This window comes from Peromyscus californicus, unplaced genomic scaffold (assembly GCF_007827085.1).
Source record: "Peromyscus californicus insignis strain IS unplaced genomic scaffold, ASM782708v3 Scaffold_12__1_contigs__length_115047231, whole genome shotgun sequence".
NCBI lineage: Eukaryota > Metazoa > Chordata > Mammalia > Rodentia > Cricetidae > Peromyscus > Peromyscus californicus.
Window position 1 is genome coordinate 94509086 of NW_026294413.1, and position 143592 is coordinate 94652677.

General features: G+C 47.2%; 4 protein-coding genes across 17 annotated transcripts in view; 1 reads left to right on the top strand and 3 right to left on the bottom strand.

Moving 5' to 3' along the window:
* Positions 1–37709: 37709 nt before the first annotated feature.
* Npy4r2 (neuropeptide Y receptor Y4-2) lies at positions 37710–83607 on the bottom strand. 2 transcript variants are annotated; one of them, XM_052733947.1, is made up of 2 exons: positions 81657–83607; positions 37710–41535 (listed from the first exon to the last, which is right to left on the bottom strand). In XM_052733947.1, the coding sequence occupies exon 2, from the start codon at positions 41474–41476 to the stop codon at positions 40349–40351; it is 1128 nt and encodes a 375-aa protein (XP_052589907.1). In that variant the 5' UTR covers positions 41477–41535; positions 81657–83607; the 3' UTR covers positions 37710–40348. The 2 variants fall into 2 exon arrangements, with proteins under 2 accessions (XP_052589907.1, XP_052589906.1); XM_052733946.1 differs by lacking the exon at positions 81657–83607 and adding an exon at positions 46627–46872.
* A 1034-nt stretch (positions 83608–84641) lies between these two features.
* On the bottom strand, positions 84642–101340 carry Gprin2 (G protein regulated inducer of neurite outgrowth 2). Of its 2 annotated transcripts, none has more exons than XM_052733949.1 (2): positions 101095–101340; positions 84642–95782 (listed from the first exon to the last, which is right to left on the bottom strand). In XM_052733949.1, the coding sequence occupies exon 2, from the start codon at positions 95774–95776 to the stop codon at positions 94409–94411; it is 1368 nt and encodes a 455-aa protein (XP_052589909.1). In that variant the 5' UTR covers positions 95777–95782; positions 101095–101340; the 3' UTR covers positions 84642–94408. The 2 variants fall into 2 exon arrangements, with proteins under 2 accessions (XP_052589909.1, XP_052589908.1); XM_052733948.1 differs by lacking the exon at positions 101095–101340 and adding an exon at positions 100704–100964.
* A 25405-nt stretch (positions 101341–126745) lies between these two features.
* Syt15 (synaptotagmin 15) lies at positions 126746–136980 on the top strand. 4 transcript variants are annotated; one of them, XR_008217191.1, is made up of 8 exons: positions 126746–127877; positions 128557–128699; positions 129684–129979; positions 131721–131891; positions 133320–133440; positions 134354–134533; positions 135375–136301; positions 136423–136980. XR_008217191.1 is itself a non-coding variant. In XM_052733962.1 (8 exons), the coding sequence occupies exons 1-8, from the start codon at positions 127346–127348 to the stop codon at positions 135515–135517; spliced, it is 1278 nt and encodes a 425-aa protein (XP_052589922.1). In that variant the 5' UTR covers positions 126746–127345; the 3' UTR covers positions 135518–136980. The 4 variants fall into 4 exon arrangements, 3 of the variants coding, with proteins under 3 accessions (XP_052589922.1, XP_052589920.1, XP_052589923.1); XM_052733962.1 differs by having other exon boundaries at positions 126746–127375; positions 127684–127877; positions 135375–136980; XM_052733963.1 differs by having other exon boundaries at positions 126750–126863; positions 127679–127877; positions 135375–136980.
* A 1930-nt stretch (positions 136981–138910) lies between these two features.
* The window catches only part of Shld2 (shieldin complex subunit 2), an 89078-nt gene continuing 84396 nt past the window's right edge, over positions 138911–143592 (bottom strand). For all 9 annotated transcript variants that reach the window (XR_008217190.1, XM_052733958.1, XM_052733957.1 and 6 more), the window contains one exon: positions 138911–143592. This exon is cut by the window's right edge and continues 595 nt beyond it. The gene's annotated coding sequence lies outside the window, so the exon portion shown is untranslated.

A 143592-nucleotide genomic window follows, 5' to 3' on the forward strand; every position in this document is an offset into this window, starting at 1 on the left:
CAGAGATCCGCCTGACTCTGCCTCCCGAGTGCTGGGATTAAAGGCGTGCGCCACCACCGCCCGGCAAGATTTTGTTTCTTTTTAATCAACCTAGTGTTTACTGTATTTCTGGACTATATAAATCAATGTTCTGTGTCAAACTTGAGGGACAGATGGCAATTGTTTCTTCAAACATCCTTCCAGCCGCTTTCTAGTCTTTGCTCAGATCTCTGAAACTGTTTGTCCACGCTCTTCTTTCCGTTCCCCACACTGTCTTTAACCCTTTCCTGTGCACATTCTAAAAGGCCACGCACTTTTCACTTGTAAATTTTTACTTTTCAACCTCAGACTTCAATGCGATCAGCTCTTTAGCTGTGCATCCCATCATTGAGATCTGCCGTTTGCGGAGACAGCGTTACTGTCCTGTGCTCTGCTTCTTCAATGTGGTTTTCTTTCATTCATTGCACGTGCTTATGGCACGTCCAATGTCTAGGCTTCCGCGGGGACAACATGACCAGTTGTCACAGACATATTTTCTCTTTGCAAATGGGCCATATTCCCCTGTTTACTTGCACTTCTCATTAATTTTTTAATTGAAAACTGGACATTTTAAGTAAAATAAAAGTGACAGCTCTAAAATAAGACACGATCCTTCTCTGGTATTTGTCATAATTGTTGCTGCTGTGGGGGGGTGTTTTATTTTATGAGTTTTTTTTTTTTAGTGACTTTCCTGAACCACTTAATATTTGTGTAACTAGGTAATTATAACTAATAATGACCTAATCCTTTGTTATATGCAGTCACAGAAATGGTTCCTTGGCTTAACTGTCAGCTAACAGCTACACGGAGGTATCTTTGGATCCCTTGGATTAATGATGAGCTAGTGGTTGCAGACATCTTTGGATCCCCTGCATTAATGGTCAGTTAGTAACTGCACAGAGACATCTTTGGATCCCTTGGATTAATGGTCAGCTAGTGGTTGCAGACGTCTTTGGATCTCTTGGATTAGTGGTCAGTTAGTGGTTGCAGACATCTTCAGATCCCCTGCATTAATGGTCAGTTAGTAATTGCACAGAGACATCTTTGGATCTCTTGCATTAATGGTCAACTAGGGATTGCAGACATCTTTGGATCCCTTGGATTAATGGTGAGCTAGGGATTGCACAGAAGTGTCTTTAGATTCCTTGTGCCACTAAGCCCACCATCCTTTGCTGAGAAAGGTTTGTGTATCGAGTCACATAGTCAATGCTCCAGCAAGCACCTGCCATTGCCTGTAAGTTAATCATAGGTTAGTCCCTCCTTGACCCTGCACAAGCTGTCTCCCTTCTACATTCCAGGAATCTGTTAGAGCTTTTCCAAGACAGATCTCGTCCCCCAACATTTCTTTTTAAGCTTTTGAGCCATATCTTATTAGAGCCGACTCCTATTGGTTGGTAGCTGCAGCGTTAAGCAAGTTCCGTGACCTGGTTTTCAGTGTTTTGTTTGTTTGTTGTAGTTGTTTTGGTTTTATTGGGGGGGTATTTGTTTGGTTGGGTGGTTATTTTTCATACCACTGAACTACACAAATACTCTCAGGATATTTGTGCTCACACAGATTAATCTCTGAACCATGCTAAATGAGAAACTCTCGAATGGAGCTCTTCCAGACAACTGTCATGCTGTTCCCAGAGTCACTTCCCCAGAGTTGGGATTCACAGGAGCATGAGCCTGTCCCATCTGCACCAGAAGGCTCAAGGCGTCTGTCATCCTCAGCTGCCACTGAAGCTGTCCACTTTCAAGTCTCCCACGGAGCTGGGGAGAGAAAGATAGGAAGAATCAGTTAAAATACCATGCTTTTACTGGCATTTCATTTTTTTTTCATTGACTAAATGCAACTTCAATTGCTGGTTGAGAACCCCTCAGTTCATTTCCAGAGTTCTGAAAAGAATTGATTGTGATGATTTTTGCCGGTACTCTTGTTGCTGTTCCAGAAGAGTTTCAAGGGTCTTTTGTTTTGGTTCGTTTTTCCAGACAGGATTTCTCTGTGTAATAACCCTGCTGTCCTAGCGCTCACTTTGTAGACCAGGCTGGTCTTGAACTCACAGAGATCTGCTGTCTCTTCCTCCCGAGTGCTGGGGTTAAAGGTGTGTGCCGCCACCATCGGGCCGTCAGGAGTCTTTGTCCAGCCCTTCTCTCAGCTTCCCTTGCAGTCTGGATTCCTGTGCAGTCATGGGAGAGGCTCTGCTGGCTGCTTGGCTGGTTCTTTAGTAGGATGGTATTACACTGAACACCCTTAGGATTCTTAGAAGTCGAATATCCATGTTATCATGCCCATTCTCCGTGCTGACGCCACTGTGTCATTTACCTTCTAGCCAATAAATGCAAGACTTCCTATAAAACTCCTTTTGAATTTTGACCCTAATATTTTTTTTTCACTCCATAGTTTAAGTTCCTCAGAGCAGAGGAGAAGGACAGAATATTGTCAGCTGCTGCCCACTGAAGATTGCTTGGATATCCCTTGCAATTCAATACTGTCTCTCTGTGCAGTTAAGTTTAGAGGTCTGTGTGTGTGTGCGAGTGTGTGTGTGTGTGTGTGTGTGTGTGCGCGCGCGCGTGTGCGTGTGCGTGTGTGTGTGCGTGTGTGTGTGTGTGTATAAATACAACTTGCTGAGTCTATTTTTGTTGTTTGTGTGTATATAGTTTGGGGGCTGATCCGTCTGCATTGGACAACCAATAAGGGGTCTCATCCTTGGGAGAGGCTAACTCTCCTTTTCCAATAGTCGTTAGCTGCCTGGGCTATGACGACCTCCCACTTCTGCCTGGGTGGGACCCCGCAGTTTCCCCCTTCCACATCATCATGTCCATGAATCATGCTCCACTCTGCTTCTACCATATCTAGGAGAAACTGTCTCACAGCAGACTTGCTGGTACTCTGGATCTTACAGTCTTTCTGCCCCCTCTTCCTCAATGTTCCCTGAGTCATAGATGCAGGAACTGGTGTAGGTGCAGGAGCTGTGGTATAGATGCAGGAGCTGTGGTGTAGATGCAGGAGCTGTGGTGTAGATGCAGGAGCTGTGGTATAGATGTAGGAGCTGTGGTGTAGATGCAGGAGCTGTGGTGTAGATGCAGGAGCTGTGGTACAGATGCAGGAGCTGTGGTGTAGATGAAGGAGCTTTGGTACAGATGCAGGAACTGTGGTGTAGATGCAGGAGCTGTGGTGTAGATGCAGGAGCTGTGGTGTAGATGCAGGAGCTGTGGTGTAGATGCAGGAGCTGTGGTATAGATGCAGGAGCTGTAGTGTTGATACAGGAGCTATGGTGTAGATGCATCCCCTGGGGCTGGATTCCCTATGATCTGTTGATCTCTGCATTGTGCCTGGCTGTGGTTTTAGTTGATGCTCTCCATTTGCTGTAAAGAGAGGCCTCGTTGACGAGGTATGGTAGCTACACTTATCTCTGGGCACAAGGATAAGATTTAGAACATAGTAAGAAATCGTGCAGGTCTAGCAAGACAGCAATAGTAGATTCTCTTCTAATGTCCATGACCTCACCAACCTCAGGAAGCCGGCTAGGTTTTCAGTACCAGGCACTGTTTCTCTCCTGTTGCATGGCACACACAATGGAATACTAGCCAATTGTAAAGAAAAATGAAATCATTAGATTTGCAAGTAAATGGATAGACCTAGAAAAGATTATACTAAGTGAGGTCACCTAAACCGAAAGACAAATGCTGCATGTTCTCTCTCATCTGAGATTTCTAGCTCCAGGTCCTCAAATGTGAGCATGCACATGGAGTAAACATAAAAACCAGGAAAAGTAGAAAGGGACCATGGTGTGTGTGAGCAGGGGGGGAGGGGTGTTGGAAAGAGAATAGCAGGACACAGGTGATATGAAGTGGGGAATGGAAAAATGGAGAGGGGGATCCAACTGGGGAAGAGAGAGAGGTCAATAAAGACAAGGAGGTACAAGGGTTAAATAACACCAAGGTTGTTTGATGAAGTCTCATGAACTCGTGTTATTTTATAACAACCTGAAATTATGCTCAGTACATATAAGTGTATGAATACACACACACACACACACACACACACACACACACACACACACACACCTTAAATAAAGTTAAGCCACAAGAACCACACACTAATAAAAACCCCATTACCACCAGGCAGTGGTGGCACATGCATTTAATCCCAGCATTAGGGAGGCAGAGGCAGGCAGATCTCTATGAGTTCGAGGCCAGCCTGGTATATAGGGTGAATTCCAGGACACAGAGAAATGCTGTCTCAAAAAAAAAAAAAGTTCCAGTATCAGGCATGAGAACTCTCCTTTTGCATGATTGGCCAAAGTGGTCTAAGTGACTCCCAGAACAATACAGATTATTGTTGTAGCCCTTGGGTGCCTCTCAGAGGTTGGAGGTGGCCCCTATTGCTGAAGACATCACACACCCAGGACACAAGACTAGCATGGTTTGAGCTGAGCTGACCTGAAAGCCTCCTTTCTGTGGTCCAGCCTCTATGGAATTAGAAAATACTGTGCAAGCTACCTAAGTGGGAGGGGGGGGCAATTAAACAGTACTGTCTAGCTGCAACACCTCTGAAGCATGGCAATGACCAGTGTGGCAAGAGATCCATAAAGGTGCAATAAGGAAGTGGCCCTCACATGTTCATGGCAACCAATGGCTGTCTGATAGGGATTTTACACTATCCTTTTAAAAAATATTTCATTATTTCATGTGTATTGGTGTTGACCTCCATGTATGTCTGTGTACCACATGCATGTCCGATGCCCTTGGAGGCCAGAAGAGGGCATCAGATTCCCTGGAACTGGATTTACAGATGGTTGTGAGCTGCCTATGGGTGCTGGGACTTGAGCCTGGGTCCTCTTGACAGTGTTCTTAACAACTGAACCATGTCTACAGCTGCCTGCCCCCTACACATGCACCTTTTTTTAAAAAACAGGGTCTCTTTATGTAGCCTTGGCTATCCTAGAACTTGCTATGTTGATGAGACTGGCCTTGAACTCACAAAAATCTTCCTGTCTCTGCATCCTTGCCTCCTGGATGCTAAGATTAAAGGCATGAGCCACCATGCCCAGCCACCTGCTTATGATTTGACAAGTTACCTTTGCAGACCTTGGGATTATCTGATGCAAAACTAGCATGTCATTTAACATACACCACCTCTCAATCTCCTAAAGCCATGAGGGACTTGCTGGTTAAATATGGCATTCTTTCCTTCTAAGCCCCATAAGACCACAGAATCCTTCTAGACCCCATTTAAAAGCAGCTTCTACTTTTCTATTGGTGATGACATAAATAGTTCATAAAGTGAGGAGCGTGGAACAAATATAATCCATCAGAGATTTCCTGAAAAAGAATCTTCAATAGTCCTAGAATTTTGGAAGTGAGTTTGAATTCCAGAACAGTCCAGGAAGTTCTGGCAAAGCCATGTGGCTGTTATCTAAAGCACATTTGCATTTTTATATGAACCTTGCTGGTTAAACTTAAAAATCCTCACATCTGGATTTCTAGCACTTTCTATTATAGTATTTACTACCAATAAACAATCTGAGTGGACTCATGCTGCAAGGCTGTCCAGATAGCCAGTATTTGAAAGTATCCAGAACCTCCATGACTTGGATTGCCATTCATCACACATCTGCAATTGTCCTGGGTACTCCAGCCCCTGGGACTAAAAAGATCCTGTCCCCTTAAGCCATGGTTCCATCATAGACGGCTGCTATGAGGGTCAACAGCCTAGGCACCTGGTGGCACCCCACAAACCTCAGGGGGCCCTTCAGCCAAGGAAAATGAATGGCTGAAGCAACAGAAGAAGAGCTGCATGAAGATGAGAGATGATATGGCCGGACTCTAATCAAATTCTGGATTTCCATGGCCGTCACTGCTTACAAATGGAGTCCAGCCACAAAATTGAGTTATCCACTAAGCAGGCTCCAGAGGCACAAAGCGTCCAGTCCTCCACAATGGGATTAAGGGCTGCATGCTGCTGTGGAAGACCTCCAAGGCTGTAGACCTGGAAGAATGCTTTTCTCCTGCCAAAGCCTGTGGGGAAAGATTCCATTGCAACATCCTGATCAGCTCCAGAGGCTTGAGAAGTCGGTGTGGGTGTGTGTGTGTGTGTGTGTGTGTGTGTGTGTGTGTACACTCACACATGTGATGTGTGCATTTATCATCTAATGAAAGCAAGCAGATAAAAGCCGAATCCATCTCTACCTTTGCTCACCAAATGTTTTATGTTCCTTCATTTTAAAATAATAGATTGGGAGCCAGCAAAATGGTTCAACCAATAAAAGACATGTGCCACCAAGCCACATTCTGAGTGAACCCTCTGGTAGCCACATGGTAAAAAGGAGATAACTGACTCCTATAAGTTCTCCTCTGACCTCCACAGGGATGCCACTGTACACACACAAACGGGCACAATAAATAAATGGGGGGGGGATGAGTTGGTATTCTTCTAAGTCACTTTTAAAATCTGACTTCTCCTTAATCAGCATTTTAAAAGGCCAGGCAGGTCCTACCTAAGTCCATCACAGTAAAGCCAGGTGTGCTGGCTGGTTTTATGTCAACTTGACACAAGCTAGAGGCATCAGGGAAGAAGGCACCTCAGTTGAGGAAATGCCTCAGTAAGATCGGGCTGTACACAAGCCGTAGGACATTTCTTAATTAATGATTGATGAGGGAGGGCCCACTATGGGTGGTGCCATCCCTGGCCTAGTGGTCTTGAGTTCTACAAGAAAGCAGACTGAGCAAGCCATGGGGAAGCAAGCCAGTGAGCAGTACCCTCCACGGCCTCTGCATCAGCTCCTGCCTCCAGGTTCCTGCCCTGCTCGAGTTCCTGCCCTGGGTGCTTTTGATGATGAAGTTATATAGAACTGTGAGTGGAATAAACTCTTTCCTCCCAGATTGCTTTTGGACATGGTGCCTCATCACAGCAACAGGAACCCTAAAGAAACACCAGGGAAGGGCCCAAGTGTTGGGAAGTGGACAGAACACTTAGCTCTGAGAGTGATTCCTTTGGAAGGATGGGCCCAGAAAGCTCGGGTTCTGGCCAGCAGGCGGTGCCTTCATCTGCTTCACTGGGGCCACACACACACATTACCACAGTTTCTACTCCACTCTACACAGTCCCCAGGTTTAGCACAAGGCAAACAGGGTGGAGAGGACCACCCGACCCGCTCCACCATGGCCAGCAGGGTAGAGAGGACCACCCGACCCGCTCCACCATGGCCAGCAGGGTGGAGAGGACCACCTGACCCGCTCCACCATGGCCAGCAGGGTGGAGAGGACCACCCGACCCGCTCCACCATGGCCAGCAGGTGGCTTGGGCTCAGGAGTTGTCCTTGAGCTTCATTGTGATGACCTGAATGTCTTGTCCCCCTCCCCGCTGAAATTCCTCATATCAGAATTTGATTGCCACTGTGATGGTGTTGAGAGGTAGGGCTTTAAGAGGACACTGGGTCATTAAACTGGACTGACACCTTTCCCATGAGACTGGGTTAGTCACCCACAGTAACAAGTTGCTGTAAATCAAATCTGTCCCTCTTACTCGTCTCTTTTCCTCTCTTCTCAGGTCCCCCGCCACCTCTCCTACCATGTTATGATGGGCCAGATGTGGTCACCTGATCCCACACTTCTCAGCCCCCAGAATCATGAGCCAAATCCATCCCTCCTCTTTACAAATCTCCCACTCGGGTATTCTGTCACAGCAACAGAAAATTGCCTGAGACAATCACCTCCCTCCTTCTCACCCTTCTTAAGGACCCCGCCTCATTTCCCTCTTGATGTCTAACTTGTTCTCTCTACCATTATTCTGTACCCCTCAGCTTTCTCTTCATGGCAGTCCCTGCTTTGGTGAACAGTCTGTTTACTACAGAGGAACCCCATCGCCTTCCCTGAAATCTGAGCCTCATAAAGGGAAGGGACTGTGCCTGTCCTACAGTGTCATCTCCAATGCCTGGATTCCCTTAACCCTCCCGGTAGTCAACATGATAATGACAGAACAGCAGTGACAATCCTGTTTCCATGCCCCTCCCATTCTGAACCTGTATCTGGGCCTCACTTTCAGAAGAGAAAGACCCCTTGCCTTGAACCTATCCTTGAAGAGAAATGTCCAGATCTGGCCACCCTAGGACCTCAGACTCTGGCTTGTGGCCCTTGGCCCACACTGGTTTTTCTGCTAGCATGAGTGCTGCCAACCTGAGCCCTTCCCAGCTAGCATCCAACCTTCTTGAGCCATACCTTCCCGTGTATGTCCCTCCCAAACAGCCCGCCTCCCAATTTCCAGTCTGTCAGCACAGAACCAATGAAGGCAAAGGCTCTCGCCCACTCCTCCATGGCCCCCACTGAGTCTCCCAAAGCACTCTCTGGGTGCCAGATCCTTCCAGTCCCACAGTGGGATTCTGACTGAGACTCCCTTGGTCTTTTCCATTGCCCAGGAACCTCTTGGTCTCACTTACTCTCACTGTGAGGGGCAGGTTGGGGCATCATGGCTACTTAAGGCTTTGTAATTCTGGAAGTGCTATAGAGGAACTAAGAAGCCTAGTAATGTCTCCGTCTAAGAAAAGAGCCATGGGCATCACCTGCACCTCCTCTCTCTCTCTCTCTCTCTCTCTCTCTCTCTCTCTGTCTCTCTCTCTCTCTCTCTCTCTCTCTGTCTCTGTGTGTGTCTCCCCCCTCTCTCCCTCTGTCTCTCTCTTCCTCTCTCTGTCTCTTTCTCTCTACACCTTAGTACATTATCTCCTCTTTCTGTCTGTCTCTGTCTCTCTGTCTGTCTCTGTCTCTGTCTCTCTCTGTCTCTCTCTGTCTCTCTCTGTCTCTCTCTCTCTCTCTCTCTCTCTCTCTCTCTCTCTCTCTCTTCCCCTTTTCCAAGAAGAGAAGGAGGATAACACCAAAGCTCCCCCCAGGTTTCCTCACAGCCTCAAAGTCAGAATGAAGAGCTTGCCCAGGAACGTATCATATTAAACAAACACCATACCTCATGTTTGATAAAAAGGAGTCAAAGAAAAGACAAGACCCAGCAAATCAGAGCCTCGTGGTCACTCTGATCCAAGGGAGTCTAAAAGTCATGACCCTGGCGATGTGAGTGAGGGGGACCCAGATCTGAGGGCCTGAGAGTGGGAGAGCTGGCCCTCCTCCATGCTGTAGGCTGCCCTGGGTGAGCTAGTTGAGGCAGTGTTGGAGAGCTAGCCTGGGTAGTGACAACAGGGGAGAGCTAGGGATCTGACCAACCCAGCCACACCCAGGCCTAGAACCAGGGCTGTGAGTTGCCCCACCCAGCATCCACGGAAGAATAAACTGTGACTCAACAAGCCACGCTTCAACTTCCCCAAGATTCTTTCTGTTTGTTTTGTTTCTTCATTTTGTTTGGGGTTAGGCTTTTCTTTTAAATTTGGCTTTGATTTGGAGAGGTTGCAAGGGCAGAGGGCAGATGTGAGGGGACGGGGAGATAAGTGGGATCGGAATGCATGATATGAAAGCCACAATGAAGCAATAAACGTTAAAAAAAATTAGAGAGAGAGATGCCCGTGGTCACGGTGTCTCTTCACAGCAATAGAAACTCTAAGACACTCCATCTCTCCCCACGGCTTCATCTCTCCCCTCTTTTGGCCTTTGGGTTCATTTGCTTAGGAAAGGTCTCTCCACAAGGAAGGGCTTGACTTCTAAGGGACCTGCAGACCTGCTTGAAAAAACAGAGTAGTTTCGTGGTGAAAGGCCTGGGTCTACAGAAGATAACTAACTCAGAGTTCCCAGTGGCCAGGGCAAAGGTCTCAGTGTGCACCCACTGGCCAGCTAGTACAGTCTAACCAGGAGACAGGGGAGAGTCCTTCCAAAATAGAATAGGACTGGACCAAAACCGGCCAACCCTATCCCCTAACCCTCCCCGAGACTGATGAAATGCAGAATCAAAGTAAAATGCCATAGTTTACCAGTTTAAAAGTGGATAAGAGAAGAACAAAAATTAATTACAGTGAGAAGATAAGGCTTTCAAGGGTGAAGGGAAGAAAAGATGTATACACAAAGCTCTCTCATTTTCCACTGTAGGAAATACATTTTCTACAGAGGAGTCAAATCAAGTGTGTGTGCTATTTAGAGTGATGGTGATGTACTATAAATGGAAATGTCTAAGGGAGGCCTCAGGAGGTTGAGCCCAGGGCAGGATATGGAGAGACTGGGCGCTGCTTGCCTTCATCATAAACTAGTGGTTCTCAACCTTCCCATTGCTGTGACCCTTCATCCCAGTTCCTCATGTTGTGGTGACCCCCAAGCATAAAATTATCTCCATTGCTACTTCATAACTGTAATTTAGCTACTGATATGAATGGTAATTGTTTTCCAATGGTCTTAGGGAACCCCTGTGAAAGGGTTGTTCAACCCCCAAAGGGGTCACAAACCCCAGTAGTTGAGAACCACTGTTATAAACTTTTCTGTCCCAGCTGACTTGATCCCATCTGTGCGCATGGCACCAAGCACAAGCCACAGGAAGGAAAGATTTCAAAATGTCTGCATGGCTGTCCTGAGCTTTGATGGGGGAACACTGATTTGACTAATATGGATGGATTATGGATACAAATTTTAAGGTTATGGAGAAAAATGTCTACTTTAGAATCATCTTTATTAATACTTCAGTTATGTTTCTTAAGAAGGAAACTGCTTTGCTTTCTATCTACTTTAATAAAAAAAGTTGACATTCTAAGTCAATTTTCTCAAAAAAATCTCATAGTCAATATTATATTGTATAATTCAAAATAGCTCAAAAAGGAGGCATTTGGGTATGTGCATCACAATGAAATGACAAGTGTCAGAGATGATGGATGAACTAAATATCCTGATCACTGCCCAATGAATACATTCAGTACTCAATGTATGTATTCATTACTCAATCTAAATATGTACCAAAACATTACACTGGATCCCATAAAGAGGGACTATTATTATCTCAACTGAAACAGATTACAAATAAAGTATGAATGCTTCTAACATCTGCTTTAACACAAAGCATGCGCATCTCTGTCACTCTAAGGAGCACATGTGCGCACACAGTGACATGTGGGTGAATGAACACATGAAGGCACGGGTCAACTGCTGTCACTCTCTCCAGGAGACAGTGAGATGTCCGAGTTCTCACAGGAAGTCCCGCCTCTCCTCCCGTCTTCTGTTTCATGGCTTTTGGCTCATCTGTCTCCAGCAATGGTCAGAGTGCTGGACTTAACCCCCTCAACTCTGCTGTAGCCCGACTCCATCCTTACCTGCCAGCCTTGCCAGGGGAGGGAACTGTGGATCTGTGAAGGGCAGCTGGCCCAAGCTCCCCTTCGCTTTTGCTCCTTGGAGGTCTGGATTCAGCTCCTGGCTTAGATCCTCCCCGACTTCTGCCTGTCCAGAAGTCCTGGTCTGGCTTCCTTGTCCTCACATCTCCTGTTGACTCACACACGGGTCACAGCCATCCACAGTCCAGGCCAGGAAGCTCCCAGAGGCCATCTGCTTTATTTGTGTCCCTCCCTAACATCTGTTTCACTGCTCTGTATAAAAGACTTCTAGATAGTATTGATCACCTTCAATAACAACACAATCTCCCTCTGCTGGAGGCAGTTCCTCTCTTCTGAATCTCCAGGTAAATATTTCCTATCAGCCTCCTTCTGTTCCTTCTAAGGCCAAAAGGTGGAGGACCCTGAGGCCAGAGGCAGCCTGACAGAGCCCTAAATGCTGACCCCTGTGCTCTGGCCTGGCATTCATTACAGGGTACATCTCCAGCCAGACCTGGCACACGCACAAGGCTCCTGGACCAGCCATTTGCAATGGGATGTTCCTACCTCCTCCAGGGCCTAGAAGGCATATGTAACTTTCCTGAATCCATTTCTGAGCCTGTCTCTGCAACATATGGTCACTGACTCAAAGGCAAGCCCTGCCACCTCTCACCTGTGGCATTTTCCTCCTTCCCACCCTAAGACTTGTCCTTCTGGCTCCATGGCCACGGCTGACACTGTACTCTTATCACTATACTCCTTGAGAAACCAATTCCAGAAGAAAATGTCTGTGTCACAAAGCTCTTTCTAAAGCTCCCTCCCTTTCGAGGGCTCTCTGGGGATACTCTGTCCTTCATCATGGGCCGTTCACTCTCCAGCATTCAGCAGGATCAAGTTAAGGGGGGGGGGGAGGCATTGCCTTCATGTTCTTTATCTTACTACAGTATTGTTTTCTCTCCGAATTCCAGCCACATAGTTCCAGGACCTCCCCCATATGGTCACTGCCTCCCTCTGTACCAGAGATATGGCTGCCAGTGTCCCAGGGGCAACCTGTCCCCACCCAGCCTCACCTTGAAGCTCCTAGGCCTCCCCAGTAAGACCCAGTCTCCCTAACCAGGATCCCTCTTTTATCCTACCTGCAGTCTCTCTTCTTGGGGTCCCCTCCATGAGGAACTTAATCAAAAAGTAGGTCTCCCATCTGCTTTACTCAGGGCAGAAAATGACACTCGTCCTGGATAGTTCAAATGATGGCATGTTAATGGAGGGTCTCCCTGTGGAAATGTGGGCCAGAAAGAGAACTAATACGGACTGAAGGGACACAGAGAAAAGCCACTGCAGAGTTTGTTCACACAGAGAGACTAAAGGGACAAAGATGGCCTGGGGTCCCAGAGCCAGAAATAGCTAGAGCCATGGCAAAGGGCTGGAGTAGCCCTAGAAACTCAGAAGGTTGCACCCTTGTGTGGGACGGAGGGTACCCTGACTCCTCTCTGGCTACATTTTCACCTTCCAGTCAGAGCTTCCCATTGGCTGATTTTAACCTCTGGACAACCAATAGGAAAGCCCCAGAGGCAGCTGAAAAGTGGGGTCTTGGGTTCCAACTGGGTAGACACACAGAAACATAGGAGGTTCCTGAAAATGGTCCTTGGAGTCCAAAACTTCATTTCTTAAACGAGGAGACTGAGATGGGGGAGACCAATGATTCATGCCAGCTGCGTAGGGTTTATGGCCAAGCCGAGCCCAGACCTCCCATCACTACGTCCCCTGTGGCCCATCATATGACAAAGCCCATGACTGTAACACTCCCTTTTTATGTAGTCTCTTGAATTGTTTATGCACTAAAAATAATTTTAAGCCATTTCAATCCAGCGCATTGCTTTGACTCTCTTCCCCCACAGGAAATATGCTGGCTGGCCGGTGGGGGACTCAGCAGCTGGCTTTGAACTCCCTTGACCCCCCCCCCATGTTCAGACTACGGTTTTTCCACTCCATGCTATTGCTGAAGTCCAAGACGAATGAAGCAGACTAGGCAGGAACATCACCCCTCCCAGCCATTGCTCCATGGCCACCAGTTGGATTGATCCCCGAACAGGTTGGAAGTGGTGCACAACTCAATTAGAAACATAATAAATTGAAGCCAACCTGTTCGATTGATGGCAGTGTCTTCTTTTAATTTTGCATCGCATTCATTTGGAGGCAATGAAATTAGGGTGTGCTCATTAGCAGCTGAGGTCGGGGGAGCTGAAGCCACAGTCAGGAGGTAATAAAATCTCTGCTGCCTGGTAATCTAGGAGTCGGTAGGGGGTGGAAACCGAAAGGGCAAAGTGGTCACAGTCTCCAGATAAGGGAGGCTGGTGTGAGGAGTAAGAGGTCTGTTTGGGAAGGGGGAGTATGTATTCCAGTCTCCAGCGCCTGGGTTTCCTTCTACTGCAATCTGAAACTCCTTATTGAAATGATAGCTGCACTGCAGGGCACCGTTCTGAAAGCTGAGTGAATACAAAGTTAGATCAAGAGGTACTAGCCATCTCCTCCTCCAGATGTTCACAGCTCCACTTCTGCCAAGTGACTACTCAGCACCCAGATCTTTCCCACACACCTTGGCTCGGATGATGGCCTCGAACACAATACCCATTGACTCTCTGCACCCTGGCTCCGTGTTCCTTTGCAGCTGGGGTCATTCTAAGTGACTCAATCCCGGTACAGAGAATTGGTCAGGAAGACCTTACCTGGGATGGCAGAGGACACTCAGGCAGCACCCAAAGAGAGACCTGGCACAAATGAGCCCCCAAGGAAATACGGGATCCCTCACCCATCCCCAGCCCCTGTGCAGGGTACAGAGGCCAGGCAGCTTTGCTGTCAATGTTTAATGCAGCCAGACTTTCACTCGTTTGCTTGTGGCACAAGGTAGCATACAAGCTATGACCCCATTCCATCCTCTTGGCCCTGAATAAGGCACGGACCCACTCAATTTTAAAAATAAGAAAACTGAGGCTGCAGCAACAGAACAGGGAAGAGACGGAGCCAGTAGAAAAGTCAAGTCCACCTGAGCAGAGTCAGCCCCCGATCCTGCCTATCCCAGCAGGGGCACCAATGGCCAGCCCTTGGCTGCCCACCATGGCAGTCACAATTTTGGTCCCACGGGGATCTTAGCAATGTGTCCTCTTCATCTTGCTCCCTCCCAGGAGAAGCTATGCATCAGAATAGGTAAGTATGCTAGACTAGAGACAGAGACAGCTAGACAGAGTGACAGGGCAAAGACAGACAAAGAACATGTGAGAAGTGCTGACGTCACAGGGTAAGGACTCCAAAAGACACGGCTGCGTTCTCAGACTACCTTCACTCACGGCTACAAACACGCAGCTTCCCATCAGGACCTCAGGTTCAGTAATTCACTAGGATGACACTGGAGTCTGTAGTTCTGTCGTGAAGGATATAAATCGCTAGCCAAGTGAAGAGATGCAAAGTGAGAGCTGGAAAGAGTCAAATTCAAAGCCTCATCCCCTGGCACATGAATATATGACCGTACTCAACCTGCCCTTCCTCTCCCCCAAAGACCTAGCTGATGTCGGTGGTTCCAAGTCCCAACCTTCTAATCACATGATTGATTGGCCCCAGAACGCCGCTATCTAGGGCCTCACCATGAACCAATTTGTTAGCATAAACCAGGCATATCACCACTATAAACAATGAAGATTCCTCCAACTCTGGAAATCCCATGAGCTTAGAAGCTTCCTGCTAGGAGGCCTGGACAAAAACCAAACGCCCTGTTTTCCCCTAAGACATGGCTTCACATCAGATCTGGGTAAACTGAAACCCTAGCCTTGCCAAGAAAACTCTTTCTACCTGCCTGCAGTGGGGTGTCCCTACCTCCTCCAGGGCCTAGAAGGCGTATGTAACCTTCCCGAGTCCATTCCTGAGCCTGCCTCTGCAAGCCATAGCCACTGACTCAAAGGCAAGCCCTGCCACCTCTCACCTGTGACATTTTCCTCCTTCTCACCCTGAGACTTCTGTCCTCTCTTCCACCTCTCTTCCCAGAACCCTTTTGCTGTAGCCACACTGGGCATCCTCGCTCTCCTGGTATGCAGAAGCACTGGCCCTTTCCCATTGCCGATGGGAAGAACTTCCTCTCCTCTCTTCTTTGATGAAGCTTTGATGAATAGTAGACCATCTATCTACTCACCTCTCCATCCCCCTAGTGAGAAACACTTGATCCTTGGCACCTTTAGGACCCACACTGTTGCTCCCTTGGTTAACCCAAAGTCACACAATGCAAGGCCCACGGAGATAGGAGCGCCTCAAATCTGTAAGGCTCCTCTGCTGGCATCTGCACGGCTGGTCCTCCCCTGGCTGGCCAACAGATGAACAGCACCATGCTCCAACCCTGCAGCTTGGGACAGTATTTGCATTCTACCCATCTCTGGTCGTAAATTATGCTACCAGCTAATTCAAAGGCCTACTGACCAGGATTGTGATCCCACGGGCACCAATAACAACAGGATGGCTAGTCCCCAAGGACCCCTACCCAGAGAAACTTCCAGAATGGTACTAAAGTAGTGCCCAAAGCTTCTAGGGCAGGAAGTAGCTATCATTTGGTGACCATGACTAGTTGGAGTACAAGTGGGCTTTTTGGGTGTTTTCAATACTCTGTTCTTTAATCTGGGTGCCAGTTACAATGGTTCATTCAAGGAAAATTAACATCACCATGTATATAATTTTCATATGTTTTTGTTTATGCTTTACTTTCATAAACATTTTAAATGAACTATCCTATTAAGAAAAATCTCTTCTTGCCTCATCTTCAAAAGCATATGTATAAAATAATGTTCAACTGTCAGATGTCCAGAGGGGACTCTCAGAAAGGCTTTGGATTCCTTATACCCCCTAAAATGAAGGTGGCTATGGGAAGTAAGTAACTGTTTTCAAGGGCTTTTTTTTCTTTTTTTGGTAATGAAACCCATACACTCTGGAATTCTCAAAGTTGCCCAATGTGTCACAGCACTCTTTTGGTGAGATTAAAGAAGCAGACACCTATATTGATGTCAGGTTGTGTGAGGACACTGAGCATCCATATGGAACATGATGCTTCTTGATCCAAATGTGGTCTGTCCTGGACACTTACTGCTTTATGAGCCACCCCAACACCTTACAGCTTAGACCAATCATCTGTCATTGTATTTTACTCTTGGCAGTATATGGCAGACAGGTCCTACCTAGAGTCTCACTTGGTTGATCAGATGGAGTCTAGTTTTCCAAATGGCCATCTGGATGGTCATCCATGGTTTGTCTGTCAGCCTGGATAAGGGCTATGGACTGGAGACCTGCTCACAGCTTCTCCACGTGACCTGGACGTAGGCAGTAGAAACTGATAGCCTGTTAGTACTGATCTTGGAAATACATGTAGCATCACTCTGTCCCATTTGGTTGGCTAAAGATGTCATGTAGCCCCTCTATATTTCAGGGAGGGGACAGAGACTCCATCTCTTAAAGAAACCCATGCCAGACCCTTTTGATGCTTCATTTTCATGCCCTCAAAAGTATACTAGGCAAAGGACATATTCTGGCTTGCCTAACTAGCACATCTATGAGCAGGACTACTAAATGTGGTGGGATCCAGGAGTTTAGTCCCAGGCCTTCTCTTTCCACCACTGGCTTTATGTCAGGTAGAAACATTCTCTCTATAAGACATCACCCCAAGACCATGTATTCCTTAGTGCGTGTACAGAGAGAAAACTCTATCAATGTTCATCTTTCCCAAAACAGACTCTGGCTGGTGCTGCTGCTCTGTCATGCTGAGCCACTGAGCATGCCCAGTGTATGAGATTGTCTACACAGGTCACTGTAGGCATAATTCAATGAAAGATCTTTGTATAAAATCATTCTGGCTTGTCCATTTTTAATGAGGCTGTTTTCATATTATTGAATTGTGGGGTTTCTTTTTAGATGCCATGGGTTTGTCAGATGCAAGTGTCCGTGTAAGAGATGGAAAAGAAGGCTGTGGATGTAGCTTCATGAAAGAGGCTTGTCTGGCTAGTATATGCAAGGCCTTGGGTTCACCCCAGCATGGCCAGAGAGAAAAGATTTAAGCTGGACATGGGGGCATACAGCTACAATTCCCTCACTGGAGGCTCATGGCAGGAAGACTGTGAGCTGAAGGCCAGCCTGGGTCAAACCTTGAGTGTTGGGATAGCCTGGAGTAGAGGAGGAGAGTTTGTCTGAAGTGTCTGAGGCTAGAAGAGGCCAACAGGGTCCTCTCTCCCCTCTAGAGGCTGGGCAGGAAGCAAGCACAGTCCGTGACATTTTGATCTCAGATTTCTCCCACAGAATCGTAAGAAAACAGATTTCTGCACTTTTAAACCATGATAGTTGTGGCAACTGAAAAATAATATGAATCTTCCTTTTCTTTTGGAAGTATGTTAGTTGGGACGATAAAGGGGTGTGAGGGCAAGAAAATAAGAAGCAGATCCACTGAGCCTGGGTCTGATGGGACAAAGACCAAGGACTCAAGAGGTGCCAGAGAGACCAGCAGGGGTGGCAGAGCAGTCACCAGCCACTGTATCGGTGAGGAACTTGTTCCAGACTGGTCACTCTCAGTCCTCGTAAGAGACAACGAGACCTGGGGTGTAGCTTGGTGGAGGAACCCCTGCCGAGCATGCGCAGGTTCTGTGTTCCCTACAGTCCTGAGGTACCCTGCAGTGTTGGGACCTTCCCTGAGTCTTGGTCCTGGTTGCTTCTTACGCAGAGACCTGTATGTTGTCCCATGTTGGACTTGCACCTTGGAATCTGTATCTTTTGGGACAGACCAATGAATATTCACAAATTGACGTTAGTGGCCCACTCGCTGACAAGTTTGCTTCTCTGAGTATCACAAGACCCGATAAAAATCAGTCAGTTGCAGCCTAAGCCCCAGGTCCACATCCACAGCCCCAAAAGCCTTTCTGGAGACCATTTCTGAGACTAGGGGAATCACACCGATCTCTGTGTGTACCTGTGATGTGCCAGTGAGTTGAAACACCAAAAAAAAGATACAGTGTCTGAACCGGTCACTAATGATTCTCTATACCCTTGGCTGCATCCATTGAGACGCCTCCTTTCTCGTCTCTGGTTTTATTTGAGTCTTTTCTCTATTATTATTATTATTATTATTATTATTATTATTATTATTATTATTATTATTTATTAGAGTCTTTTCTCTATTGCTTTGCTAAGGACTGTCAGTTTCGCTTACTTTCTCAAAATCTAACATCTTCATTTCATTGAGCTTTTGTGTAGATTTCTTTCTCTATTTCCTTCATTTCTTCTCTGATCTTTCCTTCTACTAATCTGGAGATTGAATTTATTGTCTTTATTTCTTCTCTGATCTTTCCTTCTACTCATTTGGGGTATTAGATTGCCTATGTAAAATCTTTCTCTTTTTTAAGATGTAGGCACATGTCGCTGTGAACTTTCTTCTGAGGATTGCTTTTTCTGCATCTCATAACTCATGGGATATTACATTTCCACCTTTCCTCGTTTTAGGAAATTCTGCAGTGGTGGTAATTTGGAGTTCCTGAAGTTCTTCCCATCGTGGGTTCTAGTTTCCGTCCACGGTGGTCATTTTAGGAAATTCTGCAGTGGTGGTAATTTGGAGTTCCTGAAGTTCTTCCCGTCGTGGGTTCTAGTTTCCTTCCATGGTGGTCATTTTAGGAAATTCTGGAGTGGTGGTAATTTGGAGTTCCTGAAGGTCTTCCTGTCGTGGGTTCTAGTTTCCGTCCATGATGGTCATTTTAGGAGATTCTGCAGTGGTGGTAATTTGGAGTTCCTGAAGGTCTTCCCGTCGTGGGTTCTAGTTTCCGTCCACGGTGGTCAGAGAAGACACCGTGTACAAAAGCAGACTGACATAAAGTGTTCAGGCTTGTCTTGTGATGGACAGTACAGTCTGTCTTGGAAAATTCTGTGTACTGAGGGAGGAATGTGAATCCCAAAGCTCTTGGATGACGTGTTCTAGAAATGTCTGTTAAGTCCATCAACCTACGGTGCAGTTTAACTCCAATTGTTTATTTTTGCCTGGATATCTATCGATGAAAGACGGGTGTTGACATACCCAGGTATCGTGTGTGTGATCCACTAATGGTCCCTTAGAGCCAAGAGCGGTGGCTTTGTATATGGGGTATTCCAAAACTAGGTTCAGTGTATATTTCATATCCTTATTCTTCCATCTTGTTGAATTAATCTATCACTGAACAGTGTCCTTCTTTCTCTCTTTTTTTGTTTTTGTTTTTTTTATTAAATACTGCTTTCTCTGAAAATACTACAACTACTTCTATTGGTTTGCATGGACGGTTTCTTCCAAACCTATAGTCTCTCTCAGTCTGTGTGTGTGTGTGTGTGTGTGTGTGTGTGTGTGTGTGTGTGTGTGTGTGTGTGTTTGTATGTGTGTGTATGTGTGTGTGTTTCTGACAAAGTAAGTTTTTTTATAGACAACAATTAGGGCTTGTAGTTTTAAAAATCTATTCACCTGCTCTGTATTCTGACTGAGGGATTGAATCTATATAGATTCTGGATTATTCTTTAGAAGAATTTACTCTGGCCATTTTCATAATTGCTTTCTGATTTGGGTATTGTTTTGTTGTCTTGGGGTTTGTTTTTACAGTTTGGTGGGTCTCTATAGTGATTAAGTTTGATTCTTTTCTTTTTTCCGTGTCTGCTTTACTCATGATTTTTATTCTTTTATGTATTCTTATGATGGAAGCCATCCTGGAGGGCTTCTTTGTGCATTTCTTGTAGAGTGCTGATGGACCTCTCATCTTGTGAAGTCTTGTGAAGTCTTTGTTTTGCCGCTGTTCGTGGGGTTAAATTTGTTGTGTATAATATCCTTGGCTGTTAGGGTTTGGTTTTGTTTTGTTTTTTCCCTTTCAGGAATTTCTATTCCTTCTTGTCATGGCAGGCTTTTCTCCAATTTTTCTACTAAGAAAAATTTTAGCGATCATATAGTAATATGGCTTATAAAAACAGAAATAAGTGTTTGCAACTGTGGAAAGAGAAAGTGAATCTTGACCCAACACTTTAAATATTACAAACGTGTTCTAAGATTCTGTTTATGTAACTGTGATTTATCTTCTAAAGTGCCCTTGTGTCTCTTCATAATTAGGTTTAAACATCTTAAGATAATCTAAGTATTTTAAAACACTTGTCTGGCAGTCTAAGTCATTTGAAATAATACACCAGACTCCAAGGAGATTACTCACAGGATAAATGTGCAATTGTACACTTTAAGTGTTTGGAGCCACTAAGCCAGCTTTGTATACAAACTTATATGACCGAATACAAACCTGTCAGACTAACTGACCAAGTAAAGTCAACCATGACTGATCAACACCACAATGCAGTTTTCAAATTTTGAAGATGTAGCTTCCTTCCATGCGACAGATACCTCCCTCTTAGGCCTAACGAGAATAAAAACTAAAGTTATACATCACCAAGACCAAAATAAAACAAAATTATATTAACTCTCCTGCCATGCGAACTTTCAATTCACCTTTTCTTATTTGTCAGTCTGTAATGTACAAGCTCAATGTTCCAAATGTTCTTTTAACCAATTTAACACATCGCTCTGAAATTCCAGATATGAAATAGCAACCATTCCCATCACCCTAAAGACACAGAGCCAGACTGTAAGGTGTGGCTTGGAACAGATAAATAGATCTAAGTGATATCCTCATGCCTTTAAATATGGCAAACCTTGGATATTTGTTTAATATTTTAGCAATACCATCTACTATTTAATAAACAAAACCACAGGACATCTCCATTAAATAAAATAAATTTTGTGGTTAAGTAAGCTAAAGTTCTAAAAACTGGAGCTAGCACCTTAAATGGCCATATTTATCATTTGAAAACATCTCTTAATATAGACTTTCTTAACATTAAGTCATCATATTTATTACAGAATTACAAGATAAATATATTTATAATGAAGCTATATTTTGAAAGATTACTTAATCCTAAATTCTATTCCTCTAAAGGGAAATTTTTCCAATATTTGGTTCAAAAGATAAACACCACCAACAGAGTCAGTGAAAGTATTTCTCCTTCCTAAACGGCATTTTTGATGTGAATATTCTAAGTTATCTACATTGACTGGCATCTCAGGATGTCTCATTTTATTTATAGTGAGTCAAGATTTAAAGGGTTATACTTAGCAGCCAGCATATCTTTCTAAAGTTAACCTTATTGACAAAGCTTTAAAAAAATTCTCTACAACATTTTCATTTATGCACACTCAAAAATTCAATAGAATCAGTCACAAAATAATGTCATAATAATATACAACCCACATATTACCAGGACTCGATTATAAAAGAAGAGCTGAGGCCAACACGGCTATGCCTTTAGCAAACTTGGCAAATTTCTAATCCACCAAGTGCTGACAGCAGAAAATGTGTTTCTTGACATTCTTCAGTCTATGAGCCAGGTGACTCAAGCCTGTATCCCCAGGTACCCTGGAGGTTGGAGCAGGAGGATTGCAAGTTCAAAGTCAACCTGGGCAATTCATTGAAGCCTTTTCTCAAGTGGCTCAGTGGTAGAGCACTCTCTGGCAGAGTCTGGCATATGGGAGGCCTTGCCTTTAATGCCCTTCACTGGAAAAAAAAAAAAACAAAAAAACAGCACAGAATTGGTTGAAACTCAAGTCAACAACTCAGTTTTTTAAATCAAATATTCTAAGACAATACAACCCAAAAAGACATAATAATTTGATTCTTATATGCTGAAGAATCAAGGCAGGAAAATATTAAAGTCTTTGTTTTCTGTAATGAAGCCAGTATAAAGAGCAGAAATTTTTATGTGCACAGTAAACATTCTGCAATTCATTGGATTTGAGCCAAGGCATTTCAGGCAATGTTCATTGGTGTTTATGGACTAAGTACATGCTCAGGGTAAAGCACGTGTGTTTTGTGTTTGGAACCAAGACCGAGGTGAGTCATGTAATGCAACATGAGGTAAACAGTGCCAGAAACAACTCAGACTCACTACACATTTTATTTTGGATTCGTTTTTGGTTGTTATATATTCAGAAATGTCTTATTGTTGCCAAATTTTTACCCTTCCATATTGGTCACGAGCTACAATGAAGGAAGCTGTTGTTTAGAGGCATAATTTGCAAATGAGATAACAAAATTAAATATGTTTTAACAAATATTGGCTTTTCTGGAATTCCCTATGAAAAATGTCCACTTGCAAAGCCCTATGCATGGCTCAGCACCCCCTCTGGGTACACAGCTGGATCATGGCTGCAGGACCAGGGAAGGCTGAGAGAAACATCTGCTGTCTTTATTCTCACCTCACTCCCACCCCCATGAAGAGCCCTGGTCTTCAGCTCACCATTGAGTGGGCAGAGGCCAGAGAGGTCTCTTCCTTCTGACACATCTCCATGGTTTCTCCTCCCTGACTTTTCATCCATTCCAGGAAAGAAGAATGCACCCCCACTGTGCCCATCTCAATCCCATAGGGACAGAATCCGGGAAATCACACTGACAGCCTGATCAAGCTGTGGCCATCAAATAACCTAGAAGACATCAGCAAAGCCACTGAGTTTATCAGGTCACCCTGACAGCTCACCTAGCCTTGTCAATCCCAGGACAGGCACACGAGTAGATGTTTACGGGAGGGACACAAGAACACGTGTTGGAGATAAGGACACTGTAGCCCAGGATCCCCCAGGTGCCTGGACACCTGCTGAGTGCTCCCTCTGTCTTAGCCCTTGGCTTCCTGCCACCTGTATTCTACTACAGCAATAGCAGCTGCAGTACAGGCCTCCTGGAGATAACCATCCATTCAAAATGACTCACACCCTTCCAGCCAAAGGAGAGAAAGGTCCCTAGTAATCTCAGACTCATTAGCACTCCCAGATAAGGCCGCTGAGGGCTGATTGAAATGTGCCCCTGACTCTTGTCCCCATGACATGCTCTCTCTCATCTTTCAACAAGGCCTGAATGTCTGAAGATGAGGCCTGAACAGGAGCCTTGGAGGCTAGGTCAGGAGAGAAATAGGGTGCATCAAATGTCACCAAACAGAGCACCCATCCCCTTAGTACCATGCTGACTCTCACACTGGCAGGTGGGAGAAACAGTAAATAGGTCATTTTGCAGCAGATATCGGAAGCTTACGATGGTGAGTGTCCGATTTCATTTCTCCTGTTGGAATGACTGGAAACAGTCCCTGGTAACAGGGAATCAAGAATCGAGGGGCTCCTAAGGAACATCCTCGGTGGGATTTCCCACATAGCCATGAAGGACTTTTTTTAAAGCAGCCTTTTCTGTTCATGAATGTAGTAACATCAGCTTGTTATAAAACATTGTGAAATACGTGAAACAGTATGGAGAAGAGACACAAATGTTGCTAGAACCCCAGAACCACTGGAGTTTTTATTCCAGGGCAGTGGTGTTGCCTTTCCACAAACACAGAAGCATGTGTGAAAATCGGGTCATGTACCTGGGTTTTACTATCATGGTCTAAAGTTATTAGACAGATCACATTCATTATTCACTGTGCTTAAGAAGTCTAGTAGCAGCCTAGTATCCAGACACACCAGAGATTGCTTAGCCTTTTATCAAAGCTAGACATTTGATCATTTTTTAATATGATATAGAATACAGAAAAGGATCTTTAAGGCTAGATGCAGTGGCACATGCCTGTTCAGGAGACCAAGACAGGAGGATCAGAAGTTTGAGGTGGAGTTGGAGAGGTGGCTCAGCAGTCAACTGGCTGCCCTTTCAGAGGACCTGGGTTCAGTTCCCAGTACCCACAGGACAGCTCACAACGGTCTGTAACTCCAGTTCCAGGGGTCTCAGTCCTTCTTTCTGGTGTCTACAGACATGCACATGATGCACAAACATACTCCCGAGCAAAACACCTACACACAGAAAGTAAAAATAAATAAATCCTTTTCTATTTTTTTTTTCTTGTTCTTCAAGACAGGGTTTCTCTGTGTAGCTTTGCACCTTTCCTGGAACTCGGTAGTCCAGGCTGGCCTCGAACTCACAGAGATCCGCCTGGCTCTGCCTCCCGGGTGCTGGGATTAAAGGGATGAGCCACCACTGCCCGGCTATAAATCCTTTTCAAAGAAATAAAAGTTTGAGACGAGCTCAAGCTACATAGGGAGACCCTGTCAGAAAGGAAAAGGAAATGATGTAAAGTAAAGGGGGAAAGAATGGAGAAGAGAGGAAGGCAGGGGAGGGGATTTCTGTACAAATCCTTCTGTAAACTATAAGATCCCCCAGGATGCCTCTTCTCTCTTTACACCCCATCTTAAAGTAACCTGGCATGTTGAGCATTTGAAGTTGAGCCCTAACCACTGATGCTCCACAGAATCCCCCTTGCACATCCTGCACGTCATAAGCACTGAGGAGGTGTCAACCTGAAGAGGATGCCTCTGGTTACAGAACCCAGCAGAGTCAGTGGAGGTGGGTGAGCGGGGGACAGAAACACCGAGAAGGCAGAGTATCTGGCCTCCTGGGGGAGTGTACATTAGTTCCTGTCTTCTCTGAACCCATTCTTGTTAAATATTTCTAAAATCACTCCAAACACCTGCTGAGCCCTGTCTGCAGAAGGATGTTTACATTTTTGTATAGTAACACAAGCCTTGGCTTTCTAGCCTCAGTGCTGATATATACAAATTTGGTAGATTCCTGTCAATAATTCTGCTTAGTGAAGAAAGTATGGTGTGTGATAAAGTACTGAAGCTGCTTCTACCAAAGGATTTGAGGAGTACAGTCACCTTCTCCTCCTCCTTCCGTCTTCCTCCCCCCACCCTCTGTCTCTATCTTTCTCTTTCCCTCAGACTCTATTAAGTCTCACTGTCCCACTTGCTTAAATACCTCAGTCCCCTGACCCCAAAGTCTGGCTCGGTGCTCTGTAAGGAGAGTCTCACTTGTGCTGCTGTTGCTTGATGACAGCTGTGACATTGATTGACTGTCATTGTGAAGATGAGGCTGTGGCCTGGCTCCTCGCTCCTCTTTCAGAGGCCACGATCAGCTCCAAATGTCTATTAACTCTTGTCTGTTCCTCATGGTGAAAACTAGCCCACTCTCCTTTCATGGTCTAGTAGCTACCCAGGAGATAAAGGCTCAATCCCTGTGCTTGAGAGAGGGCAGACAGGGGACAGACAGCGAGAACTGTCCTTTCTTCTCTCCAGCTTTCAGACTCCCCAGTGCCCAGCAAAGCCTTGACAGCAAACTCAGTGGATACAGAAGTAAGCAATGGATCAAGAAGCTAAACACAGAGCTGAGCTGAAAAATGTCCAGGGATGGACCAGGCGTCAAGCTGGACAGAATGCGCCACACTGAAGGAACAGAAGACAATGGGTACGCCAGAATGGAGTGGGAATGGCGTTTAGAGCAAACAAAATGAGGAGACCAGCAACAGGAAGACCGTCCAAGGCCCAGGGGTCGTGCATAAGCACTGGGCCTCTATCCAGTAGGTGGCAGGAAGAACGAAATGGCAAAGTCAGAGGCAGGTCTGGGACTGGTGTGAGGAGACCAGTAGCCTGCAAGACAGAAGGCAGAGAGGCCACTGAGGGAGACTTCCACGGTCCACGCAACAGGGATCAGAACGAGTCAGATGCTCCTGAAGAGGTAATGAGGTTGCTCGTGCCAGGAGAGGCTGTGGTAGAAAGTCCAGCAGGAAGGCCAGGGAGCGGCTCCTGTTTGCTTTAGACTTGAACTAGAGGCATGTCTGGATATCTCCTAGATATCCAGAGCCAGCTGTTGAATGGGTGTAGGGATGTGAAAGTAAGAAGCAGAGGCCAACCTGTCTTGAAGTCTGGGAACAAACACAGTTACTCAAGAGAAGTGCGTGATGTGGGACAGTGAAGAAAAGGCAGACCCAGGGATAGCCAGCCCAGTGTCTGGGGGACAGAGGAGCCTGCCAGGCAGCAGCAGCGATGAAGGACCAGACTGGAATCACATCATGAAAACTAGTGGGAGGAGCGATTAAAAACAACCACAACAAAAGCTCCAGCAGAGTGAGGATCCAAACTCCATTGCTGAGGCTGAGGGTAATTAATTTGAACCACCATAGAAGTCAAAATGTCAGTCAGTTGAAAAGCAGAGGGAAAGTGAGCACGGTGGCCAGGATGGTTGACTACTTTGGAGGGATGGGCAAAGTCAGGAGACTCTGTACAACTCAGCCGACAAACTTTCCCAGAGGAAGAGACTTCATGTTCTTTGCATGTGTCATGGCCGCCAGGCTTAGCCACTTGGACATTTCCCCAGCCCTGAGCCAGGCCAGCCAAGTGAAGAAGCAGTAGTGAGGTAGACGCTGACCGTTCTATGAAGAAGCTGCCAGGGGAGTTTCCGTCCTGACCCCATGGTACAGGTGCAGCCTCACAGAACTCCAGGCTGGACCCCAGGCTGGCGGTGCACAAATCATTCATTTGTTTCTTAACATGTTGGACGTTTACAGTTCCTTATCTAGTATCACATGCAGAATAGTTCTTAGCAATAACTGGGAACAATGGGACTGTTGTGTAACTTTTCACAGCGATTTATGTAGCTCTGACATGGCTAGACTTCAATGAATAACTGATCAAACCACAAAATCATATGCTGGTCTGAGTATCCAGGGCAGAAAAATGAAGCAAGTGCTCTTGAAAGGACATCATGGAGAGTAACAAAAACATATAACTTCTTCCTTGTTAACTACTCCACTCAGTCTGGAAACTTCTTTAAGGGCCTCTGCTTTATTCTGTGGTTGGAGAGAGGCAAACTCACTCCAGTTCCAACAGAGATAAAGAAATCATGGAGTTTCAGAAGCATGGATTACTGGATATATTCTAGTCCAAATATCCTTTTGACTAACATGGAAAGTGAGAATTACCAACTTTCAATTCTTCTCAGTAGGAAGGTGACATGGAACTCACTATGCAATGAGAAGATGTCCACCAGGATGATGTGGACTATTATTTTAAGATGTGTTATATTTGTCTATACTGTGGAACATCTGTTTAATGATGCAAAGATGTGTTGCATTCTTTTATGCTGCATTTGTCTAACTCTGTGAAGCTGTGTTACTGTGCCTGTCTAAATTGGTCTAATAAAGAGCTGAATGGTCAATAGCTGGGCAGAGAAAGAATAGGTGGGTCTGGCAGGTAGAGGGAATAAATAGGAGGAGAAATCGGGGAAAGGGGAAAGAAGAAGAAACAAGAAAAGGAGGAGGATGCAAGGGGCCAGCTACCCAGCTACAAAGCCAGCCATGGAGTAAGAAGTAAAGAAAGTTGTATGGAATAAAGATAAAAGTCCAGCAGCAAAACATAGATGAGATATTTTAAGAAAAGCTGGCTAGAAACAAGCCAAGCTAAGACCGGGCATTTATAAGTAAGAATAAGCCTCCATGTGATTTATTTGAAAACTGAGTAGCAGGCCACCAAAGAGCAAACAGAGAGTAAAAAAGAAACAACACTAGGATCCACCCAGGTTCCTTGGATGCCCAGGCCAATTCTGGACAAGGATGAGGCTTGAGACTAGACACAGAGCCCCCTTAACTTCTGGGTAGGGAAGAAGTCTAGATAATGCATTTGAGGATAGCATCAAGACAGTAAAAGGAAGCATCAGGGCAGGGGAGCACAGCTTTCCTGTGTATCTTCATCATCCTCTGAAGCCCTGCATTGCTCAAGACTCTGCCTGAGGTGGGGAAACAGTCCTGCTCAGCAAGCTGAAGGCAGAGGCTATACACAAGACCTGGACCCCACACTCCCTACGTAAACCAAGGGAAATTGCTCTGCAGCCCACAGACTGCCTTGCCTGTTGGAGCAGATGTCACTGGCAGATACCCACAGAGGCAGAGATAATTCAAAAACAAGTATACTGCCCCATCCCAGGGCAATGGCCTGGACAGCTGGACTGATGTCACTATCTCAGGCTTGGAAGTTCAGGGAAGCAAGCCCTGAACCTGATGGGACACAAACTTGGGGTCCAGTTAGATGGTGAGGGATACAGAATTGTGGCCACCTTCTTTGCTCTTAGCTCATTAGCATCCCCAACCTGACATATTTGGTGACGTGCCAGTGTCCTACCATGCTTGAACATCTTCCAGATTCAGCCGGAGATGCCTTCTCTGGAGCACTGCCAAGAGGCCAGCTTCCCTGGGAGGTGATACTTCTGAGACTCAGGCAGCAGTGGACCCTTAGAGCCTTTCTCCTCACCTATATGATATCACCAAACTGTTCAGCCTGAGATGCAAAGACTTGTGGTGGTATTGTGTTCCCCAAAATATTGTGCACCCTAATAAATTTATCTGGGGTCAGAGACAGAACAGCCACTAGATACAAAGGCTAGAAAATGGTGGCACTCACACCTTTAATCCTAGCACTCCAGAGGTAGAAATCCTTCTGGATCTCTGTGAGTTCAAGGCCACATTGGAAACAGTCAGGCATGGTGACTCACGCCTTTAATCCCAAGAAGTGAGCCTTTAATCCCAGGGAGTGATGGCAAAAACAGAAAGATATATAAGGCGTGGAGACCAGAAACTAGAAGCATTTGGCTGGTTAAGCTTTCAGGCTTCTAGTAGCAGTTCATCTGAGATTCATTCTGGATGAGGACTCAGAGGCTTCCAGTCTGAGGAAACAGGACCAGCTGAGGATCCAGCGAGGTGAGGTAGCTGTGGCTTGTTCTGTCTCTCTGACCATCCAGCATTCACCCCAATAACTGGCTCCAGGTTTGATTTTATTAATAAGAACTGTTAAGATTTCTGCTACAAAGACTTCCATCCCACATCTCCGTCCCCATGCAGGCTTGTCTTCAGTCACCTTCCCATTCCCAAATGCGTTGTTGGCTACTTCCAGGCTCTCATACCTGCCAAGTGCTCTCCCACAACACCATAGTTATTTTATGGCCTACCAGCCTAGCTAACGCCCATGCTCTTCTACATGTCACTATGAAGAGTGGCCCTCTCCTCTCAATAGCAAGAGTTCTTCAATTGCATCCTTCCCTGAAAGGTGTTCTGGGATCTACCTATCTGCAAGGGGTCTCAGTCACTCCAGGAGGTCCCAGTGAATAATGAAGCTGATGGATACTAGCTGTGTACTCCCTGCCTAAAACTGGGCTCCAGACCTTCTACCCTGAGCATCACCATGAACCTCAACTTCATCTTTGGCGAAAAACACAGGCATTAGGGATGAAAGATGTGTCATTGGGCAAGCTGAATGCTTAGAGGGACCCTTGTCAGCACAAAGGAACGGGTGTCACTGGCATCACAGTTGGGGTGGCTTCACTATAGTGCCGTCCCCAAAGTGTGATAAAAAGCCGTGACTGTAACTGTAAATTATGAAAAGAAGAAGACATGCCTCAGACTGGGAATATATATATATATATATATCCAAGAAAATGCTTCCTCAGACTGGGAGGAATGGTTTTGTGAAGGATTATTATCTGAAATATGCAAAGATAATAATGCTGAAAGTAAATGCTCCAATTTAAAAATGGGCACAAGACTTGAACAAACACCTTGTCAGCGAAGATACACAGAGGCAAATGAGACGCAAGAAGACACTGTGCATCATGTTGTCAGAGAACTATGGATAACAAAGAGGTACCACTGTGTGAAAATTAAAATGAACAAAATCTAACACCTAATGTTAGGGGAGAGATCAAAACTCTCTCTCACTGCTGGTGGTGAAGCAAGATAGCATGGCTACCTTGAGAAACAGTTTCACAGATTCTAAAAACCGAACACTGTTACACAACCCAACAACAGCAAGCACCCTGTGGCATTTACTCAGAGACACTGAAAGCTCATTTCCACAAAACAACCTGCACAGATGTTTCCTGCAGTTTTGTTCATAATTGCTGTAACTTGGAGGTCGTCAAGATGTACTTCAAGAGGTGAGTGGATAAACCATGGTCTGTTGAGAAAATGGGCTGTAAGCCAGGAAAAAGACATGGAGGAACCTTACATGCATATAACTGAGAGAAGTCAGTCTGAGACGTTCCCATAGAGTGTGAGCCCAGCTTCACTACATCAAGGAAAACCCTGTATAGAGCAGGCGTTGCTAGCAGACGGAAGTCGGGTGAGAAGGCAGGGTACAGAGGGTCTCTAGGACAGTGGAAGTGTGCTCCCATAACGGTGGACATGTGTCACTATGCATTTCTCTACACCCATGGAATGGACATCGCCAAGGATGAATGGTAGATCTAGCTTACAGACTCTAGCTGGTGGGTCTGGGTCACAGAGACGGTATGTACCACTCTGGAGAGATGTTGGCAGTGATGGAAGCTGGCCTGCACAGGGACCCGGGTATATGAAAACCCTCACACTTCCTTAGATTCTCCATGAACCTAAAGTTTTGTTCTAACTTTTTAATTAAAAAGAAAAGTGCATAAGTAATTTTCATACTTTACCCAATATATCTAAATGGTTATCATTTCAATATATAATCCATATAAAACTTTTAATGAGACATTTCACGTTCTTTCGGTGGTGTCTTAGTTAGGGTTTTCATTGCTGTGAAGGGACACCATGACCATGGCAACTCTTATTAAGAAAACATTTAATGTAGGTAGCTCGCTTACAGTTCCAGAGGTTCAGTCCATTATCATCATGGTGGCATGCAGGCAGAGGTGGTGCTGGCCACATCTTTCGGGCAACAGGAAATCAACTGACACACTGGGCATTATCCTGAGTATATGAAACCCAAAGCCCGCCCTCACAGTGACACACTTCCTCCAACAAGGCCACACCCACTCCAACAAAGCCACACCTTCTAATAGTGCCTCTCCCTATGAGACTATGGGGTTGTGGGATTATGGGATTATGGGGGCCAATTACATTCAAACTACCACAGATGGGAAGCAAGTTTTGAAAATTTATGTGTAATTTACACTTTTGCACATCTCAATTTGGGCAAGTTACATTTCACAAGTGGCCAGTGGCTACCGTAACAGATATCCTGGAAGCCTGTTACTTGAAAGACATACTCAGAAGGAAGCTTGAAGGCCAGCACCTTTCCATGCCAATGGAGAGTTTTCATGGCAAACTCCAGACATACAGTGAGGGATGGAATAAGCCAGAGGCCTCTGGACCATTAAGATGCCACACTGGCATGTTCGGGGTTAAGTTGAGAGTCTGAGAGGACAGAACTCACAGTAAGAAATGTAGCTCCTTACCCACAGGCACCAGAAGTCTCCAGGGAACTCTCACAGCCCAAGGAAATACAGTAGGCTCACACCTGTGAAATAGACTTATCTGAATGTAACACTTCCCAGCTTCCAGTGAGCACTAACTCCGGTAGCTCAGCTTCTACTTGGGCTTCAGCAATCCTGAATGAGGTCCTGCAGAGCATCAGCGACAGACGGTCTTGCGGTAGACTACACGGCAAACCAGCTCCCCAGCCTTGAACAAAGTGCTCAGCAAGGCCCTCTCTGAATGGCACACTGCCAGCTAGTTAGTGCCTCCCCTCAAGCTCCGAACACTTCCTGATCAATGGCTGGGGCTCTGCAAACCCCTTTCTGTGTGGCCAGTCCTTCCCTATAGAGTCTACCAATCCAGTGCACTAGTGGAAATCCACGGGCTGGGTCGATTGCTCTGGAACTGCTGCCCCTCCTGGAGTACTTCCTGTTGCTCCTTCACCCATCAATGGCTTCTCTTCCCAAAGATGTAAAGGAGTCCAGTTTGCATAGTAACACCTTTCAAGCCAGTCTCAGGGTGTGTCCCTATGAGACAGCAGCATGGTCAGGTCCCCGTTCCAGCTTCTCAGTTTTATTTTATTTGTGCGTGCATGCGTGTGTGCGTGAGTGTGTGCGTGCGGGTGTGCGTGTATAATACATACCTACCTGTGCATTCACCTGCAGAGGCCTGCATAGAACGACAGATATCATCTTATCAATCTCCTTATCTTTTGAGGCAGGTCTCTCACTGAACCTGAAGCCACCGTTTTGGCTAGGTTAGCTGATCACTGTGCTCCCAGAATCTTCCTGTCTTATAGGCACAAATGGCCATGCCCATCTTTTATGGAGTGGTGGATATTTGAACTCAGATCCAAGTGTGCTTACTCATTCAGCTCTCTCCTCAGTCCCCAGAGTCCCAATTTTAATTCTTCCAACTGTTCCCTTTATTCTGCAGCCCTAGGATGGGAGCTTCCTGATACAGCTTCTCCCCGTACATCTAGAATTTCCTCTTGGTTTTGTGCACTCAGTCAACAAATTAATACAATAATTCATAATAAATTAATAATTTAATTTAAGCTTGTGAGTATTTACAATAAAGTCTTTCTGGTGAAGCAGCTGGTATGTTTTGGTTTCTGAGTCTTACAGTGCTTGCACACTGACAAGTGGCTCTACACATGGGCAAACTGTCACACACTGTACAAACGATGTATCCTTCAGTCCTCTCATCCTGCATTTCCACCCAGTTCTCAACTTCCCTCCCTGAAAAATCTCTCCCATCCATACAGGACCCCACTGCTCTTTTACCCCATTGACTAACCAAACATTTTAAACAAACCTGACCAATCAGAATCCTTCCTAGAACATCTCAACTTGGAATTGAGGAAGGAAAAAAATCAGCTCCTCATCAGTAGCAAAAATCCTAAAACATCCAATCAGGGTTAGCTGATAGCTACACTTGCCCTCCTGGAAAACTCAGACAGACTTTGAAGGGTTGTGTCTCACCCACACAGAAGCCCCATGTGACTTAGGAGTCCCTGGTCTCTCCCCACCCCTTCCACAATTTCACTGTCAACCCTTTCTCAAAGCAGGCCAACCTAAATGAGCCAAGCTAAGAGGGTCTTCTATGTCAGCCAATACTGCTTCATTGTCTTCATTTCTCAAATAGGGAGCTGGGAGAAGGTTCATGAGATGGACCTCAGACTTCAGGTCTATCGGGCTCCGCGAAGCCCATGTTCTTTCCCCTAGTTCCTAGAGTTAGGAAGAGTTGAATGGAGGCCGTACCCAAACTTACCCAGAAAACCGACAGGGAGAAGAGATGGAACCTCAGTTCATTACCCCTGAGTTTAGTGGGAAGTCCACAGGGCTGCCTCAGACATCTGTTTAATTATGAGATAACATGATTTGATGTGTGCTTCTCTGGGAGACAGGCCATGGGTTCAGTTTCTGGAGAGTCAAAAGGTGACAGTCTGTGTCAGGAGCTGAATGTGTGAAACAAAGTAAGAAGAATTTGAGTCTACCTCCACATCCAAGTTATTCCCGTCCTGATTTATACATCTCTCTTTCCAGGGCTGGAGAGACAGCTGGAGTTAAGAGCAGGTGCTGTTCTTGCAGAGGACCTGTGTTTAGTTCCCAGCACCACATCATCAGGTGCTGCATCACCGTCAATACCCACCTCCATCTTTTGTGTGTTTAACCGTCTATACCCACCTCCATCTTTAATCATTTATACCCACCTCCATCTTTTGTGTGTTTTAAGGCCACACCCTGAAGAGTAAGAAGAGAGAACAGACCATAGCTTCAGAATTATTAAAGATAACAATGAGATACCTCAGTTTTTCCTCCATCGAGATGAAGCTCCAGTGCCAACCTACTCTGATAAAGCCTAGAAACCTGAGAACCAGACCAAAGCTCACAGCCAATGACATAAGCCTCCCTCCTGCTATACACACTCGGGATGAAGAGGCGCGTGTGTGTGTGTGTGTGTGTGTGTGTGTGTGTGTGTGTGTGTGTGTGTGAATAAAGCAAAAGGGTGTGGGGGTGCACAGCTTGTCCTCAAATGTACATGGAGGACAAATGTCAACCTTGGGTATGGCTCCTCAAGAGTCATTCTCCTAGTTTTTTGAGACAAGGTCTCTCATTAGGACCTAGAGTTCATTTATTGGGTTGGACTGTCTGGCCAGCAACACCAAGGGTCTACCCAGTGGTTGGATTATGAGTACACAGAAACATACCTGGCTTTTTACATGGGTTCTGGGGTTCAAACCCAGGTTCTCAGGGCTGCATGACAAGCACTTTACCAACCGAAGAATTTCCCCAGCCCCAGAAAGAAGGTTCTTAAAAGAGGCCTTCCCTCTAGGGAAACTTGGCATCCATCTACCACCCACAAAGGGCTACAAATGACATTTACAAAGTGGTCCAGGCTGCCAGCTTCACAAAGCACACCACCTCACAAGAGCTGTCTCAAAGTTTCACCAGCAGGCTAGTATTCTTTGCTCTGAATGTGTGGCCTATTTCCAGTCTGATTTCTTTGGAAGTCGTGCCCTATTCACATAGTTACGAACGAAGGGACATGCATTTAAGAGGGCTTTGGGCCGGCCTCCAGTTGACCGCTTTGATAAACTCTTTTCAGAGTCGACGGGACCAAATTCCGAGGAAGTGCTGATATTTAGACTAGGAGAAAGCAAGCCATGACCACCCAGCCACACAGCCTCCTTGAGGCCACAACGCTTGAAGAATGGGGAGGGGGTCCTTTAGGGTCGATGGAGACTCAGGTTCTCCTTTGATTAATCCTGCTCCTTTGATTAATCCTGCTCCTTTGATTAATCCTGCACAGATTCAAGGAAACCTTGAACTGGTTGTTAAAAAGGAAAGTCCTCTTTAAACTAAGTAAACAACCTTCTTTAGTTCTGCCCTTGGCCAATTATAGTCAGATTTTTCTTTGGGTCACCAGCTCACAAATAATGTTATGGAGACTTGTTATTAATTATGAAATCTTGGCCTTAGCTTAGGCTTGTCCCACTAGCTCTTATAACTTAAATCAACCTGTTTCTATTAATCTACGTTTTACCATGTGGCTTTTTACCTTTCTTTCATTCTGTATGTCCGTCTCCCTCTGTGTCTCATTGGTGTCTTGCTGGCATCTCCCACATGCCTAGATTCCTCCTCCTCTTCCTCTCTCTCTCTCTCCGGAAGTCCCACTTATCTTGCTGCCTAGCTATTGGCCATTCAGCTCTATACTACACCAATCACAGCAACACATCTTCACATAGTGTACAAATATCCCACAACAGGCAACATTTGTTGAGTTCATACTCTATCCAAGGACATGTGAGAGTCACGGGGATGTAGAATGGGCTTCTTGGGCTTTGCTCTCCAAGAGCTCACAGTCTTGTGGTTTAATTGGTGTGTCTATTGAAACCCGACATCCATAGCACAGGAGACTGTGCAGCACATCACAGTGGCCACCCCTAGGACCAGCTGTTACAACTGCACAGGTAAGTTAAAAGATCCCTAAAAGGCAGTCTCTGAGTTAGGATTTCTACTGCTGTGATAAAACACCATTATCAAAAAGCAAGTTGGGGAGGAAAGGGTTTATTTGGCTTACACTTCAGCATTGCTGTTCATCACTGAAGGAAGTCAGGACAGGAACTCAAACAGGGCAGGATCCTGGAGGCAGCAGCTATGGTAGAGGCCATGGAGGGGAGCTGATTACAGGTTTGCTTCCCATGATTTGCTCAGCCCACCATCTTACAGAACCCAGGACCACCAGCCCAGGGATGGCACCACCCTCCATAGGCTGGGCCCTCCCCCATTGATCACTAAATGAGAAAATGCCTTACACTGGATCTCATGGAGGCATTTCCTCAGCTGAGGCTCCTTCCTCTGATGACTCTAACTTGTGTCAAGTTGACACACAAAACCAGCCAGTACAGGCAGCATGAAGAATCTTAGTTTAGATCTTTTTTTTCAGTCTTGTTCACCATGTTTCTGCCACGTAATGAGCCATCAGTATTTGATGGATGGGTGTAATAATCAATAGTGACAGTGGACTTGTGTTTGGAAGGAAAAGGAAGATTTAGACTTACTTGAACGGTGAGTAAAACATTGGCCACTGATGGGGCAGAGGTTTTTGGGGAGGCAGGAGGGAAAACATCAGGAGTAAATGTACAGAGTGGGAAACCCGGGCCTGCTGGGGAATTGTGTGTCCTTTGCAATGAGACTATATGATACAATATAAAGCAAAGGACAGGGAAGGTGGGATGGAGAGAGAGATTGCTGGGGTCAAGCTGTGTTCAAGGGTTGGGCTTATCTCCAGTGGGACCCCCTCACATTCCTGTGTCCCGGGGTATTTTCTCCTGCTGTCCCAGATTGATCATTATCAGGGCTCAAGTACCCCCAGTTTAGATGATGAAGTAAGTACTCAGTTGCATTACTACTTTTCTGTTGCTGTGATAGAATACCCTGGCAAGAAGCTAGACAGGAAAGAAAGGGGTTTATGTTGACTCATGATTCCAGACGGAGAGAGTCCATAATAGAGGGGAGAGATGGAAGCAAGAACAGGAAGCTGAGAGATCACATTTCCTTCACACACTGGAAGTCAAAAGAGAGAGAGCACAGGAAATGGGACAAGGCTATAAACCCTCCAAGGCCCACCCCCAGTGATACACTTCCTCCAGCGAGGTTCCATCTCCCCAAACAGTTCCACTAACTGGGGACTGAGTATTCAAATACATGAGCCTACGTTGGGCATTTCTCATTCACACCACAACCACAGTCTTGCATAACCATGTGGAGCCCCTGCAGCCTCACAGAGAGATAGCAGCTGAACCCAGAAAGGTCAGTGTTCACAGGGCTAGGTGGATCACAGAAGAAAGAAAGCAGATATACTCTAGACGAGGTAATTCTGGACAAAGACTTTGGTAATGGTAAATGGCAAATCTTCAACAGCAGCCCAGAGCTGGAGAAATGGCTGGGCTTAAGAGCAGGTACTGCTCTTACAGAGGACGCAAGTTCGGTTCCCAGGACCTACATCATCAGGTGCCGCATAAGTGGTTGTCTATTATCCCTGCCCCAGAGTTCCCAACACCTCTGGCTTCCAGGGGCACCTGCACTCATGTTCACAAACCAGCACATAGATACACATGCTTACACATAATTCAAGATAAAATAAATCTTTTTTAATAAATAAATATCTCTCTTTCCCACCTCCAACTTTCATGTGTTTTATGGCTGCCCCCTAACAGAAACAAGAAAGAGCAGAGAAGAGCTTTGGAATAATTACTGTGCTCACCATTGTACCCCTCAGAGCTAATACAGCATCTAGAATGTTTGGTGAACAAGTTAATGAAAGAAATATGGACAGAAAGAGAGAGAGAAAGGGAAAGAGAGAGAAGGGGGAAGGAAGAGAGAGAGGGGGAAGGAAGGGAGGAAGGAAGGAAGGAAGAGAAAGAAAGAGAGAGAGAGAAAGAAAGGAAGGAAGGAAGGAAGGAAGGAGGAAGGAAGGAAGGAAGGAAAGAAAGAAAGAAAGAAAGAAAGAAAGAAAGAAAGAAAGAAAGAAAGAAAGAAAGAAAGAAAGAAAGAAAGAAAGAAAGAAAGAAAGAAAAGAAAGAAAGGAGTGAGCCGGGCAGTGGTGGTGCACACCTTTAATCCCAGCACTCTGGAGGCAGAGGCAGGTGAATCTCTGTGAGTTCGAGGCCGGCCTGATTTACAAAGCGAGTTCCAGGAAAGGCCCAAAACTACACAGAGAAACCCTGTCTCGAAAAACCAAAAATAAAAAATAAAAAATTTTTAAAAATTTAAAAAAAAAAGAAAGAAAGAAAGAGAAAGAAGAGCCAGTCAGTGGTGGTGTACACCTTTAATCCCAGGACTCAGGAGGCAGAGGCAGGCAGATCTCTGAGTTCAAAGGCAACCTGGTCTACAGAGCAAGTTCCAGGACAGCCAAGGAAGGGCTACACAGAGAAACCCTGTCTTGAAAAAAAGGAAAAAATCAAGCTAAGCCACATGTGGTGGTGCCGGCCTATAATCCCAGCACTCAAGAGACAGAGGCAGGAGAATCACAAGTTGGAGGCCAATTTGGACTGTACAGTTAGTTCCATAGTAGCCTAAGTCACATAGCAGTAGCCTGTCTCAGGTGAAATAATCCTTAAATATTATGTACATGATCCTTAAATGCTATATAATGTAAATATTAATACATACATAATTTAATCTCAGTAATATTTTTTAAACGGACATATGCATATACTAACTAAAAATGAGCCCCAAAAATATAATCAGTGATTATCTTTGAACAATGGAACTGTGGACAATTTTTTTCTTTAACTTTATTTTGGAATATGTTTACTTTTGAATGGGATTACTTTTATAAGGCAAGTCAAGGTTGTTTATTGAAGAGGAAAAGGCTAGAGTCAAACAAGGTTGAGCTCTTACTGCCAGGATTTGATAAGGCTTCACATAGTCTCAGAACTCCCAGGTTTGCTTTGTGGGAAGGTCTCCAGAGCTAACCCCAGCACTCCTCGACACGGAACTGCTACTAACTTGGCCATAGGAGCCTTCCCCACAACCACCCACTGCGAGGAGTTACATAGGAATGCTGAGGGGTGCCAGCAGTTTCTGAACTGGTAAGCAGCTATCAAAACCAATGGGAAAATGTTAGCAGTATAGTTTTATGTGAAGTAGAGCAGAATACAAAGGGCAGGCTCCCTGTGAATGGAGCTTTGCACCCTATATATTTGGCAAGTATTTATTGTAATAATGAAAAAGCTCCACAAAAAATATGTCCACGTGCAGCCAGAGAAACAACAGCCAAAACAGAATATCTCTTTTTTAGCAATTCAATGTTTAAAGCGCTGTTCAGAACATAGATCCACTTCAGCCCCTAGAGTGTACATTTACAGGTTTTCACCCAAGCCCCAGGATGACCTACTTCCTAAGCAGAGCTTCCTGTCTTCAGTGTGCCTACAATTAACCTACATCTTCTGGCCAAAAGCAGGTTCATCTTCAGCACATCTGCAGCAAAGACTGCACATCTAACAGCCTCCAGGTGCAAGGGAGACTGGTCTGCAGAACATGCTCAGGTTGGCAAACATCAAGGAAGCTGGTAACCAACAAATCCTGGGCCATTAGACACCAGGACACCAGGATCAGGAAACGGCCGTCTGGGTAGGCTAATGTCATCCTAACCAGGGTCGGGGGACGGGGACAGAATAGACACTCAGGGCAGCTTCTATATAGCATCCCAATTCCTAACACCTTCACCAAATATCTAACCTGAACCATTGGCATCTTGGCCCCATTGAGCCTAATTAATGAAAAGCATAAATTCTAGGAACCAGAACCGTATCTGGAGAAGGCTGAGGTCCTGGTTGTGTGTGTGTGTGTGTGTGTGTGTGTGTGTGTGTGTGTGTGTGTGTGGTTTGGACAATGACATCTTGCCAGGGTGGTCCTGAAAGTCTAGCCTTTGCTCAAAGTTGGTCACTTGAAATAGTCAGCACCAGCCTCTGCCAGAGAACAAGAGTGCCTCAAACACTCATCTCTCATGATGTGTGTGATGACTTATGCTTCAACCAGTGCTGAGAAGTGAGGCTTGGCAGGAGCCCTAGGCCACCCTGGGCTACACAGTAAGGCCCCATTTCAAAAAAGAAAAGAAAAGAAATCTCAAAATCCAGGAACAAAGGAGTTAAACTGGAAATGTGACCAAACGCTGAGACAAGCTAGAAGGAAGTGGTGGCCAGAAGCACCCATCCTGGACATCAGTTACACATATGCTTGGTAAGGGACCAAGGCCGGAAAGCCCACCAGACACTGCTCAGAGTGGGGGCAGGCCTTCCATGGGACTGGTGTATTCACTGTATTGGAAGGTAGCTCTACACAGACAGAACTGGGCTGTAATATCCCATCGTATGTGGGCCAAGAGCTATGTTGGCGTTCCCTTCTTTCTAAGGACAAGCTGTCTAGTTCGTACACTGAGGATGCCTCGAACCCAGTTCAGCAGCCAGGAGGGGCACTGAACTTTGACCTCCATAGATGAGACAGTCACATTCATTGTAACCCATTCCTACTGTCCCTGTTCCTTTATTAAACAGACTTCCGACTCCCTGAACCTGCTTCTGTCGAAGGCTACTGGGACACCCAGCATCCCTTGAAAGAGCATAGCACAATGCTCAGGGCAAGTTAGCTGAATGCCCAGGACGTGGATGAAGGTTCTTAGGCCGGGCATCTGTGCTGAGTGGCTGTTAGTGCCCACCGTCTCTGGCTGTAACACCCTGAAGGTCAAGCTCAAAGTTCACTGTGTAATCTGCAGAATCTGGATTCAAAATTCTCCCACAAGCAAATGTCTAAACCATCTGACTGCCAAGCTTCAAGTCTCTTGCCAGCCTATCTTAGTTCCCAAAGCCAAAAATAACAGGATGCTAACCCGGTCTGCAATGGGTCTACTTAAGCTAAGTGAAAGGGTCTGTCAAAAGAAAATGGTAAGGAAAAGCCTGGACAGGACTACATGAAGTTAGACTTGCTACCCAGCCTCAGAGATCCTTTGGAGAGGTCCGTGTGCACAGTGGACAGGGGCAGATGCTCCGACTCCCTCCGGGGTGACCTGCAATGGCAGGTCAGCACCAGGGCCTTCATATCCTTCTTGAAGTTGGTGTTGAGAAAGCCGTAGATGAAAGGGTTGACACAGGTGGAAGCCATGGCAAGCATGTGGCATAGCAAGAAGATGAGGTTGCCATGGCAAGCAGGTATGGCCTCCTGGTACCAGTCCTCCAGAGTGTTGAAAACATGCAGGGGCAGCCAGAGCACGGCAAAGGCAGCCACCATTGCCATGAGCATGCCATTGATCCGATTCATCTGCCCCACTCGTGAACTGCAAGCATCCTTGTGGAAAGCACGCCTCTGCCTCCGCAGGCGCTGGTAGATGCGTACATAGCAGACCAGGATGAAAACCAGAGGGATGGAGTACTGGAAGAGCAGCAGGAAGCTGGTGTAGATGAGACGGTGGTGGTCTGAGGACCAGAATACAATGCAGACCACCTTGTCCTCCAGAAACGCTACAGCCTTAGAGTGGTTGTGGTGGAAGAGGTCACTCAGGATGCTGTTAGCCAGAAAGGGCAAGGAGAGGAAGCAAGAAATGAACCAGATGATCACAATCCCCAAGTAAGCATGGAAAATGCTGGGCTTCCAGCCTGTTGGATGGATGATGAGCTGGTGCCTTTCCAAGGCCACGAGGACCAATGAGAGGATGGAGACTGTCACTGACATGCACTGGATGAAAGTTAACATCTTGCAAAGGACTTCACCAAAGATCCAGTAGTCCATGATGGTGTAGGTGGCTGTGAGCGGCTGGCATATGAGGCACATGAGGAAGTCAGAGAAGGCCAGGTTGGCAATGAGTAGGTTGGTCACGTTGGACTTCTCCTTTTGCCTGGTGGTCACATATATCAAGCAGAGGTTTCCCAGGACCCCCAAGATGGTCTCGATGCTGTAGGTGGTGATGATGAAGGCTAACAGGTCCACTGAATCCTGGCAGCCAACAGAGAAGTTGTAGAGGAAATCCAATGGATGGGTCCCATTCTTACCCTGCAGGAATCCTGGGTAGAGGGAGGCCAGGAATTGGGAGGTATTCATGGTGGGTGTGAGAAGATCCAGGAACTCCAGGACTGAAGGGCCCAGTGCAGAGGTGCAGCCTGCAAAGCAAACAAATAGGATTCCAGGATCATGTCTCTAGGATGGAACCCAGGTAAGAACAAGGGTGAGGAAGAAGGTTCTTGGCTCCTTCTGTCCATGGCATTGAGAGTTATCATATAAGAGTTAAGGTAATAGACTGGTATCCAATAATCACTACCTTGTAGGCAGCATTTGCTGTGTGCCAGAGACTGTACTCAGTGCTTTGCATGTTAGCTACTTGATTCTGACAAGTATTATCAACCTAGTTCATTGATGAAAAACCTAAAAGCCACACAGGAAGCCATTTACCCATACTCTCACAGCTAATAAGGTATCTGACTTTCTAATGCCATAACTTGCCTGACAAGCTCCCTCTGACCTCAGGATTTGAGGTTGTTCTGATGAGAAGGAACTTGAAGCATAGAAAACTTTTTTGTAGCGTTATCCCAACAAAGACAGCGATAGATCCTACTGCATATAGTGACCCTGGCAGTCTTTCATGACACTCGTGGAATCTGTACTCGGGAGCTTGGCACACAGTGCACCCTCCTGGTTTCAGACCCTAACACACTGTCATCCTTTCTGAGGCGGCACATGGTGAAGGAGAAGACTTCCAGTGATACAGATTGGTTCATCGGTACACTGCCTTCTCGGTGCTGCCCACACTACTCATGCACACTCCTGGCCACCAATACACGATGCTCATCACCCTCCCTACAGCATACCTATGCTCAAGTCACCTGACATGCCTCCACCCACTGGCACCAGCTACCCTTCCACGTAGACTTCCTGAACAAATGGATCCTCTAACAACACTGACTCTTCAGACCCTGGGCTCCAAATTCTTCAAACAGTAATGCCAGTGATGGGCAGCCTGATATGGAGGGCCACCCACCCTACTGTTGACTATCCCCCTGGAAATCATCACTTAGGTTTTCCAGGAATCATTAATCCTACAAGTTTGCCATTCTCAACCTTCACTAAACATCAGGGTCATCGCAGGGATATGTTCAAAGTGAAGATTCCAAGGCCCTCCCCAGAAGTACCAGTTAAGTGAGTATGGGATGGAGCCAAGGAATCTGTATTTAGCAAGTAACCTGTAAGATTTTGCTGCATGTGGTTTGGGGACCCTTTGAGAAATGCTATTCATAGAAGATTAGTCTGTTTGATCTATTTTTTGGTGTCATATGTTAGTTATGCCTGTTTTTAAATATACATTCCATTCTCGATACACACTTACCTTCATGATCAAATGCAGTTTTGACAAAAAGCAGGTTTTCTGGCTGTCACAAACGTCACTCACTGTTTACTTGACCTGACCTGTAGAAGTGAGTCTCACCTGGCCATTTACAAAATCAATGAATCTGACTGACAGTTTACACTCTGATTATCTGGGCTGCCAGCTCTCCAGGGAAACGAGGGTTGGCCAGTAACACAGTCTTCTGGATAAAAAGCGTTTGGCCAAATATAGCAAGATGAAGTAGACCAGGCCAAACACAAGCACTAGGGTCTGAGAGGAAAAGGAAGCCAGAGCTGCGTGAGTCTGTGGTACATGCCCCGTCTGTGAGACAGCAAAAGGAACAGAAGCCGGACCCCGTCTGACCATCAGCCAGGTGAGGACATCAGCGTCGGGCAGCATCAGCACTACCACAGGGGAATTAGCAGACAGGGACGACCCCAGACCATGACCAATGGTTTGACCATCTGCTTGACAACATGGGCCAAGCCCCGGGAGAAAGATAAGGGTCACAAAATGGCTTATACAGCCACGGACCCCCAGACCAGAGAAACTGACCACTGGGACTGCAGGTGGACCTCAAGGCCACAGTGCGATCGCCACAGTCAGTACTCTGTGTACCTGCGACCTAGGAGATCAGAGATGGAGCTAAGGGCAGGGAGAGAGAAGAGACGGTGTAGAACCTAGATCCCACAGGCTGAAACGGATCAACTGGACAAACGGGAAGAGAGATTCGAGGCAGGGGAAATAGCACATACCACAGAGGCGCAGAGGCGGAAGGACGGCAGCCTCGTGAGACAAGCAAGTAGCTCAGAACAGCTGGATCCGAGGAGGAAGAAGGAAGGAAAAATGATGAGGCTGGAGAGATAAGCCAGACCAGGAATGACAGGTGAGCCACAGAAAGGCTGCCGGCAAGCCATGTGCGTTCCAGGGAGGCCTCTTAGATGTAGAGGGTAGGTGGAGGCTCAGAGAAAGTCAAGGCAGAAGACATTTAAAGGTAGCCTTCAGAGTTTTGCCCAGCTCCTGTCCTTTTCCTCAGAGAAACCATTGGTGTCTAACTCAGTTGTTTACGGCCAGGACACCACCATCCAATGCTGCTAACCAGTCCCTCAAACCCTGAGCCCCAGGTCATCAGGAAAGCTAATTCCTTTCACAGAGCATGCCAAAGGTGGACTGTCCCTGAGGGGTACATCTGAGTAGAGTCTGGAGAGAAAGAAAGACCAGGTGCCACCGGAGCCTGAGGAAAAGCTATCATGACTCAGCCCATGTGTCACTAATTAGGACTAAAGAGACCAAGATTAAGAATGGCCAGAGTGAGACCATAAGGTTGAACGGCGCAGGTCACCAGGCAACAGGGGGTGGCGAGGACTTTTCCTTCAGGAGCCTATGCCTAGTCCCCAGGTCATCTGAGAGCTTCTGAGGTCAGTGACAGGATTCCCTGACACACAAATGGAACCATCACTGGTGTGTAAGAAGTGAGCAAAGTGAGGCAGAGCCAGGTGGATCTCTGTGAGTTCGAGGCCAGCCTCGTCTACAGAGCGAGATACAAGACAGGCACCAAAACTACAAAACGCCAACCTGACTCATCATAGGTGTCGATCAAAACTACATGGAGAAACCCTGTCTCGGGAAAAAGAAAAAAAGTGAGCAAAGCACGATGCCAGGATCCCACACAGGCCAGCAGGCTATACACTTGTCCTGCCTTTAGATAACTACTCTGCCACCCATCAGTAGAGTGGCTTTGTGAGTCACTGACGTTTGTAAGCCCCAGTTTCCTCGGTGATAGAAAGGAGGGAAGTGGATGGCACCTGTGTTACAGGGCAGTCTGGCTCGGCCTCAGGGCAGGACGACAAGGGAACTGGGGTAGTAGGAAGGAAGGACTTGGAGCGCCCAGACCCTGAACACCTTTCAAGCCAGTCTCTGTCTTCTTCAGGCAAACAATGGAGCTGATGCATGGACAAGATCCCTTTCAGGAACTTTCTTTGCCACCTCCTGGGAGGTAAAGGTACCCAACGCCAACCTGACTCATCATAGGTGTCGATCAAATATTAAATCCCTTCCCATTTATTCCACCAACTCCACCCTAAGGGACTTCATCTCCCAGCAGGAGCTGGACGAAAGACCACACAAGCCCATGCCCAGGCCTCTGAGTCTACCTGACTACAGCTGATGCCAATCCAGAAGGGATATCCCAATGAAGGCATATGCCAGGACCCATTACCCACTCTGCTCCTTTACCAGCACTGGCCTCAAACAGCTCTCGTGTGTGGTACCATCATGCCCTGCCCTGCCCGGAGCTCACCTGTAAGGCAGGACCCCCTCTGACCCCAGGGCTGAAAGGGGTCACACTCCTGTTCTTCCTGTCACAGAGCTGCGGACCAACAGCCAGCAATTAGCTCAGGATCACTCAAAATGAGCCTCGTGTGCCGTCTCCACCATTCTGCCTAAAGATGAGGCTCCAGATAGACACGGAGAAGGCACAGGGACAACACATGTGCAAACATCACTTCTGTGAGCCATGGACAACCTGAGGGGTGCCTGGCTTGGAGAGGAGCTGAGCCAATTGAATTAGGAGGAACAGAGTGGGGTGTTTGGAAGGGACTTTGGAAGACAGGCTACAGGTAGTCCTTCTGCGAGAAGAGAGGCAAGAAGAAACTTACCCTGAGAGTCGGTGTTTCCTAGGAAGAAACATTGGTTTTCACTTGCCATCCCACTGAACTATAAGACATATATAATTTCCCACAGTCCCACCAGAAAGGCATTACTAGGCTGAACCATACAGCATGGTCAGTAGCGAAACTGTAAAGATGACAAATTCACGTGGTCCTATCTAATGCTAGCACCATTTAAACTTTTATTTTTATTTTATGTGTATGAGTGTTTTGTCTGCATGTGTGTCTGCATACCATATGCATGCCTGGTACTAACAGACACCAGAAAGAGAGAGTGAGATCTCCTGGAACTGGAGTTACAGATGGCGGTGAGCTGCCATATGAGTGCTGGGAATCAAACCCAGGTCCTTGGGAGGAGTAGCCAATGCTCTTAACTGCTGAGCCATCTGTCTAGCCCCATTGGTTCCATTTTAAAGAGGAAGCCTACTGAGATGAAGGTCCCTGGCCAAGGTTGCAGTTTGTGAGAAGCAGAACTGGGTCCCTGGCCCACCTGGCTCTAATCTCCCTGACACCCCTCTGGCCAAACACAGATTTTGAAAAGAGGAACCAGAAGTGAGCTCGTGGCAGAGCTGAGGCACAAGTGGCCAGGGGATGCTGAAGACAATATCCCTGATCCACTGACAAAACCCGGCCTGATCGTAGGGATGCTGGGATGTGGTTCAGATACATGAGAGGATGTCCCCAAAGCCCTCAGTCCTCTTTCAGATAGTTCGCTGGCCTGTAATCCCACAAGATAGCTCAGAAAGCCCACTCCACGGCAGTACCAACAATGAATGGCCTGCCTCTTCAGTCCTAGGTCTTTTTCAAACCGGTGTGGACTTGACTCTCCTCCTGGTGACCTCATTCACTTTCCAGGGTTGCTGGTGTCAAGTCCCCTAGGAACTGGCAGGTGGGATAACCCTGCGTGGAGGAGAGCATATTATGCAAGGTCAGCAAAACCCTGCCTGGATTTCAATTTGAAGCGTGTAAATAAGTGCGCTGCACCAACCCCACCCCCACTGCCGCCCCTGACCCAAAGTTCTGCTGCTCCCTTTACTAACCAACCTAAGGAAAACCAATGGACATCAATGTCAGTCACCCCGGGAAGGAAGATTGCTGGCAATGATCTCCTAAGATCTCCACAACCAGCCACCAGCTCTGAATGCCTACCTGCAACACTTTGACACTTCAGATGTGCAGCTTACTTCCTCAGACGCACTCACCTGGGGAAGTATCAGGCCAGGTGAGGAGACGGGAGCACCAAGGCCAGGTCCACAGCCAGGAGATATGGCGCCAAGTCCGGGCTAAGAAGCCCACCAGGAACCCTGCTGCAGGTGCCCCGGCCAAGCAGCTTGCTCAACTTCCCGGAAGAAGCCTTGAACTCTTTGGCCCCCTTTCCGGAAGCATCCTGAACCTGCTGGGCGAACAGTAGTTCTGCACTGGCCTCACCTGCTCCTCCGGCAGCAGAGCTGTATTCCTTAGCCTGGGGCCACCCGCCGGTCCTCGCCTTAGCCCGGGTCCGCCCGCCCACAAAACTCTAGCACCGCCCGCTTCGGGAGCCGCACCCACCGCCAGCCCGCAGGCAAGGAGGTTCAAGCTGCACACTGGTCCGCCCCAGGAAGCACCCTGCAGCCTGCGGACCGACAAACTACACCACTCTTCCTCCCTCTGGCTTCCTCTCAACCTCGGTTTCCTCAACCATGGAATGGGCTTAAGAAAATGTGCCTTCCTACAGTGGGGCGTGGTGGCTCATGTCTTTAATCCCAAAACCTAAAAGGCAGAGGTTGAAGTTCCAAGACAGTCCCCAGGTACATTAAAAAAAAAAAAAAAGTTCATGAACTCACTCAACCCATTCAGCCCGATATGGCTGCATCCTTGTCCAGCTGGACACACATAGCTGAGTGGGACACAATCTGGTCCAGGTGTCTGCCAGAGCTGACATCATTCCAGAGCTCTGAGGCTTGGAGAAACAGACAAGGGATGAGTAAGCACAGAAATGAGTTATTCCAGAGAGCAGGTTGATCTGCATTCTCTTTAGATGAGTGGTCCAAGCAGAGGGCACAGCAAGGACTAAGGCGGAGCTGGGGGCATTAGGACAGTGCGGCCAGAAGGAAAGAGGTGGGCTTCCAGAATTGGTGAGATTCCGAAGCAATCAGGACAATCCTGGACAGACCTCCAAGGTTGTGGCAGAGGATTTGACGAGGAGCCAGGTAACTGCTTCTGACATACTAAGGCAGCCCTCCCTCAAGAGGCCACAGAGTAAAGTCACATTTGAGCTTAGAGGACCTTCTGTGGGTAACACATCTGTTTCAAGGGCAGCCTCCTAAATACTAGGTCTCCACAGCTCCCTGCAAACTCTTCTGAAGCTCCCAGAGGAAATGATTCCCGGCTCTGTGGCCAGTGGCCATTCAGTTGTCACTTATGGCACTGAAAACTTTACAGAAATTACCTTATTTAATCATCACAGCTGCTCTGAGAGAGGGGCATCTTCATCCCTGCCTCCCTGTGAAGCAGTGGACCACAATTGAGCAACTTGCCTGAAGTCATTCTGCTAAGCAGCAGCGGAATTTAGGACACTGGCCTGCTACATGCTCAGGCTTCTGCTCACAGGCTGTGGATTTGTGCCTGTTGTCTGCTCTCTAGAGACCACTTTCCTCCCAGTGGACAGTCTGCAGCATGCTGCTTCTCCTTCAGGCCAGCCTCCATATCCCTGCCCCTTAATGTGTTCCCCTTACCCTCCAGCCCTGCCGCTGAAGCAGAAGAATGGCTGGGAATACACTTGTCTCCCCGGTCTATCTTCCAGGCACAATCCTTGTCACTGTCATCCAGGCCTCCCATAGGTGCACACATGAAGGTGACTCTGACAGAGGAAGGAAGGAATTTTACAGGGCCTGATGGTAATGGTGGCTTCTGGAAGTATAACATCTGAAATTGTTGCCTGTATGGAAACCACTCGACTCCAGGAGACATCCTTGAACACCGGCCCCCTGTGCATAGGCAGCAAGTCAGATGGTCCCACCGCTACCTCACCCAGTGGTTATAAAGGGTCTGGGCTGCCTGTAAAGCTTTTGGAGGCAGGCTTCCACACGGACACATCTGAGCCCCCCTGCCCAGTTTCACAAGCCTGAGCACCCATGGGCTAGAGAATAATAGCGAAGGAGTTCATTCAGCAAAACCAGCCCCATTCCTGCACCGGGCAGGAGCACTCACCCTTATTCCAATGTCATGACTGCCTGGTAAGGTGTGACCATGCCCCTTCACTCCTGAGAAGACTGAGCGTTGAAGAGTGTGGTATCCTCCAACCAATTCAACTTGTACCTGGGAGGACTGGGATTTGAGCCCAGGATCAAAGGTCCTTTTCTAGGACCATATGGCCCCTTGGAAGATAGGTAGCTTCTCACCTGTTAGATCCCTAGTGTGACCAGCATGCTCCACACTGGCTCTTGGATACTTTGTCTCTGCTAGGGAAAGGAACAGCACCCTCTAGTGGCCTCAGAGACAGACCTAACACCATGCTTCTCAACCTGTGGGTCATGGCCCCTTTGGGGGGTCACATATTGGATATTTACCTTATGATTTCATAACAGTAGCAAAATTACAGTTATGAAGTAGCAATGAAATAATTTTATGGTTGGTGGGGTCACCACAGCATGAGGAAGTGTATTAAAGGGTCTCAGCGTTAGAACAGTTGAGAACCACTGCCCTAGCACAAGTGGATCATCTAAGGAGCCCGGTGTGGAAAAGCCAGGAACATTCCCACTCTCTGGCACCCGGGGCCAGCTGACCTATCTGCAAAGTTCTGCCGACAGGGTGCGTTCTCCAATCCCAGAAGCGGCCTCCCTTCTGCTATAGCAACAGCTGGCTCATCTGCTCTTCCTTGGTAACTTGCAGATGGGCCTCACTTCTTATCCCTCAGAATGTTCCACACGAATCTTTTGGAATACCGGGGGAGAAGTGATCCCTCAGGTGTGTGCCACCCTCCAGTCGGCTGCTGGTAAGGCATTTTCTCGTCCAGGAGTATTCTTGGACCTCTGAGTCCACTCAAGGTCAGGATGTTTTCACCTAGTGAGCCAAGCAGAGAGTCAGAAAGACAGACTTCTCCTTGACGGGAGATTCCCTAAGACTAGGAGTCAGGCCTACTCACGGCTGCTGTCCCCACTCTGACAGCCAGTGTGGGAAGTGGTCACAGTCTGGACACTGAAGGCATCTCGTTACCGTAGTAGTGTTACAGCTAAACTCTACAGGGAATGCTGTGAGAAAGCATGAGATGTGAAGAAGCATCCATAGAGCTGAGCCATATTCTCTCCCTGAGTTTCTGCAGACCCTTGCCCACCCTTCCTAATAAGCAACCCCTGTCATTTAAAGCCTGTCCAGACCCATGTCATGTCTCACATGCCTCTCTGGATTCTCCCATTGTATTCCTAGGGGGACCCAGAGCTCAGGCATGATGAACAGCTAAAACCACCCTAACCACAGTTTTCTTTGAGCCCTTTATTGTTACCTCCCTGAAATTTCTGCTCCATTTAACGCTCTTTGTGTTTAGGAACTACTATTGAGTTAGTTTGTAGATAATGCTCACCAAGCCCATTTTCCACATGGAAAATTTGTTCTCATTCTTGGAGCCCCAGACATCTGTAAAATATGCCTTTACTCTCCCCTTCCTGTGCATATACACACATCAGTATATGCATGCATGCACACACGCATGCACGCGTGCGCGCACACACATACACACACACACACACACACACACACACACACACACACACACACACACACACATCTGCTCATCCTAAGCAAGCCATCCAAGCATGGCCCAAGAGCACAAAGGCCCCATGGGTAAAGCAGTTGTCCTACTTTTCCCTGGAAGGGGCAGCAACACCACATCAACCACCCCGGGGAAAGCTTGCTTGCTCACTCCTATAAACAGTCGCCTGTATGGTCAGAAAATCAGCAGCGCAGAGAGGATGTATCAAAATGAATAAACAAAATAATTGGCTTCTTAAAGGAAAGCGCTTTAAGAGATCAAACGCCTCCTGTTAGTCCTTAGACTGCAGACATGGTTAGATCCATCCAACAGAAGCAGCTAGGCATGAAGCAAGAGAAGCTAAAAAAAAAAAAAGAAAAGAAAAAGCAAGAAAGGACTCTTGAAAATAAATAAAACACAATTGCTGAAAAGTGTAAGCCATTTCAAGTCATGTGTGCCTCGAAAGGCCAAGGCAGGACAGCCATACATTCAGAACCACCCTTGTGACACAACAAGAGCCTATTTCAAAAATAAATGAGTAAAAGTGACTACTGCTTAAGTAAATAACATTTCACTGCAAAGAGTGGAAAATGGATTATGGAAGCATGCTGTGATCTGGAGCAAAAACCACAGAAATGTGGAAAAGCTCAAATAAAAACAAGAAACCTAGATGATTAGCGTAGATGATCATAAACATAGACAACTGACATAAACGGTCATTGTGTAATCAATAAAATGTCTAGGAAGGGGGAGCCCCAAAAGTGAAAGGTAAATATGACCATCACAGTCAGGGCAGGAAGCAGAATTCAGCTCTTCATAGTCAAACGAAGAGACTCTATTGGGAAGGTAATTTACGGAGATGTGGGTGAGGTGAGGGAGTAAAGCATGGAGGTGAGGCCTTTGGACACAAGCAAAAGCAGGAAGCAGTTACCTCTCCACAGCTTACGAATGGAGGGGGGAAGTCAGGCTAGCTCAGCTGAGGGAGTCTGAAGGAATGTGAAGTCGTGTTTCACAGGACCTGCTGGGTCACTGCTCCCAGACTCTGCCTGAAAACAACGCAAATGAAAATCACGCCAGCTTCCACTTCCAGGATCCTGTAAGTCTTTCCCATCAGCTGAATTCAGCTGGAGTACCATCAGCAAGAGTTACCCACCCTTCCCAGGCATGGAGAAGAGCAGGGAACTGTGATGAAGGATGGATCTGTGTATGAACCGAGAACAGTATTTCCCCACCCCATTCATGGGGGATACATCCCAAGATCTTCAGTGAAAGCCTGAAACATTGTCAAACCACATGCCCACACACACATATATAAACATATATATTAAAACATACATCACTTAGAAACTAGATATACTAAGAGATTAATAATAAATAATAATAAAATAGAGCAATTTTAATAAATTCATTTTAAATTTATTGATTTTTCTGTTTCTGGAAGTTTCTATTTAATATCTTCAAACTGCATTTGACTGTGAGAACTGAAATTTTGGAGCATAAAACCAAGATATGGGGGAGGCTATTGTCACCCACACATAGAATTACTACTAGTAAAATAAACTACCTCAATATTGTAGACTGGTAGGATCCCTGAGTTATCAACATGTTTAGATTAAGAATCACATAGGACATTAATGAGGCACCCTCCACTAGTGAGGGTGTGTCTGTGAGGGCATTTCCAGAGAGGATTAATAATGGAGAACACCTACTTTGAATACTGACATCACCATCCTAATGGCCTGGATTTAGAACTGAGTAAAAGAGGAATGAAGGAGGAAGCCACTCGAGCACGAGCACCCCCTCTCTGCTTCCTAATGCATGGAGATGTGACAAGCAGCTGTCACAGCTGAGAGCAGCTCCCACATCCACGCTTCCCCTCCATCATAGACTGTGCTTAAATCATGAACTCAAATCGACCCTTCCTCCTTAAACTGCTTCTTGTTGGGTGTTTGGTCGGAGTGATGAGGAAGTAACTAATACACTGGGTACCACCCCAGTGGTACACCTAGACCAGACACTGAAGAACTGCAAACACCAAGGATAAAGGCAAGATTCTAAGATGCTCCATAAGGGGCTGGGGGAATGTCGCCTACAGAAGGAAAATGAGAAGGTGGTTGGCCACTGTTCTCAGCAGCAAAACAATATGATGAAAATTTATGAAATGACAAAACATGTTTAGGACACATGTTTTTATACCTAAGCTCTCATTTCAGCCATAATATCAAAGGTAAACATGGTGTATGGATATTTTCAGACTTGCAAATTCACTTTTCATGAACACTATCTGCAGGCATTCTAAATTAAGAATATATATATTCTTATTTAATAACCAGTATTATTGATGCTAAAAGCAAGTAAAAAAAAAATAAAGAAAAGCCAAAGAAATGACTAACTTGACCCAGGAACTTAGAAATCTCAATCATCCTCAAACAGATAAATCAGTATCATCATGCCACAGAGAAATGTCAAAGGCAATGCCATCACCAAAGACTACTGGACTTCCCTATACAGAAAATTGCTAGATCTTAGGGAATGACAGTGAATTATCATAAATTTAATTAGACAGTGATGCTTATTTAATTGCTATTCTAGATATCACACATAACCACTTTCCCATCCCTGGATTTTAGTGTGTATCTATTGATCTGGTTCTTGTTTTCTCCATATAAATCAAATGGGTCCACAAATTTCCTTTCACCTGATAAGGACACAGTACAAGACTAGTGCCAGTTCACCAGCTTTCTTTTCTAGTATCATTGATAGACTTCAATCACCTGAACATTTCACAGATATGACGTCATTCTGGTGCACCAGAAACACTATAATGTCACTCTAGTGCACTGGAAAGACATGCTGGATGAATTGATAAGCAGGAAAAAATGTAGCCATTTGCCTTCGTAAGACACTTACGTTCCAGTGCACTGTGGAAATTCAGGGGCTACCACCTTGGTAAAGGTTTCAGAAGCACAATAGATATGGAACATGTTAGAGGGTTCCCACAACACATTACTACATGATACATTTAAGTGAACCCCTCATAGACAGTTTGGAGCAAGGTTCAGAAAAAAAAGGGGGTGTTATAGCAGGCCTGTGACATAAGTCTATGACTTACAACCCAGAATGCTCAAAAGTACTTAATGTGCCTTTGACATTTGGATGTGTATATGGAGCCCTTGGCTAACTCTCATGGGAGAATCATGACAAACGTCCTAAGGATTCTAACAAAACTCCACCTCTCTTTACAAATACCAACTTTTTTTAAAAAGCAACTTCTGATGGAGGTATGATTGTGCATGTCTGTGATCTCAGCACTGAGGGGGTGGGGTGGGGATTGAACATAGCGGCCCCTAGGCAGAACTGGCTGTGTGAAGAATGTTAACAGGGGTTGACCAAGGAGTGGCGTGTCAGGACATGTGTTTATCTTCTCTAAACTTTTTCCATCAAAAGGGAATTAAACTGGGTTTTTAGCTCAATAGTAGAGTTCATGCTTAGCATATACAAGCCCTTGGCTTCCATCCTTGATGCCCAACATAGATGGATGGATGGATGGATGGATGGATGGATGGATAGATAGATAGATAGATAGATAGATAGATAGATAGATAGATAGATGAATAGGGTAGGATAGGATAGAAGATAGGAGAAGAGAAGAGAAGAGAAGAGAAGAGAAGAGAAGAGAAGAGAAGAGAAGAGAAGAGAAGAGAAGAGAAGAGAAGAGAAGAAGAGGAATGAGCTTTAGACATGGAAGCACTATGTGTCCTGGTGGTATTAGGACTATGAGCTCAGTCAGCATCGGAACTGCCCTATCAGCTTCTGCATTCTCACTTCATGGAAGAGTTGTCCAAGCTGAATACATTATGGTATAAATGTATTGAATGACATGAATACATGAAAAATAGTAAACCAGTCATTGGAATCACACATAAAGGTGCAATCTTTGGAGTAGAGAAACTCATCCTTTCAGAACTGTGTGCTTTATTTTTATTTTTCTTGGTGGAAAGGGATTGAGCCCAAATCTAACTTTGACTGCAGTGCTTCACTAAAACATCCTTCAATCAGAGCCATGTCCCTCCCAGGTATGTGCATTCTACTGGGCCATCCAGCCTTTTGGCTACAAATTTGTACAGGGGTCTCATAGTGTTTATGGTGGTGACTGTGCCATTGGGTGTTTCATTTTGGCCACTGGAGCTGAGCCATGAGCATAAACAGGCAAGTTGCAAAGACACACAGATAGAAAAGCCTTAGATAAGATAATGGCTTGATGTGATATTCTTAGAGAAGTTACAGCTGACTAAGGCAGTACACACCTGCAGACCCAGCACTTCAGAGGCTGAAGCAGGAGATTGTAAGTTTGAAGCCAGCCTTCATAGCTTTGGAACTACCTCTGGGTTGATAGGTTATCTAAAGACATGAAAATGTTCCAATAGAAGGAAGAAGCAGAGAAATATGCTGAGTACGTTATGACAGCCATGAAAAATAGTAGACGAGTCATTGGGAATCACACATAAAGATGGAGTCTTTGGAGTAGGAACATTTGAAAGAAGAAATAAAATACGAAATGGAAAAATGCGGCATTTCCTTCAGCACCTGCTCTGTTCTTTCTACTACAGAAAGAGTCCCAGAATGCAGGAGGATGAGGCAGGAGGATGCCACGAGTTCAAGGCTCATCTAGGCTACACAGTGAGTCCTAGATGAGTCTAGACTGCAGAATAAGACCCTTCCTTAAGAAACTAAAACAAAAGAAAAATGAAAAAAGATTTGTTCTGCAGTCTTATGTGGCTCTTCAACCCCACTAACGTGCTCACTAACCAATATTCTCTAAAGATCTATCTTATAAGGAAGAAGGAATAATTAAAACTTTATGAGGAAAACCACAAATGAAATCAATTCAGTGGTATTTTGCATCACAGGTGAGAAAGAGTCTTGTTAACAGCGATGCTGGCCTCTACATCATTGTTTATAGAGTAGTCAATACGGGTCCAGGCCTATTAAAAGCTGATAAGGGTACAAAGGATGAAGAGGGCTGAGGATACAATATTTAAGTTGTTTTTAAAAACCTCACAGAAGGGGATGATGGGGGAGGCAGCCAGGACTTCAAAGTTAGGGAAAGGACAAGGGTCTGCCTTCCAGGAAACACTCTAAAAGAAATTCCAGCTACCAGAGCCAGCAAGAAAAACAGACACTTCCAGTGACTCCCAGGTCCAAGGCATCCCTTGACTTGTGTGCTGGTTAGTTTTATGTCAACTTGACACAAGCTAGAGTCACTGGAGAAGAGGGAGCCTCAATTGAGAAAATGCCTCCCTAAGACTGAGCTGTAGACAAGCCTGTAGGGCATTTTCTTTGTGATTGATGTGGGAGGGCCTGGCCAATTGTGGGTGGGGCCTCCCTGGGCAGGTAGTACTGAGTTCTGTAAGAAAGCAGGCTGAACAACTGGGAAAGCAAGCGCCGGGGAGCTGCTCTCCTCTGTGGTCTCTGCATCAGCTCCTGCCTCCAGGATCCTGCCCTGTTTAAGTTCCTGTCCTGACTTCCTTCCATGAATAGTAATGTGGGGGGTGTAAGCCAAATAAACCTTTTCCTCCCCAAGCTGCTTTGGTCACGGTGTTTTATCACAGCAATAATACCCTAACTAGAACAACCTTGTTTGCCTTCACTCTGTGTGGTGGCCATAAAGAGGCTGAGCTGGAAAGTAATCTCCTTAGGCCACAGGAAGAGAAGATAAGAGATGCCAGCTGAGTAGCTAATACCTTCTCTGCCTTCCTCCCCGATGGCTGACACTGCCATCCTCACTCCCACCCTACATGATTGACATTTTCATTCCTCACTCCCACCCTAGATGATTGACATTCTCATTCCTCACTCCCACCTCAGATGATTGACAATCTCATTCCCCACTCCCACCCCAGATGATTGACAATGCCATTCCTCACTCCCACCCCAGATGATTGACAATCTCATTCCCCACTCCCACCCCAGATAATTGACAATGCCATTCCCCACTCCCACCCCAGATGATTGACAATGCCATTCCCCCCTCCCCCCCAGATGATTGACAATCCCGTTCCCTACTCCCACCCCAGATGATTGACAATGCCATTCCTCACTCCCACCCCAGATGATTGACAATGCCATTCCTCACTCCCACCCCAGATAATTGACAATGCCATTCCTCACTCCCACCCCAGATGGTTGACAATGCCATTCCCCACTCCCACCCTAGAAGGTTGACAATCCCATTCCCCACTCCCACCCCAGACAGTTGACAATCTCATTCCCCACTCCCACCCCAGATGATTGACAATCCCGTTCCCCACTCTCAGCCTCTCTTCAGGAAAGGGCTGGATTCCCAAGAGTCTGCTCTTTGGCCCCAACTTTATCAATGCCTTCTTGGTTCTCTACTCCAAAAAGCTTTGCTCTGCCACTAAGTCACCCTCCCCATGGTCAATCCCTGACTTGGATCTTAACCCCAGAACAGTGTGGTTTTTTTTTCCTTTCAACAGTGTAAGAGAAAGAGGACAAAGGCATACCCACAAGAGGCCTAGTTTCCCTGACCTAGCAACCAAGTACAGTTTCCATGTACCTAGCAACCAAGAAGAAACCAACTGCTCCTGTGAAGGGGATGTCCCCAAGCAGACCAGCAAGCATTCTTAGTTTGGACTCTTCCAGCCTTGTATCTACCTCCTGAAACCACAGATTCATTCAGCTCAATCCTTAATAAAAGCTTTAACATGCTCAACATTGGATAGACATTTTAGTCCCTAAGACGTGTTAAACTGTTTGCAGACTGAATGGTAAGTAAAATACACACCACATTACCATATGCCTTGACCTTGACAAAGACTTTATCCTTTTCTATTTCCTATCTTAGCTATATCATGCTACCAAATCTATCTGAGCCAGATGTTCTCAGTAACAAACAACCATAAAATCTTAGAACCATAAACTTAGCTACCTGTCAACCAGAGAGTCACTGGTCTAGGCTGGGCTCCAGAGGGCATCCTGTTTCAAGCCGTGGGTCCATCAGGACTAGGCTCCTCACCAAGTATTGGGCTATTTCCACCCTGGCACCCAGGCTAAAGGAGAAACTCAAAAGATGCTTCACCATCACCATGGACGTGGCCGGAGTGCAAGAAGAGAAGCTCAGCCATGCAAGGTCACTTCCAGCCTGACCTGAGGCACATCTGCTAACATCTAACGGCCAAAGCAAGCCCAAAGACTCAGCACAAGGTCAAGGGACAACAAATTGCCCTCCAACCACCAAAGCAAGCCACAGAGCTGTACCCAACATCAGCAGAACCAGGAAGTGCTCTCTTCTGGTGAGGGAAGAGGGGGCAGAGCAGGCATGTTTGAGTAATAGTCTGATCTATCACAGACAACAATACAGTCCAGGAACAAGCAAAGGAGACAGCATCTGCCCCTCTCCTGCTCAGCAACCAAGATTCTGCCATTCATCTTTATTGAGTCAACTCATTCTTCTGTGGAAGTGAAAGAAACCCCAACTCCATTCTCTCCATGGGGTGTTAAACAAACAACAAACAAAAAGCTGGGTGCTGGGGGATGCCTTTCTGTATGCTATGAATATGTGTGGCTCCCATTGAATAATAAGTAAAGCTGCATTGGCCTATGGAATGGCAGGATAAGGTTAGGCAGCACATTCAAATTGAAGACTAGAGGAAAAGGGTGGAGTCAAGGAAGATGCCATCCACCACCCAAGGAGCAACAAGATACCAGCAGACCTGTAACTCCATGGCCACATGGCACCATATAGATTAATAGGAATGGGTTGAGTTACGTTATAAGAGCTAGCTAGCAAGAAGCTGAAGCCATAGGCCATACAGTTTGTAATTAATATAAACCTCTGAGTAATTATTTTATAAGCCCTTGTGGGACCTCAGGTGGGAGAGATTCTTCTGGACTGCTGGGCAAGACCGGACACAGGGACATTTCTGTGTGCAGCTGGGAACTTTCCTTTCCCTATAGCAGTTTTCCTGTGGGGCAGACCCAGTTCCTCACCACTCTCAGATCTGATCATACAAAGTTCTAGAAGAAAGGCAGACTAACATGCACACAGAAGAACACTGCAATGTCAATCATGCATATGGTTAGCATGTACATATAGATTAGATGATAACAGCAACTTGTAACTATAATGCCGATTCCAGGGGCTTGGGCGATGCTTCAGTGGATAAAGTGCTTGGAGTACAAACGTGAGGACCTGAGTTCAATTCCCAGTGCCCACGTAAAACAAAGAAAAGACAATGCAGGGCTAGGGATCAGGGCCTGGAGAAATGGCTCTGACCTTTTATGGCCTCTGTGGGTAACAGGCACACATGTGGTACATGAACATACATGCAAGGAAAATACTCACATAGACAAAATAAAACTCTAATTTAAATTAAAAAAAAAAAGCGGGGCAGGAAGTGAAGACCTATAATCCCAGAGCTGGGGAGGAAGATCCCTGAGCCGGACTGTCGAGCCTAGTCAGCAAACTCCAGGTTCAACGAAAGACTCAGTCTCAAAACAGTAATGTGGAACACAATGAAGATGCTTGATACTGACCTCTGACCTCCACGTGTGTGGGGGGGGTGGTGGTGGTGGTTTTTACTCTTTGCTCTTTTGAGGGCCCACCACCCAGCTCCCAAATAAATCACACATAGAGGTTTATTTTTAATTATAAATGCCCGGCCTTTAGCTTGGTTTGTTTCTTTACAGCTTTTCTTAAAAGCTTTCTGACTACCTTTTGCCTCTGGGCTTTTTCCTTTTCTTACTTCTGTATATCTTACTTTCACTCTTACTCTACAGCTGCTAAGTGGCTGAGTGGCTGGGTGGCTGGGTGGTTGGGTGGCTGGGTGGCTGGGTGGCTGGGTGGCTGGGTGGCCGGGTAGTTGGCCCCTAGTGTCCTCCTCCTTCTCTTGCTCCTCCTTCTTCTCCTCCTCCCAGATTTCTCCTTCTATTAATTCTTTCTGCCTGCCAGCACCACCTACCCTTTCTCCTGCCTCACCATTAGCTGTTCAGCTCCTCATTAGACTATCAGGTATTTTAGACAGGCACAGTAACACAGCCTCACAGAGTTAAACAAATGCAATATGTCTCTGCATCAGCAAACAAATGTTCCAGAACATAAACAAATGTAACACACCTTAAAATAATATTCTACAACGTGTGTGTGTGTGTGTGTGTGTGTGTGTGTGTGTGTGTGTGTGTGGACAGCCTGTTGGAGTTGGCTCTATCCTTTCACCATATGGATTCCAGGGATCCAACTCGGGTCACCAGGCTTGGCAGCAGGCCCTTTTACTCCCTGAGCCATCTCACTAGGTCAAGATTGAATTCTTTATGTAAAAATAAACAAGCGAATCTGTCTCTCTAGTATGTACGTTTCTTCACCTTTAATAAATGGTAAAATTATATACATAAAAGAATTGTTTTGACACAAATTTATTAATGACATTGTCAGAAAACGTTTGATTTGTAGACTTATTTCATTTACCTGCATATCCAGGGTCATGTGGAACTTTCTCATCCTAAAGGGCTTGCTAGTGGAAAGGGTTTGGGAAGCCCTGTTCTAGACCATCATGTTCCAGGATTATGATGGGGGTTCTGTAGAGCTTTGTGCTTTCTGAACCATGAGGGTATTGTTACTTCATGATTATAGATGCAAGCAGGAAAGAGACAGGCTCTGAGTCCACTTCTGAGGCAGACAGAAACAGTTCTGAGCAGGCCTTCTGGTTGATTGTGAGTGTGCTCTGATGTGTTGTCAGACTGGCCGTCATGTCAAAAATGATCTCCAGTGTGGTAACCATGGAACTGTGTCTGCTTTCCCCTCTCCAAAGACATGCTGAATTGCTCCAGACCTCCCTGACGGCCTCACTGGAGGACCCACCTGCCCCTATCAGTGAACCTGGCTGGTTCTGAAAGACAGTCATGATCAAGGTTCTGCTGATGCCCAGTTAAGACCCCACAGCAGAAAAGAAGTACCAGCACCGTCCTTAGTGTTCCAAACATGATCTTCTCTGGGGCCTTTCATTCTGCTGTCCACAAGGCACAAGCTCTGAACTTCTACAGGACACCAGAGTGTAGCTAGAGTTTTCCTGCCTGGCCCACAGTCAGGACAAATCTCTATCACCTGCCAGTCCAACAGCCACTCAGACCCAACCAAGTAAACACAGAGACTTATATTGGTTACAAACTGTATGGCCGTGGCAGGCTTCTTGCTAACTGTTCTTACAGCTTAAATTAATCCATTTCCATTAATCTATATCTTGCCACATGGCTCGTGGCTTACCGGCATCTTCACATGCTGTTTGTCATCATGGCGGCTGGCAGTGTCTCTCTGACTCAGCCTTCCACTTCCCAGCTTTATTCTCCTCCTTGTCCCGCCTCTACTTCCTGCCTGGCCACTGGCCAATCAGTGATTTATTTATTGACCAATCAGCAACACACTTGACATACAGACCATCCCACAGCACTTCCTCCTTTTTTTTTTTTCAAAAAGGAAGGTTTTAACCTTAACAAAGTAAAATTACATATAATTTGGGAATTTGGGCGTAGCTTCTCTTACTACTTCCTGCTGGAGGGGGGCGCTGTATCTTATGGGGACACAAAGAAAATTTTAGGATTATGGAATAGTCCATGAGGCTGTATTGTCTGAGCCAGTTGCCTTCAAACCATTCTGGATGTTGGACCATCTGGGTCATGGTGTCATCGGAGACCTTTCAGGGGGTCTTGGCTGGTCAAACCTGATGTATCTTAATCTGGAACAAATCCATATCCTTTGACTTTCTGTGGGAACAAAAGCAGAGTCTCCTTTCCAAAGTAACATATCCTTATATTCAAATTTTGAAGTCAAATTTTAAAATATACATTTTGGCATAACTCAACAGCTTTTACAATCAAATGTTTTTTTCTGCAGTTAAAAATCCCAAAGACAACACAATCCAGATTCTCTGTGTAATATTCATCTTTACGTGGCTTATTTTTTATATTAATTTTACTATCTCTTTAAAGACTTTATTTTTTAAAACTATGTATTTGTTTATATAACTGTATATATCACCTTTTTTGTCTCTTTCAAGCCTACGTATATTTTACACACATTGTAAACTATTACATCTGAATCTGTCTTATTGTGAATCTGTTGCTTTAAATTGCAGCAGCTGTGGCTGCTGGCTCCACCCACCTCAGCTTCCCAACATGGCGGTGGTTTACCGCCAGCTCTGGGAGCTATCATGGGTCTATGCTTTTAGCCAAGCAGCGTGTAGCCCAGACACCTCTTTTTTTTTGTTTTGTGCTAGCAAAGTCTAAATCCACCATGCAGCTTAATCTGCCACTTGCAGAGGCCTCATTCCCGCCATACTGCAGGTTGAGCACACACTCTAGGAACCTGCCAGTAGCTCAAACCGGCAGCTGCTGCTCATATGAGAGAGACAATTAGGAACTGTTTTTAGCTCCATTTTAGAATCTTTTTTCTCCGTTTGTAGGTGGAAACTCTTGCCCCACGTTGGGCGCCATTTGTAGCTAGAGTTTTCCTGCCTGGCCCACAGTCAGGACAAATCTCTATCACCTGCCAGTCCAACAGCCACTCAGACCCAACCAAGTAAACACAGAGACTTATATTGGTTACAAACTGTATGGCCATGGCAGGCTTCTTGCTAACTGTTCTTACAGCTTAAATTAATCCATTTCCATTATTCTATACCTTGCCACATGGCTCGTGGCTTACTAGCATCTTCACATGCTGTTTGTCATCATGGCGGCTGGCAGTGTCTCTCTGACTCAGCCTTCCACTTCCCAGCTTTATTCTCCTCCTTGTCCCGCCTCTACTTCCTGCCTGGCCACTGGCCAATCAGTGATTTATTTATTGACCAATCAGCAACACACTTGACATACAGACCATCCCACAGCACCAGAGCCAGTGACAAAGCTCTGGTGAGAGAAGCTAAGACCCTGAGTTCCCACATACACCCTCAGAACCCGCCCCCAGGCCTCAAGATACAGTAAAATATACCACAAGTTCAGACCCCAGTCCACTCATGTGTGTATGTGTGTTTGTATTCTATATGTTATATGTTGTGTGATGTTTGTGTGTGTGATCTGGTATGTGTGATATATAGAGTAGCATACAAATGCTGTGGATGTTATATGTTGTGTGCAGTATTTGTATGTATGTAGTATGGTGTAATTCATTGTATAATCTGAAATATTGGTATGGTGTGGTGTATGCATGCTATCTGGTGTGTGAAGCGTGTGAATAGTGTGTGATGTGGGTTGTGTATGGTGTGGTTTGTTATCTGATGTGTGTATGTGGTTGGTATGCCTGCATTTGAGTGGAGAGAGCCAGTGGTGATATTTCAGAGACTCTTGGTAATAAACTTTCCTTCTATATCCATGCCTGGCTGCATCAGGGCCCTGAGAAAATCTACTTGTCTTCACACCCTCTTAGGAAGGCAACTTGCCTCACCTCTCCAGTCCCAGACACAGCAGTTTGGAAGTCACATGACCCTGCCTTGGCCAATCATTCCATCCTAGTATTCTTCAGCAGGAGCTGGAGAAACCCTTTGGTCTTTGCAGAGAGTCTGCCTGTCCCTGCAGCCTGCCCTGGGGAGTCAGGTGAGCTAAGCTGTGCTTATGGCTAGGAGTTACACAGACTGGAAACCACCTTCGGTAAGAAGCTCCTAATTCCTTCTTAGGGAATGAAAAAAAAAAAATGGGTGCAGTAAAGAAACCAAAATAAGCCAGATGGTGGTGGTGCATGCCCTTAATCCCAGCACTCAGGAGGTAGAGGCAGGCGGATCTCTGAGTTCAAGGCCAGCCTGGGCTACCAAGTGAGTTCCAGGACAGCCAGAGCTACACAGAGAAACCTTGTCAGAAAAGAAAGAAAGGAAGAGAGAGAGAGAGAGAAAGAAAGAAAGAAAGAAAGAAAGAAAGAAAGAAAGAAAGAAAGAAAGAAAGAGAGAGAGAGAAAGACCAAAATAGTCAGTCAACGGGTGAAAAGGGAAAAGTGTATTCCAAACTTTCAAGGTTGTCTCCCAGGAAATCAGGGAGATGTGCTAGAGGAAAAATTTCCAGAGTTATATGGGAACTGAAGAAAGGGGGCCTGTGAGCTGGGGTGGGGCTTTGGGGGTAAGGGAGGGTTCCAATAGAGAAATAATGTTTTAGTAAGTAAATGTTTTAGTAAGCAGAGAGTTGCCATGTGGTGGGTGTCCCACAGGGGCTTACGGTCAGAATACAGTCAAAAGAATGACGCATGGGAAACAATGCCTTGGGGAACTACAAGAGAGGCTCCAGGAAAAAGGGCCTTTTATCTCAAGTACATTTTATTCCCTAAATTGTTCTTGGATGTGATACTGTGCCTCCTGTGACGAACATTTACACTCAATTTATAAGACATGTTCATTCTTGTCGGATGTCAGAACACAGCTATAGAGCCAATCTGGTCAGTGTGCCCTGGATCTGGATATGGCCTCTGCCTTGTTTTCATGTTTTCCCAGGTATAATAGTAGGTGCCAGGCAATTGTGTTTAAATTGGTCTGTCCTGAGAAAGTTCTGGGAAAGGGCTGCTCTGCTAATATTCGGTATGTGCTTATTGGTGCTTTGTTTTAAACATGTTTTTCTGAACTCAAACAACCTTCCTTGGGTCATTGTTTTCTTAGTTTCATTCATGTATAAAGCACACTTAAACTGAAATAAAGTTGTCTGCAGCATGAGACTGTAGTCTGTCTCATTCTTTCAGGTCCTCGGATCCCAGGTCCAGCAAACAAGATCTGCATAGGTGGGCTGAAAAGCTGACACTTACCGAGTAGGAGAGGAAAGATGGATGGTTAGAGCAGGTGAAAAGCTGACACTTACTGAGTAGGAGAGGAAAGATGGATGGTTAGAGCAGGTGAAAAGCTGACACTTACCGAGTAGGAGAGGAAAGATGGATGGTTAGAGCAGGTGAAAAGCTGACACTTGCCGAGTAGGAGAGGAAAGATGGATGATTAGAGCAGGTGAAAAGCTGACACTTACCGAGTAGGAGAGGAAAGATGGATGGTTAGAGCAGGTGAAGGGAAGAAGCAGCTGAAGAATTGGACTCGTAGAATTTGGAGTGTGGTAGAAGCCAGCAGAAACAAATGATCCGTACACACCTTAGGAGAGTCAAACCAGCAGCTTGGTTCGGAGAGACTGAGTCCCTTGGAAAGGCACTCATATATGCCAATCCTGGGTTTTGGCACCAGAGGAATGAAAAAAAGTGGGGGAGGACATGAGTGCTCCTCAGTATGGTGGCAGAGAAGGTTTGTTGTAGATAAAAGGGATAATATAGGCAGAGACAGAGACATCTGGGAGAGTCCAGAGTGGGCATGACCCTGAGCCGTGTGAGGAGAGGGGGAGATGGGAGGGGAGAGCCAGAGAGTAAGGGTAGACGAAAGGGCCGGGTAATCAAAGTGGCTGGATCATATAGGGAAGGGAACTGGGGAAAGAGCAGCCCAGCCCCTGGACTGGAGAAGTTTAGGGTAAGGGGCAGGGTGTGCCAGCCACACACTGTAACAGGTGAGGGCTGAGGGATGCTGGGAGAATCTGGTGGCCACATCCACTTTGATATGTTACACAGGCACCTCAGCTGGCCATTTGGTCCAGGTTTGAGACCTAACAATTAGGAGCCTAGAATTTAGGCTCAGTTCTCCCTTTCGATGGTAGGAAGAATGCTGGGGGACAGGGCTGTCACTTCTTCTCTGTCACCTCCAGCGAGCGGCTCTCACTTCAGATCAAGCCCTGAAGATGAGAGAAACTCCACACTCCAAATCTCCACCCTAAGGAAGTGGATAATTGAATTACGAAGGCCCATTTTGGGATTCTTCGCAGATATTTAAAACAGAAAAGGAAGGTAAAAGTGAACTGTTGTCCTGACAGGGAATCCACTACGACTGTATAAAAGCAAGTCTCGAGAATGAAATAGAAACAAGGAAGGCAACCTAATAACAGCCGCGTCACACTGAGATGAGAAGAACAGCAGTGAAGTAAATACCGTGCAACTGTGTCCTCCTGGTGGTGGTTCCATCTTGGCAAAGTATCATAACACGATTTGGTTTTGAATTCTGAGGACTGGAGCTCTGGGTTTAAGAAAAACTCAGAAAAGGACTTTCGTCTAAAGCTAGAAAAACAATTCTACCATTTTCCCCCTGCCACAAAAGGGTGTGGATTTGGGGGCCAACCACCCCTAAGTTCACTTTTCAGTCAGTGACTCCTAAGTTCCCTTTACCTTGACTTAAAATGGGGTGACACTGTATCCCCATAAATCCATCGTAAGCTGAAGCCATCTTAAGTACAAGGTGTATTCACTCTACTAACCTACAGAACAGCCCAGCTTAGCGCCACAGCGCACCGTGGAGCGCCATCTACTGCCCTTGTGATCAAATGACTCTCTGGGAGCTGCAGCCCTTTACCGCTGCCCAGCAGTGAGTCAAGACTGGACCACATATCACCAGCCCATGAAAAAACCCCAATTTAGAATTGGATTGTAACTCAGTAGTAGAGCACTTACCTACCAAGTCAAACACTCAGCAAAAGTAAAACAAGTTACTTAATTTTTTCGAAGTATGATTTCTGCTAAATGCATATCACTTTTGTAACATCCTAAGGTTAAAGATAAAAATCTTAAGTCACCACGCAAGTTGAAGACCATCTATAATTGGTTCATTTTACCTAAGGGCTTTGGGAAGGTGACTGAGCCTAGGAGTCTCATGTGACTAACATGTCAGGATTCACACAATACATGTCAGGATACAGCCCCACAGGCTTGAGAGCATCCTCTCTCTCCAAACTTTCCGACTCAGTCAGTTCCTCACTGTGCATCCCTGCGGCACCATGGCCTCTTCTTGGAGGCATTTCCCTCAAGTGTCACTTAGTTAGATATGTGCAATCGTCTTCTTCCCTGAGACAACCAGATCCTTGAAGGTAAAGACCCTTTGGCGGGGCATCACCATGGTGCTTAGTATCTTGCTTATTTATTAATTTACCGCGAATTAATGAGATTAAAAAGTGGCAACAGAGAGCCTAGGAAAATCGAATACGATGAAAGAGGGTGACAAATGACAGCCCGGGGTTCCAGGGAGGGCCAAGTCCACTGCAGGGAGAACCACCCCAGGGCATGTCCCTGGCTGTGCGGCCAGTATGAGCTTGTGAGGGAGTTGTCTAGCATCAGCACCTCCGTGGTCCCTGCTACACGCCCCTGGCTGTGAGTGGGTGTCCTGGCTGGAGGAGTACTGCGTGGGCTAGCAGGCAGCCTCAGGTTCCTGCCTGAGCTCCTGCCGTGGTTTCCCTCAATGATGGACTGTGACCCAGAAGTCAAAGACGAATCAAACCCTTTCCTCCTCTAGTTACTGTTGATCAGAGTGTTTCATTATAGCATCAGACTGAAACTGGAACAGTCTATTTGTGTCTTTTCTTTTCTAATTGGATTTTTTATTGTTAGGTTTGGGGTATGTTGTGTTTTCCATATTGATCTGATACTACATAGTTTTCAAGTAATTTCTTGTCTCTCTTAAGTTTTTACACAGTAAGAAGTTTAATTTTAATAAATTCCAATATAGCTACTTTTTTTCCTTGTGGAATATGCTTTGGGGTTGAAGACTAGGAACCGTCTCCTAAAGATTTTTCTCATATGATTTTTTTTTGGCCAAAGGTTTTATATCCTACATTTAAATCCATGATACATTTTGAGTCACTCGTAAGATTTGGGTTGAAGCCCCTTCTTTTGTTGGCCTGTGGAGGTTCAGTTGCATCGTGTGACTTGCTGAAAAGATTGTTCTTTCTTCATTGAATTGCTTTTGTACTTTGTCAAAATTAGCCAGGAATAATGTTGCGGGTCTGTTTCTAGGTTCTCCTTTCTCTTCCTTGATCTATGTGTCTGTCCTGCTGCCTGCAGCATACCTGATTATTCCAGCTTTGTGATAAATCATGGCATTAGGTAATGTGAACGCTCCAAGTTCATCTTCTTCAAAACTGATTTAGCTTTAATGGGTTTCATGCTGGGAGTTTTCATCTGCCTGCATTCTTTTCTCCTGCTTTATTCAAGGGAAGCAAGTTCTCTCTACCTGCCTTTCATATTACATCTCCTAACACTGCTGCTGCTTGAGCCCCCGTCTATCCTCCAAACACTGTAGGAGAGGCCCAGTGGCTACTGACATCTGACTGGCATCTTGATAAATGCTGGGCCACTGTGGATCCTGATTGCTGATAAAGCTGGGAATCCTCCTGCCTTGGAATTTTCCTGGCATTGGACCTTTCCTGGCATTGCTACTCCTGGTTCAAGGCACACTTGCTCCATGCTGGTATGAGGTACAATATGTTCTGGATTCCAGCTCTCTCATATCCTGAGCACTTTGGGGTCTGTATAGATTGGAAACAAGTATACAGTGTATCTGGCCAGTCTTTGCATTTTTGTCTTCTATGAAACAAGGAAACATAAGTCTTACAGAGCTCTGATCCAGAGGGGAAACTGAGGTCTGGATGTAAAATACATGAAAAATAATTTAAAAAAAAAAAAAGAAAAAAGAAAAGGCTCTGACCCATTCTCTGGTATATGGCTTGTGTATAAGCATCAACATGTAAGAGCACTAGTTATGTGGGTGTGGAAATGACATCAGCCTGCAACTCTTGAGGCATGCCGTTACTTCAGCCAATGTCTCTGCCTCTGTGGAAGCCAGAGAACTGCTCTGGAGAAATTTCTACTCGATATTTTCTTTTATCAGAACATCTCAAGGTGGCCTTCACCAAAGTACAAAGAGCATTCAATGGAAAAATAACTGTGCTGGGGGCACATACAAATTAATTCAAAATGGATCGACAACATAAAGATAAGAGCTAAAATCATAAAACTCGTAGACCAAAGCATGGAACTGTATCTTCATGACCTTGGATTCAGCAATAGATGCTAGGATACCAAAACTGCAAACTAAAAGGTAGATAAAAATGTAGACTTCCTAAAATAATAACCTTTTTTACATCAAGGAAATCTCAGGATGGCAGAGAATTAAATATTTTTTTAAATAGCCTAGTGGTGGTGGCACACGCCTTTAATCCCAGCACCCAGGAGGCAGAGGTGTCAGATCTCTATGAGTTTGAGGCCAGCCTGGTCTACAGAGCAAGTTTAGGACATCCAGAGCTACACAGAGAAACCCTGTCTCAAAAAAATGAAAAACAAAAAAATTTTAGATAATGGAGGGCAGTGGAGGCTGGGAACAGAGTTCAATGCCATGTGTATAAGATGCCAGGAGGGACCCACCACTTCATATGCTAGCCTACAGAACTGGATCAATACATAAAGTAAAAAATTAAACGGGAAGTATCAAGAAAGTTAAAAGACTACCTACATAATGAAGGAAAAAACTATTTTCAAATCAACATGCTAATACCCAAAATACATAGGATTCTTACAATCCAATGATACAAACATTCTCATTAAAGTCTCTATAAAGGAATTTTATATTCCATTTCTCCAAATAAAAATCTATAAATGCCAATAAGTACATACAAAGATAGGCAAGGTCATTGGTGATTAAGATCACAAAGATGCATCATGTCATATGCCCCAAGATGAAGAGAGTCAATCCCTGGAAGCTAACAATGTTGGTGAACATACAGAGAAAGCAGAGCCCTCACATATTATGGATAGGAATGCAAAAGATACAGTAGTTGTAGAAAACACTTTGATGATTTCTTACGAAGTCAAATGGAAAATTACCGCTTGGTCCCACAATTCCACTCCTAGGTTTATATACAAAAGAATTAATAAATACTTCAAACAAATATATGTGCACATCTGTCTATAGCAGTGCTGGGTATAATGGACCTAAGGTGGAAACACCTCCTTATGGTTTACCAAATAGATAAACAAAATGTGATGTATAATGGAATAATGTTCAGCTGCAAAAGGGAATCAAGTACTAATGCTGACCCATGATATAGTGTGGATGACCCTCTAGATCCTGCTAAAGTTTACATAAAATACAGAGGACAGTCATGTCAAGCCTCTTGAGAATGCAATCAGCAAAACGCAAACTTTGGATCACCTCCCTGGACTCCATATTCCAGCCCCAAACTCCTGCTGTTTTACTGGAGGCCAGGCCCATTCCAGGGACCCCAGGTAAGACACCATCTACTGTGTGTTAACACTCCTTAAAGCCAGCCCAACAGCCCCAAACTGCACCCACCCCCAGGCTCCATATTCCGGCCCACAACTGCAGAAGACTTGTGCTGTACCGGAGGCCATGCTGGTGCTAGGGACCCTAGCTAACACCCCAAACACTACCCACCGCCTGCTAACATCCCCTAGAGCCTACCCAACAGCCCCCAACAGCACCCCTCCCCTGGACTCCATATCCTGGTTCACAACTTCAGCAGATGACTTCTGCTTTATCAGAGGCCATGCCATAATAGGAACACCAGAGACCAAGCAGGTACCCAGAACCCTAGAGGTCACACAGGTACTTGGAACCCCAGAGGCAACAGTGGCACCCAAAACCCCAAAGGTCATGCAGGCTTCAAAAACCTCAGTGGAGACACCATACTGGACCGAAAGATTGGCTGATCACCAGAACCATAGGCTACTCAGGCCAGAAGACAAGAGAGGAAACAGAAACCAAAGGGAAACATCCATTTAAGAAAGAAAAACTCAGAAATCAGCTCTAAACCTATAATAACCCCAAACCCAAATGCCTAGAGGCCAGTGTGAACAGTGAACACAACCAACAACAGCCAGGGCAATATGGCACCATTGGAGCCCAGCTCTCCCACTACAGCAGGCCCTGATATTTCAACACAGCTGAAGCACAAGAAAACGACCTTAAATCCAATTTGTGACGATGATAGAGGCCCTTAAAGAGGAGATGAATAAATCCCTTACAGAAACCCAGGAAAACACAAACAGGTGAAGGAAATGAATAAAGCTGCTCAAGACCTGAAAATGAAAATAGAAGCAATAAGGAAAACACAAACTGAGGGAATCCCTGAGATGGAAAATACAGGTAAGTGAACAGGAACTACAGATGCAAGCATCACCAACAGAGTTCAAGAGATGGAAGAGAGACTCTCAAGCATAGAAGACATGATAGAAGAAATAGATACATTGGTCAAAGAAAATGTTCAATCTAAAATGTTCCTAAAACAAAACATCCAGGAAATCTGGGACACTATGAAAAGACCAAACCTAAGAATAATAGGAATAGAAAAAAGAGACAATTCCCAGCTCAAAAGCACAGAAAATATTTTCAGCAAAATTATAGAAGAAAATTGCCCTAACCTAAAGAAAGAGATGCCTATAAATATACAAGAAACTTACAGAACATCAAATAGATTGGATCAGAAAAGAAAGTCACCCTGCTACATAATAATCAAAACACTGAATGTCCAGAAGAAAGAAAGACTATTAAAAGCTGCAAGAGAAAAAGACCAAGTAACATATAAAGGCAGACCTGTAATAGAATTACACCCAACTTCTCAACAGAGACTCCAAAAGTCAGAAGGGGCTGTACAGATGTCTTGCATACTCAAAGAGACCACAGATTCCAGCCCAGACTACTACACACAGCAAAACTTTCAATCACCACAGATGGAAAAAACAAGATATTCCACAACAAAACCAAATTTAAACAATACCTATCCACAAATCCAGCCCTATAGAAGATACTAGGAAAACTCCAATCCAAGGAGGTTAACTATACCCAAGAAAGCACAGCAAATAAAAAATTTCCTACTAGCAAAACCAAAAAAAGGGAAACACACACACACACACACACACACACACACACACACACACACACACCACCAACAACAACAACAACAACATCAAAATAACAGAATTAGCAATCATTGGTTATTAATATCTCTCAATATTAATAGACTCAATTATCCAATAAAAAGACACAGGCTAGCAGAAAGGATATGAAAACAGGATATATCATTTTGCTGCATCCAAGAAACACACCTTAACATCAAGGATAGACATTACCTCAGAGTAAGGGATTGGAAAAAGATTTTCCAAGCAAATAAACCCAAGAAGAAAGCTGGTGTAGCCATTCTAATATCTAACAAAATAGACTTCCAACCAAAATTAACCAAGAGATGGGGAAGGATACTTCATACTCATTAATGAAAAAAAAATCTACCAAGATGATGTCTCAATTATGAACATCTATGCCCCAAATGCAAGGGTACACACATTTGTAAAAGTAACATTACTAAATCTTAAATCACACATTGACCCTCACACATTAATAGTTGGAGACTTCATTACCCAACACTAACCAATGGACAGGTCATCTGAAAGAAACTAAACAGAAATAATGGAACTAACAGACAATGTGACTCAAATGAACCTAACAGATATCTACAGAACATTTCACTAAAACATGAAAGAATATACCTTCTCAGCACCTCATGGAACCTTCTCCAAAACTGACCATATACTTGGTCACAAAGTAAGTCTCAACAGATACAAGAAAATTGAAATAACTCCCTGTATCTTATCAGACCACCGTGAATTAAAGCTGGATTTCAACAACAACAGAAAACCTACAAATTCATGGAAACTGAACAACTCTCTACTGAGTTACCACTGGGTCAAGGAAGAAATAAAGAAAGAAATTAAAGACTTCCTAGAATTCAGTGAAAATGGATGCACAATATACCCAAACTTATGGGACACAATGAAAGTGGTGATAGGAGTAAAGTTCATAGGACTAAGTGCCTACATAAAAAATTGGAGAGATCTCATACTAGCAACTTAAGAGCACACCTGAAAGCTCTAGAACAAAAAGAAACAGACACATCTAAGAGGAGTAGATGACAGGAAATAATCAAACTGAGGGCTGAAATCAATAAAATGGAAACAAAGAGAATACAAAGAATCAATGAAATAAAGAGTTGGTTCTTTGAGAAAAACATCAAAATAGATAAGCCTTTATCCAAACTAACCAAAAGACAGAGAGAGAATATCCAAATAACAAAACCAGAAATGAAAAGGGACACTGAGGAAATCCTGAGAATCATTAGGTCATACTTAAACCTGTACTTCACAAAATTGGAAAATCTAAAAGAAATGAACAATTTTTGTGATAGATATCACTTAACAAAATTAAATCAAGATCAGATAAACAATTTAAATAGACTTATAACCCTTAAGGATATAGAAGAAGTCACTAAAAGTCTCCCAACCAAAAAAAGCCCAAGACCAGATGGTTTTAGAACAGATTTCTACCAGACTTTCAAAGAAGAGCTAGTATAATACTCCTCAAATTATTCCACAAAATAAAAAAAGAAGGAATATTGCCAAATTCATTTTATGAGGCCACAGTCACCCTAATACTCAAAACACACCAAGATGCAACAAAGAAAGAGAATTACAGACCAATTTCACTCATGAACATTAATGCAAAAAATATTCAATAAAATATTTGCAAACCAAATCCAAGAACACATCAAAAAGATCATCCACCATGATCAACTAGGCTTCATCCCAGAGAAACAGGGATGGTCCAACAAATGAAAATCTGTCGGTGTAATCCACATATAAACAAACTGAATAACAGCAACAACAAAAAAAACAGAACACATGATCATCTCATTAGATACTGAAAAAAGCCTTTGACAAAATCTAACACACCTTCTGATAAAGGTCTTAGAGAGCTCAGGGACACAAGGGGCATACCTAAACATAACAAAGGCAATGTACAGCAAGTCTATTATAGACAACATCAAATTAGAGAGAAACCCAAAGCAATTCCACTAAAATCAGGAACAATACAAGGCTGTCCACTCTCTCCATACCTATTTAATATAGCACTTGAAGTTTTAGCTAGAGCAATAAGACAACTAAAGGAGATCAAGGGGATACAAATTGGAAAAGAAGTCAGAGTATCACTATTTGCAAATGATATGATAGTATACATAAGTGACCCCAAACATTCTACCAGGGAACTACTACAGCTGATAAACACCTTCAGTGAAGTGGCTGAACACAAAATTAAGACGTTGAAGAAAGAAATTGGAGAATATATCAGAATATAGAAAAAGTTCCCATGCTCATGGATCAGTAGAGTTAACATAGTAAAAATGGCCATCTTACCAAAGCAATCTACAGATTCAATGCAATTCCCATAAAAATCCCAACATAATTCTTTTTTTTTTTTTTTTTTTTTTTTTTTGGTTTTTTGAGACAGGGTTTCTCTGTGTAGCTTTGCGCCTTTCCTGGAACTCACTTGGCAGCCCAGAATGGCCTCGAACTCACAGAGATCCGCCTGGCTCTGCCTCCCGAGTGCTGGGATTAAAGGCGTGCGCCACCACCGCCCGGCTCCCAACACAATTCTTTACAGACCTTAAAAGAATAACACTCAATTTCATATGGAAAAACAAAAAACCCAGGATAGCTAAAACAATCCTGAACAATAAAGAACTTCTGGAGGCATCACTATCCCTGACTTCAAGCTCTACTGTAGAAAAATAGTAATAAAAACCACATGGTATTGGCATAAAAACAAACAGGTTGATCAATGGAATTTAATCAAATACACAAAAATAAATTCACATGTCTATGGACACTTGATTTTTTACAAAGAAGCCGAAGTTATACAATGGAAAAAAAGAAAGCATCCTCAACAAGTGATGCTGGCTAAATTGTATGACTGAATGTAGAAGAATGAAAATAAATCCATATCTATCACTCTGCACAAAACTCAAGTCTAAGTGGATCAAAGAACTCAACATAAATCCAGCTACACTGAACCTGACAGAAGAGAAAGTGGGGAAGAGCTTTGAACACACTGGTACAGGAGATGACTTCCTGAACAGGACATCAGTAGCGCAGACACTAAGATTGACAATTAATAAATGAGACTTCATGAAACTGAAAAGCTTCTGTAAGGCAAAGGACTCTGTCAAAAAGACAAAACAGCATCCTACAGAATGGGAAAAGTTCTTCACCAACCCCACATCTGACAAAGGGCTAATAACCAAAATATATAAAGAACTCAAGAAATTAGATGTCAACAAACCAAATAATTCAATTAAAACATGGGCTACAACTGGGCGGTGGTGGCGCACGCCTTTAATCCCAGCACTCGGGAGGCAGAGCCAGGTGGATCTCTGTGAGTTCGAGGCCAGCCTGGGCTACCAAGTGAGTTCCAGGAAAGGCGCAAAGCTACACAGAGAAACCCTGTCTCGAAAAACCAAAAAAAAAAAAAAAAAAAAACAAAAAAAAAAACAAAACAAAAAAAAAAAAAAACATGGGCTACATATTTAAAGAGAGAATTCTCAACAGAGGAGTCTCAAATGGCCAAGAATCACTTAAAGAAATGTTCAACATCCTTAGTCATCAGGGAAATGCAAATCAAAATGACTCTGAGATTCCCTTCTTACACCTGTCAGAATGGCTAAGATCAAAAACACAAGTGACAGCTCCTGCTGGAGAGGATGTGGAGCAAGGGAAACACTCCTCTATTGCCGGTGGGAGTGCAAACTTGTACAGCCACTTTGGAAATCAATATGGTAGTTTCTCAGAAAATTGGGAATTGATCTACCTCAAGATCCAGCTGTACCACTCCTGGGCATTTACCCAAAGAACACTCCACCATACCACAAGGACATTTGCTCAACTATGTTCATAGCAGCTTTATTCATAATAGCCAGAACCTGGAAACAACCCAGATGCCCCTCAACTGAAGAATGGATAAAGAAAATATGGTACATATACACAATGGAGTGTTACTCAGCAGTAAAAAACAATGACATCATGAAATTTGCAGGCAAATGGATGGAACTAGAAAATATCATCCTGAGTGAGGTGACCCAGACTCAGAAAGACAAACATGGTATGTACTCACTCATAAGTGAATACTAGATGTAAATCAAAGGATAACCAGACTACAACACACAGCTCCAAAGAAACTAGAGCCTTCATCCAGTAACTGATGGAAACAGATGCAGAGATCCACAGCCAAGCACCAGGCTGAGCTCCAGAAGTCCAGTCAAAGAGAGGGAAGAGAAATTCTATAAGCAAGGGGCATCAAGATCATGATGGGGAAACTTTCAGATACAACTGAACCAAGCTAGTGGGAACTCATGAACTTTAGACCTACAGCTGTGGAGCCTCCATGGGACTGGACTAAGCCCTCTGAGTGAGCGAGACAGTTGTGTAGCTTGGTCTGTTTAAGGGGCCCCTGGCAGTAGAATTAGGATCCATCCCGGTGCATGAGCTGGCTTTTTGGAGCCCATTACCTATGGCGAGACATTTTGCATGGCCTTGATGCAGGGGGAGGTGCTTGGACTTGCCTCAACTGAACGTACCATACTTTGATGACTCCCCATGGGAGGCCTTACCTTTTAGGAAGAAGGGATGGGGGTGAGCTGGAGTGGGAAGACTTGGGGGAAGCATGAGGAGGGATGAGAGGGGGATCTGTGGTTGGTATGTAAAATGAATAAAAAATTCTTAATTGTGTTAAAAGAACACAATGAAACATAAGTCTTGTAAACTAATACTTAAACAATTCTCTATGAATGTACCATCTATGTTCTAGGCATTAGATTATGGCCGTATTCTTCAATAAACCTAACATATGTATTTTTTAATTAAAAAAAAAAGAAATTTACTGGCAAATGGATGGAACTAGAAAAAATCATCCCAAGTAAGGTAACCCAGAAAGACAAACATGGTATGTATTCACTTACAGGTGGATATTAACTGTGATGTAAAGGATAACCATGCTACAATCTACAGACCCAGAGAAGCTAAGTAACAGGGAGGGCTCAATGAATCCCACTGTGAAGGGGAAATAGAATAGATGCAGCTAGCAGAAGGGAGGAGTCGTCTAGACGGGGGAATGGAGTTGGGAACAGGAGGGATCAGTTGGGGGAAGGATGGAGGGAGAAAGTACTGGGGGATACAGCTGGAGTTGGAGGGCATCTCTGGAACAAGCTAGAAACCTAGTGCAACGGAACTCCCAGGAACCGTGAAGGTGACCCTAGCTAAGACTCCTAGCATTTGGGGACACAGAGCCTGAATGGGCCATTTCCTGTAACCAGGCAAGACTTCCAGTGGAGGAACTGGGACACCAACCCAGCCACAAAACCTTTGACCTACAAGTTGTCCTGCCTACAAGATGTGCTGGGGTAAAGGCAGAAATTGTGTGAGTGGCCAATCAATGACTGGTCCAGCTTGAGATCCATACCCTGAGAGGGAGCCCACCCCTGACACTGCCTGGAGGGCCAGGACCCAGAGGCTGGATAGTTCAGAGTCTTAGGATAGAACTAAACACAACTTGCAAAATAAAATAAAAGTCAATGAGATGTTTCCTAATGATATTCTGCTATACTCATAGATTGATGCCTAACCCAGCTGTCATCAGAGAGGCTTCACCCCAAACTGATGGAAACAGATCCTGAGACCCACAGCCAAACATTAGGCAGAGCTCAGGAAATCCTGTGAGAGAGGGGGAGGAAGGACTGTAGGAGCCAGAGGGGTCAAGGACACCACAAGAAAACCCACAGAATCAACTAGCCTGGGCTCACAGGGGCTCACAGAAACTGAACCACCAACCAGGGAGCCTGCATGGGACTGACCTAGGCCCTCTGAACATATGTGACAGTTGTGTAGCTTGGTCTTCTTGTGGGACTCCTAACAGTGAGAGCAGGAGCTGTCTCTGACTCTGTTGCCTGCTTCTGGGAACCTTTCCTCCTTCCAGGTTGCCTCATGCAGCCTTAGTAGGAAAGGAGGTGTCTAGTCTTAGGGCAACTTGATGTGCCATGGCTGGTCGATATCCATGGGAAGTTTGCTCTTTTCTGAAAGAAAGGAAGAGGAGTGGATCTGGGGAAGTGAGGGCATTGTGGGGAGGGACTGGGAGGAGGAGGGAGAGGAAACTGCTGTCGGAACGTAAAATAAATAAACCCAAACTCTGGGAAACTAAAAATGATTTGAGTCTTTAACAAATAAATTACGGGGGCAGGGCACTAAATGACGATTTATGTACTAGCTGGCGTTTGAAAGGCATTCGTATTTTTCTAAAACAGGCAAGACTTAACTGTAGGGTCTAGGTATGCATACTTGGATAATAAATTATGAAGTAAAGCTGGGAAGTGGTTACTGGAAATCAGATAGGGGGCTCGTTGGATTGGAAGGGAGGGGAGGAGAGGTAGAGATGGGGTTTGGGAAGCTGCCTGGGGAGGGGAGGGGTTGCCAGGTATTCCCTTACTGCTGGGAACAGTTAGTGTGTGGCATAAATAGTTGAAAGGGGGAGAAGACAGGCTGTCGGGGCGCTGTGGCAGCTGCAAGACCCGGTGGCACCAACAGAGGGTCACCGAGGGAATTCAGGGTCGCCTTTCCTGTGGTGAAAGGCTAAAGCTGCCCACTGCTTCCAACAGCAGAGCCATCATCCCCTGCCCTTCAACTGTTCGTCCATCTCACCTGACAGAGAAAGGCTCTGGGGAAGTGGCCAGCATCTCTTCATTTGGCCACAGGAAGGAGGGGAACGGGACCTCAGAGAGAGAGGTGCTCCAAGAAGAAAATCACGGGCTATGTTCTTGTCTCAGCTTGATGCACTCATCAACATGCCATGTATATCCCCTTTCCTCATGGCCCTTCCTCTCCCTTACCACGGCTGAATGCCTCCTGCCCAAACCCTGTGCCACCCACCCACTCACTCACTCACTCACTCAGATGACAAGAAACCTCCAAATCTTGCCATCAAAGCAATAGCCCCAGAACGGACAGTTGGTTCTCTGGGATTCATATAAAAGAAGCGCAGTGGGAAACCAGGGTGCATAGCCACCCCGGGGCCTGCAGGGGGCAGGGCTTAATTTCCAGAGAAAAGTGTGCGTGTACAATCCAGCTTCCTGGGGCTGGTGGATGGGAAAAACAGAACACCACAGCCAAGTGGCAGCTACTGTCCACCGGTGCGGGACCAGAGGAATACTTGCTTTCCCCGCTGCTGGCCCTGCTTTGTTCTTTGTGCCGGCGGCTGCCTGGGACCCACCTCACTGCATAACTTCATGTCTTCGGTTCCTCTCATTCTGACACTAAGGGGCATCCTCTCTGCAAGCAAAGTCATCCAGATAAAACCTGAGCAGGGCCCCATCTGAACTTCAGGATTTGTGTAGAGAAACATTTTTTGAAATTTTTACTGTTCTTGCGTTGACATTTTGAGACAGAGTCTCACTGTGTACCCTTGGCTGGCCTTAAACTAAGAGTACTACCCACCTCTGCCTCCCAGTGCTGGGGTTAAAGGCGTTTGCCACTATGCTGGACAAGAAATACTCTGAAAGGCAGGAAGATCCTGGAGGGGACTGTTCCAACAGGTAGGCGGGAGTGAGCTTTAATCACACCATAAACTGTTCTACTCAACACAATTTATCTCCTCCTGGCTATGAACTCCTGGTGGGTGGAATCTGCAAGCAGCCAAAACACAGCTAAATGTCTGGCACACGGAAGGCACATATAAATACATGCCAAGTGAACACTTCATAAACAGGCCAATTGTTGATTCTATGAATGGATGATTTGGAAACACAGGCGCTGCCCTGCAGAGCTGTATCTCCTCCAGTCCTGTATGCACCTGACCTCGACTTCCACTCACAGCTGCAGGGAGAAGTGTGGAGTCTGTGAGGCCGGCTGACCCAGCCAGAAAGCACAGCTCTTGCCCATTGTTCCTGTAGTTTCCTTTATTTGCCTCTGGCTCTGCTGAAATCATGGGAAAGACGGAAGTGGAGGCGCTTGGATTTAAAAACAGTAAAGGTAGAATGAAAGGTCTTCGGGCTTGCTCAAGCAGGGCCCTGATCCCTGTGGGATGCCCATAGGTCTTCAGCCAGTAGGTGCTAGTCACATAGGAATGGAAAGAACAAGATTTAAGCCAATAATAATAATAATAATAATAATAATAATAATAATAATAATAATAATAATAATAATAGAAAGAGGAAAAGGAGAAGAAGAAAAAAATTAAAATCACACCTCTGGTAATGGAACTCCTCCTTCGCTTGAACCTCATAAACAAAGCACCAAATAATAGTCAGAACTCCTGAGTTCTTTCTCACTTGTGTGAGTTGATGTCACTCTTTAAGATCTTTTAAGAGTTGTTCAATTTTTATTTATGTTTGTGTCTGCCACATATGTGCAGGTGCCTGCAGAGGCCAGAAGAGGGCGCAGGATCCCATGGAGCTTGAGTTCGAGGCTTTTCGAGCTGCCCTGCATAGGTACCAGCAACAGAACTCCAGTCCCCTGGAAGAGGAGCAGCCAGTGTCCTTAACCACTAAGCCAAGTCTCCAGACTGTGCCGCTGTCAGTCTTGACAGGGTATTTCTTCCGAATCTACACTACTGCGCTGCTTTGCGTGAAGTTCCATTGCTATTATTCTGCAAACGTGTGCCTTCATTTCAACGCTTCGAATAAGATGCCAAGTGCTTGGAAGGATGTGGCCCAGACAGAACCCTAGCTAGGTAAGGAGCTCTAGGCATCCAGGCCTTTGCTCATGGCAGACCCAGAGTCAAGGGATCCACAGCCTCACCTTGCTGCAGCATCCCAGGTGGCAAAACCAGCCACAGCTTAAGAGAGTCTTGAGGGCTGAGAAGGAAGGAAAGTTGCTTAAAAGGCCTTTGTGAGGAGCCGTGAACACAGAGTGGTGGCCTGTGGAAGGGACCTGTGAGCAACACCACAGAGGGGCGGAGGAATGGTGTCCAGAGATGCCTCCCAGGCCCTACATAGAGAAGTAGCTGTGGGAGTCGCGTGGGCCCTAGTTAAAAGTCATCCATCCAAAGGCAGTGTAAGAAAACCCGGAGTCTAAAAAGCTAACCAGAGAGAGGCTGACCACCACGAAGGGAACCATAGCGTGCATAGAGAAGGCAGCGTTTCTGCCTGCCTCTGCTACCCTCCTTGATCCTATCACCTTGAGCAGACCCCGGTGCGGGATTAGTAGTGACATCTGGGTTAGTTGTCCAAGTCACCAGCATTAGGAAATGATACATATGGGACACTGGTCAATTGTGAGTTGTCAAAACAAAAATGAGTTGTGAAAAACAAGAGACACCTTTGTTTAGCAATGACCCATATAATCTGTAAATGAGGCTTCGCTCATCACCCTCCCCCCACCCTATGCAACAATCCCTCAGAATTGTCCTATTCCAGGGTAAGGAGGCTTAGCTACTGTATCTACCACTTCCTGCCCCTAGGTGATCACAGGCCGTTCAGGAAGCTGTTGAGTCGCTGGATTTGGGAGCCTGTGGGTGGGTTGGACTTATTCCTGTGACCACAGGAAACACTGGGACAGACAGATCCGGGGGTTCAAAGTGGAAAGTTCTTGGTGCTGAATCAGAACATAGAAGTGTGCTGATGGGGGAAAGATGAGGCCCCAGGAATACCCAATGCTGAGTGGGGGATGAGATGGGACCCCAGGAGTACCCAATGCTGAGGGAGGATGAGATGAGACCCCAGGAGTACCCGATGCTGAGGGAGGATGAGATGAGACCCCAGGAGTACCCGATGCTGAGGGAGGATGAGATGAGACCCCAGGAGTACCCGATGCTGGGGGGGGGGTGAGATCCCAGGAGTACCCGATGCTGAGGGGGGGGGTGAGACCCCAGGAGTACCCAATGCAGAGTGGGGGATGAGATGGGACCCCAGGAGTACCCAATGCTGAGGGAGGATGAGATGAGACCCCAGGAGTACCCGATGCTGGGGGGGGGGGGGTGAGACCCCAGGAGTACCCAATGTTGAAGGTGGGGATGAGGCCCCAGGAATACTCTCCGAATCCCTGCCCTAAATAGGAGAGTTTTGCAGGCTCCTAGATCTTAAGTTTTGACTTTCATCCCTTTGGGTCCCCGTGGCTTTTCTCCAGATGAGGGGCTCACCTGATGCCAGTGGAGACCTGCAAATCTTTAGGGCAACAGTGGTCTTAGCAGCTACTTTCCAGTGTTCAGCTTCCTCCTGGCTGAGACTTTGGCCTGGTCAGTCACTTCAGGCCCCACTTTGACCTTTTAAAACTCTGTGTTCCCTTTAAAGCCATCCTCAGGAACAAGTGCTGGAAAACAAACCTAAGAGCCAGTATCCCCATCCCTGAGAAGCTCACGATGGAGTAAGGAAGGAAAAGAAAAGTTCTACATTATTCCTTTAAGAAAGCACACGCGGCCGGGCGATGGTGGCGCACGCCTTTAATCCCAGCACTCGGGAAGCAGAGCCAGGTGGATCTCTGTGAGTTCGAGGCTAGCCTGGGCTACCAAGCGAGTCCCAGGAAAGGCGCAAAGCTACACAGAGAAACCCTGTCTCGAAAAACGAAAAAAAAAAAAAAAAAAAGAAAGAAAAGAAAGCACACGCTCTACATTCAAACAGAAGGGTTTGTGAGGCTTAAGAAATGATGTTTGGGGAGTTAGATATATTAAAGCTGATTTAAACAATAAGTGTATGCAGGTATCAAGACATCACATGGTGATATGTACAGTTTTATGTTTTCTTGTAGCAATCAAAAATAAATTCAACTCTTAAAAAAGAACAAGGACGTACCATAAGCATGTCGAATCAAGAACTCGGGTGCCACGGCAAAGGTTCTGTCTCAACCTGGGTTGCACTTCTTGCTTGATGACAGTTACATGTCATTGTCCACACTGTGGCAGGCCCAGGCCTGCGGATGCCTGGTTCTGTCAGCACTGGAGAGAGCTCGTTCCTCGGATGGAGAGGATCCCACTGGTGGGTGCCCAGGCGAGTTCCTCCCGGCTTGCACCAAGCTTTTCAACACCAAGTCTGGAAGGCTGCAGTTACAGGACACCTGGCTCTGGGCTCCCCCAAGAGGCTGGGTACAGGGAGGCTCCAGTCCATCAGACAGAGAGGCTCCACTCCCTCCTCATGAGGCCACTGCCCAGCTGTGGACTTTCCAGGCTTCCAGCCAGGCCTGGAGATGACAATCGGAAAAAGTTGAGCTAGGAGTGTGGATCCTAGGCAGCCCTGGGGGGCAGAAGGCATCCCACACAGGCCCCTTTGCCACTGGGACAGCAAAGCCTTCAGGGTCAACAATGTAGCCAGCAGAAGAGTCCTGGTCCTAAACATCAGGACAGTTCTTTCCATTTTGAAACCTGCCCAGGGTTGCCTTCCCCAATCAAGCATCTCCAGATCTTTTGCCCGGCTGTTCATGTCCCTTGGGAATCTTCCACACCTCTTCCAGTTCATTCTACCGCTTCAGAACCTCCCAGAAGCAACCTCCTTCCTCCTTCGGTGGCCTCTGCCTCTGCTCAGGTGACTTCTCTGATCCCTCAGCCTGGACCACAGCACCAGCCACCTCACAGGTATTAACAGGTGCCACTAGCACTGGGCTGAGTTCAGCCAAAGGAGCTCGGCAGCTCCCTCTCTACCAGTAGCTTCCAGACTATAGAGAAGGCCATAACCTGGTCTTTGGGCCTGTTTCCCCAGTGTGCTGGTCACAGTGCACCACTCACAGCAAGTCTCAGGCAGTGTTTACTGAATGAGTGGTTGAAGGAATGATTTTAGAATGCTAGCCCAGCAGAGAGTTCCAGGGTACAGCAGTGGCCCCTTCAATCAGGAGAGGCACCCGGACTTAGACAGGATGCCCAGGGTGTAGAAGCAAGCCTGAGAACCACCAAGAGGAAAGCGACGGTGTGAGAGACTTGGACAGCCCTGGTGGCTTGGTCTGTGACGTGGGGCTGTACTAGATGACCTGTAAGAGGAGGCCCTGCAAAGCCATGTTTCTTGTGCAACTTACTGGTTTACTGAAAACCTTGACAAGTGGCCCTGGTAGTGGTAGGCCAGGCTTGGGAGCAGTGCCAGCTCCACCCGATACTCAGGCACACCTCTGGCCTGCTGGTGTTCGTCTCCACACTACACAGCGGGAATGATGGGGCTCATCCGGAGACTAACTGAAGCTGTTCAGGTGGGACCCTGACCCCATAGGACTGTGGCTATAGAAAGGCAGGAAAGGGCAGTAGGACACATAGGACCTTATGTCTAGGTGCTACCCTGTGGTCGACTGCTAAATCCTTACCAGCAGAAAGAGCCTTACCAGATACGGCCACCTGATCGCCAACATCCCAGCCTTCGGCATCACGAACCGAATAACCCTTGTTCTTTGTAAGTTATCTGACCTGCAGCACTTAGGAAATGGACTAACATCACACTTCCTGTGGCTGTGAGAACTAGAGTGATAAGAATAAATACGAGGGAAGCCAGGCATGGTGGCTCATGCGGGACTGAAACACGAGTTCTATGCCAGCCTGGACTTCAGAGTAAGACCCTATCTGTAAATAAATAAACTAACAAGCAAACAAATAGTACTTGGCATATAACTTGGCATCAATCCATGAGACTGGTAACTACTGTCAAGGACCCTGAGCCACCCAGAAGGAAAACTGCCAGCCAGGCTCTGGTATTCCCACAGGCTTTTTCATTGGCTCCCAACCTTGGGAGATGTAGAGAATGCTACAGAGTCCAGAAAAGGAGAGGATACTCTAGGTTGAGCTTTCGCTAAGCCAGGGCTGAGGGAGGTTGCACATATTAAATGCATTTTATATATATATATATATATAAATATATATATAAATGTTGTTTATTTATTATGTTTACAGTGTTCTGCTTGCATGTATTCCTGCAAGCCAGAAGAGGGCACCAGATCTCATTACAGATGGTTGTGAGCCACCATGTGGTTGCTGGGAATTGAACTCAGGACCTCTGGAAGAACAGTCAGTGCTCTTAACTTCTGAGCCATCTCTCCAGCCCTAAATGCATTTTTTACTTAGGCCAGGCTTGAACATGGGTGAGTTGATCAGGACACAGCCCATCACAAGTTGAGGAGCACTGTGAAACAGACAGCTGAACAGCTGAGGCCTATCGTTGTCATCCAGCTCAAAGTCTTGTTCTACATTCTGATGCTGGGGAACTTGATTCAAGATCAGACACACTGAGCTAGTGGCTCACGCTGGTAGTTCCACTTGGAAGTCAGGAAGAGCTTCAGTTTGAAGCTATACCAATCTCAAAATACTCCATGAAAACACACACACACACACACACACACACACACACACACACACACACACACACACACCTGTTCTTCAACCACAAACCAAGCAGGGAGCCTCTCTCAGTGAACTCATATCCTCCATTTGGATAGTCCAGACTTACCAGAGCAAGGGACCCAAGCTCCTGGTTTCTGGGAGGGGGACACCTTGAAGCTACCTTTGGACCTTCTCTTCCCTAACCCTCTAAACCCCCCTCCTCTTTCTAACAGTAAAGGCCAAACCTAAGAAACCAAGAGAAGGTCTGACTGGACACTAACTCCCTGGTGTCCTTAGGCAGGTTGCTTGCCCCCGCCTCGGCCAGTCTCCTCCCTTACTGAAAAATACATTGGCTTGGCTGGTGTGACAGTCCTCAGAAGGAAACCGTAGATGGGAAACGTGGGGCTGCATGAGCTGTGTCCCAGAGAAGAATGTCACACTGGTTCAGAACCAGAGATAAAAATCAAACACTTTGATAAAAAAATACAAATGACGTATATATGAAATTTATTAAGACACAAAGAGCTCCAGTCAATTAATATGCAAAAGAAAAATCCAGAGAAAATAAGGAATCGATATGAACTGCCAGATCATAAGCCAAGAAACCCAAACTGTCACAAAAATATTACATAATAATATTCATTAACTTACCACATATTTAGAGACAGGGGTGGTGTTAGCATTAGCATGATGGATACCTTTGAGCCTTCAAGTCCAATTAACATGGCAAGGACCGCTGCTTAATTCACTTTATAGGTGGAGGGACTGAAGCCCAGAGACATTCAGTAACTTACCCAACATTACACATCTTGAAAGTCACCAGAGAAAGAATCTCACCCAGGCAGTCGGACAGAACACTACGTCACTCGCTCGTAGTGAAAGCCTTGTGGGAAATACCCTTTTTTTCACTTGTCAAATTGCCAAAATACTGAAGTTTGGTAGGACGCAGTCAAACATGGGTGTGAAAATGGGCATTTTCAGGCATTGTGGATAAAATTCTTTTTGAAAAGTAATCTGCTGATGTACCATTGGATGAAAAAGTTACTCTACAGGTAGTCTCACACACACCCACGAAATTTTGTACACAGTGATACTTCAGCTTGTGTAATAGCTAAAGATAAAAAGGTGAGAAACAAACCTCTCCTATTTGCTAGTGGGAACACAAATTTGGGTGGCCGCTGGGAGAGATGGCTTTGAACTGGGAGTTCCTAGAGTCCCGTCTTACCACTCAATCCGGAATCATGCTCCTAAGAATTCACCCAACCGAACTGGACTTCTGTCGCATCCGTATGACGAGGTTTGTAGAAGCCTTATTTATGAATCCCAAACATAGCAAACAAGATGTCCTTCAGCAGGACAGACAGACTTTGGTGCAGCCATACAATAAAATACTGCTCAGCACTAAAAGGAAGTGAACAAACTGAACGGCTTCAGAGGGGGTTCAAGGACACTGAGACATATTAGCGGGGAATACAGAGTTTATGATGAAAGTTACTAACGTTATGGACAGACAGACAGAGAGGCAATAGCCATGGTGGAGGCTCCAAGGAGAGCTCAGGCCAGCACATGAGACAGACAGCATGGCAGGGTCTCTGAAGAGAGGGCGCAGAGCCCACACGGCAAACCAAACGTGAGAGTTCCAGAGTTCGTGTCTGAGGCTAGGGAAGGTTTCACAGCAGGAGTCTGCAGCCAGGCTTTCTGATGCCCAGGCAAGAGGTAGGGGAGAGGGTGGGGAGCAGGATATGTGGTCAACCAGTACCCCCTTCAGTGTAAACTCACTTCCCAGGTGAGAGAGTCTGGCACTAGAAGTCCTTTAGCTAAGGACTCCCCGGTAATGTCTCAGTAGGGTACCAGTATCCATGAAAGGGAGGAGCTGCCACAAGCTTGTGTGGCCTCAACATGGCATTCTTACTCACAAGCGGTGAAGACTTAGATGTGGCTTCCTACACAAGCCATGAAGACACAGAGGAAGGTGACAGAAGCCAGTCTGAAAAGGCTGCCTGCCACACGAGTCCCACTAGACGACATTCAAAACCACAGATGTCATAAAGAGACCACTGGTTACCAGGTCAGGAGACAGGAGACAAGCATTCTCTACTATTGCCCCCTTCTGAGGGTTAATGCAGCTGGCCTGTCAATCACCTGGCCAGGACGACCCCCCAACTTCCCTTCCCAAGTTTGGTTTACCTGAAGACATGCTAAGGTGAGAGGCTAAAGTTACCCCTTGAATGAGATGATGCCCTTGTTCCTCCCAGAACCCGCCCAAGCTGCAAATGCTCTCGGAATGTCTCTGCAGAACCTGCTTGCTTTTCTGAGTTACTCGTAAAAACGGAACTCCTCCTTGTCATCTATTTCTTTTTCTTTCAGATACTGGCCAAAGCCTGGGTATGAGTTCCCAGACACTCTGGGATGTCTCCCTCTTTTTCTGGAGCTGCACTTACTGACCTCCGCAGCAGACTGGAGCTGGTCTAATCAGCCGGTGTGGGTTTCTCTCCCTGTCTTCATCTTCTCCATCTCCTTCCTTCTGGCAACAGCTCATACACATAGCTTGCCTGCCGGCTTTCCACCCTCCTCACAAATTCCAGTAAAACCACCCTCGAATTTCCTCCAGGGGCCATTTTTAAATTATTTTATGAACCAGACTAAAAAACCCAATTTTCAATCTTTTAATATGTGTGCCAATATCTTCTTGTGGCAGATTTGGATGAGGATATGATGCCCGGAGGTGCAGCAGCTATCATGTGACCACGAGGTCAGCCCTCACTAAGACCCTAAAGATGACAGAGCAGATAGCCGGAAAGAACTTGACTCCTTGATATCTGTGTTGAACCACAGAACCAAGCCTGGAACCAGAGACCTCCTGGATTCCTAAGTGGGGAGGAAGCATTCTAACCATTCTGGTAACTTTCATTTCACAATTCAGTTACTCGAAGTCAGGAGAGCCTAAGACGGCACCCCAGAGCCGCCATGTGAACACGGAGAGGGAGGAGCGCTTGCCCCACACTCCGGAAGGGAAGCCGGGGCAGCTGCTCACATCCTACTCTTCATTCCCATGCATACCCATCATCCGCACTTCCTTGGTGAAATCCCCCTGTCCTCTCACCCACCATCTGTGAGCAGCTGCGCTCTCTAGCACCTCTAGACTCCCACTACACTTTGATCCCCAGCCAGCCTGGGGCTCCAGGTAGAGATGCTGCCTCCCCACAAGGAGCTTTAGGCCCAGTCTGTCTCTTCCAGTCACCCCCTGTGGTGGCTCACTTTCACGTCCACCCTATTCCTATTCCCCTTCCTCTGCCCAGATCAAGGGGAGCCCTGACCGTCCACACCCTTTCCTCGGGCCTGGGGAGACCATCTTGGGTGAGACAGCCAAGCACATTTGAGGCTCTGGGTGAGTTGAGAGGCGAAGGTAAGCCGACGTTAGATCTACACAACCACGTGGGTTAGGTGGGAGGGACGGGTTCCCACTCAGCCCCTCACCCACGGAGTCCATACGGAGTGGAAGGTTCAGGGAGAATGGGTGATCCTTCGGACAGTGCCTTACGCTGCTGCCCTGGCTCTGCCTTCCCTGTCTTCTCTGGATCCCCTTACTGTGGTCCAGATCGACCGGAGCCCCCACAGGAAGGGAGTGTTACGGGGTTAAGTGTCAGAAATGGACTCAGCAGTGAAGAGACTGCCTGCCCAGATGGCCATCCACCAACCCTGCAGCTCCACCCTTCACCGTCAAACTGGACACTGTTGATACATCACTGCTCCCACTCCCCACCCAGGACGTGGCTCCCATGCTGTGCCCCACCTTCCCACTAGGGGGCATCTGGTCACCCTGCTGACAGTGTGTACTGGAAAGAGCTTCTGCTCTCAGCCCCGGTTCCAGAGCAGCAGGGGACTCAAGAGCCTGGCCCAGGAAATCAGGCAGTGGCTAGGAACCAACTGTACAGGCATGCCAGAAGATTTTGTAGTTAAGACAAATAATGTCTTAATGTAATATCTTAAAGCCCAAACTAATGAAAAAATAAACGGTAAAATCTCTGTTAAAGCATGGCTGTCCTTGCTGACGTGGGCCTCAGCAATGCTCTGCGCTATTCCCAGGCCAATGATCTGTGACCACATTCCTAGCTGCTGCCCTGCCCAGAGGAGTGTCCGCCTCAAGAAAAAGAAGCCATGCACGGTGAGTTTAGGAACGGAAACCTACACAAGAAACCTTTTCCCTCCCTCATACCTCCAGTTCTATGATAAGAAATGCAGAAACTCTTCAAAGTAAAGCATCCAGGAAGCATGCATACAAAATGTCACCCATGCCCACTGTCTTCTCAGACCTTCCTTTAAAACTGAGCGAAGAAAAGCAGGAACAGGGGACAGACAGACAGCTCCAGTGAGGACAGAAGGGGCACGAGGTGAGAAGACCATTCTCTCTTTGCCCCTGGGCTCCAGCATCCCAGTTTAGCTCTGGGGGAGCAAGTAGAAAGTTCCGGCCCGACAGAGGCTCCTTACTTCTGCCCTACTCAGGTCTAGAAGGGAGATGTAGGCACATGGCGTCAAAGTCAGAAATCTTCTGACCCAGTCTCTAGACTTGACTTCCTGGATAGGAGTCCAGTTCCACACAGGAAAGACACAAGGATAAGACAGTGTTGCTAGGCCCACCCCCAAGGAGGCTCAAACCACATCCAAACCTATCAAGCAGAGCAAGATTCTGAGCATTCAAAGGAAGAGACGACCCACCTCACGCCAGCAAGTGTGCCCAGCAAACCGAGAACTCCTGGGATGCCCCTCTAGTCAGCCTGGCGTCCTTGCATTCACCCAGCAGGACCACTGACAAGCAATTTCCAAAGCAATGGGAAGCCAGCAGAGGGACCCCAGTGAGGCCTCCCTGTCTAAGGGTCTGCTCGGAAAGCGTTTTGTAAACACAGCCCTTTAGTGTGTGTCCAGAAAGAAACAAAACAGGTAGAGGAGAAGGGCTTAGCCCCCAAAATCAAGGACACTGAGACCCAGACCAAGCCTTGGCCTAGGGGAAATGCTCCAGATCATAGGAAGAGAAAGACTGAGGTTTGGGGTGACAGAGCCAAGGCAGGACAGGCCCCTGACATAAACTGAAGGAAGCTCCAGGGACAGGGATATTGGGACAGTGGAGAGACAAAGTGTTCTAGGGACAAGAGGAATTGAGACAGAAAAGGGAAGAGACGCTGGAGAAAGAACGTGGAGGGGAAGAGGGTAGGAGGCCACCTTGCCCTGGGCTGCAGAGACACGTGTGCAAAAAGGGCACGCCAGGGTTATTCTCCAGAAAGACGCTGTGAAATGAACCATCCCAGGCCAAGGCAGACTAGGCAAGTCTGTGGGTACCTGTAAAAGGGAACACACTTCACAGTCTAAGCTTTGAGCCCCCAATTCACATTCCCTTCTAATAAAGTGAAGCCACAGAAGTGAGTTTTAGGATATCTGTTTGGAGAGCTCATGTTTCAGGACCCAGACCTGCCTTCTTGCTGCACTGTCTCTGGCTGGCAGCGTGGGGGAGGGTGGCCCATGACTCAGCGTGAATCCTGCAGAGTCACGGCTCAAGGATAGCAAAGGTGACATGTGCCCAGTTCTTGCAGAAAGAGTCGGACACTGCCCAGCTGCCCCAATCCAATCTGCCTGCGACACTTTGGTTTGTCTTGGTTTTTTAACAAGTTCAAGGTTTCCAGGTGCCCTTACAGCTCTGTGACCACAGACCCGGCACAAATCCTATGTTCTCCCAATCCTACAAGTCAACATGGTTCTCGGGTCCTTCTAGGGACTCCCTCCAAAGCAGGTGAGCCAACTGTAGGGCTCACCGAGGTTTCTAAAGAACAGATATTCAGGAGGTTCCTTGCTGACCCTCGATGTCACCTTCCAGGAAACTAGGAGGTTAAGCCCCATGTGCCAGGAACAGTTTTTAGGAGGCTAAGCGGGTGTGCCAAGGCTGAGAGTGGAGCTGGCCTCTGTTCCCCAAAGGACAAGAAGATGGAGTCTAAATCTTAGCTCGCTGATCTCCAACAGTGTGTCAAACAGAAGCAGGTGAAGCAGGAGAAGGCAGCCCTGCTGAGTGGTGTCCTCCCCACCACCACCCCCCCACACCCCAGCCTCCTTCTTTGTTGAAGGGGAGGGTCCTGGGACTGGACTTAGGTGATGCTGATTTTAACAAATTGGCCTTGCATGACTCCCCCACGATGTTTGCGAGGATTGTGGGGGAGGGGTGCTGGGGACCATGATGACAATAGAGTAATCCAGTGCCATGCTTTAGACACCACAGTGGCCCTACCCAGCCTGACACGTTGGATGAGAACTCATAAAGGACTGGTCATAGCTTCAGATGATAAAACTGGGCCAGGCCAAATGACAAATGAGAACTCAACATGGAGAGACGCCAAGCTTCACCTTCAATCAAGGTCACCTGGCAGCACAGGTGAACTGTTTTTAATTGTATCCAGAGGAAAGGCCTGGGCGGTCTGTGGACCACAGGCGGTATGGACTGGGTGATGGGCAGATGCAGGCACAAATGCACATACCTGTGAGTACACAGCACTCACTCCCTTTGGGACAGACCTTAGGGCTCCATGCAGAGGACTACCTCAAGGCTCCTGGAGCTTCCTAGCTGCATACCCAGGAGCTAAAGCACCCCGGGGTCTACTGTCCACCCTGGGAGACCCAGAGCTCTGCTGTGGGTCTAGGCTGGCCTCAGGTTGCATCCTTGCTTGGCTTCTGTCCTTCCCTACCTTATTCTCCTCACCTCAACAGATCGGCAGGGAGCGATCTCCTTCTCTGTGTGGCTCTTGGAACCGATTTCAGAGGCTCCGCAGCCAGAAGGCACATGTCCTATACAGAGCACAAAACCGGGGGTGAAGAACCTGGGATGAGGCTCTGAAGGAGGAAAGTTCAAGGAATGGGATGTAAGCTACAGGAGCAGCCAGGCCAGCAGCAAAGAGCTAGTAGCCCCATCCTGCAGCCATGAAACCCTGGGCAACACCAGCGTGAGCCCAGCACTAACTGGAGCCCAGGTTATGCAGCTCCATTCCCACAAGCCAAACATGAGCTCCTGCTACCACACCACTGTAGAGCTGAAGAAGTCTCAGGTCTCCAGGGCTGGTGCCTTGACCAAGATTTTATGAACATCAGTGTGAATCCAGAGTCCAATCCCCAGCTCTAAACCCCTAGGCTATGGTGGCCCACCCCAAGCCCAAATTATTAGGACCTACATGGGGAGGGCCCACTTCAGCCACTGTCAAATAATAACCTAACATATCCAGGGGACAGAGACTGGGACAGGTGATGTCATAGTGGAAGAGGGTCCTTCTCTACTCCCCACCCTCCCCAGTACTGTGACCACCAGCAGGTAAAGAGCCAACATTTGAAGTGGTTCCCTGAGAGAGTGATGCAGCCTGGAACCAGATAAGGCCTATACTCCTTGTGTGCTACCCACAGGAAGGCAGTCCTAGGGGTGGAAAGCCCCGGGAAGCCAGGCTTCAGCTGTCCAAGGCCCAAGGTGCCTCAGAAGGAGAATAATTAGACAGAAGGGGGTAGCCCCAGAAGACAGAGAGGAAACCTACCAGGACACAGAGCCCTTGAATTCTGGGGTTTCTGCCTCAGGACAGAATTCACCAGAACACAGGAAACAAGACTCGGCATGCCCAATGCCCCAGTTCTGCCAAAGCTTGGCAAAGCTCTGATCTCTCAACTTGTATTTATTTTTAATTCAAAAGCAGACAAACATAGACAGTGAGTCCACCACCTCCAAGGGGGACCCCAAATGTCCAGCCAGAAATCAAGAGTCCAAGAGCAGAAGTCTATAAGGAAAGCCAGTGACCATGTTCAACAGCCCCTGGTCCAGTACCCAAATCAGGCCTTACCCAGGAGGGGGCCCATAAGGGACTAAGAAGGGGTCCAGTTCAGAAATTAAGTCAACAGGCGCCACAGGCAGACCTGGGAACAGGCGCTGTACAGCTGAGCTAGTGGGGGTTCCAGGGGTTCCAAACAACACACAGGCTGGGCTGGGTTCTAGCACCATCATACAGATGTTTATCAGTCAGGATGAAGCTGATATCAGATCAGGATGAAGTGGGTGGCTGGCTGGTCTGTCCTGACCACAGTGGGCCCACCCTGGCTTTCATCTGGGTACCAGGTACAGCACAGGAATTGCAGGTTGGCACAATCTGCCCAACAATGAACTTGAGAGCTAGCTGCATGTGGCAGAGGAGAAGGTCTTGGTGCAATAGGTCTCACTATCAATAGGCAAGCCCTGGTATGTTTCCCTTCATGTGGACCTCCGGAGCCTGCCCACCCACCCTCGCTTGTCCCAGAAAGGGACCTCACTGTCCTCCTGCCCCAGATGAAAGGATCTCAGGCTTCTTGACTTCTTTTCACTGAACAGACTATACACACGGGTGTGGGAATCTTCGCCCACCTTCTGGAGATCCTGTCAGCCAGCCTCCCAGCTGATGAACACCAATGGTACCCACAACAGTGGCTCACCATATTTCAGCAGAACAGACATCTCCAACCTGTCTCCACGTCACCCACCTGCCCAGGCCCTCTGTGTCAATAGCTTCTCAGCTGTGGCCCTGTGTGAAGGTGGCATTGCCCCCAGGTCCCCAAAGCTATCCACTCACTCCCATTCAGGCTCCGAGGCTGGGCTGCTGGTACCCATGTGTGAAGGAGACGAGGTGACCATATGCCATACCCCAGCGCACGAAGTACCTGCCTTGTATCACACAATATTCACACATGCCCAGGACTTTAAGGGTGCACTTGCTCCCTGGGAAAGGCAAGGTACCAGTAAGACTGATGTTCCTCACCCAGAAAGCCAGCCTATCTTGCCTGTTTCTTTGACCCACTGGCATGCCATTCCTCCTCCAAACCATAAGCCACGATGCAGAGTTTTCCCTGCTTCAGTGAGCACCAGGACCTTGCAGATGGGGCAGATAAGCCATCTTTCAGGCCCCAGGGTCCCAGGAGTGGCCTCAGCCCCGCCCCCTTGCACAATTTATTAGAGCTCCAGCCCTACAGGAACATGGCCAAACCAGAGGCCCTGATTCTACCTAACCCCAGAGCTATCTCACGTGTATGACCGGAGGGGCTCTACTCCAGGAGCCTAGGATCTTCAACAGACTACCCCAATCCTCCTGGGCCTTGAGAAGCCCTTGGGTAATAAAATCAGGCAGCTAAGGCTGTGCCCCCTCTCCCCACCCAAATCATGGCCCCTACTGCCTAGCCCATGCTAGGCCATTTCTAACACAAGCCATTTCTAACCCTGACATGGAGAGCCTCTCATCTCTAGCCATTTCCTATGTGGTGGGAACCCCAAGGCCAGGCCCCCTGGCCAGCTCCCTCCCAGAAGAACTGTACCAGCTAGGATAAAAGTCAATGGAGTGGGGTGAGGAAGGCACCCCTTTCAAGTACTGCAACACATTTGGGGACAGGTGGCCACCTGGTCTCCACTTCCTGAGGCAGGGGGCCTGATACAGTGACCTGCAGGGGCAGGCTTTTGCAACCCCCCTCCAAGTGATATACACACAGCCCTTCTGTAATGCTCTGGTCCCTGCACTCCATGGGCAGTGACCGTGTCTCATTCCTCACAGACTCTCAGAACCTGGCAGAGATTATGCATTCAATTAGTCCTTCCTGTCGCCAGCTACACTGAGCTGGCCCAGGTATATGTCTCAGGCCAGCACCAGGGCTCAGCTAGCCCCAGCTCTAAACCTTCCATACTATACCGAACTGTCTACCTCAGAGCTCATCAGCTAGATCCTTGCCAGACTTCTGCTGTGACATCTGAAAAGGGGTGAAACCTCAACAAGGTAGGTGATGAGCACAGGATATGGCAGGCAGGAGGCCTCCAGCAATGTCACTTCTCTAAGAACCAAGACAATCCCCGCCACCTGGACCTCCTGCGTAACGTCACAATTCATTACTTCCTAGCAATGCTATTAAAATAAAACCACCAAGAGTCCTGGGGGAGTAACAGCAAAGTTCTGAGGACAGACTAAACAAACGGTTAAGTACTTTTACAGGAAAGAAATCAGGATTTTGCTGATGTGCAATGCAAAAACCCTGTCCCCAAGTCCAGAGCCCAGAATGGAGATGTGGCTCTTGGGAATCAAGCCCTTAAAAAACAGCCCAGCTGCATGGAACGGCAAGCCCAAGGCTGATGTTCAAGTGAGAGGGTGGCTTCTGGTGACAGAGTCTCCGCTGTGACTGTCACTGGCATAGGACCAAGTCTAGAGTCAGGGGCAGCTTCAGGGTCACAATTCCTCATTCGGGAGCAGCTCCAGAGCAGCCACAGCAGCTGGGGTGCCTCAGCGACTGCATGACAGCCCGCAGAGGGCCCCTGCGGCCCTCTGCAGATAGGCTGTCCTCACTGGCTGGTGCCTGCTGCAGCTGTTCAAACTGCATCTCCAGGTGCTTCTGGATGGCAATGCCAAGCACCTCAGGATCCACTGAGGCTCCATATACCTCCCATGTCATGCCCTCAGCATCCCATCGCACTTCCCTCACGGGGGATGAGGCCTGTTGAAGGCCGGACCCCAGCATTACCTCTGGGAATATGTTCAGAGTCTCAGGTGCTTCCAGGGATGGGCTGGTAGCCACAGCCTTGCAGGCTGCCACTGGAGCTACCTGAACCCCAGCATCCTGGGCTGATGCCACACCCAAGGCCAAGTCAGTGGCTGAGGTCATGGTCCACACATCTTTGGTCCTGGAGCCAGACTCTGTGGCTAGCCCTGTAGGCGCCCAAGGGTGGACACAGCAGTGAGGGTGCCCAGAGATGCCCCCAGGCATCTTACAGTGGAATTTCATCCCACACTGAGCCTGCAACCCAGACTCACTCACTGATGCCACCAATTTGGGAAAGGCCAGGATGCCTGTGGCAGGCAGGGCATGGCAGCAACTGCCAACTGCAGCCTCCCTCACAGTGCAGAGCAGGGCTGCTGGGGGCAGAGCATGGCAGGAAGTGGTAGACAGCTGTCCAGTAGCTTTGGGTCCACCCTGGGGACTGCTGATGAGACCAGTTGGACCTTCCAGTTTCACAGTTGGCACTAACACCTGACTCTCCCCCAACACGCAGGCTGATTTAGAAGTCCCGTCCTCTGAAGCCAGGTCACTTTGCGGGCCTGCAGGGGTCTGGCCTTCTTGACCGGTAACACTTCCAGGCTGCAGCTGAGCCCTCTGGACAGGTGAGCCGCCAAGGGCAGAACAGCTGAGGCTGGCCTTCTGAGCACTGCCATGACCCCGGGTCTGGGTACTATGGACTAAGTCTGAGTGGCTCCTCTGCACAGCTACCGCACTTGGGGCCCGGAGGCGACACAGGTCTCCGATGCCCATGGTAGACACATTGCCAACGGTGCTGCTTCTCCAGTGGCCTCCAGCACCAGCCTGTGACCGAAGGCTCGAGGTCTGCGCTTGCTCCATGCTCTCAGTCTGGCACCCCTCTTCCTCCAGGGTCCGGGGACTAGTGCTGGCCTCACCTGGCTGTGCCTGCCATACAGTGCTGCTGGCACTCCTGCGCAGCTCTGGCCTCTGCTCCTGGCCTTCACACAGCAAGCTGGAAGAACTCTGGGACAGAAGCTGTGGGCGGGGACTTTGGGGTTCCCGGGCACCTGGTTCAGGGTGGCTAGAACTCATGGTTGCCTACGAGAGAAAAAAAAAAAGGAAGTGAGTGAAGCCAAGTTGGGTGTTGGCACCTCAGCCACATTCTTCTCTGAGCTTACACTGTGCTAGGCACACTGAGGAAGCAGCTTCAGTCCCAGCCGACCTGACTGATCAGAGCCATAAGGATGTCAGACACACACCAGACACTTCAAACCAAGGCTTGCTGTGGGATGCACAGATGACACTGCAAATGTCTAATAATCACCACTCCAGACATGGGCCCTGGAGACCACCACCATGCCAGTTGTTTACCATACTTATGAGATAGGTGTGGGTGTAGGGGCCAGTGGGAGGGGAACCCAAGAGTGGGCATACGGCATCATAAGGAGGCTTTGGGAAAACAGCTCTCAGCCAAACAACACAGAAAGGTTGCAGATTTAAAGGCAGCACAGCTGAGTATTCCTGGGACTGGCAGCATCCACTTGAATAGGGACTGGGGCCTCCTGGGAAGGGCCTCAGAGAAGGATTGTGGGGTGAGGAAGCAATGAATACCGGATATGCTGAGAACTTCCCTGGTTCTGCTCGTGCCCTTCTCCCATCCTCTCTAGCCTGACCTACTGAACTGGGACACATCTCAGACCGTCTTGTCAGAGGCGAAGGGAAACAGGTTCCTGACTCTCACCCTACCCCTAAGAAAGGGAGACATTGCAATCAGCCCTTAGTGCCGGTCCTCACCCCATTTGCTCACTCATCTGCTGCCATTTCCTGAACCCCTGCTGAATGCTGCACTCACTGCTCTGCAGCTGGGAATGTGGCAATCATTTCTGGCTCTTCCTAGGGACGACCATCCAGCAGTGAGAAAAAGATGCCCAATGGCAAAAATCAGACATACCCTCTGCAAAATGTCAACTCCCTTCCCAGTGTGCCTACTCCAGCACAAGATCCACCACCACCATCCCCGGAGCTGCCTAAACTCAACGCAACCCTCTTCCCACCTCACCATCTCCTCCTGAGAACCTTTCCCGGCTGGCCCAGCTGGGCTGCCTCCATCCCTGGCTTTAGCATCATGGAGCCTGAACAGAACGCTCTAGCTGACCCTCAGCCTGTCTCCCCAGAGCCCAAAGTTAGCAGAGTCGGGACTATTATGGTCTGTTATTTACCATCAGATTAGCGCTTTGCCCTGACGTGCACCTGGCATTCAGAGGACAACTGCCGCATGGCAGACAGAGAGAATGAACTCCAAAACAAGGCCATGGAGGAGTGGGCTAAGCGCCCAGAACTGTCTGAGGAAAGGCCCTGCCAAGGCAAGGAACTTGCAGGGATAGTAGGAGAAAACTTTCTGGAGAATTATCATGGAAACCGAGGCTGGGGAGAGAGGGAGGTGCCCAGAAGTACGAGCAGATACACAGGAAAGTGACAGGTAGGTTGGGGACATGGGCAGGGCCAGAGGGTCAGGATAACTGGGCCAGCCCAGCCCTTGTCAAATGGGGAAGATCACCTTGGTACTCCCGGTCAGGAGGGATGGGCTAGAGAGGCAAGGCAGACGCAGAAGGCGACAGTTTTGGTTTAGGCAATCCCAATCCTCCCCACCTTAGGCTGATAAAGAGTGACAGGAAACCAACCACCCAGCCCGGTGAGCAAGGCCACCCAAAATGGAACGTGGCAGTGCTCCTGAACTCAGCTTCTGCTATCGGAATTAACTCCCTGTCTCGAGTTCAGAACAGTGTGGGGAGTCTTGAAGCCTAAGTACAGAGTCTGTGATGGAAAGGCTAACCCTTGCCCTGCCCAGTCGGGTGGGCACCAGTCACATGTGGCACCTGAGCACCTGTCAGGCGGTACTGTGACCAAGACACTGAATTTCCAATGAATAATTTAAATAACTGCCTGCATGTGGCTAATGGTCACCGTATTGGGCCAAGCCACACTGAACACAGCCAGTTTGGTAAGTGAGAGTGTCCCATCCCAGCTGTTCCTCATGTCCAGAGCCAGACTGGATGGGTGGTAAAGAAAGGGCTCTAGCCCACGGCTGCCCTCAGGGAGCGCTCACACCCAACAAACAGGGGTAAGCACCAAAGCTAATGACAATGGTGACAAGAACAGCTTTGGATGCTGCAGGCTCGGGCCACAGGCTTTGCAAACACTGTCTCTCTCATTCCGCTGTCCCAGCAACCTCATGATGCAATCCATCATCCCCATTCTACAAATGAGGCCACAGCTCAGAAGCTTAGTGACCTGACCAAGGGCACAGGGCTAGCCAATGGCTCCGTGAGGAATCAAGCCCATGAGTATGTGAGGGCCCCTGAGCGGTGTGCAGTTCTCTGACCTGACCACTGTAAACACCTGCAGTTCCAGTACCTCTCCCTGCCGCTGTACTCCCGATGGTGTTCATGACACTCCAAGGGAGCAAGCGAGTGGGAGCAAAGCTTGACCACCACCCACCCACGTCACCTGATTCTTAGGCTGCATGGAGTAAGGAGGGCAGAAAGACACCTGCAGACTGGCCACCAAGTGGCATCTGTGGGCAGGGAGACAACCACCCAACCATGGGGTCCAAGAGCCCTAAGGAAACCCATCAGAGGAATCCACCCAGACCTGGGTGAGATCCACTACTTTGGATCCTCCTAGGGAACAGAACAATAAAGGACCGGCCAGTCTCTTGGCCCCTAGAGGAAACAAGTGGGACAAGACTGAGGGAATCCCAACCCCCTCCCCAGACACAGCCCATCCCCCAGAGAGACCAGCGACCACAGAGTCCCCAGTGGGAAGCTACGTATCTACTGGTGACCTCATTTATTCCACCACTCTACAAGTGGCCAGTGACAACACTCAGCCCTGGAGCAATTGAAAACTGTCAAGGAACCCACAGCTGCAGATGGCCAATATAAAGCTCACCAGTGTATCCACCACCCTCACGTACAGCAAGCCACCAATGGCATTCTGAATTAAAAACCCCAGCTTTGCAGAAACTTCCAGACCAGCTTAGCCAAAGAGATCCACTTGGTCAGAGGCTCCAATATTTGCCCCAGCCCAGGAATCTGGGCCTTAGGAATGCTCAGTAGGATGGCCAAGGTGCCACCTCAGACCACACTTTGACATGTATGTAAACTCCCCCTTGTAAAGCTAGCTAGTCCTCCTACCCCACAAGGTTGCTGGGAGGACTGAACATAATGGCATGAGGTAATCATCTTTTCCTCCTCCCTCATCAGTGACTTGAGGCCACAGCATTGTAGGAATTAGCACTGGGAAAGTGCTAGAAGCCATGACACCCTTTTAGGAAACCACCAAGATGGCCGACAGTAGGCTTCGTCTTCCAGTTCTTGCTACCTTCAGCCTATCTGTGACATCACCAGTTTCCCCGGAGCCCCGTCATCACACTTAGTCTCCCAGGGCCTATTTTAAACCTTCATCTAGGTAGACTGTGCATGTACACAAGGCTGAGGTTACATGACACATGCCTAGAGAGCCATGTTACAGTCCTGGGCAGGTTCTAGTTTTGCCCAAAAGAGATCCTGGGATGCAGCTGGAGAGATGGCTCAGTAGTTGATAGCACATATTGCTCTTGCAAAGAACCTAAGGTTCCCAACACCCATGTTGGGTGGCTTTCAGCTATGTGCATCTCCAGCTCCAAAGGATCAGATGTCTCTGGTCTCTGTAGGCATCTATACTCACATGTATGTACCCACACACAGACACTCTCCTGGGAAGATGTTTTAGCATAACATAAAAGGCAGACGTATCCAAGAGCATTCGCGTTGAGAAATACCTTGATGTCTTTTCTCTGGCCTCGTTTAATGCAAAAGTTGTGATGGCTGTGGCTGGTGTCCTGCGGTCACTGCTGGACTGTCCTGCTGCCTCAGGTTCTACTGTCAACAACTAAAGAATCAACCACCCTCACATGCAGCAAGCAGTCATTGTCATTTTGAATAAGCACCCCCCAAATTTTCAGAAACTTCAAAACTAGCCCAGCCTGAGACTGTTGGCTTTACTTGGTCTGATCCTCACCCCAACTGAGAAGTGCAGACCTTTGGGATGTACCCACGAAGACTTCCAAGAGGCCCATCACAGACCTCACTATGTCATCCATGTAAGCACTCTCCTCTTAAACAGCAGGTGCTTAGATGGCGGCCTCTGTGTCCAGAAAGCCACTAAATGAAAAGCAAGTCCATAAAGGAGGGAGCAGGGGGTGAGCAGAGAACCAGGACTGGCCACAGTACTAAAATACAGAAGTTACTGAAGGACCGGGTAGGTATACCCCCCACAAATCCCTCAGACCCCTTGTCTAGAAGGGTGTGGCCACCTACTGCAGGTGGTTTGATCCATTCCAGAGCAAACAAGGGGCCTAAGAGGAACACTCAGGCCGAAGTTGGGGAACGCAGCGGGGAGCATTCCTAAAACAGTCCAGGGGCTAAACTCAGCCCCTCATAGCTTCTAGTCTCATCAAGATGACATCATGCCTAAAGACAGGATGCAGGGAAAGGGTTCTCAGGGTAAGTGTGGGGCAACAACCTCCAAGATGCCACCCTGCTCACCATGGAGCGATCTAAACCCCTAAGAGTCTCAGAGACTGAGCCTGAGCCAAGCCCTGGGAGGGTTTGCTCACTCCCTTAGAGGTGCTTCTAGTGGGTGGGCTGCCACAGCATGGAAGCAGCCCAGGTGGCCACTGCGATCCTACCTGCACTCCCCAGCACAGTGCCCCAGCATCGGCACATGCCTCATAGTGGTCACCCCAGAGATCAAGGCACAGGCCGATTTGCAGTGTGAGCCTGCAGGAGAGAGCGTTCATACACACAGCAGCACTCTGCATGCCAAACACAGGCCGCCCCTGCTGCGGGCAAAGGCCTGAACGCACCACACAACCACGCAGCCTCCCTGGTCAGGACTCCCCCGCATCTCCAGTGCAAAGTCCACAGGGGTCTTCGGGAGAATGACCCAACACAAGCCTCAGAACTAGGCTACAGACCTTTCCAGGACAAAGGCAGTGGCTCAAAGACATGGGGCAGGGAGCTCACGGGTAGGGATGCTCCCTGGCAGAAGAGGGCGGGGTGGTGGCAACAGAGCACAGGGTGGGGGATGCGGATGGAAGAGAGGAGGAAACCGGGAGGGAAGAAGCAAAGGGAGGCGGGGTGGAGGCCGACGGACACAGGTCCGGGGCAGAGCAAAACAAAAATCAAACAAACGAAAACACCCGGAGGCTGGGCAGAGGAGACACGGAAAAGAGGACCGGAGAGGGCAAGGGGAGGCGACGGTGCAGAGGAATGCGGCGCAGGCAGCGGTGAGGAGTGGGTTCAGGGTTGCAGGAAGGGGCGGCGCCGCCCACCCCACCCTAGCACCCACCACGGCTAGCCTCTCACCCTGTCGCCGCCGCCGCCGCCGGGGCCGCGCAAGCCGACGGAAGCGCTGCTCCTGCTGCCGCCACAGGTGCCCGGCGCCAAGATGGAGCCGGAGCCGCACCGGGTCTGGCCCGCCGAGGTGCAGCCGGCCGCGGAGCCCGCTCTGCCAAGGGGCAGACAGGGAAGCTGGCACCGGCGCCCGGTGCAGGGGCGCTGGAGGGTGGGGGGCGGCTCTCTCACCTGGGCGCGCCCCGCCTCTCCACTGCCACAGCGTCCTGGCCCCGCCCCTGTCTCGGCCCCGCCCCGCCCACTCGTCTAGGCTCCGCCCCCAAGAGCGCCCAGCCCCCTTCCCGACCCCTTCTCCAGGCTGTTTCCCACTGTGGGATCATCCATGTTTGCATCCCTCTTGGCACTGCCAGCCGGTGTGTTCCAGTCTCCCGCCCCCCAAAGGGCGCCGCTATCCTGTCCCAGTCTCCGCCGTGTTCCACCTAGCATGGTTAGCGCCTCACAATCCTCCAGGTCCCAAGTTCACTCCCTTAGAGCTTTGCCCTCTCAACTCTTACCCCTGGCACCAGCATCTGCACACCCTTTCCTCAACGGCCTGCCCCTATGTCCTTTTCATCCTGCCCTACCTTTCGAAATTCTCAGGCCTCAGACCCTGCTCAAGAGACCTTTTCCCCCAGGTCCTGCTCTCCTGAGGCCTTGTAGTTCCACAGCTACTAGTTAGGGATCATCAGGCCTGGGCACTACAGTGCTATCTTCTCAGCTCCACACTCACCTCAGGGGAAACCCAAGCTTGACCCCAGACCTTTCAGGTTTACGATCTGTCTAGTCCTCAGAACACCTGCCCAGGCCCCGGACCCCAACTTCACAGTCTCCTTTCCCAAAGTTACATCCTCAGCCACGTCCTTCAAGGTCAGTATTCTTGATATCATGTCAACCCATCCACTCCAGGACCATTTCCACCCTTGCCCTCTGACCCAATCCAACTGAGGCCTTCAGTTTCCCAGTCTGCTCCAGGGATGCCAAGAGCTGACATGCACAGTGACCACCAGGGGCACAGACCTCACCGGAGCCTGGATTCTTCTCCTATAGTTTCCCGGAGCCCTGATACTTCCTTCCTTCAGCCTTCCTTGTCTCTTCCTAAAAACTCCACAGACTCTGGCAATGCCTGGTCCCTTGGGAGACCTAGGATCCCCATAACATTCCTTCCACATCCCCAGACACACAGGACAGGAAGCCATGCTACCCAGATCTGGCCAGACCCAGTCCACCTTCAAGGAATTCCTGGTACCCTGGTACCCAGGGCCACATGGAAAGAGGAGCCTGGGCTTCTTCTGAGATCCAGTGTCACCCTCCTTTGTTGACAGTAGCCCCGGGGACCCCAGTATGCCTGGGATTGTCTATGCTCCTTTGAAACAGTAATAGGGAGCCAATGCCATCTTTGTGCTGGGGGATCTCTATGTTCTCAGAAAGACCTAGATTTCCCTGGTCACCCCTTTCCACCAGGGTCTCAGCGCGTTCTCTCCAGTTCAGCTATCCTGGAAGAGATAAGCACTATAAAAATAACAGGGGTATCCAAGTAGGGGCCTCGGGTTCTTGCTTCCCCACGACTCTCAGCCTGCCTGAGGGATGCTGCCCAAAGAGCCTATATAAGATTTCTGCGCAGGGTCACTGGCCAATGCCTGTCCTTCCCAGAAATCATCACTCTTCTCATACTCATATTCCCATTCCAGAGAAGTCACTTGAATCCCAGCAAGAGATGAGGTTACATGTGGCTACACTGACAGCCAGACCCAGACCCCAAGCCCTGGGCTCCTAGGTACCAGGGCATCCAGACAAGAACCTTGCCATGCATGCTCCAAGGAAGCCTGCTCACGGTTGGATGTCAACAGATGTCTGCCATGCTAGATACACCTAGGCATGGTCTGGTTGGACCATACCACCAGGACCTCTGAACATCACCTTGCTCTTAGCTTCTTAGCTCACTGGTCCCATGGCTTGGCAAGGAGGCTGCCCTGGCTGTAGTAGTGACCTGGGATAGGAACTTCCAACTTCCAACATATTCATTTAGCCTGCGATCCCACACCCAGGCAAGACTGTTCATCTCTCTGGGAATTAGTTTCTTCATCTGATAAGCAATGGTAATTACCTGCCTATCTCATGGGCTGAGAGGAGGCTGGAGTTGTGAAAGTGTTCTGTGCAATGTTCCTGCTGCTGTCACTCAGCTGATCACATATTTACCAAGCCCCTCCTGTCCTGGGATCTGGGGGTGCATGCTAGGACTGTCGGGAGTGGGGAGGAACGGGACTTCGTAGAGCACTGTGGTAAGGAGCGGTGTATCTGGCTTGATGACCATATAGGCCAATGCCATTTGCTGAGAGGAGCATTCATGGAATGTTCTTAGAAGCTCATAGTGGGCACCTTGAGACACGGGTGTCCCTCAGTAGAGAAGCAGGAGTTTCTTGGGAGGTCTGAGCATCATAGACACAGAGGTGACCTCTAACGTCTCAGGGGTGAGATCTTCAGAGAAGAAGATGAGTGAGAGGAGGGCCTGGGGACCCAGTGGTGAGAAGCCAAGTGGCAAAGACTAGGGCCTAAACAGGATAGAAGAAGACAGGTACACTGAGTGATCCAGGGCAAGACAGCATATTTTCCAGAGAGCTGCTGGAGGCAGACACTCCTGGAGTGGGTAGAGGAATAGTTAGGAGAGGAGACACTGGCACAGTGTGTACCTAGTCAACTAAAGCTTGGCCACAAAGAGGAGAAGACAGATGTCACTAGAAGGAAAGATGAGGGCCAAGAAAGCTGTTTTTAATTTACATGGTTTTGTTCCCTTTATTCGGTTTGGGTTTTTTTGTTTTGTTTTGTTTTTAAGACTGGGTTTCTCTGTGTAGCCCTGGCTGTCCTGGAACTTGCTCTATAAACCAGGGTCGCCTCTACCTCACAGAGATCTGCCTGCCTCTGCCTCCCAAGTGATGTATCGGAATTTTCCCAGGGGCCTGCCCCGAGAAAATCCTTCCCTGAGTCCTGGGGAAGACACTACGTCCGGCGTGGGATTATCTGAGGGAGAAGAATCTATTTACACCATGCTCTTTCATCTGTTCCTTTATTTCTCTAAGACAAACTTCTATCTACACAGTTTCAGTTCCATCCTGACACTCAGTTCCTCTCTGTCCCTTCTTTTTCTGTCCTCTCATAGCCCTAGTAATAACTGAGCTCTTATGCTCTCTATCTCATCCTCATCTTCCATTCCTCCATTCTCCATCTTTCCTTCCTCTTCTCCTCTCCTGACCTGATTCAAATCCACCTACAGTCTGCAAAACTTTTCCCTGCTCCTTTCTCCTCAGTCCAAGCCAGTCTGCTTTACCATCTACAGAAACTCCGCCTTGTTCTCTTCTCTCCAGCCGTGTGACTCTGACTGGACCAAGAGTTCTGCTCCAGTCTTCACTGCACCTGGTTGTGCAAAAAACTCCTTTGTCTTGAGTCAATAGCTCTGGGATGCCACTAGGCCTGAAGGAAAGGGATGGTCTGAGCTTCATTTGCATAAGGAACAAAGCTATACATCTACAGCCCACCTGTCTTCTAGGCTCTGTGGGGGTGTTATCTAGTAGATCAACCATAGGTCTGAGAAGCTTACACTTTTTGCCATATGGCCTAGTAGTGTATGGGCACATAAGAATTTCATAGCAGAAGACAGCTGATATATTAAAAGCTGAATAACACCAAATACTCCCTGATAAATGGCTTCCCTCTAGAAAAATTCCTTGGCCTTTCTAGGTATAAATTTATTATATACAGCTGAATCTCTGTAATATATTCTTGCAGCTTGCAGCAGTGATGGGACTAAAGAAGTGTACCAATGCTGCCCAGTCCTTTGTTTCATTTTTAATCCGCTGTATATTGCCTTGTTGTCACACAATTAATTCTGGTTAAGTTAAGCAAAAGGGCTGTGTGTAGGGAGAACACAGGAAGCACCATTGGAAGCTGACTTCGAAGAGCCAGCTTGTCTCTGCAAGACAGGAGCCAGATGACGCAATGCTCCCTGACATCGCACCCTGTTACTGCCTTGGAAGGCAGCACTTGGCTCCTATCTTAGTTTATTTTCCTGTTGCTGTGATAAAATACTCTGATACAAGCAGCTTGGGAGAGAAATGGGTTGTTCTATCTCACAGTTCTAGGATATAGTCCACTATGGCAGGAAGTCAAGGCAGTGGGAGCTTGAAGCAGCTGCTCACACCATATTCATAACCTGGAAGCAGAGCACAGTAATTGTATGCTAATGCTCGGCCCACTTTCTACTTCATCCAGTCCAGGATCCCCTGCCTAGGGAATTGTCCCATCTATAATTAAGATTGGTCTTCTCACATCAATTAACTTAATCAAGATAATCTCCACAGGCCTTACCAGGAGCCCATCTCCCAGGTGATTCCAGATTCTGTCAAGTTAACAATTAACACTAACCATCATAGCTCTTCTGTAAGAATGCCTCTCTGGGAGCCCATTGCTCCACTGAGAACACACACATACACACACACACACACACACACACACACACACACACACACACACACAAGCACATGCAAATACAAACATACATGCATGCAACACTAGCCATGATAGCTCCGCTGTGAGAATGTCTCTGGGAACCCCATTGCCCCACCGAGAACACACACATACACACAGAAGCACGCATCTACATGCACACTCACACACACCATGCTTGCCCTCAAAAGAGGAATGGAAGTAGAGTGGCCGAAAACAGACAGGGTAGTGAGCATAGTGCTGAGTTGAGCATGTTCAACATTGAGGGAGTCAGATCTGCAGAGAGAGGAAGTGAATGGAAACAAAAGCATGGGATCACTGCTGTGTAGTCTCCCAAGGGCTGAGATCCAGAGTGAGTTGAGGAAAAGGAAGGGTAGGGATCTTTCCTGTGTTTAATGTAACGGGAGCAAGAAGAAATAGTATAATAGTGAAGGGTTCAGTCTCTTTCCTCTTGGTAACCCTGACCTAAAAATATGATCTAAAAAAACTTGAAATCTAAAAAGCTCGCATACTAAAATCTTCCTGACCCTGTTTGACTAGCCTAGGGCAAAGGAAAAGAGCTCTTCAGTGGGAGGATGGGTCAGTCAGTGTGCGGTTTCTGCTTTAGTTTTAGAAGGGATGATGAGTTGGAATGGACTACTGTGTCGATGGTTGAGGAGGAGAAAGCTTCAGCAGTATCTGGTTTTCTAACAAAAATAGCCCTACAATGCAAGACTCCTTTAACCATTAGCTCTACAAATAAAAGACACTCTCTCCAGGTATATAATAGGCAGATGGATGGATGGATGAATGGATGGATGGATGGATGGATGGATGGACTTATCCAAGAATACCTATTCCACAGTAGTTAAACTCTACATTTTTCATGAGTCCCAAATGAGTAGGAGTCCCAGATTGTGAGCCCAAAGTTCATACTGGACAGATTCATAGGTGCCTTTGCCACAAGGCCTGCATTATGAGGAATTCGGAGAGACTGATGGCAGATGCACAAATGGACAACTGGATCACAGCAATGGAAGGAAACACAAAGGTCCAGGGCACACAAAGAACAGATTCTAATGACATGCGTCCCAGTTCCCCACATTACCCCCATTTCATTTAAGCAACCCCAAGACGGATACTGCTGACCAACCCTAGTCTACTCTCTCCTCATCTATGGAAACTCCTCTAGTCAAGAGAACTATCAGGAATGCAGACTACATTTCCCAGGTACCGTGATACAAGCTGTGGGGGTGTGTTCTGCCCCATGATAGGTGAGTGAAAGCAGTGTGTGCAGCTTCTTGCATATGCTCTTCAGAAGCATGTACTCTATTCCTTCCCTCTGCTGTGAACGCAATGAAGGTGTGATGAAGCTTGTTTATACCATTCCAACGAAGACAGGACCCTAGAGGTGTCAGAGCCAATGCCCCAACAATGTGCTGGCCTGTCAGCTCTAGATCATTTGTGACAAGATTTTACATGAAAGAGAAGTTGACTTCTACTCCATGCCAACCACTATTTGGGACAGGGTCTGTCTTCCAGCAGGAAAGCCTATATACTAATAAATGCAGAGTTTATACCTGGAAGAGATACAAAGCTTGTGCTGGCTACTTTGATGTCAGTTTGACACAGTTAGAGTCATTTGGGAAGAGAGAACCCCAATTGAGAACATGTCCCTACTAGATTGGCCTGGGGGCAAGTCTGTGGTGCATTTTCTTGATTGATGATTAATGCAGGAAGGCCCATCCCATCGTAGGTCGTGTAACCTCTGGACAGGTGGCCCTGGGGTCTATAAGAAAGCATATTGAGTAAGCCAGGAGGAGCAGGCCAGTTAGCAGCTCCCCAGCCTCTGCATCAGTTCCTGCCTCCAGTTTCCTGCTCTGCTTGAGTTTCTGCCCTGACTTCCCTCAGTGATAGACTGCAATGTGGAAGTGAGCGCTGAATAAACCCTTTCTTACCCAAGTTGATTTTAGTCATGGTGTTTTATCACAGCAACAGAAATCCTAACTAAGACAAAACTTAAAGTTTCTAAATACATTCAGGAAGCAGGCTAGAAAGCTAGAAGCTCCTGCTGGACCATGCCACAGTACATAGCACACCAGTCCCTACAGTGCTTAAAAAGTGACCTTTAGCCTAAGAGAGATTGGGAACTTCAAGTGTTGGCATTTCTCAACTGCCTCTCGCCTGCCTGTAAAGGCCTGTCTGAGTTGGAAGAACATGGACAGAGCTCAGGGTGCACAGGCCAAGGTGGGAGAGAATGAGTACTGTACCACAACTTGGGGAAGACACAGAAGAAGTCTCTAAGACATTGTGTTAGCAGGTCAAGTACGGAGGTGCCTTTCTCCAGCCATTTTGATTAAGGGTCTCTGAGCCTGACCATGACAGCAGCTGAATGACCAAGACCAGTCCAAAGCTGTTCCTTCCAAACCAAGATGAATATTCATGCTGATGTCAGATTAAGGATGTCATACATAGAATATTGAATATCCAGTCTAATCAATAAGAGGCCATGGTTTTCTGGCTTAATTCCATTGCTTGCCCATTCGAAACTGTGGAAGCAAACAGGTAGGAAGGCAGCTGAGCTTCTAAAGGACGCATGTTAACAAGGAGCTTCTCCAGAAAGAGCCTGTGTTTCTGTCCGCTTAAGCATCCCATTATCACCAAGGCTTTACTGACAGGAAGAAGGCTAGAAAGATGTGTGACTCTAAGTGAACACAGTTCAATGCCCACTTCAGATAGAAGATGGGACGAAGAGGAAACCACAGAACCAATTAAGTCAACTCCCAAGGAAAAATTCCAGAGAGGAAATCATCACTAAGGGATCTGCTCCACTCCCTGGGAATCCATAGTTTTAGCTCACCAATGTCTGACAACTCCTGCTTTCCTTCTTGATGGGAGCTCCCAATCTTCATATCCTGTTCTTACTAACATTGGTTTGCTGAATGAATGATACCATGACTGTATCATACCACAGCACATGCAGACCCGACAGGGCCGGCAAGCTCTCCCCAGACTTGGAGCTAGTTGGGACTCTCAGGGCTGTCTTTCCCAGGGATGGGACATATATGAGAAGGACAGCACACACAGACGTTTGGCTGCCCTAAAGGACAGATGAGCTGAGATTGTTAATTACCCCCCAATTGCCTTTATCTCCTTCTGTTCTTAAAGAGAAGATTTTCTGCAGATGTATCCAACCTTCTTATTAAATAAGAAACACAGAACCAATGCAAAGAAGAAAGCCAAGAGGTCAGAGCTAAGAGCTAAAACCTTACCCTTCCTCCCGCGGTGGTCCTACCTCTCCGAACCAGAGCTACCCCTGTGTTAAAGTCTTTATATAGAGTTCCTGTCCTGCCTTCTCATTGGTTGTAAACCCAACCACATGACCGCCTCCTCATGGCCTGTCTGTATAGGCCTCCAGGTTTTCCATGATTGGTATTGAGATTAAAGGCATGTGTATCCAATAATGGCTGTATCCCTGAACACACAGAGACTTACCCAGCTCTGCCTACCAAGTGCTGGAATTACAAGCGTACGCTACCACTGCCCTGCTTTTCTATGGCTTGCTAATAGCTCTGACCCCCGGGCAACTTTATTTATTAACATACAAATAACATTTTAACACAGATAAAATATCACCATAATTTTCCTCTGTGGATAATAGCGGGGTGTATTTGAACATCTTCCAGAATCTGTTTGGCCAAGTCACTGAACAGTGGATCTGAAGTGAAGAGAGCCAATTCCTTTAAGCAGAAAGGGTGACCCTCCCCTCTGCCCTTTCTGTTGCTACTGAGTGGGCAGTGGAGATGTTGGGGAAATGCCTTAACCCACACAGATTAACAACGCCCTAGAACAGCGAAGCAACAAACCGGAAAAGCCTGGGTTCCCAGGCTGCTTGCCTGCCTGCAGGTGATGGGGAAACTTCTTGCTTAAGCTGTCTGATATGAAATCTCTCTTCCAGCTGTTCAACCTATATTTTAAAAATTAGTCACCCAATTCTCTCCTCTCCACCCAAGTGCTGTAGGAGGGTCTCAGAGGACAGGGGTGTGACTAGGCAAAAAGCCAATCGTGCTATCACCTTACCCTGGCTATAGAGACTATTCAGGACAAACATATCTCCCATTTAGAACCAGCAATATGAAATTCTTTGGAAGATCTGAGGAGGGGACACTCTTTACCCTAAGGGTGTGTGAGCCCTAAAGTTGTTGTATCCATCTTACACAAGGCCAATAGAGGAGAGGCTCAGAGAATAACAAAGGAAGAACGTCCAAGTCTGCACTGGATGGAGCCCTCAATCCAGGGAAGACTAAAGCCTAACTCGTCCCTCCATCCCTCAACTACAGACACAAATTGTTTATTCAATTTTATTTAAACTTCTTTGGAAGAGATTTCGATCCCTTGCTTCCAAAAATGTCGTTAGTGACACACTTTTATCAGCAGCCTCGGGAGGATCAGAGCGGCATCACAGACCAGGACACAGGCTCAGACTTGAAGCGTAAGTCAGAGACCACAGAATCTTGTTCAGAGACAGAAATCAGTGGCTCTAAGGACGCGTGTGGACTTGACGTAGAACTAGACAGTCCTCAGGACTGAGTACACAGAGCCAGAAATAGCGGCCGTTCCAGCCCTTCCCTCAGGGATTTCCTGGTAGGCCTTCTTCCTTGCTGTTCTCTCAACCACAGGGCGCCCTCTACTGATGTCTGTGGTTTTGAAAGCTTGGATGTTAAGCGGGCTGCTTTTGCTTTTTTTTAAAAAAAAAAAAAAAAATACTTTTAATGTGCATTGTTGTTTTGCCTGCGTGTGTGTCTGTGTGAGGGTGTCAGATCTTGGAGTTATGGACAAGTGTGAGCTGCCACGTGAGTGCTGAGAACTGAACCCAAGTCCTCTGGAAGGAAGAGCAGCCAGTGCTCTTAACGGCTAAGCCATCTTAATGGATGCTTCACACTTCCCCTGGAGCTAGGAATCTTGCTTCTGAGGTCCTGCCAAGTTTCTCAAGTCACAATTCGAAAAATGATGAATCTTACAGACATGGTCACTTTTAATGTCGAAGATAATGCACAAGTTATTGTCAGCTGATGAGTCGGCACTTGAATGTGGTGACTTTTATCCAACAGCCATGGGATCTAAGATGCGGCCATCTACTGACTGTCTTCCCTGCTAGGGCTGTGAGCAAGGCATATATCTCTGCCAACTTGTCTTGCATGCCTACAGAGAATTATTTTACCAGTCAACACTCGGATTTCAAGAGGTAGGTGACTAAATCAAATTGGCCACAGCAGTGCGGTTACTATTCTTTGGGTCTTATAAGTCAAGAAACCAGGAGAGCCGGGTTCGGCTGGAGCCACACAGGCTTGAATTATGTCATTGGAGACTGGTATCTCACCATCCCTTTGAGCCTCTCAGCAACTCCTAGATTGTCTCCACAACTTCACGTTCATGAGGATAATTTTAAAAAATCGAAGCATACCAAATCATTGTGTTAGTTACTGTTGTTATCCCATCCAACAATTGCCCATGAATTCTGAGTTCAAGTCAATAAACTGAGGTGGGCTGCCAACCACTGAGGCCCAAGGATGTGGTGATCCAACTGTCCAGGTTGGATTAGCCTATCTTTGGAGTTAAGGAGAATGGGACTACCTAATGACATGGCTTAAGAATAGGGAGCACATGTGGGTTTTATCATCGGAAAAAGCAAAAATGGGATGTGGTGGTATTGTATTCCCCAAAATATTGTGCACCCTAATAAACTTATCTGGGGTCAGAGACACAACAGCCACTAGATACAAAGGCTAGAAAGTGGTGGCACTCACACCTTTAATCCTAGCACTCCAGAGGTAGATATCCCTCTGGATCTCTGTGAGTTCAAGGTCACATTGGAAACAGCCAGGCATGGTGACACACACCTTTAATTCCAGAAAGCGAGCCTTTAATGGGTTAAGCCTTTAATGGCTGGTTAAGCTTTTAGGTTTTGAGCAGCATAGTTCAGCTGAGATTCATTCTGGATGAGGACTCAGAGGCCTCCAGTCTGAGGAAACAAGACCAGCTGAGGATCCGGCGAGGTGAGGTGGCTGTGGCTTCTTCTGGTTCTCTGACCTTCCAGCATTCACCCCAATACCTGGCTCAGGTTTGATTTTATTAATAAGAACTTTTAAGATTCATGCTACAAATGGACACTAGACAGGCAGAGCAGCAGACATCTTCTACAGTCTATGCCTTTGCCACTCAACAGTCACACGTCCTCCTTGCCGTAAACACAGCGCTCAAGCTGCCTCCTCCTCGTCCCCCGTCTTCCACTCTTCCCCTCCTTCTTCTTGTTCCTCTTTCCTCTTTCTCCCCTTCCTTGTCCCACTCCTTTTCTCCTCTCCCTTCCCCTCTCCTTTTTCTTCCTTGAACTTCCTTCTCTTCTTCTTCCTCCTCCTGCTGTGTAATCGGGCTTGTTTCAAATTGGCAGGCCTCCTGTATCAGCACCCCAGGGATTACAGGTGTTGACCACTGCACCGGCCACTTGCTAACGTTCTTCGTCAAGAACGTGCTATCATGTGCCCTCTGAAGGCTATGACAGAAGGAATTCGGGCACTCAGCCAGCTGCTGCACCCAGGCCCAGCTCCAGAATCTCTGGGGGATGCACTGCTCCTTCAGATGCCTGGAAAGAACTGTACCAAGTGAGGGTATATAGAGCTAGACTGCAGGACCTGATTGGTGAGCCCCTCAGAGCTCCAGACAGTCTCAGTCATCTGGATTATTCCCTTCACATCTCAGCTGAAAGCATCTGGGCAGCCTACTCTAACCAGGGGCTAAAGAGCACATGGAAGAGGGTCACACTAAGAAGGAATCGAGGATGCTGAGATAACATGGGACATCTGACTGCACCTGCCTATTCCTCGATAGAGACAAAGACAGCACTGAGGAGCCAGCTGATAAGTGAGTGGCTGGATCCCCGAGCTCATAAATGTCATCAGTGGCAACTCTGGTTAAGAAGCTTTCAGTAATCCTTGGGAGCTGTAGGCTGCCAGTTCTTGGGGAAGTGGACACCAACACAACCTTGACTCGGGAGAACTGGACACTGTATGTGCCTGTTGGGTGCAAGATCATGGCTCCTGGCTGGTCTGATGGTGATCTTGCTGGTGACCATGTACATGTGCATTCAGCTAAACACCTGCCTTGTCAGTATAGAAAAGGACAAGCTCCAGCCACATATGCTCTGTGACATTATCAGCAGACTAACTAAACAAAAGCTTGTTTCTCAATCTTACTCCCATCACAAGAGGGCTCTGTTCTTCCTGGGGGGCTTCTTAACACCTGCTCTTACAACCTCCATGCAGAAAAACAGGGTAAATCATGCATCCACTCTTGAAGCTTCCATTGGGAGGTGACAGACATTGCTTCTACTCTCATGGGTCCAAATAAGTCACATGTCCATTCCTGATTCTACAGGGGGCTACAACTAGTGACAAGCCCCCTTCATCTGCCTTTCCCCTCCCTCCTCACCCGTGCCCCCCTCCTGACAGTCTTGAACAGCGTGTCCCATCCACAGTGGTCTGCCCCCGCCCTTGATCACTAATTAAGAAAATGCCCTCCAGGCTTGTCTGCTTGTTCCCTCCTCAGACAACTGGAGTTGGTGTCAAATTGACATAAAACTGGCAGCACACATCCGAAGCCGTAGCTGTGGACCCTGAAGGAGATAGGGAGGGAGTCTCCGTTTTGTTGTTGCTTTGGTTTGGTTTTTTGAAACACGGTCTCTCTGTGTAGCCCTGGCTGTCCTGGAACTCACTCTGTAGACCTCGAACTCACGAAAATCTGCCTGCCTCTGCCTCCCACGTGCTGGGATTAAAGACGTGCGCCACCACAGACCAGTGAGCCTGGGTTTTGATAAAACAGTTAAGCAGCTGTAGTGCTCTGGACTGCCAATCTCGTGCTTGCTAGTTAGGTGAGAACAACACAATCCTTATCTATTGGATAGTTTGTTATTCCATCCGAACCCATTCCTTATTATTTACCTTTTCTATGCTTGAAGTTTCTCTGTGTTCAGATTCACGTGCAGTAGGAAGACCTTTAGGCCCTACCACACCAGGTTTAATCTGAGGTGGGAAATTCCTAGTCTTGGGGGCTGTTACCTAACCTTTTGAAGTCTTGGTTTTTTATTTATTTTATTAATAAGTAAACAAAAGCAATGGCACACAGTCATTCCCGGTGTCCTTTTCCCTTGACCAGCTCCCCCCTATAAGATTGAAAAGACCAGTCACTCACTTTCTTGGTCTCCCCTGAATCTAGCATAGCTGTGGGTGGTCTGGCCAACAAAATCAATGAGGGATAAGACTCAAGATGTGCTTCCTGGGTGGCCTGTGCAGCCACCTGAGGCCATGTTGATGTCTGTGGCCTGTGCAGCCACCTGAGGCCATGTTGGTGTCTGTGGCCTGTGCAGCCACCTGAGGCCATGTTGATGCCTGTGGTCTGTGCTGCCACCAAGGGCCATGTTAGAATCTGTGGTCCTGTTGCAGATGGAGGTCATGTTGATGCCCATGGCCCATGTTACTGCTGAAAGCCATGTGGATGTCTGTGGTTTGACTGCTACCTGAAGCCATGTTGATGTCTACGGCCTGTGTTGCCTCCAGAGGTCATGTTGACATCCGTGGCCTGTGCTGCCATGGAGGGCTGTGGTGGTATTGGTGGCTCGTGCTGCAGTAGAGGGCCGTGTTGATGTCCATGGTCTGTACTGCTACTGGGGACCATGCTGAGGTGCTGTGGGATGTTCTGTATGGCAAATGTGTTGCTGATTAGTCAATAAATAAAACACTGATTGGCCATTGGCTAGGCAGGAAGTGTAGGCGGGACAAGGAGGAGAATAAAGCTGGGAAGTGGAAGGCTGAGTCAGAGAGACACTGCCAGCCGCCACGATGACAAACAGCATGTGAAGATGCCGGTAAGCCACGAGCCACATGGCAAGGTATAGATTAATAGAAATGGATTAATTTAAGCTGTAAGAACAGTTAGCAAGAAGCCTGCCACGGCCATACAGTTTGTAACCAATATAAGTCTCTGTGTTTACTTGGTCGGGTCTGAGTGGCTGTGGGACTGGCAGGTGAGAGAGATTTGTCCTGACTGTGGGCCAGGCAGGAAAACTCTAGCAACACTGAGGTCTGTAGCACATGCTGACACTGGAGAGACCATGTTGATGTTGGTGGCCCATACTGTTGCCAGAAACCATGTGGAAGTCCATGTTCTGTGCACCCCTGATGGTAAAGGGCAAGGAAGCTAGTTTTGCAGTGGTATCGATGACTGAAGATTGACAGTTGAGAAAGAGGGACATAGAAGACTTCTGTGACACCCTCCACCCCCACTGCACCCCCACCACACCCCCACCACACCACACCCCACCACCAAAAAGTAACAGCCTAGACAGAGGGCCATTGAAGATAACTCTTTAAAATTGTGATAAGGATGCTGAAGTGTAGTTCTCCACAGCTGATGGCTTCTGGAGGGGGTGCAGGTGGGGAAGGACCCAGTTTTCTTTAAGGGACTGGCCTCTGGGAGTTTGACCATGCTCCACTGAGTATGTGGTCAACACAAATTGGACTATTTTTTCTTTTTCTTCTTCTTTCTTTCTTATTTTGGGGTGGAGGTCACATGGTAGGGATGTGAGCCTGGGAGGACTGGGAAATGAGTGTGATCAGGGTGCATGATGTGAAACTCCCAAGTAATCAATAAAAATATTATGTGAAATCTCTTTAAAAAAAAAAAAAAGACGCACTTCCTCCACTAAGGGCACACCCCCTAAAGGTTCCATAACAGTGCCCAAACCTTGCCACCGACTGAGGACCAAGTGTTCAAACACATGAGCCTATTCAAAGCAGTGCAGTGGTCAATCAGCACCTGGGACAGCTAGCTGCTGGCAGACCCAAGCCAGGCCCTTCCTACCCACCTCACCCCAGTCACTGGCTTCCCGGCTAAGATGGAATAAAAGCCTACTGGTCCTCTGCTAATGAAACACTGCAGCAGATTCTCTCCATCCACACAGACACATTGCAATGTCCCCAGCAGATGTCTGAAACCACAGCAGTGTCAAACCCTACATGTGCTGCGCATGTGCTGTGCTTCTTCTTATCCATCCCTACCTATAATAGACTAGATTTATTTTAGAGCCAATAAGAGATTAACAGCAGTAACTAACAATATAATAGAACACATAATAAAATACTATAATAAAAGTTTTGTGAATGTGGTCTCTCTATTTTCTACTATACCACACCCTTCTTTTGTGATGTGTGAGAAACTACAGTGCATATGGGATGTGATAAAAGGAGGTGAGTGATGCAGACATGATTTAATAGTGCTGGAACACTACACAGATGGCACTTGAACACAGGCACAGCTGTACTGCAATAGCTGACCTGACAAGAAAGAGAGCTGCTGTGACTAACGGGGCATAGCACATATAGCATGGATACATTGAAAAAACAGAGTTGATTTCAGTCCCAGGTAGGAAGAAATGGACTGATATGGTATTTTATCACATTGTTCAAAACATCCCATAATTGGGTATGTCGTGAGTTGCTTGTTCCTGGGTTTTCTGTTTGTGGTGGTTTGGCTAAGAACTGTCCCCTACAGGCTCAGACATTTGAACACCCAGTTGGTGGTGCTGTTTGGGGAGGTTTAGGGGGTGCAGCTTTGTTGGAGAGAGTCTGTCACTGGGGGTGGGCTTTGAGAGTATACAGCCTCTCCCTAATTCTGGTTTACTCTCTCTGCTTCATGCTTACAGTTAAAGATATGCTCTCTCAGCTGCCCGCTCCTGGTGCCACACCTCTGCCCTCCCGTGATGGACTCTTACCTCTCTGGAACTGTAAGCCAAAGTCAACTCCTTCTTCTATAAACTGCCTTGGTCATGACATTTTTGTCACAGCAACAGAAGAGTAACTAATATACCGTTTAATATTTTCAGAACATAGTTAACCTCATAACTGAAACCTCAGAAAATATAACCACAGGTAAGTGGGGAGAAGACCACTGTACACATGACTGTTAAGTTACAAGAAGCAATAATGGCCTCATTCTAGCTAAGGAGATGTACACGGTGATTTATTAGACAGAAATAGACATCCAGGGAAAGGTAGGTTTCCAACAGCAAACTGAGCCTCTCCAGGCCTCCACTTCTGCCTTGTGCTCCTGTACCAACTCGGTATCTTACCCATACCTCCACATCAGACTTTGTCTTAGTTTGGTTTTCTATCACTGTGAAGAGACACCATGACCACAGCAACTCCTATAAAGGAAAACATTTAATTGGGGCTGGCTTACAGTATCAGAGGTTTAGTCTATTATCAGCATGGCAGGACATGTTAGCATGTAGGCAGACATGGTGCTGGAGAAGGAGCTGAGAGTTCTACATCTTGATCCTTGGGCAGGAGAAGGACAGACTGTGTATTTGGCATAGCTTGAGCATATAAGACCTCAAAGCCCGCCCCCACAGTTACACACTTCCTCCAAGAAGACCACACCTACTCCAACAAGGCCACGCCTCCTAATAGTGCCACTCCCTATGGGCCAAGCATTCAAACACATGAGTCTGTGGAGATCCTTCCCATTCACACCACCACAGGCTTCCAATAGCCCAGACATCTCCTTCAGCTCAACACCTCTTACTCAAAAAGAAGCATCTCTTCCTCAGCAGAAGCCACAGTAATTTCCAGAGTTAATTGTGATTATCCCATCAGAGGTCATGGATCCATCTCTAAACCTAATGAGACACTAGGAGTTAGACTGAATCCCCAGTAGGCAGACAGATAGGGAGAAGGGCTGTGGCTAGGTAACAAAGGTGGCGAATTTCCTAGATAGGTAGCTTCTTCCTCACCCTCCCGACTCAAGACAAAAGCTGGGCAGCTTGAAGCATAGGCCGTGTGGACTTTTTCTCCCATCAGCAGGCCCCCGATGATGGACTGGATCGGGACACGTTACACGACAGTTGTGGGCCCATCAACCATCCTGTCTTTTTTTCAAATGGCCAACCCTAAATTAGTGGAGGAAAACTCTTCAGAAACCTAAGAACCCCAGCTCTGGAGAAGAGACTGGATTTTTTTTTACTTCCCGAGTCCCACCTCTGCTTTGCAGAGTACCTTTATCTCAGTGTGTCTGTTACTCACATGTGTTTTTCCTCACCCCCAATGAATGCCTTTCTTCAAATGCTGAATCTGCCTGCTGCTGTCTGCCGTGGCTGACCATTGCACTACCCATTGCACTCCACATTTTCCCCGCCTTTTAATTCTTTAACTGGCAGAGAAAATTAACCCAATCAAGACCCTAGACTGTCTCACTAGCTTTATGACCAGTGGATGAAATACATAGATTGGCCATGGCTAGGTCATGTGCAAAACCCCAGAACTGTGGTAAAGAGATGATGTGGGGAGCAGAATGGTACCTGATTTGCGGGGACTATTTGGACAAGGAGTCAGGGAAGTAGTTCCCCAAGAAGAAAGCAGAATGCCCTGGCCTGTATTGGAAAAAGACAACAGTTAGCCAGGGAATGGAAGAAGAGAGGACTGGATAGGAGAGCAGAAAGCACCCCAGGAAACTGGGATAGCTAGGGGTGAGTCCTTGGCTCTTCTTGGCATTCAGAGGCATTGCCATGGAAATGGACACATAGAGTGAGGTGAGGGGCAAGGAGGACTTCTGACTCAACCAGACATGCTCCCTTTAAGCTCCTCAAAAGAGGAGGCTTGCGATAAATACACACAGTGGGCTTCTCTTCAGCCGTGAAGAATGAAAGCCTAGCATCTGCAAAACAATGGAGAGCAGGAAGTCACATGTTAAACAAAGTTAGCCAGACTCGGAAAGACAAATGTTTCCCTCACAGGTAGAATCTAGATTTAAGGGTGTGTGTGGCATGAAGATAGAAGTGGTACTGCTGGGGGACAAAAAAGGATGATGGGGATAAATATGAGAAAAATACGTTACGTACGTTTACATATATATACATATGTTGTGATAGAATGCATTATTATTTACTTTAATTTATTATTTATTATTACTTGTATAATAAATGAATGCTAATTTGAAAAAAATAAGGCTGTTAAAATAAGAGAGCAGTTGTATGTTAGTCAGCTTTCCCCTACTGTGACAAAATGCCTGCGATGAGCAACCTGAACAGGAAAGGTTCATTACAATTCACCCTTCAGAGGTTTCCAGCCATGCTCACTTGCCTCTGGTGCTTTTATGCTGTCAGGGAGACAGAACATTGTAAACAGAGGCTTTTCTGTCCCGCCCTATCCTATGGCCATTTGTAAATAATCATTCAGAGGCTTATATTAATTATAAATGTTTGGCCGATGGCTCAGGTTTATTACTAATTAGCTCTTACAACTTAAATTAATCCATTTCTATTCATCTATGTATTGCCACATGGCTGCGTCGTTACCAGTCTGCTGGCATCTTGCTCCTTGGGCAGCTGTCTAGCTTCTCCCAGACTCCACCCAGAGATACTTTTCCTGTATCTCTGCTTGGATTTCCTGCCTGCCTCTATCCTGCCCTGCCATAGGCCAAAGCAGTTTTATTTATTAACCAATGGGAGCAACACATATTCACAGCATACAGAAAGACATCCCACATCAGAACGTAATGGAGGAATATGCATAGGAAAACAAGTAGCCTAAAAGCAAAGAGAGAATCAGGAAGGTACTAGGATCCCAAAGTCCCCTTTAAAGACACACCCCAGTGACCTATTAGACATTCACTAGGCCCCGCCTGCTAAAGAATCCACCACCTTCCAGTAGCACCACAGGCTGGAGACCAACTCCCAACACACATGTCTTTGAGATAAGCATGTGACCCAAATTATAATAGGACTGTAAGAAATCAAGTCTAAGCCCACCCTAGCTAAACAAGGAAACAGAAAGAATGATGGGGGAGGGGGGGTTTCCCTCTCTCATAAACCAGGGAGGTTTCCCTCTCTCAGCTAACCAGGGAGGAGTTTACACAGATGTGAGACACAGTCTTGCCCATGTCTCTGTGTGTGGCCTTTATCCTGCCCTGGCTTCTCTGTTCCTAAGTGATGAGAGGTGACACTTCCTTAGATGGGGGCTGATTCTTAAGGTTAATTGAAAGTGGCCTTTCTCATGAATCATCCACCACACTGAATTATTTATCACCTGCAGGCATTGAGGCCTTTAAACTCTTGGACTTCGAGCAAATCTCCTTAGAAATGCACTTGCCAATGAAGATATGACTTCCTTTTGGCTATGGAAGAGAGAAAGCATGTCTGCTGCTGTTTCCAGGTTTTCCAGCACCAGAGATCCAGCGATCAGCCCAATCTGAAAACAGGAAATGGGGCCATGGCTGCAGCCAACCCTGGGTGGCACTTCCATTGTGTGAAGTTGACCCTAAGCCAGCCTGGTCTCAGGGCACTCACGGGACAGAGGGGAAACTCCATAGTACCTAAGGTTCTGGCCTAGTTCATGCACAATACCAAGCAATGTGTCTCCTGGGGACTTATGTGGACCTGTCAGCTGACACGTGGGAAAGAGGGCATAAGGGGTCTAGTTCCACCACTTTCTGCAAGAGCCATGCTGCCTCTTTAGTTTCTTCATCTGCAAGCCTGGTTCTGGCCCTCTTCCAGTGAGAAAGGCCCAAGCTAAGTGAGCTGGCTAGATGTGGAAGGTGCTTACAGACAGAGCTAACATCAGGCGCATGCAGCAGCGGGTGTCCAGGATGAGGAGCTTGAAGTGCACGTGACGTGTGGCCAGTGTCAGCACAAGCCACAGACGTCACAGCCTTGGCCCAGGAGGTGTGGAGCTGAATATGACATAGCTCTGCCTCCATGGAGGAAGAGTAAGATAGATGGCAGACATAGACATGGAGTTCCTTAGTCATCATGACAGCTGCAGGAACTCTGAGAACAAGGAACTAGTGATGAATGGCTCTTTTTTGGGGGGAGGGGGGTTTCGAGACAGGGCTTCTCTTTGTAACAAACCTTAGCTGTCCTGGAACTCACTTTGTAGAGCAGGCTGGCCTCGAACTCAGAGATTCGCCTGTCTCTGCCTCCCAAGTGCTGGGATTAAAGGCATGTGCCGGCTCTGATGAATGAGCCTGTTCAAGGAAGGTTGGGAGGGGCACTGAATATTTCAGGTAGACTGAAAGGAAGCCAATGTGTTGGCAGACCTTTGAGAGTAGCTGCATCAGGCCACACGCTAAACACGCAGAGGGATGGGAAGAGTCTGAAAGATGAGGTGGGAGAGATACGTGGTCAAATGTGATGACCCCAGAGAAAGCCCATGAGGGAGGCCTGAAATGGGACTTTGGAGATGATAGAAATAAACAGAAGAGGAAGAACTGGCTTGGATGTTGGTGGCCAAAGAAGGAGTCCAGAGAGAAAGATGGGTGCAATGGGAAGACATAGCATGGGGCTAGGGGGGTACCAGCCTCTTCTCAACACCCAGATTAGAGCCAGCACAACTCAGGCTCAGTAATGAAGGCAACAAGGACAGATAGGATAGCATGCCTCATTATGGATGGGGTTACCAGGAAGGGGACATGTGGGCCTTGCTGGATGCCCGAGGCCACCCAGGGGCACACTAAAAGCTCCAGATAGCAGGAAGAAGAATGTGAACCAGCCCTGCCCCCAGTCCAAGTGATGCACAGACACTGTGTCAGCCCAACGACTGTCCCAAAGTTGTCCACAGCTGTCTTAGTTAGGGTTACTATTACTGTGATAAAACCATGACCAAAAGAACTTGGGGAGGAAAGGGTTTATTTCACTCACAGTTTCATCATCAAAAGCAGCGAGGGCAGGACTCGAGCAGGGCAGGAACCTGGAGGCAGGAGCTGATGCAGAGGCCGTGGAGGGTACTGCTCACTGACTTACTTCTCATGGCTTGCTCAGCCTGCCCTTCTTATAGAACTCAAGACCACCAGTCCAGGGGTGACCTGACCCATAATGGTCACCCCCTTCAATCACTAAGAAAATGTTCCACAGTACATTGGATTGGATTGTTTTATATTGTATACAAATTATATATATTGAAATTGATATTGTTAGAAAATGCTATATGTATATTTCTAATTGTACTTATACCGTTCATTTAACAATGCAATTTTCTGATCCTTGAATGTTATTATTACCAACTATTAGGATATAAAGAAATGAAAGTTAGTAGTTAGACATTACAATAGAAGTTGTAGTCATATTAGATATGTTTTAAAAATTGAGCAGATATATTTTAGACAGGTCATCTTCAAACCCTTCAGAGATCTACAGAATATGGCATTTAAAATGTTTTAATAACTTAGAAAATTTTTCTTTTTTGTTATGATTATGAGACATGTCGGCTCCTGGCAGTACCAATCTACTTCAGAGAAAATATGGGCATTGAAGAAATTGCATGTGGAGTTAACTTTCATTGTGGCAAAAGTTAGCCACTGGACAACAAAGTATCCTTGAATCAACTGCTGACAAAATGGACAGACAGGACATGAAACAAAGGACTACTGATTCTTGCCAAAACGAGTGTGGTTATGGCTTTATCAAAAGGCATCTTCTGAGGCCAGGACAATATGGCACCATCCCTGAAGTTGCCTTTGCAATTCGGAAAAGGTACAGTGCCCTTTTCTTCGAAGGCAGCTGAATAGGCAGTGGGCCGATGGCTTCTGATGTGCAATGGAACAGCAGCTGAAACAGTTATTCTTGAAGAGTAACTAAGCTCACGCCTCGCAATAGTAAACTGGCATTTGACAGAGGGATGTGGAGAAGAACGGGATGCTAAGATGAAGCCATATATACACAGCCAAGAAGAATGGACAGCTGAATTAAAAAATCAACAACAATTTCCAGAATTTAAAATCCTGAATCATGACATGACACTAGTGGAATTCAGGTGTTTCTGGTACATGGACTGCTCTCACCCAATGTGAGGTTGAACTGTCGACCTTGTGTACATCCTACTTCACAAATGAGTCTGTCAGATATGCTAAGCCTATAGGCTGAAGATGATGCCCCAACACTGTGGAGAAACCTCAGGTGACTGTCCAGGCAGCTGACTGTTTCTGTCAACTCACAAATTTTTTGGAAGTTGCTTGCATGCACTTTCTGTTTTTATTTTTGTTAGCTAATATTATTTCCTTCTTGGGTCTCTGAGGGAGTTGAAGATTAGTTAGTTATAGTTGAAGGTTAGTTAGTTATAGTTGAAGATTAATTAGGATAGAAAGTGAATTAGATACATTTTGGACTTAACAAAATAGGATAGATAATGAAATTATTTTCTCTGAATTTGTCAAATACAAATGGACTAGACATTGTTTAGACATTTATTACTTGTATATATTGTATATAGTCATTGTACTTTTGTATATAGTTTTTCTTTTGTTAGTTATAACCTTTTTCTTTTTTTTCCTTTTTATTAAAATAGAAAAGGGGAAATGTGGTGGTATTTTACTTATACTGAAATGTGATTTTAATTGTATGTTAATAAATAAAGTTGTCTGGGGAAAAAAAAAAAAGAAACCCAGTAGCTATGACATATATAAATATCATCAAATAGATCACCCCATACTAACCGGTATGACCATTTCACCCCTACGTTCATGGAGTCTGCATTTACAGAGTTTTGACATGATTTAAATGTAACTATTGCTGAGAGAAAAGACATGCTGCTTAAGCTGATCTCATCCCTTGATCAGGCAGCAATGACCTCAGTTGAAGATGGATCACACTAAGCAACTTGGTTGCCTTCTTGACCCCGATGTCTTGCCCCTTGACTGCTGTGGGATGGTCTGTATGTCAAATGTGTTGCTGATTGGTCAATAAATAAATCACTGATTGGCCAGTGGCCAGGCAGGAAGTATAGGCAGGACTAACAGAGAGGAGAATTGAGAGAACAGGAAGGCAGAAGGAAGACACTGCCAGCCTCCGCCATGACAAGAAGCATGTGAAGATGCCAGTAAACCATGAGCCACGTGGCAAGGTATAGATTTATGGAAATGGATTAATTTAAGCTATAAGAACAGTTAGCAAGAAGCCTGTGAAGGCCATACAGTTTGTAAGCAATATAAGTCTCTGTGTTTACTTGGTTGGGTCTGAGAGGCTGTGGGACTAGCGGGTGACAGAGATTTGTCCTGACTGTGGGCCAGGCAGGAAAACTCTAGCTAGACCTTGACTTCTTCTCACTTGGCTTCACACTTTCCCTTAATCAAAGTCTGATGTTTTTCTGTCGGCTTAATGGATGTGTGTGAATCTACTGATATTTTAATTATTGTCTGTGGCTCCACACCACACAGTCAATGCCCCACCAGCCACTCATAACGTGGTCTGGAGGGCCTACTGGTCCTGAGGCCCCCCAGTTCTGTCTTAGTGGTGACATGTGGGTTTAAACTAAGTCTCTATTGTTCTGTTTATCAACAAAGACTTGGAAGTCAGATGTGGGGGTTGAAAACCCACTAGATCAGAGAAGCCAAGAAGCAATCAGTGACCTTGCTTTTTGGCCAGAGACCCAGCAAGAGAAATGTCTCTTCACTCATCCCAATACCAAAAGGAAGGCCAAACTCAAGTTCCTGCCCTTTCTTTCCTGTGTGACTTCTCTATTCAAATGCTGACCTCTCTATGGCCAATTCTGGTCAGCTAGTCTCTAGCTCTGCTCCTTAGGTAAACTTTGTGTAACATTCTTGGAGTGTCATAATATGATCAAAAATTCCCACAACAAAAATCTACTCACAAATTGTTTTACCAAAACAAATCTTTTTAGGCTTATTTGTTAATTGAGAAATAAAAGCATAAATTAATTGAAAAAAAAAAAAAAAAAAGAAAATGTTCCACAGGCTTGCCTACAGCCCAGTCTTATGGAGATTTTTTTTTTCAATTGGGGTTCCCTCCTCTCGGGGGACTCTAGCCTGTGTCAAGTTGATATAAAATTAGCCAGCACAACAAACACCTCATGAGTAGATTACCTTGCATGGCAAAAGGGGACTTGCAGATGTGATTAAGTTAATGGCCCTGGCAGGGGAAGATTCACCTGATTGCCGGGTGAGTTTCTGCAATCTTGAGGGTCCTTATAAGAGAAGAGCAGAAAGGGCTGGCCCCAGAACAGGCAGTGGTGGCACAAACCCTTAATCCCAGCACCTGAGAGGCAGAGCCAGGTGGGTCTCTGTGAATCTGAGGCCAGCCTGGACTATGTAGTGAGCTCCAGGCTAGCCAGAGCTAGGTAGAGAGATCCCATCTCAAAAAGAAAAAACAGAAAGAAAAAAAAAAAAGACCCAGAATCAGAGGTTAGGAAACACCACACAGCTGGCTCTGAAAACGAAGGGAGGGGCCTCTGGTAAGCTATCATCAGCATCTGGAAAAGGACTCTCCACTGGAACCTCCAGGTAGAGACTGCCATGAGGTCACACCTCAGCCTTCTAACCTCAGAGCTGCTCTGGTGTTGTGGCATTAGGAACTAACACATGCGGATATCTAATACCTGGAAGATGCATTAGATGTGGGGCTTGGAGAACCCCAGCTTCTTCTTCTTGATCCCCTCTGAAAATTGGGCTCTCCTGACAACCCCCAATCTGACTATGCTGCCAGGACAGGTGCTGGAAGAACAGAGAGGTGGGAAATGCCAGGGTGGCCTAGCTCACAAGGAGAGCTTCTGGAATGAGATAGTGTGCTCACGCCTTGGGGAGAACTGGGTGGAGACTGCGCCTCTAGGACCTCTGTCCCCATGAGGTAAAGGACTCCTCAGTTCACAACTCATCCTGCCTGGCCTTAGGTGAAGGAAAGCTCCAGCAGGGCAGAGCCTTCCCATCATCCTACCTACCCTGCATGGCCTTTGGTAGACACCACAGCAGCACCTCTAGCAACCCAGCAGCCAAAGCGTCATCCTTGGACATTACTTCTAAGGCTATAAAACACAAGATGGACAGCCCTGCCCCCATTTCCTTAGGCCCTGTCTTGTTAGGGTTTTATTGATGTGAAGAGACACCATGACCACAGCAACTATTATATTGGAAAACATTTAATTGGGGTGGTTTATAGTTCAGAGGTTTAGTCCATTATCGTCATGGTGGGAAGCATGGTGGCGTGCAGGCAGACATGGTGCTGGAGAAGGAACTGAGGGTTCTACATCTTGATCTGCAGACAACAGGAAGTGAACTGTGTACCACACAGAGGAAAGCTTGAGCAAAGGAGACCTTAAAACTGACCCCCACAGTGACACACTCCCTCCAACAAAGCCACACCTTCTAATAGTACCACTCCCTTTGGGGGCCATTTTCTTTCAATCCACCATAGGCCCCCTCTTTCAAATGCCCCTGGGTCTCAGAGTTGCTGCTTATAGCTTCCCTGGGAAGTTTTATGGGAGTGAAAAAAGAGTGCTTGTGGAGGGCGTGAACTCAGGTAGCAGCCAGTGAAAACCACTGCCTTGCCCCTAGCAGGAGCCGTGTCAAAACAACGAGATAATAATCATGATAATGGTGATCAAAGAAGACCCGGTCAATGATCACCTGGGTCAGATTGTCACCTTAATAGTGGCTGCCATCCCTATTTTATAAGTTATCTCTAGGAGACTGTCAAGGATGTCAGAGCCCCTGAAATTCACGTGAACATTCCCAGGGTCTTATTGCTTACCCAGGTGAGAAAGGCTTTAACAAACTCTAAAGTTGTGATATATTGGGTTGGAACCCAGGAGATTCGGCCCTGTGAAAGCTGAGCGCCAGCCACACTGCTGCTGGAACCATCAGGCAGGTAAATCTGACCCTGGGAAGGCCCAGGAACGCCGGCCTAGGATTGGAAAGGCTGCCTGAAGCCAAAGCCTGTTGGGATTTGGAGGAGACACAACAGAAGCGCCTTGCCTGCGGCCAGATTCACCTGGCCGCAGGCGAGGCGCTTGCCAGGGCCGCTGTATGTGAGACAGCAGGTGTGGAGCCCACAGCCAGACGCTGGTGGAGAAGGCTATGCTCTGCCCTCAGTGATGGGAGTGACCCTGATTGCCTACCTGGCAGGGGCCAGCAGGGAGCTGCTCTGACACCGGCGTCCGGGACCTGCCCTTCCCGAAGCCCTCGGTTTCCGGGCTTGCTGCGTGCTGCTTCTGAGCCCCTCCCGGGGCCAGGCCAGCACCGGGGCGGGGCCCAGCGGCGGCGGCCTGGGGCGCTGGAGCCCTGCCTCCCCAGCCACCTCGCGGCAGTCTTCGCCCTCCGGAGGCTGCTGTGCAGAGACTCGGCTTGCCCGCTTGCCTGGGGCCCCGCCGCGCCGTCCAAGCGGCAGCCTGAGGCTTAGAAGCCGCGAGCCACGTCGCTCAGGAGCAGCCCCATGGCGGGTAAGTGGCCTCACCTCGCACCCCTGTCCCAGGGCGTAGAATCTGCTCTCTGGGACTGTTCAAGCACTTGTCTTGACCCTGCCACCCTCGGAAACCGTCTGTAGACGGTTGCGGATTAGGATGTGTACAGGACCCGCCTTTTTACCAGCCTCTCTATACCCCTGAACCCGGGAAGACCCATGCCCACACATGGCCAGGAGTCTGCTTTGCCCAGTCCAAGTGAGACCAAGCCTCTAAGCCTTCTTTCGGGCTCCAAGCATAACCTAGGGAGTCCCTGTAAATGTGGGAGTCCTTAGGGTCTCCATTTCTCAAATCTGCCATCCTTCCCCCTTTACACTGGGCTTCACTGTCGGCTACCTTCTGCCCAAAGCATGGGCTCCCCTTGATAGAGGGTGGGGGATACTAACTACAGAGCCTAGGTGGGGCACGTGGAGCCTCCCATCTAGCTACAGGACCCCTCCAAAAACGAGATCTACCAAGCCATGGGGCACAGCTTCCTTCCTGGCCTTTTGGTAAGTGTGTGGCACCCACACCCAAGCTCACATTCAAACCCCAGCTGGAACCCTGGGAAGGGGAGGCTCTATGCGGGAGAGTTTGCTTTTTACTCTGGAGCAAAGACATATCCAACTCCAGGGCCAGCTGTTCCCAAGGGAAATGTCTTTTGGGCTGAGACCAGCAAACAGCCTACTTATGTGCCATTCTCGGGATGGGGCACTGTCCAATTCTGCTCACTCTCGAGGAGAGAGGTGTGTGTCTGTTGTGGGGGTGGCTTTCCTCATCTGACTCACAGCCTGCCCTGGTGGTCTCTGCCTCAGAGCAGCTGGCCTTGGTGATAGGGGGCATCATTGGGGGACTGCTGCTGCTGGTAATCGGAGTGAGCTGCTGTCTGTGGAGGAGGCTTTGCGCCACCTTTACCTATGAGGAGCTGCCAGAGACACCAGACCCGGCCTCCACCTCTTCCTTCAGCGGACGAGAAGACAGGCTCTGCCCATATGCTGGGACCCCACCTGGCAGGTGAGGTTCTGGGCCTTATTTCTCTAAGGCTTTGCTTGAGCACTTGCCCTCAGAGGAAGGCAAGTTGGGAAAGAAATGTTCTGTTGTGGGGTGTCTATCTCGGGCCGTCAGCATGCTGGAAACTATGCCAAGAAACCCCAGAAACCTCACAATGAGCTGGAGGCAGGCATTGTGAACCCCATTTCCCAGCTGGGAAAACTAGCTCAGAGAATATTTAAAAAAAAAAAAAAAAAGCAGGTCCAGATACCACAATTAGGAATTAGAACCCAGACTCCCACATCACACTTGTGGGATGGGCAGATAGGCAGTGTGTGTGTGTGTGTGTGTGTGTGTGTGTGTGTGTGTGTGTGTGTGTTTTGTCTCTGTATTTGTTTATCTATGTGTATTTGTGTGTGTGTGTGTGTGTGTGGTGTCTCTGTGTGTGTGTGTGTGTGTGTGTGTGTGTGTCTGTACTTGTTTATCTATGTGTATTTGTGTGTGTGTGGTATCTCTCTGTGTGTATATCTGTATGTGTATGTGTGTGTGTGTGTGTGTGTGTGTGTGTGTGCCCGCCCAGAAGTGATGCTCTTGGCTCTTGCTGGCTCCCCTCCCTTCCACCTCTGGCACTCAGTCTCTTGGCTGAGCGTTGAGGTCGCATAACTCACTTGCCATCTACATGTTGCTTCCCTCCCTCTGACAGGCCACCAAGTGTACCATTTGTTGTACCCCCTTCTCACCAAGGCCGAGACTGGGTGCCCCTACATGCTGGAGATGGGGCTCTGGCCTCACAGGACCCCTGTCCTGTTCCAGAGCACATGCCCTATACTTCCAGTGCCAGCCCAGGTAAGTATTCCCAGCATGCAGGGGCTGATCTGGCTAGGTATAACCACCTGCTTCCACTGCTCTGGCCAGCCTACGGGTGCCAGAGCTACCCAACCACCGCTGTTTCTGGTACCTTGTTCCCCAAGCGCCTGCTGCTCTCCATGCTCATGTGCTGTTTTGGAGTTGGACCTCTCTGTGTTCCTCCCTCTGAAGGGGAAAGAACCATGACCTCAGTCTTAACTGAAGCTGGGGAAAGTCATCGGTGCATTGCCCAAGGACACGGAGGCAGCAAGAATTTGACATAGGGGCCTATGAGGAGGCTTTGTGGGTAAAAAGCGCTCACCACATGAACTTGACTGCTTATGTTTGATCCCCAGATCCCATGTAAAAGTGAAAGGAGAGAATGGACTCCAAAGGGTTGTCCTCTGACCTCCACACATACACCATGTCATATGCATGCCCATACACACACATCATACATACATACATGCCTACATACATACATACATATACGCACAAAAAAATAATCACCATAATAAATAAAACAAAAATTTTAAAGGGTTCAATATAGAATTGGAACCCAGGTATGCCCTGATGCAGAACTGGGCTGGTCCTGCCCCAGGATCATGGGTTGGCTGAGAGGGCAGAAGGGTAGGGGATTGTAGCAGAGCTTTACAGTCACCTCTTTCCTCTGAAAATCTCCCAAGGTACAGGCTAGTAAGCAGCTATCCATTCTAATTTGAAGAGGAAGAAGAAAGGCAACATTTTGTCACTGTTTATCATTCCCTAGACACTGCAGAAAGGAGTCAGGCCACGTGCTGGGGATGATGTACCAGGAACCAAGCCCTGACCTCCAGGGACGAGGTCAATCACAGGGACAGATGCAAGGGGTTCTGGCATAGAACGAGTGGCCTGGCCACGATGTGGGTGCACCAAGAGCTGGCTGCTGCACCCACGGCCCTGTCTTTCTCTAGCTGGCCAGACATCCCTGCCCTTCTGTTGCAGGAGATGCATGTGTAATCGGGAACATCAACCCAGAATTGTACAAGTCCCCAGAGGACACGAGTGAGACAGACTTCCCTGATGGCTGCCTGGGCCGGCTCTGGTTCTCCGTGGAGTACCAACAGGAGTCTGAGCGGTTGCTGGTGGGCCTGATCAAGGCTCGGCAACTGCAGGTCCCCTCGGAGACCTGCAGCCCCCTGGTGAAGCTCCACCTGCTGCCCGATGAACGGCGCTTCCTCCAGTCCAAGACAAAACGCAAAACCTGCAACCCACAGTTTGATGAGAACTTCGTCTTCCAGGTACCACCTCTGGAGCAGTGGTATCCAATGCCCTCCGGCTCCCTAGGAGGGAGCATTGTGCAGGATAACCTGGCTTCCTATACACAGGGCCCTCCCACCCTCTGGGACCCCATGCCTCCAGCCCTCAGCAGGCAGGAGCAGGGTCTACCGGAGGTAGCCCAGGTGAAGAGGGATTTTAAGGGACTGGGTTCCTCCTGCCCTGGGTGCCTGGGGAAAAGAAGAAAGAGAAAGTACATTTCGAAGTGTCTACTCAATGCTAAGCTCTGGCCTATGGGGCTGTTGCAAGTGGCCTGAGCATCATGGGCAAAGTCACCCAATGGAGACTCACCAGGCCTATTTGAGTTGGGGCAGAAACTGGTGGTGTCAGGGCCTGGAGCCAAGCTGCAGTCCGTTGGTGCCTTTACCACACCCTGGCTCTAAGGTTGGGAAGGATGCCTGGGCACCAAACTTACTGCAGCCTGGGAACCTCAGCAGGTGTCCAGGGGCCCTGGGAAGGACCTGCCAAGTGGTTTGAACAAACATTTCTTAAGAGCTGTGCAGTACAATGGCCTGAAAGGGGAGGAAAGGCCAGTCCACTTCCAGAAAGCATGTGATTACCGGGGCTGGAGTGTGGTTCACGCCTTCCTCCTGGAGGCTGAGAGCTAGGATGAGGTGTGGCCCAGCCACAGTGGCCCTCCCACAGGAGCCAGGGCTGGGAGACCTAACAGAGGAATGCCTACTCTGATCTCATCACTTCCCCATGCTTTCACACCTCAAGGGGTTTTCATTTGCTTTTTTTTTTTTTTAGGGACTACCTCACTTATTTATTCAAATTTGGTTTTTCGGCTTCTTTCTCCTTCTCCTTCTTCTTCTGGTTACAGCTTGATGCTAGACACTTGCCATGGAGTATTTTAATATTAACCTTTTAGTATTAATTTTTCTTTATTCTTGAGAATTTCATATAAACATTTCCAATGAAGCATGATCACAATCTCCCCATCCTCGCCTTCCAAGTACCCCCATCCAAATGTCCCAACACAGTTTTCCCAAGTTCATGTTTGGTTCTTTTTGGAGACAGAATCTCACTGTGTTACCCTGGTTGCTTGTATAGACCAGGCTAGTCTCTTGAACTCACGGAGAGTCGACTGTTCTGTCTCCCAAGAATTCAAGGCATTCACCACCACACCTGGTTCTTACATTCTTTATGCTTTCTCTTAGATGTTCCCTGAGCCTTGGTGATAGGGAGAAGGGCTGAGAAGGATGTTCCAGTTAGGGATGAGACTCACTCGCTTACTCACATCACTGACTAGTTATCTCACCCCGACTTGATGCTGGCCTCCCTGCTCTGGGAAGAAGGCTGAGGAAGAAAATCAGTATTATTTGCCCATCTGCTGTAGTCCAGGCACAGCCTAGACAAGAATAGTGACCCCCATCTCACAGCTGTGAAGGCCAAGGCTCAGAGAGAAGAGATCCCATTTTCATAAGACTGGGCCATGATTTCTGGCATAACTTTTCTGCAAGTAAACATTTTCCAAGGGCAGATTCCGGTTACTGGACTACCAAGGCTCCAGGCAGCCATAGATATAAGTCCTTAAAACACTGTATGACAAGACTCAGGTCCACCCAAGTACTTCCCCAGGTTGCTGGGCCTTGCTGCTGAGAAGAGTCCCTAAGGAAGCCTAGGTTTGGATGTGTATATTATATATAACTCCTGGCCCCTACTCCCAGACCTGACCCTGGCCTGGGTCCTCTCCTTCCTCAGGTGTCTAGCAGAAGCATTACCCAGAGAGTGCTGAAGTTCTCCGTGTACCATGTAAACAGGCAAAGGAAGCACCAGCTCCTTGGGCAGGTGCTGTTCCCACTGAAGAATGAGACCCTGGCAGGGGACCGCCACCATATCATCTGGAGAGATCTAGAAGCTGAGAACCTGGAGGTGAGATGGCCACCAGGCACATGCTACCTGGTATCAGCATTACTGTGGGTTGCCAAGATATTCAAGGGCCCAGCTGGCACTACCTGGCCAGTATCTTCCCTCCTCCTGCTCATCATCCTACAGTGACTCAGGATGGGAGCCCAGGCCCTACAGGAGAGGACGGGGCCCACACCTAAGCAGACACAGGACATTGAGATCCTTCAAGTGATACTCGGGAGCAACTTGAAAAAGACATATTTAGGATCAGGTGTGCTGGCACACCTCTATAACCCCGGCACCCAGGAAGCTGAGGCAGAAGAATCAGAGCTTTATAATTACATTTTGATTTACCTACTCAAGGGGTGCCATGGATTAGAGGCCATCTTGCAGGAGTTGGTTCTCTCCTTCTGCCACACAGGTCGTGGAGGTTGAGCTCAGGTAGTCCGACTTAACCTGCTGAGCCACTGCACCAGCCCATATCACAAATGTGAGGCCAGCTTGGGCTGTACAGTGAGCCCCTTTCTCTACAGAAATGCACATTCGGATTCCCACCCAGGTCTCTGAGAAAGGGAACAGAACAATGGGAAGCCTAGGTCCAGGGAAGGGTTTAGCTCTTGCTCCCCATTCCCCAGGGAGGACCCAGGTGAGTCCAAACAGGCTTTAGGATCCAGAGACCTGGCTCTGGCCATTACTACAGGTTGGGAATCTATTACCTCAAATGCTTAAGACTGGGAAATGATAAGATTTCATATTTTTTTCAGATTTTGCAATGTATATTATATATAATATACATACATAATTATATTATATATAATATACATATATGCCTGAGTTCGAATCTCTAGCACCCATGTAAAAGCCTGGCATATGGCCTTACAATCCCGTAACTGGGGCTCTGGGAAGTGGAAACAGATGGATCCTGGGAATTTGCTGGCCAGCCAGCCTAACCCAAATGGAGAACATCAGGCTCAGTGAGAGACCCTGGATTGGAGATATTATATATAACTCCCTGTCTTGAGGCAGGAGTGATAGAGGAAGGTACCCAAAGTCCCCTTCTGGCCTCTGCATGGGCATGCACATCTGAGCATACACACTCGCGCCTACATGCATGCATGCTGCTCACAGTCGCACACACACACTTAGTAAGACTTTAAAACAAAACGAAGTTTCATAGCATATAATTTAACTTTTGGCACTCAAAAAGTTTTGAACATCAGATCATTTCAGATTGGGGTTTTTGGACTGGGAATGCTTACCCTTTACTCTACGAGTGTCTTCCAATACCCAGACCTCAGTTTTCCTGTCTATAAAATGGTGGGAGTCTCAAAGGAAGCCATGCAGGTGTGTCACGGGCACCTGAGCCTGTAAGCGAGAGGAGGGAGAGATTCTCAGTCCCTCTGCCACCTGCCCGAGTGACAGGAGTGGATACCTCCATCTCTGCCTCCCTAGCCTCCCTCGGAATTTGGTGACCTCCAGTTCTGCCTCAGCTACAATGACTACCTGAACCGCCTGACTGTGGTTGTGCTCCGTGCCAAAGGTCTCCAGCTCCAGGAGGACAGGGGTGTTGTCAGTGAGTCGCCCCCCACCCCCACCGGGGCCGCCACTCTCCCGGTCCTAGGGAAGATCCCTCCTAATGAGCCTAGCCAGGGCTAGGCAGAGTCTGACCTCACCACCAGCCGTCCACATTGAGCTTCATGTGACCAAGACCAAGCACTCAGCACTTCCTCTGCTCTGCCCTGCCCTCTACGGGTGCTTCTGGCATCCAAAGCCTTTTCTAAGGCTACTTTAGGTGTCAAGGGCTCTGCACTGACTGAAGACCTTGCCCCGCCCCTCAGGTTCCCCAGGGGAAGGTCTTGGTGCTTTGAACTGCCCTGCCTACTTTACCTGTCCCTCTGCTGAAGGGCTCCAGTATCTGCAGGCTCAGTCCCACACCTGCCTGTGCTTGAGGAAGGGCTCCTATTCCTTGGGGGTTGCTGATACCCTGACAGTGCTATTGCTTCCTGGCCTTCCAGAACACTGAGCCAGGAACTGACCCTGTTCATCTTATGACCCCCAGCTAGGAGGAAGTTGTCTTCTACCTGCAGGGACTTCAGAGAGTTTGAACTCATCCGCACCCCACCCCCAAGCTTCTGGATGAGCAGGGGTTGGAGGAGGCTCAAAGCCTGAGTGTCCAGCAGGCAATGTCTTGCCAGCAGGGAGGCTGGGCTATGGTGCCAGGTTCCAGTAAACAGGGCCAGCTGAGCACAGGTGCCTCCCGAGTCAGAGGAAGGAAAAGGAAGCCAGGTTTCCCTGGATTGTAAAGCATTGCACTAATTAACTGTTTCCTTCTGTCACATCCTCTGGCCTCAGCAGCTGGGGACCAGAAAGTGATGGGGACCTGGTCCTCAGGGAGGGGGCACAGGCCCTCCTAGCCAGAGATCCTATTTTAGGGGCGGGGCTTGTGCCTGCTTCTGCCCACTAGCATCGTGCGCTGCCCCCAACAGGTGTGTTTGTCAAAGTGTCTCTGATGAATCACAACAAATTCGTCAAGTGCAAGAGGACTTCTGCCGTCCTGGGCTCTGTCAACCCTGTGTACAATGAAACCTTCAGCTTCAAGGCTGACCCCAGTGAGCTGGACACTGCCAGCCTCAGCCTGACGGTGCTGCAGATCACAGAAGGGGACAGTAAGGCTCGGGAAGGGGAGGCAGGGGATATGGGGTTGGAGCAACGCAAAGCTAGGGCTACTGAGTTGTAGGCTGAGTGAAGGGCTGTCCTCAAGTGGAGCTGTCCCTGTTTCTGATTAGAGAAACCAGCTCTCAGAGAGGCTGAGATACTTGCCCAAGGCCACAGAGCTTGCCCTCCGGAAGCCTGGGGCTCATACCCAGCTTTAGTCCACTTGGACTCTGTCTGTGGTGCCCTCTGATGGATAGTCTCCTCTTCCTCATTCTGAGTAAATTCTCAGAGATGTCAGGCAGTTGGTTTCCTGTGCTGGGTGTTGTGTTCTCAGCATTTCTTCGTGCCTTCTAGACGAGCATTTAAGGCCCTGGATGGGTGTCCTAGCCAAGTGTCCTGCCCTAGTATTCACTGTCACTGACTACTGAAGCAAAGTCACTGGGCCATGACTGTTCACACGGGCTGGATTGGGGCCTTCTCCGCAGTGGCCATTGATGGGTGGACATTACTGCCTGATGCTCTTGCCCGGTGTACAAGGAAGCAATGGAAGAGGCCTTCCTTCTGCAAAGTACTTTCTCTCCTAGCAATTCAGCGTGCCTCAGGTTTCCCGTGGCCTGGGGCGGGGGCCAGGCAGTGAAGGACAGGGCTGCCATGCAAGTTCTCCCCTGGTCTCCTCCTCCACGTTCCCAAGGGGAGGAAACAGGGCCGGTGGCACATGCTTAAAGAGGAGCAGCTGGCCACCTCCTTCCAAAGAGGGAATGGGAAACCAGAGAGAGGTCAGTGCAGAGATTAGGATGAGGGTGACATGGCTCCTGTGTTTAAGAACATGACGGCGCTTTCCCTCCTCTGCAGAGAGCTACCCACTGGGCCGTGTGGTGGTGGGCCCCTACATGTACACCCGAGGCAGAGAGCTGGAGCACTGGGACGAGATGCTCCGGAGGCCCAAGGAGCTGGTGAAGCGCTGGCATGCCCTGTGCCGCCCCACAGAGCCCTGAGCCGTGCCACGACCTCACTCTGCTTTGGAAACTCGTGTCCTCCGTTACATGCAACACCACAGCATGGACATCTCATCCTACGTTTAGTGCATGGTGGGGCTAGCCTGAGCCAGTGGCCCATGAGTGTTCATGTGCAGGAGGGAAAGGGGACAAAGAAGCCCAGATTTGACCAGTGTCTGTGGCCAGGAGCCTCTCCCAACCCACCTCACCCCTCCTGACCTGTGGGGCTGCCTGGGCTTGGAACCCGGACTTCTGATCATCAAGGCCGTGACCTAGAATAGGGTGTCAGGTGTTGAGAACTGATATTTCATTTGGTGGAGCACAGCTACATATACTGAACGGGAGTGCAGTGTGAGCGGGGTCCCACCACTTTGGGAAGCTGGTGATGGGTTGAGTCCACAACTGCATTGGTTTTCAAGCTGGGGTTTCTCTGTCTTCCACCCAGCAGAGCAAAAACCACACATCTCTCTGGGGGCACAACAGACCTGGTGAGCAGCCCACCCACATACAGGAGGTCAACGAGTGATCAGCACAGCTTACTATGTAGCCCTTCCCTGGAGTCATAATGCATGGCAACCAAAATTATGTGAAGTCTTGTCCACAGCCATCCTCAGAATGCCACACCACACCCTAGGCCCTCAGGTGATCTGTGGCTGAGTTTTGTGCTCATCTAATTAACAGGATTTGGCATTCAGCTCCTGACTCTTACTTTGGACAGGTGAGTCCATGGGATAATGGTATTGTCCACAAGACTGATGACAGTGGCAAGACTGTGCCCTGGTAGGTAGGTATAAACCTCTTAGGTTAGTGATCCCCACAATCAAAGTCACTGTCACCAAATGCCCATTACTGTACTGATGGGTAGGCACTGAACCTGTTGTTTCCGTGTGCATCTGGACCCTAAGCCGTAGACTGACAGAGTCAATGCTGTGTCTCCGTGTGCATCCGGACCCTAAGCCGCAGACTGACAGAGTCAATGCTGTGTCTCCGTGTGCATCCGGACCCTAAGCCGCAGACTGACAGAGTCAATGCTGTGTCTCCGTGTGCATCCGTACCCTAAGCCTCAGACTGACAGAGTCAATGCTGTGTCTCCGTGTGCATCTGTACCCTAAGCCGCAAGCTGACAGAGTCAATGCTGTGTCTCCGTGTGCATCCGTACCCTAAGCCGCAAGCTGACAGAGTCAATGCTGTGTCTCCATGTGCATGCATACCCTAAGCCGCAGACTGACAGAGTCAATGCTGTGTTTCTGTGTGCATCTGTACCCTAAGCCGCAGACTGACAGAGTCAATGCAGCTGTTATTTAACTAAAGCAGAGTGGCCCACCTGTGTCTCTCTTGCTGCGTGTAATGAAGCGACTTCAGCAAACGCAGCAGTGACCCTTATCTGTGTCTGTTTAGCTCCACTTCTCATTTCCGTCAATACACAAATACAAGTTTTGCCTGACTGGTCCAGATGGACAGACCATCTTGTGTTTGCTTCTTCCTACTCTTTTCACTTACATGTTCTCAGTGTGATCCACACTACAGAGGCTTCTAATAGCTTCATCGCACACACAGACGGGCTCCTTATGCCTGTGGGGCAGGCCACTGAAGTGGAACTGTTGTGCTTCATCAGGAGCCCTGAGGCAATGGATGCCACCACCCCCATATTTCCACTTGAGACTCATGATTGACATGGTCTTTCTCGGATGACAAGGGAAAGTGGGTTGGCTGGTGCATCTGATAGGTCTCTAAAACACTGAAATGGCAAGAAATCAGCAAGCTGTGTGCTCTGAGGGGTGAAAGGAGAGGCTGCCATATTGTACAGACATGTATAGACATAGAAGCACAAAGAAATATGCAGATTTTCAGGGGCCAGTGTGAGCTCTCAGGGGCTGTCTCAAATCCTGTCTGCATGTGACTCTAGCAGAAACTCCTTTTACATTCCCATAAAATACCTTAGAATAAGGTGATAAGTTCCTCAGAAAAGTGCTTACAATTTGTCTGAATTTCATTTAACACATATCAATTTGAGAATCATTTGTCAAACTCAGAATATTCAACTTCCATTCATTAGTGTGAAATATTTATTAATTTATTTTACTTCTAATAAGAAAGGTTTTTGAGGGTTTTGTTGTTGTGTGTTTGTTTGTTTGAGACAGTGTCTCACTATGCATCCTTGGCTGGTCTGGTGCTCACTATGTAGACCAGGCTAGCCTCAGCCTCATATAGATCCACCTGCCTCTGTCTCCCAAGTGCTGAGATTAAAGGCATGTGCCACTATGCCCTACCTAAGAGTTTATTTTCATACTAGTTTCAAATTTTCAATTTTCATAATTGTGGTAGTTTGAATGAAAATGGTCCCCAGAGGCTCATAGGGAGTGGCACTTTTAGGAGGCGTGGCCTTGTTGGAAGAAGTGTATCAGATGCTCAAATGTCACTGACTCTTCCTGCTGCCTAGAACTCTCGACTCCTTCTCCAGCATGGTCTGCCTGTGCACCGCCGGGTTTCCTGCCATGTGATGACAGTGGACTGAACCTCTGAACTATAAGCCAGCCCAATTAAATGTTTTCCTTTATAAGAGCTGCCATGGTCATGGTGTTTCATCACAGCAATAAAACCCTAAGACAATGATACATAAGAAAAATATATTTCTAAACATCTCTTTGATATTTACAGTATGTGTGATCTTTAACTGGAAAAAATAATCAAGGCTCTGCTAAACAGAACTTATCATATTCATCTTCTTGTGACCTATCATAGCTCCATTGTGGGGCTCCAGAATACAGTTCTGTGAACAACAGTATATCTAAAAAGACATCCCATCAGTGATGTCCAAGAGTCACATGAATCAAAGCATTAGATCCCCTAACTATTGAGGCATGACACAAGCCACCGGAAAGCACTAAGAGATGGTACACATAAAACATGACACTGGAGGGGTTGGAGAGCTGACTTAGCAGCAAAGAGCACTTCAGGCTCTTGCAGAAGATCTGGGTTTGATTCCCAGCACCCACATGGCAGTTCACAGCTGTAACTCTAATTCTAGCTGTAACTCTAATTCTAGAGGATCATCTTCTAGCCTCTGCAGGAACCGGGCATGTGGTGGTGTACTGACATACACATGAAGTAAAATAAGTTTTAAATGGCATTGTAAAAGATACGTTACAGGTAAAATTGAACACCATCATTAAGGTTGAATAATATGAAAGAAATTAATTAAATGTGATGAGTTGGAAACTAAGAAGCTTTCTAATTATCATGTAAATAAACTGCAACTCTCTGAAAGGTCATCTAGCCATAAACATGATAAAGCATTTTAAAGATAGTACTCAAACATATAGGATACCAACTATAAGAAACACTAAGTCTGAGAGCAATTAACTATAAAAAAACGAATAAGAAAAACATATATTCTTTTTAGACAGGTTTTTATTTTCTGAAGGAAATATTTTTAAAAATCATGGAATAAGAAAAATAGTTGTTATAATAATTCTTTAACAAATTTACATTGTTGTGTACGTGTGGGTGCCTGCTTGTGTGTATGTGCACCATGTGCATGCAGGTGCCCAAGGAGACCAGAAGAGGGTGTCAGAGCTCCTGGGACTGGAATTACCCGATGGGGGTGCTGGAAACTGAACCCAGATCTTCAGGAAGAGCAGCAAGTGTTCATAACTGCTGTAAGCCATCTCTTCAGCTCCATCAAAATCCAAATCCCCACATGGCATAGTGATGCACTTCTCAGAAGGCTGAGACAGAAGGGTTTCAACTTTAAAACCAGACTATATAATGAGTCCCTATCTAAAAAGAAAAGGGTGGGGGGACCTTCAAATCCTCACAAAAACATTTTACCTTCAAATCAATGGAATTTAGATTCACACACTTTTTGGAAGAGAAGCAATTAGTCTCCACCCTAAACAAAAAGAAAGAAGCAGCTCCTCTGTACGTTCATAAAGCTGTTTTTAGCAGTGCCTGAGAGGTGACAGTACTACAGGCAATAGGGACAGCGAGGCCAGTAAAGCAGTCACTGGTTTCTAAGAACATGGTCCATGGAGTCGTATCCACCACTGGCAGCCTTCGCCACCTGCCTTGAGTGCCTCAGTGAAGCTCAACCCCAAACTCTGCTGTTCTTGGCATCTTCTTGCAAAGTGACAACCAGGTAGCACTGGGGCATTACTAAATTTAATTATCAACTGATGGGATTAACTTTCATAAAGGAGTTCAGAGGGCAGAAGTACTTAAGGGTAAGCAATTACTGGTCATCTTAAGAAAATAACATCAGTATTCTGCTTACCCCAAAGTCAGGAAAACAAAGAAAAATTCATTCTGAATCTACAAGACAGCAGGAAAGGGAGCATCCTATGAAGATGATATGTGTGTAAATATCACATGGGAAAGTATGCGTGGATACAGTCACTATTTAAGCATGTCAAGTCAGTTGTCAGGTTTTGAACTGAGTCAAGAGTATCCTTCAAGGAACCCAACCAAGAGCTCTTCCTCTGTGGGTCCTGACTCCAACTTGTAAAAGAATTGTGACATTCCCCGAAACTGCTAACTTCATAATTCAGCTCAATAATTCAACCAACATTTCCAGGGGGAAAGTCTCTAAGGGTTAATGTGACTTCTGTGTCTTTCTTTGCTCAGTTGCCTTGGCAACGCTAGTCTCAGTTTCTCATCCCCCAAGCTCCAGAGATGCTGTAGCCTTTGCTACCCTTAACCTTGACTCGACCCACATGCTCAGCCTCTCAGCCCAAAGCAGAAAATTCCTTCAGAGGAGAGTGGTTCTCAGAAGTCCTTTCATCTCTGTGCTTTGCTTCTGACCTTGTGGCTCTTCTTGTAAGGTTGCCTGTGTTTCATTCAGCTTTTCCCCTTGTTGTTCATGAATATCAGTTTGCCTTTCCCAGAAAAGAATGCCTAGTTGGGGGTGGCAGAATAGTAGCAACTTGGGAGGTAGAGGCAGGAGAATTGAGATTGAAGGAAACCCTCAATCAGAGCAAGTTGAGGTGCTGCTTGTATTCAGGTGGCTCTTTGTGCCGCTATGATAGTGCACAGCAAATGATCACAGCTTCTCAGTGTACACAGTACAAACATTTCTGATTTCTGCATCTCTGGGTCAGCTGGGCATAAACTGCCCCAGGTGAGGCAACTTGTTCTCAATCTGTGGGTCTGGCTGGGCTGGGCTCTTCACCAGGCTGGTGCCACAGCTGTTCACACTAAGCATCAGCTAATGCAGCAGCAGCTGCCCAGGGGCAGCACTTTTTAAGGTGGAGGCAGACATGTTTTTGTCTTCTGCTTACATGGCATCCCCTGATAACCCTGGACCAAAGCAAATCACATGGCCCAGGGGAAAATCAAGGATCAGATAGGCAGGCATGTCTTTCTGCGAAGTTACAGAACAATGGGCACAGCTCTAGGGAGGGGTGAAGAATTAGTGTGGGTAACGAGGCAGCTCCCGGACTGTGCTCACTCCTACAGGTACATCCCTAGGAGGGCACCTTTCATGTGGTTGCCTCCCGGCCTCAGGGTCATGGCTGCCAATTGGCATTTCAATATGATGTGTTATAATTTGTCCAGTCATTTGCCAAGTGCGCTTTCCTTACTTTTCACTGTGGGATGTTTGCCCAAATTACTGCAAGAGCCTTGAGCATACTGTTTGCTCATACTGCCCGAGGACAATGATCAGAGGAAGCACGTATTTCTGCCCTCTTGTTAATTTTTGGTCTCCCTTGAGACCAGTGAAAGGCAATGCTCCCTAAAAAATACTGTAAAGGGGTTGGGATTGTAAAGGTGTTGCTGCCAGTGGACACTTTGTAGCAAAACAAGATCATGGGCTGGTGGAGAAGACTTCCCTAAAAAGGGGTCTTGGGAGTACTCAGCACTGCGGCTGAGCACTGTTTCCTGTTGACCTATAGCTTCCTACCCCTTCGGTGGTCTTCCTCCTTACCCCATGCAGGTTTCTGCTAGGATGGATGATCATCCCTGTGAGCAAGGTGGGGAAGGAAGGATGGATAGATACACAAAACAGAGAAACAGGACACAGGCAGAAGTCAGCTACAACTGGATGTTGGATCTTTGGATGACACTAAACACTGTAGATGACTGTTCAACTAAACACTGTGGGTGACTGTTCACACTAAACACTGTGGATGACTGTACACACTAAACACTGTGGATGACTGTATGACACTAAACACTGTGGATGACTGTTCACACTAAACACTGTGGATGACTGTTCATACTAAACACTGTGGATGACTGTTCACACTGAACACTGTGGATGACTGTTCACACTAAACACTGTGGATGACTGTTCACACTAAACACTGTGGATGACTGTTCACACTAAACACTGTGACTGTATGACACTGAACACTGTGGATGATTGTTCACACTAAACACTGTGGATGACTGTTCACACTAAACACTGTGGATGACTGTTCACACTAAACACTGTGACTGTATGACACTGAACACTGTGGATGATTGTTCACATTAAACACTGTGGATGACTGTATGACACTAAACACTGTGGATGACTGTTCACACTGAACACTGTGGATGACTGTACACACTAAACACTGTGGATGACTGTATCACACAGAGTCTGGCTGTGGAATTAGAAGTTACTGGAGGAATTTTATTTACTTGCTACTAATGGTGAGCAAAAGTCACAATACTGAAAAAGAGATAAAGAAAAAGGAGTCATGGGACTTGCTCTGGGTTTTTATCCAAGGAGCAGGGAGAAGTTAGCTATCTGCTAAGAAGGTCTGAATAACTAACAAGAAGAATATAATGAAATAATTCACTGATTAGATTGCATATGGCCAGCTCCTTCAATATAATTGACAAATTTCTTAATTGAATTTAGCATGCAATTTTAAAAACAGACTGTAATACTTGCCCATTATGTTCCCCTAATACTTACTATGGAATGATTTGCCCGAATCATTGTTTGCTTTAAGAGAAACAGTGTTTCAATTGTGGATGGAAGAAAGAAACCATCCCTTGGGAACTGAGTAAGGTTTTGTACATGAGCAGGTTAAGGCCCCGCCCAGGAGGGACCTCCCTTCCATCAGTAGAGGAGAAAGTGGGGTCCAGAGGATGTGCTGTTTCTCAGTGCCCTGCAGCTAGAAAGCAGCGCTAGAGCTGGACTCAATTCCAGATGTATGAAATGCTACCAGCATTCCATTTCACCAGAGAGCTCAGAAAAAGACACCCAGCAGCCTGCGGCACTTTGCAGTCAGGGTCTGCAGAAGGGAAAACCTTCTTCCTGCCTTTCTCCTTAAACTTCTCACTTCTTCTCGTGTCTCTGTGTACATTAACTGTCCACTGCTAACGATGAAGGATGAAGTCTGGCAATAACCCCTTCGTTCTCTTGGTTTGGGCTTGAGTTAGTTTGCTGACTGACAAACTTCCAGGCAGGAGTGAGTGAGCAAAGGAGGTCCACCAGGGGACCCCGCCTAGAGCACTTAGAGGGCGGGACAGAAGAGGGTAGTCACGTGAGTGACAGCCTGGCTGAGCCCTCACTAGTGGGGCCAGAGAACTGGGCACTCTGTTGTGGCTTCCAGCTCACCCTGGACTGCAGCGCAGCCTTCCGCGGTGCGTCTCCAGCGCCCTCTACTGTTTAGTGACTGCCACTAGGCTGACTGTTAGCTCAGAGCAAGTACTGAGGGATGGATTTAGAGCCGGCAGGACACAGAAGCCAACCTTCCAGGGTGGCCCTTTGCAAGCACTGACTCTTCCTTCTTGGTTTATACAGCACTTATACATGGTCACATGCACTATATAATATATACTATATAATATATAGACACATCATATAAATATATGTAATGTACAATGTACAGCATATTATATATTATCTAAGGAATGAGAAGATGTATGCTGTTTCTGTTTGCCTTCCTTCACATCGCGCTTTGAACATGACTCTTCTTACGTGTCAGACAGACCTTCTGTGAACGGCATGATGCTGTTTCTTTACTGGAGCCATGAGCTGGAGTGTAAGGATTCCTCTTTCTCCACATTCACCAACATTTGCTGTCTGTCTCCTTGCTGATCGCCCCTTTGGTTGGGATAGATGGAATCTGACTACAGTT

What these genes read in the sequence shown, in the direction of transcription:
- Gprin2 (XM_052733948.1), bottom strand. Translation starts at nt 100,736, where the DNA reads ATGTCTTTGAGCCACTGCCTTTGTCCTGGAAAG. An exon ending in ACTGCCTTTGTCCTGGAAAG is followed by an intron (nt 95,783 to 100,703) that starts GTCTGTAGCCTA and finishes TTTCTCTCGTAG; the next exon opens with GCAACCATGAGTTCTAGCCA.
- Syt15 (XM_052733960.1), top strand. Translation starts at nt 127,570, where the DNA reads ATGGGGCACTGTCCAATTCTGCTCACTCTCGAGGAGAGAGGTGTGTGT. An exon ending in TACTTCCAGTGCCAGCCCAG is followed by an intron (nt 128,700 to 129,683) that starts GTAAGTATTCCC and finishes CTTCTGTTGCAG; the next exon opens with GAGATGCATGTGTAATCGGG. An exon ending in GCAGATCACAGAAGGGGACA is followed by an intron (nt 134,534 to 135,374) that starts GTAAGGCTCGGG and finishes CCTCCTCTGCAG; the next exon opens with AGAGCTACCCACTGGGCCGT.
- Npy4r2 (XM_052733947.1), bottom strand. Translation starts at nt 41,476, where the DNA reads ATGAATACCTCCCAATTCCTGGCCTCCCTCTACCCAGGATTCCTGCAG.